Raw genomic sequence first — 144,179 nt, 5'->3', positions numbered from 1 at the left:
TACATGTGCAGTGGGTGTGTGTTCACACAGCCTGGTCCAACGTGAATCTGAGGGGACAGGGGACAGGCTCCGATTCATTCACACTTGTCATCACCCTTGGTCTCAGCAACCTCTGTGAGAAACAAAGATTCCCAGGGCAGTGAGTCAGTCACTAAGACCAGAAAAATCAGAGAGAACAGAAATTACCCCATTTCAAGACTGACCAAGAAGCAGGCTGTGAGTACACCCCCACTGAATATCCAAGGTCCTTCCCCTAGAATCTGAACGGTGGATGTGAAGAGGGGTTGGGAGACCTGAGCTTGTTCAAGAGCTGCCCAGTGGGGTAAATATGGACCTCAAATTTTTGAATCCTAGGCCAAAAGGCACTAAACCCCCGACTCTAGCTTCATTTGGGCTCTATATTCCAGATGTGATAGAAATCAAGGCTGGGGGTGTGATAAGAAAGGAACTGAAATGTTTTAGATGTAGAGAAGAGGAATACAGGATACAGATGGGAGGAAGAGGCTGATGAGAAGGTAGTAGAAATGTCATTAATGTCTCCTCATTCCAGAGCAAAGAGGGTGCGGCTCTGTAATTAGCTCTTTCACCCCGCCAAACCAGTCAACACATCGCAACTCAGCCTGGGCCTGTGCTTTCCCAGAATCAGTCCATTACATGCTTCTGGAAGGGAAAGGGAGGGTCAAATGACCAACCTGCCCAGGTTTGCTGGGACTTTTCTGATTTTAGCATAGTAAGTCCTGTGTCCTGGGAAATCCCTCAGACTTGTGCAAACGATACAGTTGGTCACTCTGCCAGAAGGGAAAGAGGAAGGGAGAAAGCCAAGGAAGAGAGAGGAAGGAGTGAATTGAAGGAGGTCCAGTGGACCCGGCATGGGAGCAGCCCACCTTCTCAGCGAGGTGGTGTTAGCTGAGTAACTGTGCTGTAGCCACGCATGCTGGAAAACAAACTCACTCAGAAGGACGATGCAGACAGTGGCGGGCCCAAGGCAGAGTCTCCTCTTAGCCAAGGACCCCGACCAGTTTTTGTGAAAACCTTATACACCCTAAGTGTACTTACTCAAACCCACCTCCCCAAATTCCTTGAAACTAGTCTGGGCAAGGTAAAAGAGAGACACGATCAAAGTTAACCCATGATTCATGTGTCATAAGACTAGATAAACAGTGGACATTTATCAATAGGCCTGTGGTCATATCCCGATAAACATAAAGGAATTTACAGAGATAATTAGCATATTCTTTTAGGCAACGGAGAGCCCAAGTACAAGTCCTGAGGGTCTGGTTTCCCATTGGTATGCCACTTCTATAGACACCAGATGCAAAGTTCAGAGTCCATTGGGAGGGTGACCATGCGTGTAGCCTAATGCTTACAGCCTGGCCTGAGACGGAGTCCAGCTCTGTTTCCTCCTTCAGCTGGTGAGCTGCTGGGGACTGGGGACCATTCCATGAGCTCATCCCTGTAAAGGAGAAAAGAGACGATGGGCCAGCCATGATCCAGTCATAATGGAATTCTGAAAATAGACTTATTATATTCCTTCAGGGAGCATCTGTTGAGCACCTGCCCTTTGGCAGATTCTGTGCTGGATGTTGAGAACAGGGAAGAAGTAAGGACAGGCCCTGCCTTCGGGGAGCCAGAGGAGGCAGGACACGGCGAGGGAACCCGCCGTGTGCGTCCTGCTTCACCCCCTGGGTGGAACTCTGTGCACACTCACAGTGGGCAGCTTGTCTGCTGGGGTGGCAGACACCCCGTCCACTTTGGGGATCCGAGCGAACAGCGTCACTACCTCTGAGACAGAACTTCACTGTGCATTCCCTCGTCTGTAAAACCCACAGTGTAAGAGGGCTGTGGGCTGGTTGGTTTCAGGCAACATGTAGGCCTTCTTAAAGTGCTTCCCTGGTGGGTCAGCTAGTAAAGAATCCGCGTGGAATGCAGGAGACCTGGGTTCAATCCCTGGGTTGGGAAGATGTCCACTATTCTTGCCTGGGAAAGCCCATGGACAGAGGAGCCTTGCAGGCTACAGTCCATGGGGTCACAAAGAGTTGGATTTGTTAGGTAGTTAAAATAGGGACAAAGAGTCCAAACTGGCGGTGGCTAAAAGACCTGGAAGGGAAAGCCCTCGAAAATAGAACAAAGGAAGGTCCAAGGACCAGAGTGAGAACCTCAGGTAAAACAAACAACGCTCCTGCCTAAGCCCAATTTACATAAGGCAGGCCCAGGGACAGAGAAACATATAAAAAGAGGAGCCAAAGCCCTCTTCTTCCATTTTTTTTGCTCCCTCCCTCTCCCCCGCGCGATGGGGCGATCGTCTTTTCACGTCCTTAGATCAACGTGCCCTCATGCCTCAAAGATGGGTTTTCCTGCTATTATCTAAATAAATAGAGCTGTAACACTGGTTTATTTAAGAGCTATAACACGGTCTGTCCTCCGAGAACTGTGACCCGCCAAGGGGCTTTAATGTCCGTCACTCCAAATTTTTGTTGTGACGAGACAAAGAACCGAGGAGCATACACTCGTGTGACAGATTCGACTGAGCAACTAAGCAAAGCATAGCACAGACCTTCTCAGAGGGCGGTTAAGAGGATTGCCAGGTCCCTTGTGTAAATTAGACTTGATACCATGGCCAGATGGACATGAGGCTGCCAGGACCTGCGGGGGGCCAGCACCAGGAGGAGAAGGATGCGAGACTTCCATTGAGCTCAGGGCAGACGGAGCTAATCCCCAGGTATCAGCACTGCCTGCCCCATCCCCAGCCCTCTGGGGCCCCTGGCCAGGCAACTGTCTCCTTGCCCAGGGACGTGGCACAGCCGGGCCCGGGTCACCACACAGCATCCTGCCTCTTTCTGCTTTGCTCCTGATCTTCTGTTCTCAGACCCACGTCGCGGCCCAACAGGGCTGCAGTGCTGACTCTCTATCAAGGCCCACAGAACAGAGACTTGGAAAATGGTGAACGCAGCTGATCGTCTACCTCTCGGGTGGTCTCCAACCTGTCCTGAGAGTCAACCTCTATTTGGATCTTAGTAAGGGAGGACTGATTTCCTCCCTAAACTCCTGCCCCACCCAATCCCCTACAGGGCATTCAGAGAGTGGATTGGTTTATAGAAAAAGAAGTATCATCTCTTTGAATTGTTTCAGATCTCAGAAACACCATAGGAGGCACTCTGTTTTTACAGATTAGAGGGAAACAGACATGGAATAAGTCTCAGAATTAAGATAAAAATCACCAAGCTTATAAATGATTTCTTTCCCTCTCCTTTTATCTGTTTATAGAATTTCTCCTTCCTTCCCTCTCTTGTTTTTGGCCAGGAGCTGGGGTTTTCTGCCTTCTGGGAATTCACATGTAATTAGTTTATTACTATTCTAAAAGCAAACCAAAGACTTGGAGTTCAGCTCCTTAACAAGCAGGGTCATACATAGATAAAACTCTTCCTCAATTTCCTGCCCATTGTATCTCATATTAACAAAGTATTTAAACACAGTATGCTCAGCAAAGAGGGAGTAATTGGGAGGGCCCCAGGGGAAAGAGGAAGGAGTAATTAGAAAGACTTTACAGAGGAAGTGACCTTCAAGTTGAGATTTGAAGGATGAATAGGAGTGTTGTTGTTGTTCAATTGCTAAGTCGAGTCCAACTCTGCAACACCATGGACTGCAGCCCAGCCAGGCTCCTTTGTCCTCCACGATCTCCTGGAGTCTGTGCAAATTCATGTCCATTGAGTTGGTGATGCTATCTGACCATCTCATCCTCTGCCACCCCCTTCTCCTTGAGTGTACTAGTAGTTAACTTGAACACAAATTCCCAGCAATCCATTAGCAAGAGAGTCAAAAGCATAAAAAGCAAGTTTGTAGCAGAGCTCGCACTTTCAGGGTAAACACAGGGTTCTATGTGTAGTTCACCCAGGCTGGGGTGCCTCCTTCCAGACTCTCTGGCCTGCAGTTGGAGTTCATGTCCAGACTGCTGCCCCTTCAGATGCCGTCTGATCCCATATTCCCTGTCTGCAATGGGGATAAGAAAGTGAACTAACATGAAGTAAAAAGCTTTTCTAAATTAAGGGTTAAGACAGAAAGACTGTGTTCACACATAACTAGAAACTTCCACTAACCCAAAGGCCCCATTCCCCAAGCCGGCCAGCTAAGGGAGCTTTGGCGGCCTCTCTCTGTTTTGCGTTCTTCCTCCTGTTGGCTCCAAGGCCCTTCCTCAGGGTGCCCGTGTTCCCGTCTCTGCAGCAGCGCCTTCTTCCCTTCCCCGCTCCGCTCCGCCCTCTCACTTGCCAGTGCCTGACTCAGCGGAGATGTGTGGGATCGGGCAGGGAGTGAATCAGCGAGTGGAGACTCAGAAGGAGCTGCACCATCCATGTACTCCTCACTCGCTAGGGTGCCCCGAGTGCCCCCCCAACTGACTGCTTTGGGTGAACCTATTTTTGTAGGTGTGGCCATAATCCCAGACTCCAGACTTGAGGATAAGAAGGCAAGGCTCATGGGATGGACAGTCAGAGAGATTTATGGTTCTGAGGGAGGAGGTTGGAATTTTGACAAGACACAGCTGGCTGAGGGAGTGAGCTGGAAGATTCCTCCCTGGGGTGAAGAAGAAAGGGGGGGGGGTCTTTAAATAGCAGGTGGCTTCACTGTTTCTATAAATGAAAACAGTTTTCACTGAACACTGATTACGAAAATGGTCTTTTATTAGATAGCTGCCTCAACCCAAAGGACGGCCCTGGAGGCGCTGGCTGGGGAACGTTCCCTGCAGCTCATAATCATGGTTGACTGCACCTCACCTCCCGCCAGAAGCATTTCTTATTTCTTTCTGCTCAAGGACTCTGCATGGGCCAGGAAACAGAGACCCGTGGGGGTAGAAGGACAGTATTAGGCCAGGGCTCGGCTTCAAACACTGCCGGATTTAATTATTCTTGCCATTTATGTACTTATCTGAGAGTCATTCATCCTTCTTTTGAGGAGATTGAAAAAGAGATCCATGTGTTCTGCCTTGGGGTCTGGGGGAGGGCAGGGAGGAAGGTTCTGGGAAGGGCAGAGCTTGTGAAGATACCAGCAAGTCTTCTCTCCATAAGGCAGAGCTGAATGTAATTGGTCTCTCCTTTCTTTACTTAACTGAAAAAGCCCTTCTGAAATGACCGAGGTGGCAGGAGACGGAGGAGCACATCTGCTCTGAATAAACCACTTGCCCTCCAGCCTCCTAGCTTGGAGGAAGCTGACCCCAAGGTCTCGAGGCAGGCTGGAGGAGCCCACTCTATTCACCAACTTCCCAGGGAAGCATGGCTGCCCAAGTGGTTGAGAAAGCAGACAGGCATGAATCCAGACCTTACCGCCAAATCCCCACGCTGAGCTGGGGGTCGCTGGTATTTCCCAAGAAGGAGTGAATAATAACAGCTGACATTTATTGAACACATACTATGCGCCAGGCACAGTGCGAGACATTTTATATCCATGAGCTCATTTCTTTCCAACAACTCCATGAAGTAAGTTCTATGTTCAGAGGAAGCTGCCAAGAAGGGAGGAAAAGAACTCACTCACAGAGACACAGCTGGTTAGTGACAGAGCCAGGATTCCAACCCAGGTTGGTCAGAAGTCTAACACTCTTAACCATCCCCTACACTGCCTCCCTTCACGCCAGATTGGAAAGGGGCTCAGAACATGCCAACCTCAAACAGGCCACTTTGGCAAATTAACTATTTCAAGGTAAAGGCACTTGAAAAACTACTGAAGAAGGAATTCATAGGGCCTGGACTCATTAGGCCTGTCCGTGCTGATCGTGCTCGGCTGCCTCTCCAGTGGACTCTGAACTCTCTGCTTAGTGCCTGTGGGAACGACAATGGAAGGATAAGACCCCCTCCAGACAAGGGAATCTTCAAGATCACATCCAGGTTACTCATTGCATAAGAGGAAGCATACCATAATCACCCCTGTCTCCGGACATGTCATAAACTTTTTCCGTATCTATCAGGATGTAATCACAGGCTTATCGATTATTAACTGGTTGGAATGTAACTATGGGCTTATTGATTACTGACTGTTTGAACACATAACACCTGAATGATGGGGTTATTGTAGTTGTATTTACCCTACCTTTGTTTATGTAAGTCTCAAGGGAATTGAGGTGGTGGGTTTGGACATGTACACATGGGGTAGGTGGTGGGTTTGGACACGTACACATGGGGTATAAAAGATTTTCACAAATGCTGGACGGGGTCCTTGGCTAAGAGGAGACTCTGCCTTGGGCCCGCCGGTGTAATAAACTGCACTCCACTATCTGCATTGTCCTTCTGAGTGAGTCTGGTTCCCAGAAAGCGTGGCTATAACACTACAAGAAGGACACTCTGACTGCCCTTCTTTTTCTTAAAAGCAGGAGATGGAATTCTCACATGAAAGATGTCTTCCTCATAGAAAACAAACTTATGGTTACCAAAAGGGAAAAGGTGGGGAGGGATAAATTAGGAACTCGGGATCAACATATATATATACACACTACTATTCACTGGAAGAGCTGATGCTGAAGCTGAAGCTCCAATATTTCGGCCACATGATGCAAAGAGTCAACTCACTGGAAAAGACCCTGATACTGGGAAAGATAGAAGGCAGGAGGAGAAGGGGACGACAGAGGAAGAGATGGCTGGATGGCATCACGGACTCAATGGACATGGGTTTGAGCAAGCTCTGGGAGATGGTAAAGGACAGGAAAGCCTGGGCTGCTGCAGTCCATGGGGTCACAAAGAGTTGGACACAACTGAGCGACTGAACAACAACAATATATAAAGTAGATAACCCACAAGGGCCTACTGTACAGCACAGGAATTCTGCTCAACATTTTGTAATAAACTGTAAGGGAAAAGAACCTGAAACAAATATCTGAATCACTTGGCTCCATACCTGAGACTAACATTCTGTTGTAAATCAACTACATTTCAATAAACTTTTTAAAAAATTATAGAAAGATGTCTTCCCTACACCAGAAGGAAGTAACATTCGTGTCACCAAGGATAAGCTGAGATGGAGTGAATTCTACACAAAAAGATCTTGATAAAAAAAAAAAAATTCTTATCTTCCATTCACCTCCCCACATAACTTACATAGTTTCACTTTAAAACTGCCTCTCTTTGTTTAACCTAATGTAAAAGCAAGTAGGTTTCACCTTTTTGAGTCTTCATTTCTTTATGAGGGCTCCCAGGTCACATAAAATTCGTGTTAAATAAATGTGTATGTTGTTCTCCTGTTGATCTGCCTTATGTCCATTTAGTTCGTAGGGCCAGTCAAAAAGAACCCTAAGAGGGTAAAGGCCAAAGTTTGCCTTCCCTATAACTGATGCCTTCAAAATTCACCCTGTTCTCCCGCCCTCGTTTTATCTATGCATCTGTATTCCCAGGCTTTCCTATGGACAGGTGGTACTGCAGTGGGACTCCATGTAAATAGCAGATTTTCTTGGGCAGGTTTGCTTAGTTTGGGACTTTCTGCTGAGATATATCAGGGATATTACCACTTTGAAAAATGCAAGCAGAAGGTGTGTGCAATCCATGTGCTAGGTGGCAAAAAGGGCTGTGAGAGGCTACCTAGTTGAAGCACCCTCTTTAGAAACCTGAGAGGACAAGGCGGCCGAAAACGAGGTCAAGACCCTATCTAACTAAGTCCCTCCAAGAGAGAGCCTGTGTCTAGAGGCTCATCATTCAAGAATATCTCACAGAATGAAGGCCTCTCTCAAATGTACATGTTGTAAAGCCATTTCAGCCAACTGAGGAAAATTGATTTCTCAGCATGGAAAGAGAGTTTTGACAGAAGCCCTGGAAAAAACACCAGGTCTTTCTTGGACACTTAGTCAAATAAATTAACTTGGAGGCTCAGCTGGACTCCCCAAGCAAAGAGTGTGCAGCTTTGAAAACCATTCTTCTTCCCCCCAGAGGGATGGTAAGCAAACAGACACCCAAACATTCCAGAAGCAGGCCTCCTGCGCTGTGTCCATTCCCCAGGGAGAGCAGCAGGCAGCTCATTCACTTCCCAGATGGTGGGCTTTGGAAGACAGGGGCTGGCTACTTCCCAAGCCCTTTCCTGATTGCCTGACTTTGGCTTGGGGATCAGGGTGGAGGCTGCTGCTCTGAGAAATGCATTTGCTGTTCGGTTGCAAAACATCTCCAAGTGATTGATGAACCAGCCCCAGGGAAGAAGAAATAAGTCACCAGCATCTGAAATACAGCCACCTCGAGAAGAAAATATTTCACCCTTTCAGGAAGCCCCAAGACACATGGGCATTAATCAGAAGAGAATGACAGAGGATCAGATTCCACTGCAATAGTAGGGACAGAGGGTGGGCAAACAAGAGCCATGGTCTTCGTAAGGAGATAAATAAACCGTGACCTTTGCTTTCCCCGGAGGCTAAATGTCCCTAGTACTTGATCCAGCCCCCTCAGCAGCCACAGCTCTTTCTTGGCAGATGCTGTAGGCCAGCCTCAGGACGTCAGGTGGCAGCCCTCCAGTCCGCAGGTGGAAAGGTCACACATGCTGCTGGCTCAGGGCACACTGCTGCTTGGGACAGAGCTGAGTCCAGAGCCGGCCCCTCAGGGAAGCCACCAGCCTTGTTTAGGCCAGATCACCAAACTCTGTGTCCCCATTTTGTGACCTTGTGATGACAAGGTCACCTCTCTGGGCCTTGGATTCTTTTTGTAGAGAAGGTAGGGATCAGGGCTTCCCTGGTGATTCAGTGGTGAAGAATCCACATGCCAACACAGGTGACCAGGGTTTGATCCCTGATTCAGGAAGATCCACTTGCCCTGCCTGGAGCTACGAAGCCCGTGTGCCATCACTATGGAGCCTGTGCCCTAGAGCCTGGGAACCCCAACTCCTGAAGCCCGTGTTCCCTAGAGCCACCGCAGTGAGAAGCCCACCACAGCAACTGGAGTAGCCCCTGCCCACTGCAACTAGACAAAAGCCTGTGAAGCAGCAAAGAACCAGAAAAATCAAAAGTAAATAAACAAATTTTTTTTAAGAAGTTAGGGATCAGACTAGACATGTGTTGCCACACCTTTATAGGCTAAATACTACAAGACACTCAATAATACATAAAACAATTTCAAATAGACCTTCTTCAAGTTTGGGGTCCCAAGACGATGACGAGTTTTGTCATTCACATTCCAGCTCTGTCACCTACTAGTGCTGGAACCTTGAACAAGCTGCTAATCTGCCAAGCCTTAGTCTTCTCATCCCTACCTACTTCAGAGAGTGATTATAAGGAGTGATGCACAAACAGCACTTCATACCGAAGAGTTGGATAAGCACTGTAGTAGGTGACGAGGGCTCGAGTTTCAGCTGTTCAGTCCTTCCCCCTCATTCGACTGCATCCTCTATAGCTCCGGAGAAGCATGGAGAGACATCAGGGGATCCGCCCGAAAACCACCGGATGGAGAGATGAGGGTTTCTCGGACTTTCTGAGATCAGATCCAGGGGACCAAACTTCAGGCAAGTCCCTGGACTCCGTGCTTCAGCTGCACCCAGGGTGCTGCCCACCTTCAGGGTCTCTAGGGGCAGAGTGGAAGAGGATCCCGAGAGGCCTCTCAGCTCTCCTGGGCCAGGATTCCACCTCTTTGTCGGCCTCGATCAGGGTCAGGAGCCCCGATCAGACAAGGCCTCCGGGCTCAAGGCCACTCCTCCAGGCTGGTGCGGAATGGCCTGTGCCCAGGTCTGAGGTGCCAGCTGGAACAGCTGGGCTTGCCCTCTCGCTGGCCTCCAGGACTCTGGCCTCTCACTTGAAACCCATGGCCCTTGCCACTCAGCCTCAGCTGACTTTCCTGGCCCTCTATGTGCCTGCCCAGAACCAAGGTCTCTGCTTGACCTCCCCTTGGCTTGGCCTGCTCTGTTATTGCCAGCATCCTGGTGGGACAATTTCATGGGTGGAATCAGAAAGTGTTAGAGTAAGAAATCTCAAGAGATGCTATTTTCTGCCTAGTCTGTTTTCTCCCCATGGGTCAATTTGGCTGCAGTTTTATTTTGAAATAAAAGAACCTAGAAACAAATGAGCAAACACCTTATTATTGAGAACCATCTGCAGAAAATCCCACGGAGCAGCTCCAAGGTCAAAGCTTATCTGTTCTGCTTCATACACAAAAGAGCCAGCAAGAAGGCAGGATGGGAAACTATAAGAAATTTGGGTAAAAGCAAGCATCTTCTTTTCAGCTGAATGTAAGAGCCTGAGTTCTCTCTGCAACCCAAATCTTGAAACTAAGAACATTTATGTTTCTCACAGAAATAACAATGATCCTATTGAGTTGGCCGGGATGGTCAGGGAAAAATCCACAGCAGCCCTGTGGCTCATGCATTCCTCCTCTTTGATCCCAGATTCTTATTTTTTCACAAAGTGCCATCTGTTCTCTTGAAAACTTTCACGTAAGAAAAACAATTTCATTTCTTGAAATTGTAGATCTTCTGTCTTTCCTCCAGCCTGGTTCCCTCTTTCAGCATAGGTGAAGGTAAGGGAGGGCATCAAAAGTGCGTTTCTATTAGTGTGTGTGACTAACTCCCACCAGAAAGCCCTGTGATGCCAGGCTAGTGAGTAGTGTTCTGTGTAGACCCACAGTATCGTTGCCTTTGCTCTGTGTGATGATGGAAACGTTCTATATCTGCATTGTTCTCGAGAGTGGCCACCAGTCACATCTGGCTTAGGAGGTCTTGAAATGTGGCTAGTGCAACCGAGGAACTGAATTTTTTAACTTATTTCACTTACAAGTGAATTTAAACTTAAAGTTAAATATTTAGACATGTGACACAGTTTAGGGGATTCAGTGTGTGTGTGTGTGTGTGTGAGAAGGGAGTCTTTAGAAGAGGTCAGTGCTGCTAGGCGGCCTTTCACCCTGTCCTCCTCTCTTGATCTTCTCTTGCTCCCCGCCCCACCCAGGCACTACCACCAACTGCCCCCTGAAATACAGATGACTTGCATTTATCAGGTTGTTGCTGAGTGATAATGGTTCCTAGGACTCCTCTGTTACCAGCAGGCTGGGAGAAAGCAGGTTATATAGTCATAAACAGAAACACGGAAGTCTAAAATTAATCGTAAAATGTGATCCCAGCTCTCACAGAGGGTGTTTCCCGGCTTGGGCAGCGTGCTCAGACCAGCAGTGGGCTCGGAGGCAGGAGGAGGTCAGTGGAGGCAGGAAAGCAGAGCGCAGCACTTTTACAAAATGCTCACTTATTTGCAGAAATGATATCTTTCCAAAGAGAGGAGGAAAAAAGAAAGAAAACACCTGGGTGTCTTGGTAGTGGGCCAAGAAGAGACCCAGGAGGAACAGCAGGACGACCAGCCCAGGTCAGGCCTTGCGCTCTTCCGAGGCGCAGCAAAGCCAGGAGGTCAGGCCTCGAGGCCTCCAAACACAGCATCCTCAACAAATACTCGTCAGCTGCTTACCTAATTTTAAACTCTCACGCATTTACATTTTTCAAGGAAATCTGGCAAAGGAAACCAAGTGCCTATTTTTAGTTTTGCTTTAGGTTACACTTTATTCTACGCAATTTTGAGCCAATACAGTAAGAATATATAATTACATATGGGGTGGTTTTAGCAACTTTACAGAAGATGAACTTCCTGCCACTGGTATTTATGTTCTGAGGCAGAGGACATCAAAAGGAGGTGTTAGTAACAGTTCACAGTTCTAGACACTGTACCCTCAATTGATACTTTCTCTTCACCCATTTCAGCGTCCTTTTCCTGAGAGTGGGGCTGAGAGTGGGGCTGAGGGTGGGGCTGAGGGTGGGGGGCCCAGGAAGACGGAGGACTGTTAACCCTGAAGGCTGCCGTGGGTCTGGAGCGTGACTTTCCTTCAGGGCCTCTTGTACAGAGAGGGTGAGGTGACTAAGGAGTGGGGTCAGACAAACCAGGACTGCGGGGCAGCGTCAGAACAAGGAGGAAAGGAGCTTTGACTACCTGTCCCCTGGCTCTTCACCTCCTAAAATAAATGGTGCTTTTTGAAGCGGAAGCCATTTACAGGGAGGAGCTGTGTCCACAGGAAGCTGCCTGACCTGCGTTCTCCTCACCCCCTTTTGTCTTTCTCCCAACTCTAAATTTTAAAACTCTATTTTCACTCTATCCTACATATGTATAGTTTTATTTTACATGTTGTTTATAAATCCCATGTTATCATTAACTTCACTTACTAACATATTTTAACTTCTCACCTCATGGCTTTTGGGTTTTATTTTAATCATGTATCACTTCATTTTTTATGTTTTTAATCCCCTGTTGGAGTTCAGCCATTTGTCTTATTTTAAATCTCATCTAGTTGGAGTGTCTCTTTTGGATTAAAAAAATCCTTAATATTCTTTTGTTGGAATTGTAACTTTTCTTCCAATTTCCTAGACAGAAACTTTCTTAAATCTTATTTTTTGAACTTGGAGACTTTTATTTCTTTCACTTTTAAGCCTAATTTATTGGGTTGGCCAAAAAGTTCATCCAGGTTTTTCTGTATGATCTTATGAACTTTTTAAACAACCCAATAAATTTTATTTACTTTGAAATTTCCTTTATTTACTTTGAAATTTCAAAGTGCTTGTTTTTAAACCTATTTTGACATAACTTTATGCTTAATATGCTTGATTTTTAAGCCCAACTTAATATTTTAGTCCTCCTTGTTTTTGAATTAAATCTTCAGAAGGATCAAAGCCTTTCTATTCTTATATACGTGTATATTTATGTATGTACATATCTTGCATGATTTGTTTTTCAAAAGGTCAGAAGAAAGTATAGTCCCAGGAGTATTAATAGTGGGGAGACCACACACACACAGACAGTTTAGAGATCACCTTCCCTCCTGCTGGCCCTACAGGCTCCACCATGTTCTCTTGACAGAAAAACCACCCAGTTCGGGGCTGTTTGACAAAGACCCTCTCCTCAACCAGCTGTAGAGCTCTAAGACTTAAAGTCCATCCTGTCCCAGGGGGTAAATTTCATCGTACAGATGGAAACTGGGTCCTATGGCCTCCATTTCTGCCTCTCCTGTGCTTTGAGGATGTGGGGGGCCTGGCTACGATCTGTGTGTCTGACTCCACACTTCCCCACTCCTGCACTGCCCTGGGGAACAGCCTGCCATTCTGATGAGACTAGCAGAGATTAGGGTGCCCGGGATGCTTGGCTCAACTCTGAGAGCCCTACGGATCGATGAGATACCAACACTATGTGATGTGACTCCAAATCTCCTTTGAATCCCCTTGGAAGAACCCCCCAGGGGCACTGCTTTCCCAAGACAGGGTCTGCCCCAGTCCTACATACTCTGTAATCTCTGCACCTGTTTGGGGACTCCCACCTTCCCTGACAGAGACTGGCCGTCCCAACTGCCCTTCTCTCCTGTCTACACCCACCCATCACTGGTGCCGCCCCTCGAGAAGGCTCCACAGGCTCTGCTACTGGTGAGCTACCCCAATGCAGACCACATGGTTCAGGGAGCCTATGAGTCCCTCAATTCTAGAAAGTGTCTAAGCATAAACTGTCACAGTTCGGAGGAATTCGGCCTGCCAGATCTGATGAGCCATCCTACCAGGAAAGCCCAACCAAATTCCACTCTAAAAAGCTTGACCTACAGCCTAGTCATGAAATTAAAAGATGCTTGCTCCTTGGAAGAAAAGTTATGACCAACCTAGACAGCATATTAAAAAGCAGAGACATTACTTTGCCAACAAAGTTCTGTCTAGTCAAGGCTATGGTTTTTCCAGGAGTCATGTATGGATGTGAGAGTTGGACTATAAAGAAAGCTGAGCGCCGAAGAGTTGATGCTTTTGATCTGTGGTGTTGGAGAAGACTCTTGAGAGTCTCTTGGCCTGCAAGAAGATCCAACCAGTCCATCCTAAAGGAAATCAGTCCTGATATTCATTGGAAGGACTGATGCTGAAGCTGAAACTCCAATACTTTGGCCACCTGATGTGAAGAGCTGACTCACTGGAAAAGACCCTGATGCTGGGAAAGATTGAAGGCGGGTGGAGAAGGGGACGACAGAGGATGAGATGGTTGGATGGCATCACCGACTCAATGGACATGAGTTTGAGTAAACTCTGGGAGTTGGTGATGGACAGGGATGCACCTGTCCTGGCATTCTGCAGTCCATGGGATCGCAAAGGGTTGGACACGACTGAGCAACTGAACTAAACTGAACAGCCCGGAGTTATCTTTGAGTATCAAATGAGAGAATCTACCTCAGTGAGGAAGCAGATAAAGAATACAGTGTGACTTGGACATGTGCTGTGTGCTGTGCTTAGTCGGTCAGTCGTGTCCAACTCTTTATGATCCCATGGACTGTAGCCCACCGGGTTCCGTTGTCCCTGGGGATTCTCCAGACAAGAATACTGGAATGGGTTACCATATCGTCCTCCAAGGGATCTTCCCAACCCAGGGATTGAACCCAGGTCTCCTGCATTGCAGGCGGATTCTTTACCATCTGAACCACCAAGGGAAGCCCAAGAATACTAGAGTGGGTAGCCTATCCCTTCTCCAGGGGATCTTCCTGACCTAGGAATTGAACCGGGGTCTCCTGCATCGCAGGCGAATTCTTACCAGCTGAGCTACCAGATAAGCCCCAACTTGGTATATTTAGGCCCAAATTATGCCTGAGAAATTCTCTACTTAACCTGTATAAAAATCATCCCATTGAGGGATGTTCATAGGATATCACTTTGTTGGGTACATTATTCTCTGGGGAACCAAGAGCTGAGAAAGGTTATTTTCCCCCCTGCAGGAAACATGCTAGGTTTGCATTTGCCACAGTCCAATCTGCTTCTTTCTGTAGTTCTGTACCCAGAAAAGTCTCCTGCCGGTACCCAAGAAGTGAGCAGATGGGTTGGAAGGGTGCGGGGATCCATGGAACTGGTGCCATAAACAGTTCTCCACAGAAATAAAACCTTGCCTTTCCCACAGCACTTAATACTGCCCTCCTCACAGTGGATGTTCATTAAAACGTGTTGCCTGGCATCGAACCCGGGCCACGGGCTTCCCTTGCTGTCTCTGGTTGGATGGAAACCTCCACACATCAGCGGTTCTTCCTGGCCTCCAGAGGAGGCACCAATTTCCTCCAGCCCTGGGCCCCAGGGTAGAGAGAGAAGAGGAGGAGGTGCAGGGAGGAGCCACAAGCAGCCTGCTCCAGGCCTGCCATCACCTTGGGCAGTGCTTGGCTGTGGTGCCACCTTGCCCCCGGAGCTGTGCTATAGACAGAGGGCAAAGGAGCTGGGAAGGCCTGTGGCCATTCACTGAGCCTAACCCATCCTGCAGTAGGTGGGGTGTGGCAGCAGAGGTCTGTGGCAACGGGGCGCCTAAATGTGCTTGTCCTTACCCTCTGTGCTTCTCTGCTTCTCCCAGGAGACTCCGGGATGGACTGGGAGGGAGGGGTGGGGAGGGAAAGAGGAAGGAAAAAGAGTGACAGGATAAAGCATTGAGGACTGACAATCTTCACATTAGAAAAACACCACCCACCCGATGACGGTGACCTATAATAGTGCTACTGGCTATGCTGGAAGAGGAGCGCTGTGACAACACTGATGGAGGCTAAGTGGGATAACCTTTTGGAAGGACAATCTGGGCACAGGAAATAAATGCTTTTAAAAAAATTACTATCCTGAATTTGAGGACCAGCCCTTAAAGCGTAAAAAATCATATCTGGAGCAAGGACTTGGGCAGAAAGAAGTCTATCACAGCATTATCTATAATCCTAAAAAAACCAAGCAAATGAAAAACCCCACAACTTAAATGCCAAGAGGCAGAGATTAGTTAAATACATCCTAGTACATTCAGATGATGGACTATTTTGTAGTCATTATACATCAGATTCTCACTACCTACTGGCATGGGAAGACGCTCTAGCATAATCCTTATCTTTGAAAACCACTTGAAATTTGCCATATTTCCCCATTTCTAAGATATTAACAGCTGAATAAGACACCAGAGGCTTAACAAAAGTCTTTTAGGAAGAAATGATAATGGGACACTAAACATATATCATGCATAAAATACATCCCAATTTAAGGAACATTAGAAAGTGAGAAATATATGTCTTAAAATAGAAGAAATACAGTGTGTTTCTTGGATTACTGCTGATTTTTATTTTATTCTTTATACTCTTTTGTATTTCCCAAATCTTTAGCAGTAAACATGCCTGGGCTGTAGGAGTGCCTGTATCCGTGTCTGATGCTTGCTGCCACGTGAAGGCAAGCGTCACTGTGGTTCCTCCCTGCCCCTGACACCCTCCATCCAGGGAGGCCAAGGAAGTCACCGTAACCCTAACCAGATGAGTGGGTGTAGAAAGGACCTGAACTTGCCCAGCCCCTGCCAATCCCCTTCCTTCAGGAAGCCCACCTACCAGCCCAGAGCACATCCTCTAGATCGCCCCAGCTCACGGGAGGAAGGCTGGAGTGGTTGTCATTTGGAGGATTCAGTTAAGCTCTAGGATTCGATATTAGGAAGCCCATTGCCTGCAGATGTAAGCCCCATTCTCTACTGTCAACTTTATCAATGAACTGGTCATATTTTTTTTCTTTTGCCTACTTTTTTGTCTTATTTCTCAACTCAAAACCCAAGCAAGAAGAGAAGGGCTATATTGCAAGTGTGCTAAGTAGCTTCAGTCATGTCCGACTCTGTGAGATCCTAAGTACTGCAGCCTGTAGGTTCCTCTATCCATGGGATTCTCCAGGCAAGGATACTGGAGTGGTTGCCATGCCCTCCCCAGGGCATCTTCCTGACCCAGGGATCGAACCTGCTATATTGAACCCTCTCAAAACCTTCAACCAACAGGTTGAATTTTAGGGTCAAATAAAATCACTCCACAAAGAAGCAACCTAGTGAAGCATGACCAAGCACCCCGGGGGATGATGCCCCTGCACAGTGAGCTCCGCCTGGGCTCTGGAGAGAACACAGGGACCAGGACATTCAGGGCAGGTCTCTCTGGAGACCAGAGAACAAGCGGGAACCCTAGGCCAGAGTTGCCCCCTCTTTCTTTGTGCTTCACCATCTCAGTTACAAGATGTCACTGAGAAAAGACTGCTTTTCTCTCCTTGCAGCATCTCTTGGTTGCTAAGCAGATCCCTTGGGTAACTATGTGGGCATAAAACCTTTGCAGAACTGCCAGGAATCTGCTTCACCCAATTGTCAAAGTGAAAAATGAAATCATTCCTCTCACCTGTCACTACTCTGCACAAAGCTTCCATTATTGAATGGTGATGGCCCAGATTATTCTCACCTACTTGCAGGAATATAAATGAGTTTTGCATATTTTACCCCCAAGAGAGTGGGAGGGGAGGAAGCGGGTGGGGCATCTCTCAAGCTGATACTCTTGTGAGTCAGTGATTGGGGAGAAGCAGGTGGAACAAATCAGCAGTGTCCTCTGCCCTTGGAAAAATGATGCTTCAGGCAGGTAGAGAGTCACCTGATTTAGAACAGACTCTCCTTAGGCTCAGAGATGCACATGAACCCTTCTGATGACCTCCTAACTAGAGTTAGAATCTGTGAAGGTGAAGATAAGAAAATTTTCCATTGTAAAGAAACTCCTTAGATGATTCTTAATGTGTACTTTCTCTAAATAAATATGTATGCAAATAAGTGCACTGAGAGATCATAGGTGTTACGATAATGTATGTTCAGAAAGGAGTGAGACACAGAGGGATAGTTTATTTTAACCGAGAGCAAGGTAAGTGTTGCTTTGAATCTTCAGCAATGAACAGATGTTGTCCAGATAGAGGAAAAAGGGGAGAAGGACTGCTAGCAAAGGGATAGCCGCCTGAAGCTGGCCTGAGGAGCTAAGAAAAATGAAAACTTGAGTGCACAGTGTTAGGAGGGGAACAAGTGAGGGGACAAGGTAAGGGAAGACCTGGAGATGAAGGAGTTTAGAATCTAACCTGTGGCCCATGAGTTGCTCCGAGTCATATGATCAAATTTGCATCTTTGAAAAGTTATTCTAAAGACTGGCACAGAGATGGGTTGGGATGGACCAGACAGGAGGCAGGAAGACCCACTGGAGGCTAGACTGAGCCAGGTCAAGGCTGGGTATGAGGGTGGTGGGGACAAGCCCCCTCATCTTCCTTGGCCCCGATCCCCTCAGCCACCAAGAGTATAGCACTGAACGTGAACCACAGCATTGCTCAAATACCATTTGTATTGAAATAATCAAAACGTATGGAACTATTGCTCAGGCACCAAATATGATGCTGACATATCTATCCAAATACTTAAAAATAAAATTTGTAATCATCTCATGGAACAAGCTGTAGCTCTTAGGCAATTCAGTTAATCTGATCCCTCTCTAATCAGGGTATGATGGTGCTAAGTGCACAAAAAGCCCCAAGGTAAACACAAGTGTATCTTCTAGGATTATATTAACACAACTTCTTTGAAGATTGAGGGGATTATTTTTTATTAGTTCAAATGCACATGTAATTATACTGTGGTGGATTTGTTTGGATTCCAACGCCTCATTGTTCTCAGCTGTTGGTGCATCTATAAAATCCAGGGTTTGGTTTCCATGACCTCTAAAGTCTTTTCACACTCCAATATGAAGTGACATTTTCCCCTAACTAGTTAACATGCTCATCTTTTCCCTGTAGATCTCAGAGAGAGGTTATTTTTTCTATTTCTGTAAGGTCACCCTTCTTAATTCATATTCCTACTGTTGGCAGCTCTTCATCCAGTACTCAGATCCTTCTAAGCAAGAGGTGGGGCCCCTCACCCTCCGCCTTTGCAGAGCTCACCCAGCCAGAGTTTCTTCTGTTCTCTCTCCATCTATCTTCTCTAGAGTTTGTCACCTTCCTCATCCCTAATTTGAAAAAGGAAGAGAGGGGGAAGCAATATAGACTAAGTGGCCCTTTCTTCTGGACAGGGAGACTTCCTTCCTCCTTTTGACTCTTCCCTTAATTAGTGCTGGTTTGACATTATTGAACTCTCTCATTTGGAGTTTGAATTATTTGGCATTCAATGACTTTTTCAGCTTTTAATTTAACAACTCTGCCTGTCAACCACTCTTCCTTTTCCTCTAAAATGCTGAAATGCAGTAAGAGAGCAGAAAGGAGTTTCCCCACTTATAGTCATCACATCACTCAGAATAGAATTTGGCTGAAACTTGAACCAAAATTTCACTGGTTTCATCAAGCAAGGAGGTAGGGACATAAGCTTGATGTCACCAAGTTCATAATCTGCATTTTCCCAAACTTTGGACATAATCATACACACACACACACACACACACACACACACACACACACACAGCACTCCTAGAAACTGTATTTTTGGGGATATGGTTAGAGATTGCTAAAATATTGTCATGAATACAGCACTGGTTTAAAACAGAAAACAAAGGCTAGGATAAGTCAATTGATCTTTCAATAGAGAAGGAACCACAATAAAGTTTCTAGGGAACACTCAAATAAATTTTAAAATTAGATGAAGAGTAAGAAACACTCAGGAAACCTCCAGTTTTCAGAAATCTTTTCAGGTTATTAAATGATAATCTGATCAGGACAAAGCACAGAACAGTCTGTCGATGAGAGGTTACCTGACAAGAACCTTGATAAAAGATCATGGAGAGGGACTTCTCTGGCAGTCCAGTGGCTAAGACTCCATGGTCGCAATGCAAGGAGCCTGGGTTTCAGTCCCTGGTCAAGGAACTAGATGCCACAAGCAAGGATTCTACATGCTCCAAATAAGACCCAGTGTAACCAAATAAATTTTTAAAAAATCAAGGAGAAAAAGTGTTCAGTAATATATTTAGGGAGAATGAATTTAAATTATACTTATAAAATAAGATTTGAATTTTCTATGATGTCCCAGAAAGTGTACAACATCACACGTGCATGCTAAGTCACTTCAGTCATATCCAGCTCTGCCACCAGGCTCCTCTGACCATGGGATTCTCTAGGCAAGAGTGCTGGAGCGAGTTGCCATGCCCTCCTCCAGGGGATCATCTCGACCCAGGGACTGAGACTGCATCTCTTACACCTCCTGCATTGGCAGGCAGGTTCTTCACCACTAGCACCACCTGGGATGCCCACAATATCATAAGAAAATACAATTTAAAACCATAGTGAGACACTTCAGTACATGCACTGCAGTACACGTACCACACTAGTCAACATGGAATCTAGGAGCCATTGTAGGTTTATTTAAAATTAACCTGGTTCAGTTGCTGGGGTCAAAATCAGAGTGAATGGTTTTGCATATTTAATGAGGATTTTGGAAACCAGAGTATGTGTTCAATAATGATGATAACACTAGTAGTAATAATGACGGTAACAATAAAGGGAAGAGAAGCTAGTCTTGATCATGCCTACTCTGTGCCAAGCATATATATGTGCCAACGAAAGTACATTAGGCATTGAAACAATGAGACAAAAACCCTACTAAGTAATTATCTGAAGTTTCTATAAAGGCAAAAGAGAAAAATCAAGACTTCTCAGTTTAGAGAGACAAAGATTATATGCGGTTTGACTAGTTTGTAAGCCTCTGACAGCACTAACTCCAACTGACTCTGATTGATCTTGTTGCGTACTTTCTAATCAGTCTTCCAATAATTTGACTTCCCACATGGATTTACCTACAGAAATATAAGTGCTGCTCCTGTGACCCAGTCGCTCCAGATCTTTGCCCTGTTCAGCTTCAGGACTGTCCAACCACAGGACCAAGTTCAGTCATTGATATTTCCAGGGATGCTTTCCCATCATCGATAAAACGGGTGAGGTCTGAGAGGAGGAGACAGTTTTTCAAGTTCTCTGAACTCTTGAAAATGAGGGTGCTATAGACATGTAGGCAGCACTTAATAAAATTTCTCCTCCAAACTGGAGCACTTTTGAAAGCACTATTCAGCTGGGCAACAGGTATATATCTAAATGCTGCCAATCTGCACCATCATTGTGAGCTAGGACATAGTTTCCAAACCCTAGCTCAAACATCAGAAGAAATTTCCATTAGCCCACTACAAAATGAGAAAAAGGAGAGTCTGAAATAAGTTTTTCTTAAATTTATGAAATATTTCATGTATATATGTAAGGCATAAAGAATAAAATAACAGATGAAGTCCTTATAAACTTCTGTCACATCCCCTTCCCTCTTTCCCAGATGTTTATTGTTATCCTGAGTCTTAAATATGTGTTCATCATTCCCTTAATTTTCTTTATAGTATCACAAGATATATATATATATCTTTAAATATATGTTATTTACTTTTGTAGGTTTTCTTTAAAATGGAATAATCATTTGGTCAGTTCAGTTCAGTCGCTCAGTCATGTCCAGCTCTTTGCAACCCCATGGACTGCAGCACACCAGGCTTCCTTGTCCATCACCAACTCCCAGAGTTTATGCAAACTCATGTTCATCGAGTCGGTGATGCCATCCAACTATCTCATCATCTGCCATCCCCGTCTCCTGCCTTCAATCTTTCCCAACATCAGGGTCTTTTCAAATGAGTCAATCCTTCACATCAGGTGGCCAAAGGATTAGAGTTCAGTTTCAGCATCAGTCCTTCCAATGAATATTCAGGACTGATCTCCTTTAGGATGGACTGGTTGGATCTCCTCACTGTACAAGGGACTCTCAAGAGTCTTCTCCAACACCACAGTTCAAAAGCATCAATTCTTCAGTGCTCAGCTTTCTTTATAGTCCAACTCTCACATCCATACTTGACTACTGGAAAAGCCAGTCAAAAAATGTGTGACTAGACGGATCTTTGTTGGCAAAGTAATGTCTCTGCTTTTTAATATGCTGTCTAGGTTGGTCATAACTTTTCTTCCAAGGAGCAAGCATCTTTTAATTTCATGGCTGCAGTCACCATCTGCAGTGATTTTGGATCCCCCCAAAATAAAGTCTGTCACTGTTTCCACTGTTTCCCCATCTACTTGCCATGAAGCGTGGAACCAGATGCCATGATCTTAGATTCCTGAATGTTGAGTTTTAACCCAACTGTTTCACTCTCCTCTTTCACTTTCATCAAGAGGCTCTGGTTTGTGAAATTTTACATGAGGCAGTGATCAGACAATCATCAAGAAAAAGAAATGGAAAAAGGCAAAATGGCTGTCTGAGGAGGCCTTACAAATAGCTGTGAAAAGAAGAGAAGTGAAAAGTAAGGAGAAAAGGAAAGTTATACCCATTTGAATACTTCCAAAGAATAGCAAGGAGAGATAAGAAAGCCTTCCTCAGTGATCAGTGCAAAGAAATAGAGGAAAACAGTAGAATGGGAAAGACTAGAGACCCCTTCAAGAAATTAGAGATACCAAGGGATCATTTCATGCAAAGATGGACTCAATAAAGGACAGAAATGGTAGGGACCTAACAGAAGCAGAAGATATTAAGAAGAGGTGGCAAGAATACACAGAAGAACTATACAAAAAAGATCTTCATGACTCAGATAATCATGATGGTGTGATCACTCACCTACAGACAGACATCCTGGAATGTGAAGTCAAGTAGGCCTTAGGAAGCATCACTAGGAACAAAGTTAGTGGAGGTGATGGAATTCGAGTTGGGTTATTTCAAATCCTAAAAGATGATGCTGTGAAAGTGCTGCACTCAATATGCCAGCAAATGTGGAAAACTCATCAGTGGCCACAGGACTGGAAAAGGTCCATTTTCATTCCAACCCCAAAGAAAAGCAATGCCTAAGAATGCTCAAACTACTGCACAATTGCACTCATCTCACACACTAACCAAGTATTGCTCAAAATTCTCCCAGCCAGGCTTCAACAATATGTGAACCATGAACTTCCAGATGTTCAAGCTGGATTTAGAAAAGGCAGAGGAGCCAGAGATCAAATTGCCAACATCTGCTGGATGATCGAAAAAGCGAGAGAGTTCCACAAAACATCTACTTCTGCTTTACTGACTATGCCAAAGCCTTTGACTGTGTGGATCACAACAAACTGTGGAAAATTCTGAAAGAGATGGAAATACCAGACCATCTGAGCTGCCTCCTGAGAAATCTGTATGCAGGTCAAGAAGCAACAGTTAGAACTGGACACGGAACAACAGACTGGTTCCAAATCACAAAAAGAGTACATTAAGGCTGTATATTGTCACCCTGCTTATTTAACTTATATGCAGAGTACATCATGAGAAATGTTGGACTGGATGAAGCACAAGCTGAAATCAAGATTGCCGGGAGAAATATCAATAACCTCAGATATGCATATGACATCATACTTATGGCAGAAATCATTTGGTAGGTAGTTTACAGGATTTTTTTTCTGCCTAATATCTTATGCCTCAGAAGAATACAGCAGTACTTCTGCACTGTTCCTACAAAAAAAAAACCCCAACCCAAATCAAATCATAAGGTTACATCAAGGAAAGCCAAACTGATGACTAATCTACAAAATCACTTGCCTATAATTTTCAAAGGAGTCAAGATTATGAAAGTCAAGAAAAGGCAGAGGATTATTCCAGACTGATGAAAACTAAAGAGACATAACTAATTGCAACCTGTGATTCAGAACTGTATCCTCTGGCTATAAAGGGCATTTGGGGGGACAATTAATGAAACTCAAACGGGAGTCTGAGAATTAGATGATAGTAATGTATGGATGTGAGAGTTGGACTATGAAGAAAGCTGAGTGCTGAAAAATTGATGCTTTTGAACTGTGATGTTGGAGAAGACTCTTGAGAGTCCCTTGGACTGCAAGGAGATCCAACCAGTCCTCCTAAAGGAGATCAGTCCTGGGTGTTCATTGGAAGGACTGATGCTGAAGCTGAAACTCCAATACTTTGGCCACCTCATGAGAAGAGTTGACTCATTGGAAAAGACCCTGATGCTGGGGGGGGGTTGGGGGCAGGAGGATAACAGGACGACAGAGGATGAGATGGCTGGATGGCATCACCAACTCGATGAACTTGAGTTTGAGTAAACTCTGGGTGTTGGTGATGGACAGGGAGCCCTGGCGTGCTGCGATTCATGGGGTCGCAAAGAGTCAGACACAACTGAGTGATTGAACTGAACTGAACTGAACTGAATGTATCAATACTAATTTTCTGATTTTGGTAGTTCCATCATGGTTATATAGGCTACTATTCTTATTTATAGCAAGTATAAATAAGAAATCTATAGTATCTAACTTTTCCCCCATAGATAGCTAAATGCCCCAGTACCATTTATTGACTAGGCATCCTTTCCACACTGACATCAGTACTACCGCTGTGATATTTCAAGATACTGATCTTAGGTCAATATCTGTGCACTCAAGTCCATTCCATTGACCCTCAGCTGGCACGAGACTGCTGGTTTTGTGTTTCTTGCATACAACACCACGCCTGTGAACCTGGACGTCATTTCTGGAGCAGCAGCCCTGAGCCCCTGTCTTCCCCACATACGTCGGCTCCTGCCTGTAGCTTTTTTGACTGTGATGCTTCCATTGCTTGATTCCAGACACCTCCTCTCCCTGAGATGTTTCTCTGCTTGGAAATGAAACACCAGAGATTTCTTTTCTCAGCATCTTTGGAAGGAAACCGTTCTTTGGAAAGAGGTAGCCCTCAGTTAAAGAAGAGGTCACTGATGAGGCAAGTGTCTGAACCAAGACAACAGGTGGCGAAGGTCTCTCGGGCAGAGGGGAGGCACTTCCTTCTGGAGCCAACAGCCTAAGGCAGCAGACCCTGAAGTGTCCTGGTCAGCAGCAGCACTGCCTGGGAACTTGTTGAAAATGCTTCTTCTCAGGACCCACCCTTGACCTAACTAAACCAGCAACTCTGGGCCTTATTTATTTTTTTAATCTTTTGGCCATGTGGCATGTGGGATCTTAGTTCCACGATCACGGATTGAACCTGCGCCCCCTGCATAGGCAGTGTGGAGTCAACCACTGGACCACCAGGGAAGTCCCCAGAAGCTCTGGGCTTTGGGAAGCCCTCCAATCATTCGGATGCACTCAAGTTAGAAAACCACTGTCCTAAGCAATCTTCATCCTGGACAACAGTCTCTTCCCTAGCTCTTGGGAGTATACAGGTATGCTCAAATGTATAAAATTCAGTGTTTTCTGCAGTGAAGCCCCAGAAATCATCTGTCCACATAATCACCAAATGACTTGGTGTAGAAGTCAGATCTCCTGGCCAACCTCAGATTTCTAAGCACCAGCTGGGAACCTTCCCCACAGATGTCCTCCTGGGATCTCAGATTCAGTGTTTCCTCTCCCTTAACCAGCACCAGCTTCTGGGTAGATGAATGGTACTACTACGCCCTAGCCGAGAAATCTTGCTACTTTCATCATATCCTCCCTCATCCTCACCAACTACCAAATTCTACTGATTCGAACGTCCCTGTTTTTCCATATGAAGGGTTTTCAAGGTGTGCTGCTTTTTACTAAGCATTTTGCATGTCAATTTGTTTAATCCCTACAGCAAACCATGCAAGGTAATACTATTATTATCATCCCCACCTTACATGAAGGAAACTCAGGTTTAGAGAGGCAGAGAAACTTCTCCAGAATCATACAACTATGTATTTCAAAGGCAGATATTTGAAAGGCAAACATGTTTGTCATATAATTCAACAACAAAAAACTAAACAACGCAATCAAAAAATGGGCAAAAAACCTAGATAGACATTTCTCCAAAGAAGAAATACAGATGGCCTAGAGGCTCATGAAAAGATGCTTAACATTGCTAATTATTAGATAAATGCAAACCAAAACAACAGGGAAGTACTACCTCACACCATTCAGAATGGTCATCACTAAAATGTCTACAAATAACAAATGTTGGAGAGGGTATGGAGCAAAGGGAACCTTCCTACACTGTTGATGGAAATGTAAGTTGGTGCAGCCACTATGGAAAATAGTATGGTGGGTCCTCAGAAAAAGAAAAATAGAATCACCATATGTGGGCTCATCATATGATCAAGCTATCCCACTTTTGAGCATATATCCAGACAAAACTAGATACAAAAACATACATGCACCTCTATGTTCAGAGCAGCATTATTCACAATAGTCAAGACATGGAAACAATCTAAATGTCCACTGACAGATGAATGGATAAAGAAGTTATGATACGTAGTATTATGGAGTACGTATAAATGGAACAGTGGAATACTACTCAGCCATAAAAAGAATAAAATAATGCCATTTACAGCAACATGGATGCAACTAAAATTATTATACTAAGTGAAGTCAGAAAGAGAAATACAAATACCATGTGATTTACTTACATGTGGAATCTAAAATATGACACAAATGAACCTATCTATGAAATAGAAACAGAATCAAGGACAAAGAGAACAGACTTGTAGTTGCCAAGGGGTTGGGGGAGGGGTGGTGTAGGAGGTTAAGTTAGCAAATGTAAGTGATTATATATGAAAAGGATAAACAAGATCCTACTGTATAGCCCAAGGAACTATACTGAATATCTTACGGTAACCCACAAGGTCCGTCTAGTCAAAGCTATGGTCTTTCCAGTAGTCATGTATGGATGTGAGAGCTGGACCATAAAGAAAGCTGAGCACCAAAGAACTGATGCTTTTGAACTGTGGTGTTAAAGAAGACTCTTGAGAGTCCCTTGGACTGCAAGGAGATTCAACCAGTCAATCCTTAAGGAAATCAGTCCTTAATATTCGTTGGAAGGACTGATGTTGAAGCTGAAACTCCAATCTTTTGGCCACCTGATGTGAAGAACTGACTCATTAGAAAAGACCCTGATGCTGGGAAGGATTGAAGGCAGGAGGAGAAGGGGATGACAGGATGAGATGGTTGGATGGCATCATGGACTCAATGGACATGAGTTTGAGTAAACTCTGGGAGTTGGTGATGGACAGGGAGGCCTGGCGTGCTGCAGTCTACAGGGTTGCAAAGAATCAGACATGACTGAGCAACTGAACTGAACTGATGATAACCCATAATGGAAGAGAGTATTTTTACTAAAGAATGTATATATATATATATACATTCTTTAGTAAAAATATTATATATATGTTATATATATATATATATATATTATATATATACAATTGAATCACTTTGCTGTACATCAGAAATTAACACAACATTGTAAATCAACTATACTTCAATTAAAACAAACAAATAATAAATGCTGAAACTGAAATCAAGCTCTGGATTTTAAATACCCATATCTCTTTTTTCTTCAAAAGCTCTAAAATCATCATTACTCTTCTAATGATGGTTTCTAACTGGTATCCAGTCTTCAATTAATCCTTAATAATGCCTTGGGATATCTTTCTAGGAAGAGGAGGCTTTTCAACACTCTAAAATCTTCCAAGCAATTTCACTGCCTAAGGAATAATTCTAACCCCCTAGTGCCTACGGTCCTCCACACCCAGACTCCACATTCTTCCCCATGCTTACCTCCCACCCTGTTCCTTAAACCTAAGTCACATCCTGCACTTTGCATCTGTTGTTGCTCAACTCCTCACCCAACCTGAGAAGCCTTCAACCATCCAGGCAGTGGGACTTACCACTCAAATTCTCCCACTGGTTCTTAAGATGTCAAATACAGATCCCATCAGTATGTGTAAGTTAAGGTGGTAATTTTACAATAAAATTGACAAATAACTCCCTCGGTGACCAGGTGTGGTAGTTTATATTATTTCCCACAAATATCCCATGCTATTCCCTGGGGGAGGATCATTCTTTCACTGTACTACTGACAGCAGGCTTGGCCACCCGACTGACTTTGGCCAGTGGAATTACAGCATAAGAGCCTTACATGACTTCCAAGCAGAAGTTTAAAGAGCGAATGGATGGTTCACTGGACTCCTCCCTAGCAGGAAATAGCCTACTGCATCAGCCTGGTCCCAGAGTAAAGATAAAATGGGACAGAACCACAGCCAACCCACCGTAGACATACAGCAAAAACAAGAAATCAACCTTGGTTTATAAGCTATGGAGCTTTCCAGGGTTTTGTTATTGAGGCACTATCTTGACTATAGAAACAGGGATTTCTCCGCCCCCCCCCCTTCCAATCTTCTTTCAATGGAATCAATTAGTCTCCATTCCTGACACCAAAAGAAGTCATACTGGGCCAACAGGGTGGGAGTGTTCTGTGTAAGGAGAAGATGCTTGACCTGACTGTCTTGGCCTTTCCCTGGGGCAAGTGATCATTAATAGAATAGATAGAACCTCGGCCCAGCTGCCCCCCAGTCTAGATGGGTCATTACTGCTCCATCGACCAGTGTCACACCTAGGAGATGAGCCTCACCGCAGAAATGTCCTAGCAGAGGGGAGGGTGGAAGAGGGGGCTTGTGTCTGTGCTCCCCACTTCCAACAGGCTCCCGCGTGAGGAGCCTCGATGTCAAGAACTTGAAGCCATTGGCTCAGGTGGCTTAGCAGTTGGAAAGAATTGGGATGCACCCCTTCTCCAACCTGAGCTGGTTCATCCCAGAAAGGTCAGACTCAATGATGGGCAAGTTTAAAGCCAAGGGACCAAGAGGAACCTCCAATCACCACACATCTGCCTTGGTGATGAGGCTTTCTATGCAGACTGGGATTAAGCCCAAGACAGACTGGAAGACCCCTCCCAGTTTTGGGGTAGCTTACACACCGCCTTCCTCCAGAGTGCCTCCCGTGCTCTTCACCTTTGGTCCGGTGATCCCCTCTGGCCTTTCCGCAATAACTAACCCAGGGCTGCCTGTGACAACCTTGGACTTGTTCCTGAAGGTCAGCTCTGATGACACTTCCTCCACAAAGCCTTTGTTCTTCCAATTGTCAACTTTCTCCTCATTCTGGAAAGCGGCAGGCAGTGTGCCAGATGGACTGAATTCTACATCCCATCGTCCACAGCAACATCCTTGAGCAGTCACAACATTTATCATAATGGAGCAAGAACATCCCACGTACTCCCTCTTATTTTTTAAACCTAACGTTGATTGACCAAAGCCAATTTAACAATTTCAAATGAAGCATGACATTAGCTTTAAGATTAGTTGCTAAGAGATGACCTCTTTATAGTTTCAAAATCCAGAACCTCATGTTCACCTGCTTGATTCAATGTAAACTCTGTACCCTTAAGAAAGAGAATCATTACTAAGACTCAGGCTTGTAATCAGTGTTTAGGGAGTGAAGAGTGAGAAAAACTGTATGTCAATCTGAAAGTGTTTATCTTTTTAGGGAACCACAGCAAAGTGAATACAGTTAGTAACCCCATTTCTGAGGGGGATATAGTCCAAGATTCCCAGTGGATGCCTGAAGCTACTATGCTTTTCCTATATAACCATACCTATGATAACATTTAATTATATATTAGGCACAGTAAAAGAATATTTGAATTGCCAGATCACTACCTCTGCACTTCGTGCCATTAGTAAGTAAAGTAAGTGTTACCTTGACAGTCCATCGGATGGTTGCCACAGGAGGGATGGTGTAGGATGGCAGGAGATTTCATCACACTCTGCAGAATAACATGCAAATTTAAAATGTATGAATTGTTTATTTCTTGAATTTTCTATTTAACCTTTTCAGACCACAATTGGCCAAGGTTAACTGAAACTGCAGAAAGTGAAACCACGGATAAGTGGGGAGACTGCTATATGCTTATCCCTAAACCACACATTTACAGAGGTTACAACTGGAAGTGCATGTTGTGTGCTCCTTGCCACAATTTTTAAAAAGTTAAAGTCCAGCTATATCTATGTAATGTGTCTTGGAAGGTCTCAGCACCGCTGAATCCCCGTACTTGACTGGGGTGAGTCACGCTCTAGGGAACACAATGGGCTAAAGCTGTTCTGCAGCCACGTGCAGCTCTGTCTTTGCTCCACCCACATATTTGTTCAGAGCTCCTGGGTCAGTCACCACAGCGGGGGGCTCAAAGCCCCATGTCCTGAGACAAGGGTCCTAGGACTGCCATAGCAAATTCCCACATGCTGGGCAACTGTAAGACAGTAGAAATTCATTCTCTCACAGTCTAGAAGCCAGAAATCTGAAACCAAGGTGTCAGCAGGGCCACGCTCCCTCCTAAAGCTCTAGAGGAGATTTTCTCCTTGCTTCTTCTGAGCGCCTTGTGGCTGCTGGTTGCCAGCAGTCCTTGGCACATCTTGACTTTTAGACGCACCACTCCACCCATCTTCAAGTGGGCATCTTTCCTCTGAACGAACCGCTGTCTCCAAATCTCTCCACTCACTGGACTTAGAGCTCACCCTACTTCAGTTGACATCAGTCAAGACTCCACTCCCAAATAAGCTCATGTTCACAGGCATCAGGCTTATTAATGTACCTTTTTGTGAATGCAATTCAGTCTGTAATAGTCTGAAACTATTTTTTTCTTCCAATTTCTTTGACCAACACAAAAATCAAAGACTTTCTAAAGGAACATTATGAAGAAAATAAACACAATCAAATAATAGCAACAACAACATAATAGAAGTACAAAAGCATAAAAATGGAGATGTTTATTCAAAGATTGTTGACATCTGGCCATAGTTTGACTTCACAAAGATCCTATTCCTGAACCAGAGGGGTCACAGTTTTGATTGTTTGGAAGAATAAACCCCCACTTTGTAAAGGTGAGTCAGAGCCTTCCCATTGAACCCTGCATGACCGTGGCAACTGAGGGTCCCCTTCTCTACTTCAGAAGGGCTCTTCTGTGAAACCACAGCGATAGCCATGGTGACACTTCTGGCACCATTGGCTTAGTCTGAGGACTACGATTAGTCTGCAGTCTTTTTAAGTCTTTCTTAGGCCCTTTGGGGTGCAAGCTCCACCTCCCCTGGTGTTACTTCTCCTCTCCTCCATTTCCATGACTTGCTATAAAAACAAAACATGAAGAATTGTATATTCAGGAGCAGTTTCCTTCCACCACCCTCCCTTCCCTCCACCAATCAAGTCCTCCAAAACACCATATCATGTCCATGTCATTCCTGGATTTTCTCTAGCCTACAAAAAAAAAAAAAAAAGAAAGAAAGAAAGAAAAGAAAAGAAAATGGCAACAGCAAAATAAAGGAAGAAAGGACTCTATGAACGAAAAGAGACAGCAGGGATGCTGTGATGAATGTAAGAACTACCTGACTCTATTGCTTGCATTCTCAGCTTCAAGTACTAGAAATAAATAGGCAGGCTTCTATGCTGAAAATTTTTTTGCAGCCCTACACAGCCAATCTCACATTTAGGGCAAGTAATTTTCAATTTTCTGAGCTCTATTATCATTAGGAAGGTAAACAATAGGAAAAAAAAAAGCAAGGAAGTCTATTAGAAAAAAGTGAAATAAATACATTTGTATTTTAAAGGTGGTATTATCAGCTTATCTACTGCAGTATTACAATACTCTAAAAGCACATTCTCCACATGTTTTCAGGTTGGGTTTCACTCTGTTGGTTCGGCAGTATCTATCAAAAGGCTTCAATAATTTGTACTTTTTAACTCATAATTGTATTTCTAGGAACTTACTGAAAGAAATAATGAGATGTATGTGCAGATAGTTATGGACAAGGATACTCACTTTAGAATCATTCATAGTAACCAAAAGTTGTAAACAAATGTCCAGCATCAGAGTATTAGTTAAATAGATGATGCTATATCATTATAATGAAATATTCAGCACATATTAAAAACTATATTTGTAACGAATATTTAAGGATATGAAGGAAAATATGTGCATACATACTCATACACATACATCAGATGGGATTCTCTGGCTGCTGGTAACAACAAAAAACAATTTGAAATTACTTAGGCTTAAAAAGGTGACAATGGAAAAGGGATTCATGAAATGGGATTGGACCAACTTTTTTTCCATGAGGGAAAACCTACATTTTGATTTCTACTGTGCACCATATATAAAAAACTGATTATGTGTATATATATATATATATATATATGTGTGTGTGTGTGTGTGTGTATATAATTATATATCTATAAATATATATCAAAGTTATATATGTGTGCATTTATACACACACACACATACACATATGTGTTCAGTCATTCAGTCTTGTCTCTTTGTGACCCTTTGCGCTGTAACCCATCAGGCTCCTCTGTACATAGGATTTTTCAGGCAAGAACACTGGAGTGGGTTGCTATTTCCTTCTCCAGGGGATCTTCCCGACCCAGAAACTGAACCTGCGTCTCCTGCACGACTCAAGCCACACAAAGTTTAGAAGTAGACACTAGAGACCAGAAATGTTGTCTCAGCAATGTCACCGAGGGTCTGGGCTCCCATCTTTATGCTCCTTCATGCTCAGCATGTGAATTTCATCCTCAAGGTTGCAAGATGCCTATGATAACTCTAGGCATTGCATCCACACACAAGGAAGGCAGAAGGCCAAAGGCCCAAAGTCACAGAACATACTGAGTCTGGGTCTGTGGGAATGTGGATACTGTTTATTTTAGTCATCATTTTCCATAGTTTCCAAAAGTCTCACAGTGATATGAATTACCATTCTTTTTAAAAAGAAAGTTCTGTTCATTGAATGGGGAAAGAGCAAAATCATTTTCTGATTTTTGAACTTCAAGCCCCATACAGGTAATCCATAGGGTTTCCCATTGCGTTGAATAATTGGGGACTCATTTCTATGCTTATAGAGGTGAAGAAGTAGCCCTGAGCTTATTCTTGGGAGGATGCAGAGCAGTGCATGGCTCCCTGACTCTCATATTATAAGGTGCACACAAAGACTTTGTGTGGGGGCCCCTAAATGCTATTCTTTGGGAGCAGAGGTGTTTCTGACCTGAAATGACTTGGGGAGAAAGGCAGCATCCCACACAGCCAGGGTTTGGTGTGTAGGTGTCTGCCACTGCTGTTCAACACTCAAATGCATATTTTATCCATTTTCTGGAGCTCTGCAGGGTAGAACTTAGCTCAGAATAATTAAGGAGAAATGCAAATCAAGAAATAAGCTTTGTTATAGTTTAATTCACTGAAAGAAGAAAAGGTGAAAAGCATTATAAATTTCAACAGAGATGATTTCCTGAAGAATACCATTGATCAACAGGCTTTCTTAAGAAAATGACCTTTCAAACAGCTTGTGTCTTGGACGAGTAAGGTTTCCTCACACCATCTGGAATGATAATTTTTGACCCTGAGGCTTCAGCTCCTTCGCTCATGTCCAGTCATTGAGGAAATGGAGTTTGTTTTTCTCCCTCTGACTTACAATCCAAGTACTATGTGGAGAGAGGCCTCCAGTTTCCCAGTGGAGACAAGTAGGAAGCTGACACAGAGATTCTGAATGGTGAGAAGGGAAACTGTGTTAAAGGAGAACCAAAATCTACATGATTTTCTGACTTCACTTTCAACAATATTTACTTACCGCCCAAATTCTACGAAGCCCTAAGCTAAAACCTAGAGCATTCAGGAAAGAATCTCTTCACTGCAGGAGCCCTCCACAGCCGTACCCCAGAGTCACTTCAACAGCCACTTCTTCCCCACTCGCCCACCCCTCTTACACATAGAGCTATAGTGAGCTCTGAGCCCCTCTCACCCATCAGGCTATCTGTCACCTCCTCACCTTTGCTCTATGTCAGAAACACTCTTCTCTGCCACCTCCCGCCCCCATAACCCACTCCCCTCCATCTGGCCAACTCTTATTCAGCCATCAAGTCTCAGCACAGACATTTCTTCTAAGAAAGTCCACCTAAGTCCTCCCAAGTTCCTCTGCCTACACTTTCACTTCCTTTCACTGAATAAACATAAAAAGTTACAAGGAGACAAAAATAAAATGTCTTTTATGACTATATCTCCAGAGTTTTGCTTATTCAACACACTAGTGACATAAAACCAGTATCATTTGGTCGTAACAAACAGATATGTTCTCTCTCAGCTCTGTACCCCATGATTCTTCAGTCTATATGCTGATTAGATCCTTGGGTTCTGTCGAGGCTTCTTTAAAGGTAGACATTGTGTCTTACTCATCTTGGTTCCCAGCAGGAATCAGTATGGTATCTTGATACAGTAGATGTTTAAAAAAATCTATATTTGAATTGAACAATTAAATATAATATATTTAATTGAGTTTAAATAAAACTGGGTGCCAAGCTTGCACTATCAAGGAGTTTCTGTTAGGTTTTCCCAACAAGATTTAATGAAAACTGGTTCAAGTTCATGGTAAATATGGAAATAATACACAATTTTCCATTGACAAATTCAAGAAAAATTCTAGGCCAAAGAGTGAAGTTTGTTCCTTTCAGTTCAGTTGAGTTCAGTTGCTCAGTCATGTCTGACTCTTTGCAATCCCATGGACTGCAGCACGCCAGGCCTCCCTGTCCATCACCAACTCCGGGAGCTTACTCAAACTTATGTCCATTGAGTCAGTGATGCCATCCAACCATCTCATCCTCTGTCGTCCCCTTCTCCTCCTACCTTCAATCTTTCCCAGCATCAGGGTCTTTTCAAATGAGTCAGCTCTTCGCAGCAGGTGGCCAGAGTACTGAAGTTTCAGTTTCAGCATCAGTCCTTCCAACGAACACTCAGGATTGATCTCCTTTAGGATAGACTGGTTGGATTTCCTTCCAGTCCAAGGGATTCTCAAGAATTTTCTCCAACATCACAGTTCAAAAGCATCAATTTTTCAGTGCTCAGCTTTCTTTATAGTCCAACTCTCACATCCATACATGACCACTGGAAAAACCATTGCCTTGGCTAGACAGACTTTTGTTGGCAAAGTAATGTCTGTGCTTTTTAATATTCTATCTAGGTTGGTCATAACTTTCCTTCCAAGGAGTAAGGTTCTTTTAACTTCATGGCTGCAGTCACCATCTGCACTGATTTCGGAGCCCCCCCAAAATAAAGTTTGACACTGTTTCCACTGTTTCCCCATCTATTTGTCATGAAGTGATGGGACCAGATGCCATGATGTTAAGTTTTCTGAATGTTGAGCTTTAAGCCAACTTTTTCACTCTCCTCTTTCACTTTCATCAACAGGCTCTTTAGTTCCTCTTCACTTTCTGCCATAAGGGTGGTGTCATCTGCATATCTGAGGTTATTGATATTTCTCCCAGAAATCTTGATTTCAGCTTGTGCTTCATTCAGTCCAGCGTTTCTCATGATGTACTCTGCATATAAGTTAAATAAGCAGGGTGACAATATACAGCCTTGACGTACTCCTTTTCCTATTTGGAACCAGTCTGTTATTCCATGTCCAGTTCTAACTGGTGCTTTTGGATCTGCATACAGATTTCTCAAGAGGCAGGTCAAGTGGTCTGGTATTCTCATCTTTTTCAGAATTTTCCACAATTTATTGTGATTCACACAGTCAAAAGCTTTGGCATAGTCAATAAAGCAGAACTAGATGTTTTTCTGGAGCTCTCTTACTTTTTTGATGATCTAGCAGATATTGGCAATTTGATCTCTGGTTCCTCTGCCTTTTTTAAGTCCAGCTTGAACATCTGGAAGTTCATGGTTCACGTACTGCTGAAGTCTGGCTTGGAGAATTTTGAGCATCACTTTTCTAACGTGTGAGATGAGTGCAATTGTGTGGTAGTTTGAGCATTCTTTGACATCTTTGACATTCTTTGACATCTAATCCCTTTCTTTGGGATTAGAATATGAAAACTGACCTTTTCCAGTCCTGTGGCCACTGCTGAGTTTTCCAAATTTGTTGGCATCTTGAGTGCAGCACTTTCACAGCATCATCTTTTAGGATTTGAAATAGCTCAACTGGAATTCCATCACCTCCACTAGTTTTGTTCATAGTGATGCTTCCTAAGGCCCACTTGACTTCGCACTCCAGGATGTCTGGCTCTAGGTGAGTGATCACACCATCGTGATTATCTGGGTCGTGAAGATCTTTTTTGTATAGTTCTTCTGTGTATTCTTGCCACCTCTTAATATCTTCTGCTTCTGTTAGGTCCATTCCATTTCTGTCCTTTATTGTGCCCATCTTTGCATGAAATGTTCCCTTGGTATATCTAATTTTCTTGAAGAGATCTCTAGTCTTTCCCATTCTATTGTTTTCCTCTATTTCTTCATATTGATCACTGAGGAAGGCTTTCTTATCTCTCCTAGGTATTCTTTGGAACTCTGCATTCAAATGGGTATAACTTTCCTTTCCTCCTTTACTTTTCACTTCTCTTCTTTCCACAGCTATTTGTAAGGTCTCCTCAGACAGCCATTTTGCTTTTTTGCATTTCTTTTTCTTGGGAATGGTCTTGATCCCTGTCTCCTGTACAATGTCACGAACCTCCGTCCACAGTTCATCAGGCACTGTGTCTATCAGATCTAGTCCCTTAAATCTATTTCTCACTTCCACTGTATAGTCATAAGGGATTTGATTTAGGTCATACCTGAATGGTCTAGTGGTTTTCCCTACTTTATTCAATTTAAGTCTGAATTTGGCAATAAGGAGTTCATGATCTGAGCCCCAGTCAGCTCCCAGTCTTGTTTTTGCTGACTGTATAGAGCTTCTCCACCTTTGACTGCAAAGAATATAATCGATCTGATTTTGGTGTTGACCATCTGGTGATGTCTTTAATGCCAAACTTTTAGAAACGAAAAGTTGGAAGTCAGTTGAATATCTCTCAATAATGAATGGGTTGAGTAGTCTACAATCTGTCTTTCCAGTGGACTGCATTGGGACATTAAAACAGTGATGTGAGTCTGTTGATGTGAGAAGATGTTCATGACATAGCCTTAAGTAACAAAAGCAGATTATGTAATAGTGATTTTATTTACATTTTAAAAAGTGTACATGCATGTTTGTGTGTATGTGTACCCAAAGGAAAGAAGCAAAGCATTTGGGAGGACACACACTGAATGTTAATACTGCTTCCCTATGAGTGGTGAAATGAAGGATAATCATCTGTTGTTCTAAATACTTTCCCTGAATATTTGCAATGAGAAAAAACAGGAAAATACTAAGCTTTCATTGGAGATACAATGGCCATGGATAGTATAACAACATATCAAGGGGCGTGTGAGGACATCGTGCTTTTCTGAGGGGTACACTAGGCTCTTTGTAAGAAGTCCCAGCAGTATAGCTGAATTAATAATGGCTAAAATGTTTGCTTTTATCATATGGCCAACACTCTGCTAAGAATTTTACACACATTAATTCATTCATTTGCAGGTCACAACAACCCTTCCTTGCTTCATTCTTTTTAATAGCATTAATCACTTTTGATACTCAACAGTTCACTTATGTCCTTTACTGTGTGTTGTTCTTCTCACTAGAATGTAAATCTTCTGTGGGCAGGGCTATTTGTATGTTATGTTCACTGCTGGATCCCTAGTACCTATGGCAGAGGCTGGCATCATAGCTAGTCTTCAAATGAATAAATAAACAATCTTATGACATAATAACTAGTACTTGAAGGTGGGAGGAGAGGGGGACGACAGAGGATGAGATGGTTGGCTGAAGACTCAATGGACATGAGTCTGAGTAAGCTCTGGGAGTTGGTGATGGACAGGGAGGCCTGGTGTGCTGCAGTCCATGGGGTTGCAGAGTCAGACACAACTGAGCGACTGAACTGAACTGATTCCTTCCTTACAATGAGAACTCAACGAGACTGAGCAATTTGCCCCAAATCATACAGCTACCAAGGAGCAGAGCCCAGTTTCTCTCAACCAAGATCTACATGATAATCTGGTTCTAACCCACTCTCATCAATTACAACAAATCCATGGATAAAAGCATCCTCCCCCTCCCCCCACATGCAGTCAGTCCATGGGAGAGACAATGAGATGTCACATAAGAACTTACAAGTGTGGTTTCCTTCTATTAAATTGGTAATATCTTTACATAATAGATGATGTTCTATCATCTGCAGGGGTCATCATAACAAACATGCTATTTTTCAGATCAAAAACAGAAGGAACTGGGCCTAGACACCTAATCATTCACTAAGTGAAGGAAAAAAACACAGCCTGGAAAAGGGTCTTAAGTTTTTGTTTTTGTTTTTAATTGTGAGTGTAAAAATTTGTACTGAATAAATAAAACCCCCAAGGGACAAGGATTTTCTCAGGGAAAAATCCTCAGGGCTGATGCCAGGAGGAAGTACTTGGAGTAGCAAACCCAAATATTTGGGCCCATGGTTAGCCATGGCAGTTTAATAATGCTGGCCATTAAGGTCTTCCACATAACCTGCCTTGATCACCAACCGATCCTTAAACTCACACAGAGCTTCCCATGTGGAAATCTGTCAGCTCTCCTGAGCACGTGGGACTGGAGGGGAGTATGAGTGGCCAACACTGACCATGGCGGGGCCTGCAGGTCCTAGATCTTAGGGGCCTGGAGAGGGAGTCTTCTGACCAGAGGTGTGTGCTCTCCAGCCCCTTCGGCAATTTAATGTTTTACTATAGACTAAGTGACTGACATTCTAAATTATTAATGAGTCTTCTGTGGGCTTGATTAATGGGGGTGAATCTCTATGGATCTGACAACCTTTGAGAGCTCTGACCAATCCACTTCCTAGGTCTTCCGTGGGAAAACCAGCCCTGAATTGTAATGACAATGCTAACTCAGAAAAACCACCCTTCCCCCTTTACACACACACAGCCATGCACTCGAACACATACACACACAGATATGAGATATACACAACATACTGATGCACACATGAGCACACTTATGCACATAAACATACACCCATCGGCCTGTCTGAGGCCCTGTTTGGCCACATAGTGCCTGAATGACATCATGGTCTCAGCTTCCCGATAACTGCAAATTCGTGGAGTTGAAAAATATAAAATACTCCTTCAAATGTGCTTGTATTGCTCCATCTTTGCTGACTGCCAACTTATCAAAGGTTATTTGTTTTTGCTTTTCAGTTGTGCCCGACTCTTTGTGACCCCATGAACTACAGCACACCGGGATTCCCTGTCCTTCACCATCTCCTGGAGTTGGCTCAAACTCATACCATTGAGTTGGGGATGCCATCCAACCATCTCATCCTCTGTCACCCCTTTCTCCTCCTGCCCTCAGACTTTCCCAGCATCAGGGTCTTTTCCAATCAGTTGGCTCTTTGCATCAGGTGGCCAAAGTACTGGGGATTCTAAATAGATTCAATTCAACACAAGTCAACCCAGGTACAATAGCAGTTTCCCCCACATTTCTGCACAAGGCTGGTCCTAAAGGCAGCCAGTCAGCAGTGCTGCTCCCCTAGAAGCAGGGAGGGAACAGGGCCACAGGGTTCCTGGACAGAGTTAAGAGGGAGACAAGGAACACTTTTTATTCTCTTCCACCTACATCAGGTCCTCTCTGCAGGAGCTGAGAGCTGGCAAAGGCCAGCCCAGGGGGCCTTTATGAAACATCTGTTTAATGCCCACTAACAGAATACCCAAACATGTGAAAAGCCAATTCTCTGAGACTGCCATTGCCTGACTCCTAATGCCTTACTTCTTGTTAATTCACCCAGAATATAACCTGAAGTCCTTACTTGGCCTCTAAGGCCATGATGAACTGGCCCCCAGCTACTGTCTGCATCCGTAGCATTCTCTCATTGCGGATTCCACTCCAGTCCTGTGGCCTCCTTATTGGTCTTTAACACACCCCCGTGTGCTGCATCAAGACCTCTATATGCCTGTTCCTTCTGTGGTCAATAATCTTCCACTGCAGGTATCCACATGACCTGCTCCCTAGACCGCTAGGCTACTTTGTCCATGGGATTCTCCAGGCAAGAATACTGGAATGGGTTGCCATTTCCTACTCCAGGGCAGTAGATAGATAGTTAGTAGATAGATAGATAGTAGATAGTTCTATCCCAACCCAGGGATAGAACCCATGTCTCTTATGTCTCCTGCATTGGCAGGCGGGTTCTTTACCACTTAGTGCCACCTGGGAAGCCCTTATTTAGGTCTTTATTCAAATATCATCTGATTAGAGACACTTTTCTATCATACCTACAATACAGAGCAGTCCCTGCCTCCTATTACTCTCATTCTTTTATCTGGATTTATTTTCCTTCCTAGTTCTTAATCCCCACTGATATAGTATGTGTGTATTTGAGTGTGTTAATCGCTCAGTCATGTCTGACTCTTTGCAACCCCGTGAACTATAGCCCTCCAGGCTATTCTGTCCATGGAATTCTCCAGGCAAAAAACCTGAGTGGATAGCCATTCTCTTCTCCAGGGAATCTTTCTGACCCAGGGATCAAACCCGGGTCTCCTGCATTACAGGCGGATTCTTTACTATCTGAGCCACCAGGGGTGCATGTGTGTATTTATTGTCCATTAAAATATAAGCTCCTTGAAAGCAAGGATTGTGACTGATTTGATGACTGCCAACTGCTCCTTAAAGTGCTGAGCATGCAGTAAGATGCTTTGTGGTGTCGAGACAGCCCAAAATGAAGTCTGGGAACTTGGGTTAGTTTGAAAAAGGATTTTCCATCATTAGCTGGTTGTACAGAAATCTATGAAAGGGAAGACACTAAGGGGATTCTAAAACCATTCTAAGAAGTAATGGCCAAATTCATCTTGGGAAGTATTTTCTGGTTTAGAGAATTGCTTTTAATGGGCCTTTTAGTTCTGCAAAGAAAGGCCTAAAGTCTGGGCAGGATAGAAGAGGCTGAGACAGGAGGGCACAGTTTTGTTCTCAGTTTATTATAAAAGATGTCTATATTGGTAAGATAAGTGTTTTTTAGTTTTATGTTTTCTAGTTCCACTGGCTGATCCAAGAAAAACAAAGCTTGAACAGAAGCTAGAAACTTTAAGAACAAAATGGAATGGAGAAGTTTGTCTGTTCAGTATGTCTGGAAAGCCAGGCTAAAGGAGTTCAGGCGGGGGCTCCTGGCAACATGGGATGCTTCACAATCAGTTTTACTTTGCATCATTATCTAAGAAGAAATCTCCCTTATTAGCTCCAAGTCTTCAACAAAAGCTATGTTAACTGCTACCAGTGTCAGTCTTGTGTTAGCATTGCCTTAAGGAATCAATGGAGATTGTGTCAATGTTCTGGACAGTGAAAGTCAAATGGGACCAGGGACGCATGAAGAAGAGGTGGCTAGAGGTGGTGGAGGGGAATTTGGAGGGCAGAGATGTCGACAAGGAGAAAGCAATCATTTGGAGAAATTCTTGGAAATTTGGAATCAGAATCAAAATTTCTTACAATCAATATGACATCAGTATTTGGATAGTAAAGGACAAGGGACTTGGAGAAAATTAAAGATTTAGGTACTTTGGGGTCCCTAAAGTGCTGCACTCAATATGCTAGCAAATTTGGAAAACTCAGCAGTGGCCACAGGACTGGAAAAGGTCAGTTGTCATTCCAATCCTGAAGAAAGGCAATCCCAAAGAATGCTCAAACTACCACACAATTGCACTCATCTCACACATTAGTAAAGTAACGCTCAAAATTCTCCAAGCCAGGCTTCAGCAATATGTGAACCATGAACTTCCAGATGTTCAAGATGGATCATAAAAAGGCAAAGGAACCAGAGATCAAATTGCCAACATTCACTGGACCATTGAAAAAGCAAGAGAGTTACAGAAAAACATCTATTTCTGCTTTATTGACTATGCCAAAGCCTTTGACTGTGTGGATCACAACAAACTGCGGAAAATTCTGAAAGAGATGGGAATATCAGACCACCTGACCTGCCTCTTGAGAAACCTATATGCAGGTCAGGAAGCAACAGTTAGAACTGGACATGGAATAACAGACTGGTTCCAAATAGGAAAAGGAGTACGTCAAGGCTGTATATTGTCACGCTACTTATTAAACTTATATGCAGAGTACATCATGAGAAATGCTGGGACGGATGAAGCAGAAGTTGAAATCAAGATTGCTGGCAGAAATATCAATAACCTCAGATATGCAGATGACACCACCCTTATGACAGAAAGTGAAGAGGAACTAAAAAGTCTCTTGATGAAAGTGAAAGAGGAGAGTGAAAAAGTTGGCTTAAAGCTCAACATTCAGAAAACTAACATCATGGCATCTGGTCCCATCACTTCATAGGAAATAGATGGGGAAACAGTGGAAACAGTGTCAGACTTTACTTTTCGGGGCTCCGAAATCACTGCAGATGGTGACTGCAGCCATGAAATTAAAAGACACTTACTCCTTGAAAGGAAAGTTATGACCAACCTAGATAGCATACTAAAAAGCAGAGACCTTACTTTGCCAACAAACGTCCATCTAGTCAAGGCTATGGTTTTTCCAGCAGTCATGTATGGATGTGAGAGTTGGACTGTGAAGAAAGCTGAGCACCGAAGAATTGATGCTTTTGAACTGTGGTGTTGGAGAAGATTCTTGAGAGTCCCTTGGACTGCAAGGAAATCCAACCAGTCCATCCTAAAGGAGATCAGTCCTGGGTGTTCATTGGAAGGACTGATGCTGAAGCTGAAACTCCAATACTTTGGCCACCTCATGCGAAGAGCTGACTCACTGGAACCTGATGCTGGGAGGGATTGGGGGCAAGAGGAGAAGGGGACGACAGAGGATGAGATGGCTGGATGTCATCACCGACTCGATGGACATGAGTTTGAGTAAACTCAGGGAGTTGGTGATGAACAGGGAGGCCTGGTGTGCTGCGATTCATGGGGTCAGAAAGAGTCAGATACAACTGAGCGACTGAACCGAACTGAACTGGAAGTGAATTCAGCTTCACAGAGTTCAGACTTTAATCTCAGCAGTTAGCTACTTTTTAAACTTTATCTCACCATAGAAACCTGTTTATTAAATAAACTGTTACATGGAATCCAGATCCAAACTGAGCCACTGTGATGGAAAGGGGTGGGGGTTTGAATTTATGCCCACTTGGCATTCCTACTGGATTCCATGTTGTCCTCATGCCCCTGGGAATCCCAGCACCCCGGGAATATAGCTTAAAAACCATGGCCATGGATCTGGAACAGAAAGCAAGAATATGCTCTTTAAAATTTCAGATGGTTGATCTTTCAGCCTGACTCTGAGTGCTCATTATCTGCTAAGCAGTATGTCTTTCAGCCAGCTGTTAATGATTGGGTATTCTCCCTTCTCTTGAACCAAATTCCTCAACCCTGGGACTTCTACCCACTGGTCCTGGTGTAAAACTCAAAATAAGCCTAATTCCTTCCATAAAACAGCCCTGTAAGTCTCTGGCTTCCTAGGTGGTGCAGTGGTAAAGAATCCACCTGCCAAGCAGGAGATGAAGGAGGCAAAGATTCAACCCCTGGGTTGGGAAGATTCACTGGAGAAGGAAATGGCAACCCACTCCAGTATTCTTTCTTGTAAAATCCCATGGACAGAGGAGCCTGATGGGCCACAGTCTGTGGAGTCACGAAAGAGTTGGACATCGCTTATGGACCAAACAGCAGCAAGTCTTTGGAGAACTCTTATTTCCTTCCTTAACTTGTCTTTGTTCCAGGTTAAACATTTTCAACCCTCCAACTATTCTCAAGCAATTCTTACAGTGCATATACTATTTGGGCACCTGAAGTTACTGATCCTGATTAGAGAAAATGAACTCAATATTGACAGAGAGTTAAGACCAAAACAGGGGCACATAAAAGCGGAGCACAACCACACATACTCTGGGGGTAGTAAAGCAAAGTGAGAGATGCCATTCTTCTAACGTGAGAATAACAGAAAATACGTTTTCCTGCCAACACCCCTGCCCACTGTGGAGGGGGCTGGAAAGCAGGTCCAACTTCATTCAGCTCAAGGATGAGCCCTTGATCACTGCCTAGCAGTCACCGAACTAGGGACATGGGGCAGGAGAGGCACTCAGCTCTCATTACTATTATTTGTGGAACAACCCCAGCAGTTGGGCTCTGGAATTCAGGACAGTAATTGCCTAGCATGGGTTCATTCCCACTCATCTTCACTGACCACCTGTGTATCCACACAGTTACTGATCCTTGCCTAATGCCATGGAAATCTATTAACTAAAAAGAAGTGATATTCTGTAACCATGGATTCATCAGTTCTTTTGGAGCAAGTTGTATCAGTCTGTCAGCATCATTTAAGGATAATCACTGGATATTTATCTTAGGTACTGGCTTTGGTAGAGCCTGTAGGGGGCAGGGAGGTACGTTTCAATAATTAGGGCTAGTTTCACAGCTAGAAAGTTCATGACCAGCTCAGTATGAGAGCCCCCCTCCCCCACACCAAACCCCCTGAAACAAAACTTGGGCTTCCTGCTACCCAGGTGCTTCACACACACCCTGACGGTGGTGTTTTGAGGCCTGGAGGCATGTGCGTGCTGTGCATCCATGCATGGGTGGACAAGGACACATGCACTTGATGTATAGGAGGACCCCTTCAGTGCTGACCCGTCCTCTGTGCAGCTGGACCTTACTCTGCCTGTGATAAAGCTCTTCCATGAGCATATATTGAGTCCTGTGAGTTCTTTCAGCAATTAAACAGTTGAGATGATTCAAGGGTAATTAACACAGCAAGGCTGAGAAGGGACCTCAGATACAGGTCATCCTGAGGCCTGAAAGATGCTTCTGATGGGAGAGTGTTGGTTTTCAGCACTGAAAGCACACAGTTTTGTACGTGAGTGTGATGAAGTACTAGACAATTCTGTTGGACGCTAGGGAAGCACTTCTATAAAAACAACAGGAACATATTCTGGTTTGCTCCAACAGAAAAACACTTCTAATTTTGACAAAGAATATATTCAGCCAGAGTTGCCAGGTGCAAAGAGACAGAGAAGGACCACAGGGTTCATCCCTACTTTTGAATCATTTTTCCACTGTACCTGTGAGAGGCAACACTGTGTTTTCATATATGTGGTTTCATGTTTTTTTTTTTCTTTCTCACAAACAGAATATTATACATACCTCTGAATCCTAAATAAGGTCAATGGTATTGAAGAAAGAATTAAAGTATCCTATGTCTGCTGGGAGTAGGACAGCACTGATAACAAAAGAGAGGCTTGGGAAGGAAGTCAGTTCAGGAGGGAAGAGAAAGTGGATGTATGAATGAATATATGTGTGCATATATGTATATTCATATGCATATGTGTGGTGTGCATATGAGTATGCATAGACACGTAATTTTCATGTACAATGTATATGTAGAAAAATGACCTGTGATTAAAAATGAAACAAAATATAATCATTTTATTCTTCTAGTTTCGGATGCAAGCTATATCTAAATCCATGCTCTATTCCCTGCCAGCTGTGGCTATGAACAAGTTAGTTAACTGCTCTGAGACTGGTTTCGTCATCCATAATATGGAAATTTTTATTGTGCAATGACCTGATTAGCATTAAGAGATAATGCATGAGCTATACATTGACCATCAGCGGATTTCCGGAGGGGAAATTTTGACAGAAATTTGCTGCCTTCCTTTTCTCTCGCTGAGGATCTGTGTTGTGTGAAGAGGAAAGACAAGAATGCAAAAGGAGCTCAGAGAGTAAGGGCCAAGGAGAAAGGCGTGGGGGAAACAGCATTAGCTTCACTACTTGTCTGCACGGGACCAGTCCCCTAGAACCCCCGCCTGTCGCTTAACAGACAAAGGCAGCTAAACCATGAGCTCCCAGCGCCACTGTCCTCCCTGCCAGCATCCCTTTTGCTACGGGGTCAGAGATATAGGGGCCCACTCACCGGGGATGCGGTGGAAGGTCACCACAGAGTTTCTCTGGCATCCTCGTCAGGATGTTGTAAGCTAAAAATACTGGGTTGTTTCACGCGCTTATTTAACCTTACGTTGACAATTATCCTGAGAAAAAGGCATCACCAAAGCATCTGAGTTGCCCAGAGTCATGACGTAGAAGGGCTGAGTCACGATTTGAGCCTAGTTCCTCCCATTACTACACGACTTCCGGCGTAATACCGGAGCTGCTTCCGCCTTTACGGCGGACGCTGCTGGCGTCCTGCCCGCCTCCCCGCGTCTCGCCTGAGTGCACCCGCAGCTGCATTAGAGGTGGGCGGCCTGCTGTCGGCTGTATCAGGCACCTGTGTTTCTTGTGTCCTTTGAGGGGTTTCTTATGACCACAGAGCTTTCAAGGAACACAACCTGGAAAGGTAGGGAAGGGAATTTAATGTCCCCCGAGGTCTCCAGGGGTAATGCTCATCCAGCTGGCTTGGACAAGAGTGCTTACACGTTAGCCTCTGGCCTGTTCCTAGTGGTTTCCGAGGGTGCCCCCAACACGGCAAGCCCCTGGTGTCCACACTGTAATAACCCACCCATAAAACATGTCCTCTAGACGCTCTTGCCTCTTCCTTTCCCACTTTCTCCACTTCCTCTCCTGTGCTTCCTATATAATTGCCTCCTATGTTTCCTACAATTATCTCCTATGTAAATAACTTGCACTAAATCTTTATCTCTTTGGTCTACTTTTGGAGGAATCCAAACTGAGTCAAATTCTAAAATCCACGTGGTTGCTGCTTCTTTTGTTATTAATTACACTATATTCCCACCCAAAAAAGTAATAATGACCACGAATTGCTGATTAGTCAGAATCTGATTATCATTTTAAGGCTTGTAAAAAAGGAAGTCAGTGTTTCCCACAAAGCAGCACTTATACTCCTTGTTTTCACTATCCTTCTTGCCAGCAGTTGCCCTAATTTCAGAGCAGGATGAGGAAGGCTTTGAAGTCACTCTGTTAATGCGGTTACACACCCAGTTTTGCTTTTCCAGCTATTAAACAATAGATTTTAGGGTATGTACCAAAAGTAGGACATTATTTCTCAATATAAGGAAACAATTGAATTCGTAATGTTAAAAAAAAATCTTCAAGTACAATCAAAGTATTTGTCTTGTGGAGAACAAGAGCAATTTCATCTCAACATGCATTTTATATTTATCAACTCTACACATACATATTTTAGGAAGATTTTGAGAGATTTCAATATATCTTAAAATGACCAACCATTTTATTTTTAGCAAAAAGAGATTCTCAGTTTCTGGTAGTTGTCTGTAACTATAGGCTGAAAATGTTTAGATTTCAAAGCTTACATGTGTAAATTCTCACATGAAAATGAGTGGTAGTCCCACCCACTGCAGTGTGGTGATGCTTTATCCGTAGCTTGTCCCATCCAGAGACGCCAGGTCACATGTAATAAGTTCACGTAACATGTTTTGTTTTATAGACTCTAACCATTTATTTAACAAAAAGGAAATCTCTAACATCTAGCATTTTTCTACATTTAAAATTTCAGGGAAAAGAGAGTTGTGTTCTACAGTATATAATGGTTACAAAAGAGTTCATTATCAGCTTAGAATGGTTAAAATATGTTTGCTACTGATTAGGACTCAGCATTCTTTAGTGAAGTAGATGACATTTCTCTTATGGAAAAAGTAGTTGTTTCTTGTTGGAGGAGAGGAATTACCAGCACAACCTTCCCTTCACTCAGGAAGGGACACAGACCTGTCCCTCTGAGGATTTCTTTCACCAGCGACATAGGTGGAAGTCCATTTCAGTATTTCGATTCCCAAGTCAGGTATAAATCCTTTTCACTTAGGGAAGAACTCAAACATATATAAACTGAAGGGTAGAGGTTGCTTTTTCCATCGTCTACTCACACGACACTCTAGAAATTCAAGGTTTTCTTGGTGGTTTGGCTCGCGTGTTGATCCCTGTGCCCGGAGCTATCATTCGTGCAAGTGTTTTTTGAATGCTGTGTTCAAATGTTTTGAATGCTGTCTAGCACCCACAGGAGAGAACAACAGAGCACCCCCCCCCCCCAAAGTTTGAATTTTGCTCTTGGACACTCTGAAAGCCAACGATCACTTCTGCCTTGCAGAATCGGGGGGCTCTATCCCCAGGTGCAAAGTACATTTCCCAGGTTTCTCCAGGGCGAAGGCAGGGTGGACGCCCTCGTTGAATCTGTGCCTGATGGTGAAGAGCATCTGTCCAGTCTCGGCGTTTATAAATAGCAGCCTCTGGGTGGTGTAGTCCAGCAGAATGCCCACTCTGGCAGGACGCTCAGTCACCTGGACATCGCTCACAATGCCGCTGTAGAAAAAGGTGTATCTGAAACGGAACAGGATGGGAATTGAAAACTTTGGACATCTTGAAGGACTATGATAAGAAAATCACCTGGAGACAACCAATTTTGCAATTATTGAGCTCAGTTCACAATAAGAAGCTGCAGTAACACTGCCCCAAATACCTTAGCCAGATCCCTCCTAGATGCTAAAATGCATAGCTCTTCCCAACAGACGAGCATTTTTAATAATTTTGCTACTTCTACATTAGGAGGCAGGCCCAGAATAACCAACATATGCCTCCCTTGTGGTTTTTCTCCACATTTTAATTCTTCCCCAGCTGCCCACATGTTTTAACTACCGCATTCATGGTGTGTCATTCTTTTGAATAAAACTCCTTTGAGGCTGCCGTGTATTTTAAAAAGTACTGCAGGTTCGCCTTCCATAAAATGCATTAATTTTACTGTTTAAAAAATTTGTAAGTAACTTATATAAGGGCCTTAATGAAGTTTACGAAATATGTCATTATTTCTGTCCAACTTCATCCTTTGTACAATGCCCCTGCCCCAAACCAACTTTCCTTTTCATCTTCTCCATGTTTTCTGCAGCCTTACAGCCAAGGGGGGTTACCTTTGATTTCTCTCTTCAGTTCAAATACATTCAGTTCACCATGTTTTCAATGGCGTATGTGTATGTTCTACAGTTTGTTAGACCTCTGCACCTCTGGGGGATATGAAGGACCACAGCATACTGTCCTTGCCTTCGAGGAAACCCATACTCTACTGAACTAGAAGGAAAAACTGTTTATGACTTTAGCACAGGCTGGGGCTCAGACTCTAGCTCCGGGCACAGATGGGGAAAGTGTTTTCTGACACATTTCATGGACCTGGTTTGGTTGTGAAAGGAAAGGTTCAAGGACAGGTTGGGAGGGAGAAATTGCTGAACAGAAAAAGTGAGACTGCTCTGTGCAAAAGAGTAACATAAGGTGGGAGCTTCCTCCTGGGGTTCTTAGAAACAGAGGGTGGGGCCCTGAAAGCAGGAGAAGAGAAGAACTGAGGCACAGATGTGCGGTCTGTGGATGTGACAGGTCTGAGGGCGGGAACGACACTGGACAGACTGGGGCCATAGAACCTGCATACCTCTGGTGAGGCAGAGAAGGACCTTGAAGACTTGCTATGTCTCTCTTAAACACCTAGAAGCTTGAGCGCAGGGAATGGCAAGTTGGCAACTTCCTTGTGGAACGAAGTTCATTCAAAAGGGCAGAGGTTTATGGGGATGGAAGGTAAGTGAGACTTCCACAATGATAAAGGACCTTTTCAGTGCCTTGCCAATGTGAAATATGGCCGAACACTATGAAATTTTAGAACCTGTAAAGCACAGAGGATGTGGGTGGCAATGATGGGGAATAGCAGTGTAGCTGGCGTTCTTACAGAAGGCTTGGGGAGCAGATGGGTGTGCGTTCAGCCAAAGAAAGGTCAGGAAAGGATGGGGGAAAAGGGTGAGGTGATCCAAGCTGTGGGGGCAGCAGAGGCAATGACGAGGTGGCAGAATAAACCTGTATGTCATCTGCTTGACCAGTTAGGAGGGGACGTGTGAATGACTTTGAGGGTATTACCTGGATAGGTAAGTCAGAGGCCAGGCTCTGTATTGGCCTGCCCTGTCTAATATAGTAGCCAAGAGGCACATGTGGCCACTTACATTAACATTAAGTAAAATTCAAAATTCTGTTCATCAGTCTTGCTAACCATATTCCAAGTGCTCAATAGCCACATCTACTGTTTTTCTAGTTTTTCAGAAGGTGTGTGGACAGGACTGGTCAAGAGGGTTCTGAATGCCTGTCTGAGCTACTTCCCTACCCTGCTGGGAAGACCCCCAGGCCCAGCTCTGGTCAGTCCTGAGCAAGTGGCTACCATGTAGGTCACGGAGGGAAGGACATTCCATGAAGCCTTGGACCCACCAGTTCTGCAGGGCCTGGAATTCACCCTGTCCTGCTTCTGCCCCATTTCCCACTGAGCACATCACTTCATTCTCCAAGCTGCATTCCGGCCTGAAACAAGGCCTATCTGTCTGTGGCCTGACTCCCTCCTGATCCTTTGGATTACTGGTTCCTGTTGAGACAGGGGTCATTTGGAAGCCTGGTTCTTGACATCTGCCTGACCGTGGAACTGCCTGGGCGAGGGTCCCTACCTGTAGGGCCCACCCTGGTGCATCTCCCTGCTGGCCCAGAATGAGCCCAGACTCTTTTCCGCCCTGGTGGCTGCTGCCCTCAGGACTCCCGTCCCCCAGCCTGGTTACCTTCTTCCGGGCTTCCCGCCTTCACTGTGGTCCCAGAGTGCTGACACCACGGTATATGTTTGTAGATTTTTTTTTTAGCAGAAAAGGAAGGGACATGATGCAAATGATGTTTTAGAAATATTTGGAGTGGCTTGGAGTGGTTAGAGACTAGAAAAAGAGCACAGGCCTGGGGGCTGTGGGTGAAACGGGTAAAGGAAGTGAAGCCTTGAACTAGAGGAATAAGTTAGGGACAGATAGGAAGAAATGCAACTGATTCTTTCTCCTTAGACTCTTCATTTCTCCTATCCCACTGGGACTCTTACAGTAGATGCAAGTAGAATCAGGAGTAATATTGCTTCATTTAAATCATGAAGCCAGAAAAATGGAAAACCACAGGAGGGTCTGCTATAGCAGCTCTCTCAGTGACCTGAAGGTGGGGTGCTCGGTTTGGACCATGGAATGAGGCTCTTAAGACCTGACCCCTCTGTGCTGTGGTCACACAGGCAGGCGCATCCCTTCCCCCAGAATTTACAGAACCTACCCTGGGCGACAAGAGCCAAAGACCAGGGCTGTTGAAGCTGCTGAATGAAATTAACTGTTCTGTTCTCTGGAGTCTAGAACTTTGTTATTGGAGACTTGCCTTTAGGTTCGTAAGGGTTCAGTTGTCTAAGGAAATCTTCATGAAATCAATACTTAGTTCCATCTCTAAGTCTACCGATCATAAACTCTGGGTTTGAATGATTTTTCAGCTCTGGGCGGAGGATGGGTCCTCAAGGATCACACAGCACTGAACATCAATTAATCATAATTGCTCTGATTTGATGGAATGTGACTTTGAACAGCTCTTGGAGATGGTGTCCTTATGAACCTTGTCAGGGAATCAAACTCTGTCAAGTAGGATACAGGGAGAGAGGCGCAGCGACAAATATGCAAAATCCAATCTGTGGGCCTTTTTCTGGGAACTTGCAAGCACTGATTCCTTTTTAAGCATTCCATTTGAATAATGCCTCACATTTGAGTCTTTACAGTTTCAAAGCTCTTCCTTGTGCCTGACTTCATGTGACCCTCACAACCCCCAAATGGAGTAGACTAGACGTCACTGTCCCCTGACAAGACAAATGAGGCACAGATTAACCAAGACAGATCTGCTCACAGGATTAACCAACTTCTGGTGAGTAGTCAATAGGACGCTAGCCAAGAATGGAGCCAGGACTCCAATTAGGTTCCTAGCTCAGTTCACAGCATGCTTGCCTTATCTCTCTGAGACTAATGCAGGTTTGTGTTTTTTTCTTATCAACCAATTAGACAATAGTAATGAGACAGTCTACAACCTGGGGCCGTTTACTGCAGCACTTGCACCTGGACAGATGTCTCCTTGAGCAACAGAATACAAAGAAACTAAAATTAACCACGTGTATGCCCAGTTGGGGCAAATTATGAACAAGATACAAAAGGCCCCAACTCAACTGCCACTTCTGAGGTGCTGGGAGCAAAAGCAGGGTACTGTACATGATACACGCACTTGGCACCACCAAGGGGGTGGGCAGACCCCCTAAGCCACTGCTCCAGCCTGACCCACCAATCCACCTTTACCCTCATTCCATTTAAGGGGCCAGCTCACCCCTCCTCAGGGAGGAAGCAAGGGGACCCGTTCCTTGTCTTTGCTCGCTCCTGCTGCAGCACGAGTCCAATAAAGCCTTGCCTGAATTCGTCATCTAGATTCTTATCAATGGAAATTGATTAAAGAGTCTAAGGGGACTTCCTGGGTAGTCCAGGGATTACCACTCCACCTTCCAATGCAAAGGGTGTGGGTCTGATCCCTGGTCAGGGAGCTCAGATCCCACATGCCTCATGGTCAAAAAACCAAAACATAAAACAAAAACAACAAATTAAATAAAGATTTTAAAAAACAACAACAACAAAAGAGAGTCCAAGAACCCCAGATCAGTCACACTAATAATATAGACCACGGGTTAGTCAACTTTGCCTGTAAAGGGCCAGACAGTAAATATCTTGGGCTTTGGGAGTCATTTGGTATCTGTTATAACTAGACAACTTTGCCACTGTAGCACGAAAGCAACCATAGGCAATATGTAAACAAATGAACTTGGTTGTGTTCCAATAAAACTTTATTTACAAAAAGATCAGCAGGTCATATTTGGCCGGTGGGTTGTAGTTTGCCAGCCCCTAATATAGACCAGTGGCGATGGTGGGGATGGTGTGCTGGGATTCACTTTTCCCTAGTCCTGTTGACTCCTCCGTGGAGGGAGCCCTTTCAGCATTGCCCTTATGGTCTCTCCCCACCCTGGGGTGGTTTTCGAAGGAAAACCTGGCCACACACCCACTTTCCTGACTTTTCATTATGAGCTTCCTTAGGAGACACACACCCTTTTCCAGGAACCTACTCTGTCCTGCAGTATGGGAAGCTGGCCTGGCCAAGGCTTTGGGTGGGTTCAAGTCTATTAAAGAGGATTCGAGATAAGAAACAGTTTTGCCCTCACATATGAACCACATTCTCTAAAACTGGCTTCCTCAGTAATCAGAGTAATAGTTCAGTCTCCATATATCAGTTGGCCCAGAAGTTTGTTTACAGAAAAACCTGAATGAACTTTCGGGCCAACTCAATACTTGACTTTTCTTTCTCAGTTGGCTCGGAACTTGGGCAGGGAAGTGTGAGGCTACTTACCAGGCCCCTCAGAAGCCCTCGGCCTAGACGTGGACTCGTGACACTTTAAGTGAAGAGGGGCAGGCCCCAGCTTACCTCTGTGGCCCAGAGCAGTGCATGTACCACGAGGTCTCTCCTTGTCCCAGGGTACCGGCCTGCACCGCTGAGCTGGAGCAGATGCCAAGTCGGTAAGCCGGGCAGTCTGTGACGGTGGTTTCCCAGTAGTGCTGGCCACAGGCAGGCAGCTCCTCGCCCAGCACTGATGGGATTCTGCAGGCAAAGTTGATCAGGAGTTGACAACCTTTATTTCATAGACATCGACATTCATAAACGCACCCGCAGTTTAAGCAGGATTCTGTCCTTGGAAACTGCTGGAATTTGACTAAAGACTTTCATTGTTCATGCTGTTCCTGACCTTGACCTGAGGGCCACAGAATTCCCCCAACATTCAACATGCTTTTAACATATTTCTACTGCCACACACAACACACATATATGACACATAGCATCTCTTAGAGGAACTGGGAACTAGAAAATAGAATAATGGTAGGATAAAAAGAAGAGGGCTTCCAAAAAAGAAGAAGAGGGCTTCCCAGGTGGTTCACTGGTAAAGAACCCGTCTGCCAACACAGGAAATGCAGGAAACTCGGATTTGATCCCTGGGTCGGGAAGAACCCCTGGAGAAGGAAATGGCAACCCACTCTGTATTCTTGCCTTGGAAATTCCATGGACAGAAGAGCCTGGTGGGCTGTAGTCCATAGGGTTGCAAAGAATCAGACATGACTGAATGACTGAACACACACGCATAGGATAAAAAGAAATGGCACCAATTCATGGCCCTAGTGGCAAAGAACCCACCTGCCAATGTAGGAGACATAGGAGACCCGGGTTCAATCCCTGGGTCAGAAAAATCCCCTGGAGAAGGGAATGGCTACCCACTGCAGTGTTCTTGCCTGAAGAATTCCATGGACAGGGGAGCCTGGTGGGCTACAGTCCATAGGATCACAAAGAGTCGGACACGACTGAAGTGACAGCATGCACCGCGTTCAAAGGGAGTGAGGAAATATAAAGGAGGCAAGGGGAGAATTCTAAGAGAGTATGACTTGGAAAGTTTTTTTCCCCAAAACTTGCACGCACACAAATGGAGTCTCTAAAACCTTTAACCGTGAGTCCCCGTGTCTGAGGACCTTCCTGGGCACATAGACCAAACCAGGTGCTGCTCCTGGGCAGCAGGCGTCTGGGGAGGCCTGAGCAGAGGGCAGTGCAGGTGAAGCGGGTGTGGTGTTCGTGCTCTGGAGAGGCCTGCAGTCAACAGTCTTGGGGACTGGGGCCTCTTTAGATGGTAGTAGGTATGCCTAGGAGGTTGTTGAAAGGTCTCATTTTGTCTCACCTCAGCTATTTTTATAACAGGTATGGTGAAGTGAACCAAAGCACTTTCGACCGCTGATGGGTGACCTTGTTTGCATGAATTGCTCAATTTTGCTTTGAAATGACTCAGACAGCAAGGAAGCATTTTTAATTTAAGCAGCATTAATATTCAGTCAGCACCATCTCCCGTGCCCCTATAACAGGTGAGAAAATGATTACACAAAGGAATGTATTTCACTTTCTCGTGTCTTTACCCAACAACCTCATTTCAGAGAGGTGGTTACTGATGGGCGCTTGCTCCCTGGAGCAAAACCTGGTTGCTTGATATGCATGAACTAATTTTCAGATTAATAATTAACAAAATTCTATCAAATACATTACAGATATTATCTATTATTATTAGCAGCCATGAAATTAAAAGACACTTGCTTCTTGGAAGAAAAGCTATGACCAACCTAGACAGCATGTTAAAAAGCAGAGACATTACTTTGCCAACAGAGGTCCATCTAGTCAAAGCTATGGTTTTTCCAGTAGTCATGTATGGATGTGAGAGTTGGACTAAAAAGAAAGCTGAGCACCAAAGAATTGATGCTTCTGAACTGTGGTGTTGGAGAAGACTCTTGAGAGTCCCTTGGACTGCAAGGAGATCCAACCAGTCAATCCTAAAGGAAATCAGTCCTGAATATTCATGGAAGAACTGATGCTGTAGCTGAAACTCCAATACTTTGGCCAACTGACGTGAAGAACTGACTCACTGGAAAAGATCCTGATGCTGGGAAAGATTGAAGGTGGCAGGAGAAGGGGATGACAGAGGATGAGATGGTTGGATGGTATCACAGACTCAATGGACATAAGTTTGAGGAAGCTCCAGGAGTTGGTGATGGACAGGGAAGCCTGGCGTGCTGCAGTCCATGGGATCGCAAAGAATCAGACACAACTGAGCAACTGAACTGAACAATTATTCTCATCAGTCATCTATGAACCAACCTCCAATATACTTTTCGCTTTGATTTTTTGAGAAATCCAAAAGAGACAGAAAAGCTCAGTCTATTTCTTAAATCTTTTTCTCCCCCTGAACTCACTCATTGGTACATGTTTAGCACTTCCACTGTTCTGGACCCTAGGATAGATTCTGGGGGTTCAAAGATGCGGAAGACAGGGCTGCTTGAGGACCAGTCAAGATGGAGTAGCTGATGAACGATTCCAAGGTGCTCAGACCTTTTTGTAGACATGATCAAAGGGCGCCAGAGCCCAGAGAAGGCTTGGCCGTTTCCAGGAGCAGGTAACACCTGAGCTGAGCCACAGACAGGTGAATAGCAGCCTAAGAAGGAAACAATGCGAGTCGCTGTTGGTGGGCTCAGGGCGGTAGTGAGAGCTTGCTGGCAGTCCACCCCAGGCACATTAGTGCCTACAGGAGCGTGTTTCACATGGGTTATGATTTTCAAAAGTCTTTCACTTTCTTCCATTTGGACCCTCAAAATAACCATGAGTGACTGCAGACAAACTGCAGAGCATGCTCCATGCTGTGCCCTCAGTTTCTGGCTTCTTTTGACTTTGCTGCTTCCTTTTGTTGGGGCTTCCCTGGTGGCTCAGACTGTAAAGAATTTGCCTGCAATCAGGAGACCCGGGTTTGAGCCCTGGGTCAGCCCTAGAGAAGGAAATGGCAACCCACTCTAGTGTTCTTGCCTGGAGAATCCCATGGACAGAGGAGCCTGGGGGGCTAGACTGCATGGGGTTGCAAAGAGTCCAACAGGACTGAATGACTAACACTTTCACTTTCCTTTTGTGGGAGCCTCTGGGGGAGAGGGGGCAAGATCCTGAAAGTCCTGCATGTGGCCAGCTCCAGAAACTCAACAAAATGTCATTCTCCTCTATTCCTTTTCAAGTGGATTGATACAAAATCTGATTTGCTGTTGAAAATAATAGAAGAATGAACCCAGGCTCTTTTTTCACTGAACCAGAGATAAAGCCTTAAAACAGCCTATGTGTTAAACAAAACCATCTGTGCTTGTATTTCCAATAAAAATATTGACACTTGCTCCATGTTTGAACTACCTCCATCACTTTCCCCTTAGTAACGAACCACAACCGAACTCTGCAATTCGTGCTTGCTGTCACATAGCATGTGCACCAAACCAAGGATGTGGCGGATGAGGCCACATGAGGCCTCTCATGCCTTCTCCTTCTACTCACTCTGTCAGCCGTCTCCTCTCAGCGAAGCTGATCACTGTCCCATTTGAGGAAATCTGCAGAGCAGGATGAGCCGTTTCCCTCAACAAGAGAAATCTGGTTCCTATTGCAATCAGAAAACAGGATTAGAACGTTACCACAATGTCCCTGGCCAAGCCCCACCTTTCAGATCATAGTTTCTCCTTGCTTCTGACGTCAAAATCCGCCCCCCTCCACCCAGGGTGTTTTCAGGTCCATGGCAAAATTCCATCCATGATCAGGACTTATGAGCTAGTGACTCATCACCTTGCCTGGTATCACAGATGAGTGAAACCCCCCTCAGCCCAAATCTAGCGCCTACTCTGTTATACGAAGTATGCTCCCCACCCAGCACCTACCTCACCTGGAAACTAGTTAGAAAGGCAGAATCTCAGGCCTTCCGACAGGTTCCTGAATTATAATCTCTATTTTAACAAGTTCTTCAGGAGACTCATGTGCGCATTCAAGTCTGAAGACGCACTGGTGTAACCTCCAGGAGTGCTTCTAACAGTGGAAGGCACAGGCACCACACTGGGACTGCGGGGAACACACTTCTGGACAGACAGTCCCCCTGTTTTCTCTCTTTACAAACATCACGCTGTCCCTAACCACCTCAAACAACACACATGGCTCATGCACAACTTTTTGCTGGTTAAGCAAGTCACTTAATGGGCCACCCTCAAGTTTCTGCCTCAATCTTTGGGTCTAGGATAAGATAAAAAAATGATCACCTTTCCATTCCTCATTTCTTTTCACAATAATTGGGAACAGCCCAGTAGTTTTTATTGGCATCATCAGGGTATCTTCCCCAAAAGGCCCTTGAACAGTTATCATTTTCTTGAGTTACTCATACATTCATGCATTCAACAAACATAAACTGGCACCAATCATGAGCTAGGCATGGAAAATAACTGGAAGAATAAGACTAGAAGATTATTCATGGAGTTCACAGTGTCATGTATCAAGAATATCTTCATCCCACTCTTCCCAACACACACACACACACACACACACACACACTCACACTCACAGACTCAAAACATACCCATCATCTATAGCAGATTATAAGCCAAACAAGAATCATCTGAGGAGATTTTAAAACATGTCAGAGCCCATATCTCAGTAAATTAGATCAGGATCTTCGGGAGTGGACCCCCAGCATCTTTTTTTTAAAAAAATTTTTAAGCACCTAACTGGTAGCTAATGGGTAGCCAAGGTTGAGAATCTCTTAAACCAGAAAAATAAAAGAAACACCTTGACCTTTGGCCAACCCTGGGTCCTTACGCCAAAAACCTAGCATTGCCAGCAGACTGGGAGCTTAAGAAGTAGCCCTCTAGGATGTCTTCTCTGAGTGGTGGGTGGGAAGGAATGGGAATACTTGGAAGTAGTTCTCTGTGTGCAAAAGAAGTACCTCTGGTGGAAATGAGGGCAGCTTCACTCTGCTCACTAGTCCCAAATGCATTGATGGCTCTCACGTAGAAAAAGTAATTGTCATTGGGTTGGAGATTAACTTTCAGCTGGAGTCCTTTAATTCCAGAGAAAGATCTAAACGTGAAAGGAAAATAATAATTTTAAATATAATGCTATGTGCTAAACAATACATCATATTTCAGTCCTGCAGTGCATGAACATCTTTTATTAACAAATCATTTATTTTTCCCTTTTTATGACCATGGAGTTAGCAAGTCAGACTCTATAAAATGGCCACTTCCAGTAAGTTTACTTTATCAAATCATTTCTACCTTGGTCAACTTTTGTCTAATATTATGCCTTCCAGAATGCTCTTTGGAGTAGAGCCAATGAAACTTTTTTTTTTTAATTCAGAAAATAGACTAATTTTGTGGTTAATGAGTCTCCAAGCTTACGTTGTTTTCTTTATGAAATTCTGGCCAAGAGGGCACTTGTGGATTAAGATGATGTTAAACTAATCTACAATGGAAAAAAACACTATCTCATTAACAGATCCTGAATAGTGGAAAACTTAAAGTGATGATTTTGTACATAGCCATCATGTTAAAGCCACCCAAGTTAATGAAACTGAGGATCTCTAAAGATGACAACATCCTTTAGAGCAAACTTAATCCTGGCAAGAAAAGAGAATTCTATTGCCAAATAAAATCCCCAAAGTTGTTGTTCCTAAACCTCCCATTTACAATGAAAGAAAAGTACTGGTCATGGTATTGGAATGGCACTAGACCTGGCAAGTACACTGTAACATCCCAACCATTTAAGCTAAATGGTCTTGCTGGATTTGAAGATGGAGTTCTGAACTTGAAATAAGCTGCAATAATTTTTGTGCCTTTTTTCCATTCTCTTTAATCTGCGTGATTATCATATCCTAGGGCATTTATACAAACAAAGTATACAAGTTTGTTATACTTATACAAGCTCTTCTTTTAGCCTCCATTTGGGGAGACTTTGGACAAGTTAGGCTCCTTGCTGATAAAAGAAGTTCTAATCTGAGTGCTACAGAATCAGAATCCTGTCCCTCTTGGATGTGCATTAGATACCAGACATTGAAAACAATAGTACAATAGCCTTCAAATCCATTCTCAGAGGGAGAGAGTTGTTGTTTTTGTTTTTGTTTTTTAATTTTTAATTTTTCAGTGGGTTTTGTCATACATTGATATGAATCAGCCATAAGAGTTGTTGTTTTTTTAACTGTTTGCTTTGTTTGTTTTTATTTTCTTTGGGTTTATTTTGTTATTAATGAGTGTTCCACAAAATCATTAGAATCAAAGAGTGGCCACTGTTCATTCTCAGATTGATTTTCTTTTTCAGGTTATTCCTCCTTCTGCTGATTTATTTCATTCTCAATACCTACCTTAGAGAATACCATGAAGGACCATGAAAAGGAAAAAGTATTATTGATCCAGAAAACAAATTAATTTAGACTTTTTCAAAGCAGAAAATCTGTACAGAGTAATGATCCCTCCCCGACCAGAGCAGCCCTGTGTCTAAAAGCAGGGAAACTCCATGTGTTTCTCAGCAGGAGGGGCCACAGAGGGGAGAAGCCTAGGTCTATTTATGTATTTGCTATTTAGTACTTGTTCCTGAAAAAGGTCCCTGTAAATTCCCCAAACCTTATTGGTTGTTATTTCAGAACCTACCACCTGACCAGGCCCTTGGCGGGTACTCTATTTAGATGCAGGGGAGAATGGATGGATGAAATTGAGCCACATGTCCACTGACAACTAATTATGCTTCAACTAATTAACAAAACACCAGGTTCTATGACTAAAAATACAATTGTAAACTAGTATCTAGATCATTATTCTGGGGTAAATATATTGCTGATCTTGTTTGAACTGATGACTGAAGATATGTTTTCAGTGTACATTAATTATGACAAGCTTATTGTCACAACAAGCACACTCAGATATGAACTGAATTTCAGACTTCATCTACTCATTAAATAAATATTTACTGATCACTTGTCACATGCTCAGGTCCTGCCCCTGCTTGACAGGACTAGGTGAAGAAATTTCATCTCCAGAAATTGGATAGAACATACAGGTTTCATTTTGTGACAATGCAGTTGTTAAATGCCAAGGATACTGTGCTGGGGTTAAGTTTTGCTCTTAAATTTTATGAAGTCTATAAAGGAGGAAATTATATGTGTGTGTGTGTGTGTATATATATATATATATATATATATATATATAGAGAGAGAGAGAGAGAGAGAGAGAGAGAGAGAGAGAGAGTCAATTACATGCTATGTCTTATTAGTCATTTAAAGAACAAAAGCTTACATGGTACAGAGTCCAATATATGGGATCACTGTGCAAACAGGTCATGTAGACATGACAAATACACACCATGCCCTCACTGAATCTATAAAAGCACCAGGCATGAAAATGAAAGTAACATGAAATATGGTAGGGTTTTATTGGTTATAAGTTGCTATCATATGCTCAAACACCAAGAAGAAGGCAAAAAAGCTCAGATACAAATGGTTCAACCCTATGTCTATTTATTCTGTCTGACCTCACTTGAATGCCACAAAAGTCTTCATGTCAGCTGTCCCTACTGTTGAGCCAAATGAAAACTTCACAAATTTTGCAATTTGAAATCTGAAGGGTGGCACTTCTCCATAGATTATGATATTTTTATTTCAAAACCAAAAACTTGTCATAATTGCAACTGAATCCACATGGTTATAATGAGCTTTGCATAGTCTGGAGTAGAATTCAAATTCACAGAATATCCAAATCGAGGTAATTGATTAAACAGCACATGGAATCCCAGGGAGTTATTGCTGCTTAGGTAAGAAGAGATTTCAGTCTTATCAACAATGTGACCAATCTGATGATTTTAAAAGTTCAGAGCCAATAATAAAATCCAAAACGCAGTAAGAAATATGACTCAAAGTGTTTCACTCTGGGTCATAAGTGTGGGATCCTCTCTACAAGCATCATAGTACAGTGGGAAGGGAAGGCTTTATATTAGAGGTTCTGGGAATGTGCATATTGTTAAATTCCAGTGTTGTAAGGCAGACAGAAATAGTCAAAGGAGACCTACTGTCTCCTCAGAAGTCTGAAGGGCTGCCATGTTAAAGAGACTGGTCCGTCTTTTGCTATTTCTGATGCAAATGAGTGGAAGACCCCAGAAGGCCAATGTTTGCCCAATGTAACAAAGGCTTCTCTAGTTTGAGCCCTTTCACTCTTTAGTTTTTGCAGGGGATGACTGAAAAGTTTGCCACGACTAACCACAGACGATGGGGCAAGGAATATTTCACATGAGAATTGAAAAGGATCTTTATGAAGTAGAAAACCATTAGGGACTTAATGCTTATGAGAAAATACTAAAAGCATTCGTATTAAATCAGAGAGAGACATGAGGTTAAAAAAAATTGAGGAGTAGGAGGTAAAATTATTATCACTTGCAGATAATATGACTACTATCTAGAAAACCGAAGAAACTTAGCTGAAAAACTCAGAATTTAGTGAGATAACTAGATGTGAATCTAATAAAAAAAAATTGAAATCTTTCATATACAATAACAACTAGATAGGAGATAAAGCAAAATAAAGACCTTATTTAGAATAGTGGCAAACATAGCAAAAGTGTGTAGGATTTATATGAAAACTATTTTTGAAAATGATAATGAAGGAAAGCCCACTAAAGACTTGACTAAAAGGAAAGGCACATCAGTTCTTGGAAAGGAAAATGCAACAATCATAAAAATTGCAGTGCTCCCTAAATTAACCTGTCAACTTAACATGATCTCTACAAAGACCGATCATGTTATCAGGGGCAGAGGAGTAGAGGGGACTACACAGTCTGACTCTAAAAGTCGAATGAGAAATAAACTAGCAAAAAAAAAAAGCAGTCATGAAAGGGCAACCTAATCTACATGACTTCTAAAATTATAAAGTTATAATAATAAAGAGTGCATGGTACCAGGGCATAAATAGATGGGTCAGTGGAACAGTTTATAAAGGTTGGGAATAGCACTGAACACATAAGTTCTTAAATACATAATAATGGAACTATTTCAAGTCAGAAAGGAAAATGCTGGCAAAGCTGGATAGCCATACTAGAAAAAATAAAGTTGGATGCCCTACTCCATACTTCCTCTTGAAAGTATGTATTAACTAGTATTAACATTTAAAAAAATATGTATGGCAAAAAATTTTTAATTGCAGCTTGTATCACAGATGAAGACTGATGTCCTTTAAAAATCAAAGAACTTCTACAAATCAATAAGAAAAAATACTACACTCTAATAGGAAAAAAATGGGTAAAGGAAATGAAAAGTTCATAGAAAAGGAAGTACATAGCTCTGAAACATACAAAAAGATGTTTAACCCAACAACAGAAATGCACAATTAAACTATAATAAGATTCCATTTTCTACTTCTCAAACTGTGAGAGATCAAGTTTTATCACAACCTGTATGGGCAAAAGTATGGAGAACCAAACACTCTTCCGTGCTGCTTGCCTAAGTGTAAACAGCTACAGTGTCTACGGAAACAATTTGGTAATATCTATCAAAACTCAAAATGTTCTTACTTTCTAACCAATCATGATACTTCTAGGAATTTACCCTGCAGACATACTTGCACATGTATGAAATGATATATGCCCAAGGTTCTTTCTGCCGTACTCTTTGTGACAATGGAAACAACTTGAGTGCCTCTCAATTAGTCAAATGAATTGATTATATTCTTAGAATACAATGACATTTTTTTTAAACTGATGCAGTTCCATTCATATTGCCATGAGATACCAAGAAATATTTTTAAATAAGAAAAATAAGGTGGAAAAAAAACAAAAATAATAATAATAATAAAATTTTTTTAAAAAGGTGGAAGAAATACATATAGTATGCTACCATTTGTTGAAAAAATATAGCTGCTATATATGCACAGACTATCTAAAAAGATAAATATGCAGCAGATAACAGTAATTGCCTCTGGGGTGGGGAGAGATGAGTAAATGAAATATAGATAGAAAGGAGACAATTTTCACTGTATTCTTTTTTGTATCTTTTGAATTTGTACCATATTTATGTATTATCTATCCAGAATTAATTAAACAATTTACTTTCAGAGCTATATTAGAAGTTCAGAAGCTGGTTAAGTGTTTTTGCAAAAGCCACATTAGTTTGAATTCTATAAAGTAACTTCTCTAGGAATTTTATAATTCAGCAATTTGTGTTGGATGGAAGGTGTACATGTGCTCAAGGTAAGCTGAGGGCTGGTCACCCCGAGGAGTGGTGATCTGCTGCGCTGCTATGTCCAATACCTGGACCTGAACATATTTCCTCCAGGAAGAGGGGGCGGCATGTGTACAAACACCATGGAGAAAGGCAGTGCCATGACTCCTGGAAGCAGCCTGCGGATGGAGCTGTCACTGCGGGGCAAGCAGATGGCTAAGTACGAACTGCTTTTTAAACACAGTGGGCTCTTATGGTTGGCAGCACCAACACTCAGCCAGTCAATCAACACCATTTACTGTGAACTGTGAAGAGACCACATCGCTGGGCTCTATGGGGACCAGCCAGTAAAGTAGTGTTTCCCATACCTGCCTGGGCATATTAGACCTTCTGAATAGGAATCCTTAAGAGGGGCCTGTGAATCTAAACTCTAACGAGTATCCCAGTTGTTGCTGTTGTTGTGTTTTTAATGATCTGTTAGGTTTGAAAAACATAACTGTAAGATAGCACAGGGTGAGAAGGGGTGGGAAGGAGAAACAGGAATAAGAAGAAAAATCTATGAGAACATAAGCAACATGAAATACAAGAACAATTAACTAAACAGTTTCAGCTGTTGGAAGCCATTTATAAAATCTTAATTATCCATAAACAGGGAATTTTTGTTTAAGATGAAAATTTTTGGTTAAATCAGGATTAAGGAAATTCTTTATAGGCTGACTTTTTTTTTTAACATAATAAATAAATATTTTTCAACAGGCCTTTTTTTTTCACTTGATACCTGGGTCTTATTATAAGACTCAGTGTTAACTAAACATCACTATTTTCATAATAGTGTAGAAACATAACTTGAGGGCAGAATCCTGGTGACCCATGGAACTTAGGCTTTCCTATAATTAGAATCTCTCACAAAATCAAAGAGAGTCAATCAAAGAGATCTTTCCAGCAGAAGGACCCTAGAGTTTAGTTTTCTCTATAGTTAGTTACCCTCCAAAGTTTGAATGATACCATTTACATTTCAGGCAGAGAATCCCAAGAACCTAGTCACATCTATTCATTCTTCTGGATTCTCCAAGCTTTCCTTTACCACGCCAAGGTCACACAGGTGGACAATTACCCGAGGTCCCATAGAACTACCTGCACAGAATGGCGATTTAAATCATGCTTTCAGAGTCCGTTTAAAAAATGGTTACATAGGGAATGCTTTTGCATCTTTTGTAAAACTGCTCTTAAAGACAATCACTATTATCTTGTTCAATAGCCCTTATATAAAGATCTACATGAAAAATTCATCTTATAACTGAATGTCAAGAAATAGAATTGTCTCTCTTAGTTAAGTGTTGTGCTTCCTTTTTTTAAAACAGATGAGTTATGTAATCTCTTCCTTTCTCCCTCTTGCTCTCTCTTCTGTTTTCACTTTAGCTGCCAGGAAGTTCATATTTAAATTGCATGTTCCATTGAGGTATTGTTCTTAACCTGTGCTTCGTGATACAATCTCCTTACCCCCGCATTATCTGGCTCTTGCCCTTACAGGGTTGTTTTTAGTGGCTTTAGTATGACTGAGCCTTTCATTGTGAACAACTGGAATCATTTTGAAAACTGACAGATCGTAAGTTAAAAGTAAAAGAAGAGGTTGGTTTTCCATTGACTGGGGTTTTACTATACAACCAGGAGGTGTATAGAATTTTAAATGATCAAAGTTAAATCAGATCATTTGGGAGGAAAGATTTCATTTAGAAAAAGCTGAATGCCAAGAATTTCTGTGGAGGTGGAGTTGGGGGGAGGGGGTAGGTTATCCTATTACCTCTTAATTACTCAGTGAATTTTGGCCCAATCATGTCAGTGGTGCTCCCGTCATCCTATGAAGCAAGCATGGGGGAGGAATGACTGTCTCCTTTACCCACAGACTGTGCAGAAGGTCAAACCACTTGCCCTAGACTGTGTGGTCAGTCATCACCTGTCCAGCTGAAAGCTGAGTAAAAAACGTGTTTTGTTTTCTTTTTCAAATGCTGGGATTCTTCATCTCCTGATCAGGCATGGAGTTCATGAGGAAATTCACCCTTACTTCTATAGGGACAAAGTGGCAGGTGTCCCCAGCTAGATCACCCAGCTGTGACAGACAATCCTGTTCCTGCCCCACCACGTGTGACCCCAAAAGCTGGAAGGAGGAGAAACAGGAGCTCACAGGCGCAGCACCCCGAGCCCAGCCCACCCTGAGGGGGCTCCCAGGGAGGGTGACCCGGGAGGCTCTCTCCACCCACCGCCTTGGCCGGGGCCGGGGAGCAGGAAGTGCGCTCCCAACCGCCTCGGCGGCGTATTGAGTCTCACAGATCTGTCATTCAGCACACAGCTTCTTTCTGCGCAGCCCACACGGCTAATCCCTGTACTATATTTCTCTCAGTTTTCCCTCCTCCACCCACAGCGCTGCTGACTTCTCTCCACACAGGAGAGACAGAACAGCTGAGGAAACAGCCGAGCGGTGGAAAATTTTTGAAAGTGTTTTGAGCCCACCCAACCTGAGGAGAGCATTCAAAGAAAAACAGGAAAGGGTGAGTAGGAGCTCCCTCAGCCCCCACACACAAGCCAGGGATTGTCACTCCCGCCCACCCCGGAGCCCGACAGGGGCCGACTGCTGGGCTGGAGCCACAGTGCCCACACACCAAAATATGCAACTGTGTTTTCTGTGAGGATGACGGCATGGGGACAACTGCTCGGCAGTTTCAGACACCACGTCGGGAAGCTCGGGAGCACAACAGGCTCACTGCGTTTAAACACCTCCTCTAAGGGGTCAACCAGCATCTTTGGTCTTAAACTGGAATTTCTAGAGGTCATCATTCTGGGAGAGTGAATGCCAGTCTGAAGATGGATGTGTTTCTGTTCTGGCAACCAAAATTAGACTCCCTAATCTAAAGGGTAATCAATGCCCCCTGTGTATGTATGTGCAATTTCATATTAGTCATCCTTTTTCCCCCTCTTCATTTCAATTTCTCTTCCTACTCCAGACAAGAGCTTTTAAGGCTGTCTGTCTTTTCAGAGGTGTGAGGGTGAGAAAAATCTAAATTCATTTAGTTTTTAGTTCTGTTTAGTTCTCCATCTTTTCTTTGCTAGAGATTCCAGTCGGTGAGATGACTTGGAGTTGGCAAGGACAAAAGGAGATGGGCTAATGCCATCATTCATCTTCTCATTCACTCATTAAATAGACCTGTAATGAAGAGCTGCACAGAAAGTTTCCTGTTCTTACCCAGTTTTTTATGGGTTTTTTTGTATGTGTTTTGTTTCTATATCTGATTTAGCACAGTGGTTTTGCATAGAACCTAGAATGTATGCAAGGGTTATGTAACCAATGGATAATAAGATCATAAGTGTCCTTCCCTATAAGTGATCCATGAAAAGGTTTCCAATCTTCCAAGTTAGACTAGTCCTATCTCCTAATTAAGTATCCACTCACTGAAATTAACTCATTCACCAATCTTCTTTACTCTGTTGGCACAATTCGTTTTTTTTTTTTCCCGATTTTGAATAATATCCTCAAAACTGACCTAACTTTTATTGTTGTTGTTATTATTATGTATTCAGTGCTAATGATATATACCCATTCAGGTAACACATGTGTATTGAGTAGCTACAATATGCCAGATACTGTCCCAAGCACTGAGGCTGCAACTTTACATAATAATCCCTTTATGGAGCCAACAAGTGAGTGGGATCAGACAATCCTTGGCTTGCTGTTCTTTCCAAGACACAAAATAACTTTAATTATGCACTGCTATGCAGAAAACCAAAGTGAAGAATGTGGTTCTAATAAAATGGAAAACTAGGGACGGTTTGCTTTGTTAGCTAGGGGTGATAAAATGTTGAGATTCTTTGTTTATCAGTTCTACTGTCTGACTAGCTGTCTACAGCTGACATCCTAGAGATTGGCAATATAGATGACTGCTAAATAGCTAATGTTTAATAGAGTTTGAACCATCAAACATTGTAAGGAATGTTTTAAAGTTGGTTTTAACAACCAGATGGTCAAAGACACAAGACACATGACCACTCCAAAAGAGTCGAATTTTCTTTCCCTCTTGAACTCTTAAATTGGAGAACCAAAAGAGATACAAATGAGTTTTGCAGCCCTGGGCCTCTGAAATTAAGGATGAATTATTTCATAGTTTGTTGATGCCAACCAGAGATATAAAGTGCTGAGGCTTCTTGTATTTGTGAGGGATCACTCTGATGTGGTGTTTCAGCAGTAGACTTATCAAACGAACAGGGTAGTGATTTGTGGCCAACAAAATTGTGCTTGCCTTAAAAACAACCTATTGTGAGATTCATCAGGTATCCAAAGAGCCTGGAGAGTCATCTTTGAGTTGTGGATTGAACATACCATTCCACCTCCTGGCACTGAGGGGTCTTTTAACACCTAACTGGAAAAGAGCTCCATCTCCAACATAGCCCCAAACTATCAACAAGGCTCAGAATGTGGAATTTCCCTTCACTTCTAAACTTGTTGGACTAGGTCCATTCAATAACAAAGGATTCTTGTATTGGTTCATAACTTCTATAACCTTGTGCTTATCCAGTCTCTCAGATGTTCTCCTTTGGCAAGAAAAACTAAGAGAACCCACTGGCAAAGTGTCAAAGGCATAAATGAATGACAAGTCATGTTTTAATAAGCTCAACTTTTGTCTTAATGAAATTGATGGAAGGCTATTTTTTCCCTAGAAATGAAACTGTCATTGATTTCTCTAGCTTTGATGAAGGATTTGTTTGGAATGCATTCTTCATCGTTGATATCAAATCGACTTTTTTTGAGAGCCTCAGAATGAACAGAGAAAGGAAAACCATTAACTAAAGGGGTTCTCTCTTTACATCTATGTTTTTCATATGACAAAAGAAACCAAGGGTATACAATAACTCCAAGTTGTTGGGCTGTTAAGGTATGTTAACTCAGTCTGTATAATGACACAAGTTTCAGAAGTAGTAGAAAGAATAAGATGAACCTGATTTGCATCCTGACTCTGAACTCTCACTCCATCATTTAATACCTTGGCCAAATTGTTTAACCTCCCTGAGTCTCATTTAATGGAAGTCATGACCTCCCTCCTAGAATTGTCAAGAGGGTTAGATGAGACTTAGCACAGCTCCTGACAAGTCGAAGGCCCTCGGTGATGCCATTCTCCTTCCTTCTCCCCTTTCCCTTCTCCCTGTAGCCACACTTAAGAGATGACATCACAGTTCCCTCAGTGAAACGGCTACCAGGTCTCAGGGTTTCCAGACTTCTGCCGATTTAAGAATCCAACTGTGCTGGTATTATTTATGCAAATGCCAGCTGAGTCCCAATGCTATAACAGGGATGAGTCACTCCAAAGCACTCCTTCATGGTCTGGTCTTGCCTTGGAAAGAACTGGGTTTCCTCACTGATGATGGAGAATGATGGGAGAGATTGCCCAGGGACTCAGGCACTTCTGATCAAATGCTCTCACAGCATCAAGAGTTTTTATGCAGAGAATGTCCAGGACTCTCATGAGTGACATTCAACAGTGGTTAGCAACTTGGACTCTGAAATCTAACAAACAAGATTTGAGTCCTGATTGCCACTCGCTAGCTGCTAGACTCTCAAAGCATCTGTTAGCTCTCGGAGTGTATGTAAGGATTAAATAAAGCAACATACATAAGGCATTTAGGACAGTGACTTGGTATATAGTAAATGCTTAATAGAAGCCAGTAATAATCTCTCTGTGTGTCTCTGTCTTTGTCTCACTCTGCCTTCCTTCCTCTATTCTTTCTTTCTCTTCCTAAGTCTCTCTATCTCTGTCTCTGTGTGTGTGGGTTTCTCTCTCTGAGTTAACCACTCAGCTATTTGCTAATCATTGAGTCCTGCCTTACAGCAACTGGCACATTAACAGAGATGATGTTTCTTCTATGTTTACTGTGTTCTCACTTCAGCTGAAATGCCTGCATCTCACCCTTATACACTCCACTCAACGTTACTTCATCCTTTGATCATTATTTTGTGAAGCTTATCCTCACATATTTGAAAGAAATGATAATTATTGCTCAGTTGAATGAAACCTCACATCATAACTAAATAAACAGCTGTGGCTTGATCAGGAAGACAATCAAGAGCTTAAATAACACACTTTATTAAAAAGCTGTCTGATTTCATATCATTATTTCCAAGTTCCATATCCTGCCAAAATAATTTACCTCAGAAAATTACTGATTTTTAAATGTCTCTAGCAAAATATGGATATCAATAATAATAATCTAAATATTCATCATGGAACATCATTCCCTATTGCCACAGATTGGAGGTTAAGAAAACACCACCTCAGTAAATAAATTAACATTTACCAAAGACCCACTGGATATACAGACTTTTATTAATAAATTTTAGCTTCATAATTTTTATTGAGAGAGCTTTACTTTTCTTTTTTCCTGGAAAAAATCACGAGATTTTTCATGCTCTTGAAGAGGCAAGTATGTCTGTGATAATGTAAATGTAATTAGCTCCTTTTTATTACCAATATATTATGGAGACATTCAAATTTACATTATATACAAGCTCACTGTTAGTTTCCTGAGCTAGGTGGTACCTATTCTGTATGACTACTAAAAAAGCACAGAACATATGCATATATCCTGTCTAATGATTCAAATTAAATATACCTCAAAGAATGTTCTATCTTATTAAAATTCACATACATTTTTCTTATAAGGGAGTCACCATTCTGCATTGTAGCGCGTGCTTTATTACAAACTTAAGAGTTCATTGATGAATAGTGATAGAGTTGCAAATCAAGTCCACAGCTTCATTAGCACAGCAGGGTTTTAGGAAGCGTTCCTCCCTCTGTGACCATAAACTTAGAGGCTGGTCGAGAGCCCTGAGCTGGGTTTCCGGCACACCAGGCTCTTCCCATGGAGAAGGGTCCTTACCTGAGGCCCTCGCCCTCAGGAGCGTGCTGTCTGCAGTACTCCAAAGTGTAGGTCTCGGTGGCCTCCGGGCTGGCAGGCCGCCATCGGATGGTGGCTGAGTTCCAACACACAGTACAGTCCTCGGCGCGGATCACAGGGGTGGAGGGGGCTGCGGGGAGAGAGCCAGGGCAGTTGTGGAGCTGTCTACGGCAGTTCTGCTTCCCTGGTCGCTGGGCTTGGGGATGATCTTAATTTTTTTTTTTTTTAAATATGTCCTGAGTTGAAAACCCAAAAGGCATAAAAATATACATAGTGAAAGGTCTCCCTCTCATTTTTGCCTTTCAAACTGCCCAGTTTTCACCCATCCCCAGACAGCTTCGGATAGTAGCTTTCTAAAAATTCTTCTATAAATCCTATCAGGATTTCTTCATACATATATGAGCAAATGAATATGAAGATTTTTGTCCCTTCCTTTACACAAAAGTTAGCTGCCATGATCTTGCCATCAATAGGTACTCAATAAGTTGTTTTAAAAGGCAAGAAGAAAGGATAAAACAGAGGGAGTAAGTAATTTCTCCCCCTAAGGCAGTTACAATTATGTTAAATACAATGCAAACTTGGCTTCTGACACAACTGCTTAAGCCCCTGTGAAAAGATTCCATCATGGGAATGTATTTACAGCTGAATCCCATTGCTGAAAAGTCTTTTGGGGGCTCCTAGTACCCATATGAGAAAGCCTGAGCTTCTTACCTTAGCAAGTGTGAACTCTATGTACTAGCCTTTCTTAACTCCTGTCCTCTTCTCCTTGTTTTTAAGTCAAAGAAATAATACCAAAATTCTTGTTGTATCCTGCACACTCCCTACCCTTTCTTACCTTGACAACTGTACTCATATGTCTTCTTCAGATGGAATACACTCCTTTAACATATTACTTCCTACTGGTCCTTTAATGATTACATTTAGGCATAAGTTATAGGAAGCCATTCCTGATCCTGTCCCTGCCCCAGCCAGTCTTGGATATCCTTCTAGAGTGTTCTGGATCACGGCCCTTACCACACATTTTCTATGATTTTTTGTTTTGTATCTCCCCCACTTGAGTATGAGCTTCTTGAGAAGAGGAGCCCAGTCTTATTCACTGTTGTAAATGCAGCACTGTACAACACCCAGCATGCAACAGGTGCTTAACAAATGCTTATTGGTTGATCTTAATAGTCTGCAAAGAACTGAGTATTGCCTCTTAACACCCCCTTAACATCTCCTTTTTGTTGTCGTTGTTTATTGTTGTTTAGTTGGTGAGTCATGTCCCCCTCTTTGTGACCCCCTTGGACTACAGTCTGCCAGGCTCCTCCGTCCATGGAATTCTCCAGGCAAGAATACAGGAGTGGATTGCCACTTCCTTCTCCAGGGGATCTTCCTAACCCAAGGTTTGAACCCGTGTCTCCTGCATTGGCAGCCAGGTTCTTTACCACTGAGCCACCTGGGAAGCCCCTACCATCTCCTTACCTGTTCTAAAGATTGCCCTTTCGCTGGGCAGGCTACATCCTGTGAAATTCACAGCCATTACCCACACTTGATAGCATCGGTCAGGTTCTAAATCTTCAAAAACACAGTAGCTTTCTTTCACGGTCACTCTGTATTCTTCTACCAAATCTAGCATAAAACACAATCATAAACTCTAAGGTATCTTCCTAAGTTAATTGAAAGCTATAGTTATTGGAAAAGTTCAACTACACATTTTTTTCAGTGGGAAATACAAACTGATAAACTTACAGATATCACTATTTGGTAGATAGCATTTAAGAACATTCAAGCGATAACATTCCAAAAGATAATGACATAGTATTACTTGTGAACACTTACCAGAACATTGTAAGATTCTGAGTTTCATATACCACAATTAAAGTAACTTGTTTTAATAGCAAATACTAAAATTGCATGGAATTTATGTTAATCTCAGTAATCCACTCTCAAAGAAAAGTCTTAAGAAGCAATGGCAATATTTTAAAAGAGTATGTAATAAAATAAGAACAATCCCATGTTTCCTAAATGTACAATGTTAAAAAGCATCTTTAGTAAACCATTCAGTATGATTTTCAAAGTTTCAAATCTTGATTCCTTATCATGAATTCCAGAATTCTTTCAACTAGAGATTTCCATAATTGATTGAAATACTTAAACACCGTTGATACAGCATAAACTACTCTAAGAAATAACTTGGTTCAATCAAGACATTTCCTAAAATTACTTATTTTACTTTCAGTATTTTAGTAGTAAATATTACTCAATAACATTCTGAACACCTGCCCCTTGGGCCAATCTGATTATTCTTACTGAAATTTCCTTCCTTTTAAAAGAACGATTTTCTTTTCTAAATTAGCCTCTGGTGATTCCAAGTATCCTCTCTTATTACTCTAGGATGTCATATCTTCAAAATCCCTCCAGTTAATAAACCCAGATTATTCCCTTTTAAAGTAAATTTAGGAAATCTTCAATTCCGCAGGCTTCTTCAATTGCATCTCTCTTTACCAGTGAGATATACTTCCCTGGACGAAATTTTGGCTTGAATAATGTCATAAAGACATATATACACTGAAAAACATTTCCCCCATAGCCTAGAACCTGTGGTTCTCAATAGAATTATCCTTTTAGACTAAGTCGTTTAGCCTGGTACGCCTTTTAACAAAGCACATAATATATGTTACTGGAGACCTATTACATGCAGCATAGCATCACAGTCTAGACAATCAGATTACTGAACTGGCATCAGCAGAGTTCAAGGCATCAGAGAAACGAGACACGGGACAGGTATGTGTTTGGGGCATGACAGGGGAAGTTGGGGAGGTGGAGCACTTTATAAAGTAAAGAGTTGTTCAGAGGAGTCTTGGAGAACCATGAGGTTCTTTGATATAACTGGATATACAGGGAGGTGAAGTGTGGTATAACAAAACCACCACAGAGTCAAGCAAATAAAAACATAAGCTTTGAAGTCTGAAAGATCTTTATTTAAAACCTGTCCTGGTCCCAAGTAATTTTTGTGGTCTTGGGCAAATTATTTAATCTCACATCCGTTTTCTTAATTGCAAATGGGAATAAGAGCACTTTCCTTTCTTTCTTTCTTTTTTTTTAAGAGCACTTTTCTTGTGCTATGACAGGTATATGGTAATAGGTTCCCAATAAGATATGAGTTCTTAGAGACAAATTTAGCCAACTTTACAATATGCCTATGGTTGCTTTCTTACTTTTTCTAATTTAAGTATCCCATGACATCCCAAAAGTCTTAAATATTGATTAACAGTGAAATAAGTTATAATTCATTCCTTGTTACAAATTGGTTCCCAAGCCATGTCAGTCTTGTCACATGCTCATCTGATTTCCAAAAATATGGGTCTACCTTAAACAAGCAACACAGAATGCCAGCACTCCCAACTCTGATCCATCAAACTGCTTGGCTTCTAGGACTTATTAGAGGTCTTACCGAACAGAGAGATGTTTACAAAAGGCTCAGCTGTAAGACATGCGATCCATTCACCCTCCCAAGCACTTTTACCTCTATCTTCACGTTAATTTGGGACACCAGAAGACTATACCATACAACCTTTTCATGCCTTGAGAAGTGTGAACTCTGAATTTACCTTTATAGTTTGTTTGCAACTTTTATCAAAGGGGGATCTGAGAAAATGCCAACCATGATATCCAATGCTGCAACTGCACTAAAATTACTGTGGAGGCCTGTGCCCTACATACAGCTCATTTCTCCTCTGCAAAGTGCGACACTTTATGCTTGTGTTTTAGACTTCAGTTCTGATCGAAACTTTGTTTTCAACACTTTGGTATGTTACCTCATGCCTGAAAATGAGAATCACTCAATTGCTCTTGTTAACTTGACAACTCAAAGCCAAATTTGAATTTCAGTTAAAATATTCATGTTGAAAAGTATTCATTCATGAACTTTATTCATCTTATTCATCATTAAGATGATATTTATGCATTCTTGTTTTCTTTGGTCCTGATTTCCAACTTTTGCTTATATGTCATTTCATTATATAATTGTTGGTTCATTGTTGCTTTTAAGTGGCTACAAATGCTTTGCAGAAAGAGTCATAATAGGTATATGTTTAAATACTACACATTAAGATGTAGAAATGTACATATGCATCTGAATACATGTTAGTAATCCTACCGTTTACTTCTTGGTCATCTTGTGGCTCCTCCATGCAGTAAACCTGGAATGAGTCAATGACGTCTTCTTTGTTCATGCTCCAATAAACTGCAATTGTTGTGCTAGTGGCAGAATTTGGTTCCTGAGGTTCTAATCTAGGAGGTTGTGGAACTGGAATATAAGCAAGATTTATTATAACTAATGCTGTTCTATTGATTTCTTTTTCTTTTTGCAAAAGTCACCTGTGCTTATTGATAATAATACAAGCAATACAGAAGTACATGGAGGAAAAATGGGAGGGCTATCTTGTTCTCAACAGCCCCCCAACCTCAAGGATATCCCTTGGAAGCAACCACTGTTATTATAGTTGTGTGTAACTCTCTCCAAAATGTCTTCTCTGCATGCATACATATACACTATGATATACATAGAAATAAAAAAAAATGGATCTCCCAATGGGATCACTTGATAATATTCTTCTGCAGGCCTGTACTTTGAGTAATAAACTTATACAAGTTAGAGGATGCACCAAATGATTTGGTTTTCCTTCAAAACAAAACCTTGAGTTTGCATTGCTAGTAAGCAACATCATATCCTTCTATGTTAATATAGACTCTATATTCAAATAGAGATCGATGAAACCCTTTTTAGCTATAGTTGCTTTATCATTAAGGCTGCAAAAGACTTGCATGAATAAAATATCAAAATACACTTTCTGAAACTACTACCCCATTTTCCCATATCCAACATGACTATACCTACAATTTTTTTTTTTAATTCTTAAAAAATGTAGTAATTAGCCTCCAACTAATAAAAATAAATGAAAAAAAATGTAAAAATTACATGAGGGAAAAGTACCCTATTAACTGATTCAAATATAAGGTTTAGGTATCTAGTATAAATCTTAGATAGTATAAATAAATTGTTCTGCATTTTAAAGGCAACAATATTCTCAAGTGTTTTACTAGAGATTTAAAAATTTTATAGTTATGCGTATTGAACATTCATGTACATACAATGCTGTAAATTAAGCTCCTATGAAATTCTTCTCCAAAATTTTTGAGATATAAAAACATTGAATATAGTTTACAAATTAGAGGAAAAGGTTATTCCCATAGTTGAACAGATGAACTGTTTTAAAATTTTTGTGGTTATTATTTTCCAGTCAACAATTTTCTGAGAGATGAGCTTGCTAAATAATATAGGCTAAATTTTATGTGATTTCTTTATTAAAAGTCAACAATGAAGGGAAAGAAAACAAAGGTTAGTTCAACAGCTTTCTAATTTCCTGGAAATTAGAAGAAATAAATGGTTCTAAATTTAGAGAATGGAACAAAAAGAGACACACCGGAAAGATTCAATACAGAGATAAAGAGCTGAGGAAATACATACTTATGAAAAATGAGAAGGAAGACAGGAGAATGGGCAAGTTCATGAGCTTTGGAGGGGAGAGACTGGCCTAAGGTTAAACGCCAGATCCCCTACTTGTAAGCTGTGTTACTTCAGCTTCAGTTCCTCCATCTTTAAAACAGGAAAACAACAATGATACTATTTCCTCCCAGGATTGTTGTAAAAAGCAAGATAATGCATATCAAGTGCTTAGCAAAGTACTTGACACATAACCAGGGTTAACATTCAGAAAGCAACATGGCCTTTACAGGAGCACAGAAAATGGAGGGGAGAAGGCAGGAAGCCCCTGACGATGGGGCTGAAGTAGAGCCCTTCATCTGGTAAACAGAGGGACCACAGGCGTGAGGCATGCCGGGAGGCGGCGTGGGGCATGCCGGGAGGCGGCGTGAGGCATGCCGGGAGGCGGCGTGAGGCGGCAGGAAGCCCACCCGTCAGAGCACCTCCACAAGGGCTGACAGTGCTTCAGAGGCTCTTACACTATCTGTGACTTTTCTGTTCGTCTTCCCATCAGAAAATCAGGGTCACATTCTAAAGGGGTCCACCAGGTAAATGTAGTTCAGTAAATTTTCATGTTGCCCTGGTTTATGGAAGAGCCAAGCAGATTGACTATTGTCTATCTTCTTTGAGTAGTGCTGGAGAACTTTTTGAAGAACAAACAATGAAAATACTCCCTTTTCCTCTATGAATTATACTTTGAGCTTTACGTGCTTTTAAAAATGGTAACATCTTTTCAGAAATCTCTGTATCAGGTACTTTAGCAAACTTTAAATTGATAACTGAGCCCCCCTCCCAAATCGACAAATTTTAAGGAATAGGCAGTTGTAGGGAATTAAGTAATGCATGTAGGCTAGAAATAATTTTGTGCCTAACCTACTCCGTTAAAAACATTGAAACTAAAACATCTTATTTCAAAACAAGAACCACTTTTATTGTTTAAACTATTCTAAAATTTAAAAGGGAGTATGAATAAGTCCATGTATGTAATCTACTAACAGTGGCTAGATTTACAATTCCTATGTGGCACAAGAACATCAGAGGCTCAGGCTTTACACATTATTAACACTATTTACACTTCTAGAGTAATAAACTTGAGTAGGAGTGATGACAAAAAATGCTAAATGATTTTAAGGCTTCTTAGACATAGGTTAAGGAACTGGGCAAAGGCATCACCCCCATGGATTCCCTCTGCCTGACAGAGTATGCCCATAAAGAGCTGTCATGCTCAGTGCCCTCAGCATCAGATCAGCCTGCACTTCAGTACAGATTCCCACTCAACTGAGCTTTCAAGAAAGTCCCCAGGAGAACAGCATTATCTGCAGTAGCCAAAAGGGGAAAGGAACTCAGAAGTATATCAACAAGTGAATGGATAAGCAAAATGCAGTATCAACATACAATGGGATTTATTCAGCTTTAATAAGGTAGGACGTTTTGACACATGGTACAACACGGATGAACTTAGAGGACGTTATGCTCAGTGAAATAAGCCAGTCACAAAAAAGACAAGCACTGCAGAATTCCATTTATATGAGACACTTAGAGCAGTTAAATCCATAGAGACAGGAGTAGAATGGTGGTTGCCAGAGGCTGGCGGTGTGGGTGGGAGGACTGAGGAAGTGTTATTTAACAGACACACAGCTTCAGTTTTGCAAAATGAAAAGAATTCTGGAGCTGGATTAGTGGTAATAGTTGTACAATGGTGGCTTCAACCTGGTTCAAATGGTCAGTTTTATTTTACACATATTTTACCAGAATATTTTTTTTTAAAGGTCTTAGGAGCAGAGTCAAGTAAACTTGGGTGTCACGAATCTATGGTTATCCCCCCTTTCACAGCAATACACTCAGCCCCTCTGGTGCAGACCAGTGGTTCAAGTGCAGAGACTCTGAAGCCAAACACCCCCGCCACACACATCCCCAACAGCTGTGTGTCTAGAGCAGTATGAGAAACAATTCTCTGTTCCCTCTATTTCCTCACCTGTCAGATGGGAATAACAATAAAACCTGTCTCCTAGAGTGGTGAGATTAGAAGAAAGTCTAATTAGAAACAGTCTCAGCCCTGCCAGGCATCAGTAAGCAGGGAAGAAATGTTAGGGGCTGCTCTGTTTCTCATTATAAAAGTCACCGCCTTCCCTTCCTCTGTGAAGCAGGCACAATGGGTGGCATTCATATCTCAGAGACCAGTCTCCCTTTAACAGCTTGGAACTACCGGGATTGCCACATGTACTGTTTGTGAATGCAGCATTAACACTTTGTGACCTCTGAAATGTACAAAGTGCCCCCTCACTGCCCCTCAGATATTCAAAAGAATGGCCTTCTAAATGAACAATAGCATATAAAGAATCCCTTAAAAATAAAAGAGCTACTCTGTTGACCAGAATTTCTTGGTTTGCAATCTTGGCTCCACTCAAATGCTTCTTAAAGACATGATAAGAAAATACCCCTTTGTTCTGAGATATACCTAAAGAAAATCCATTAGGACAAATAACTGAATTTTTCATTTTATATAGTGTTGGGGGCTGGGGAGCTTTTTTGTTTTTCAGTTTTTTTAAAGACACAGTAGGCTTTTACTAGTTACTAAATTAAAACTCTCCCTATAGGAATAAAAGTTAATTCTCAATTTGAAAACAGAAATTGTCTTTATGGTTTGCTTTGCAAGATTATAGCATCTTTTAAAGAGGGTGTCTAAGTACATTTTACAGTAAGTGAAACTTGGTTACTTCACTGAAACGCAGCAGCTTTGAAAAAAATCTAAATAAATTTCATTGTCTTGTTTGTTAAAATAGCACATTAAAAAATATTCTGAAGAATCGGCAGGATGCTTTTGACAGCTGAGTAGGAGGAGGCTCCTGGCTACAGAGCATGATGCTGAGCTGTTAGTTCTCTACGTTAATCTGTTTAGTTTGAAAAAAGGAAAAAGAACTCAACTGAAGAGGGGAAAGCCACTCCAAAAGAAATACCTGTACAACATATATGAAAATACTTGATTTCTCTTTCCTTCTATACCTGGCTGCTGGCGTGAAGCAAATAATCTCAAAGAGAGAGAAATCTTTTAAGAGAAAAAAAGAGAGAAGACCCTTCGATTCCACTGCTATGTCCTTCCACCTCCTCAGTATTCCAGCTCAGTCACAGAGCTTCAAATGGAAATGCCGTTTATAACTGAAATGGTATGCTAGTCTCACACTTTATTTCAGAATCTAGCTTTAAATTCTTACAAGAAAGATTTTTCCTTTTCCAGCTATAATTCCTTAACTTCAAAAACTTCACAAAACAAACAAGAAATAACTGCCAAATTTCACTGAGGTAATTAATATATTGAAGTTCCTACCAGCCACTTGTTTTAACATCTGGTCACTTCTTGCCGAGCTATCATCATAATGTTCAAAGAGTGAAAACGCAGCAGGCATTTTCTCTAAAGAAGCAGTGTTCTCCATGGCAGAAAGCAGCCTGTTGGGAAAATAATTCTGTATAAGTGCAGAAATTATTAACATATACATAATGAAAGCTAAGAACAATTATTCAAAACGAAGTTGTTGTTGGTATTGGTGGTGGTGGTTTTTGTGAGGCATTGTAGCCAAAAAGGATTTAAAACGTTTCAAAATCTGGAAAGATGTGTCTAAAATCTATTCATAGGATTCTTTAGTGCAACTGATAATATTAGAAACTCCATTCCTATATCCTTAAATTGAACAGATTCCGTTGAATTATACAGTCTTAATTTTGCCTCTATAAAGTTAGTCCTAAAAATGATTACACTTGAATGATTGTTTTTATTCCCTAAAGATAAAAAAGGTTCAGAGCCCATCTGGAAAGTCACATACTTTGTGATGTCTTTGCTGTTTTCAACTCTCAATATTATACATCTAGCCATTTAGTCTTTCAAGAAAATACGTGCATCTACTAAGTGCCAGGCACTGCTGTGGGTACAACAAAGGAGTATAAAGTCTATCTATTCTCGAAAGACTAAATAAGCCACAGTATATGAATTGTTAACTTTCTTTATATTCAAGACCCTATTAGGAGGGATGCCAACAAATAACCAGCTCTCAGCATTGGCATCCAGGTGAAATATGAACTTAAAAAAAGGGTTGATTCTGAAGAGGGAAATGAGGGAAGGAAGGACTGCAAAAGCATTTATCTTTAGCATGAGGGCCTAAAATTTGGTGAGGATCTCTCCTCTGTGTACCTTACTCAAGAGGACAGAAAATACCTTCCAGAAATCAAATCAACCACTAGGAATGCCAAGGACTTTGGGGTTTGGGCAGCACACACCCACCTCTGAGCCTTTTCACTTGCTACTGGAACTTTCTTCTCCTAGACACCTTTGTGGCTCCTGCCTCACTTAATTTAGATCTCTGTCAGAATGCCAGCCCCTCAGAGAGGCCAGTCCTGCTACTGCCTCCATTACTTAACTCTATTGTGTTACTTCCTCAAACTCATTACAACCTGTTTGTTTTTGTCTGTCTGCTTCACCTGAATATAATCTACATGCCAAAAAAGGACGTTGCTGGTTTCACTACAGTATTATGTTTCTTGGCACATAGTAGGCTGTCTATAAATATCAGGATCTTAGGTCTGGAAAATTTATCAGTAGGAGAGGAAAAGATGATAAAATACAACTGAAATATTTAAAGAGTGCTCACTATGCTTACAAGTATTAGGAATAATAAAATTCACTATCTTCTGATTTGAGGGAGATGCTCCATTAGGGGCTTCAAAGAGGAGGTAACTTTTGGTGAGTCTTAAAGGATCTTTAGGAGTTTCCTAGGCAACAAAGAGAGTATGAGTGTTGCTGAGAGAACAGCATAAATGAAGGCTGCTGCTGCTGCTGCTAAGTTGCTTCAGTCGTGTCCGACTCCGTGCGACCCCATAGACAGCAGTCCACCAGGCTCCGCCGTCCCTGGGATTCTCCAGGCAAGAACACTGGAGTGGGTTGCCATTTCCTTCTCCAATGCATGAAAGTGAAAAGTGAAAGTGAAGTCGCTCAGTCGTGTCTGACTCGTCTCGACCCATCGACTGCAGTCTACCAGGCTCCTCCGTCCATGGGCTTTTTCAGGTAAGAGTACTGGAGTGGGTTGCCATTGCCTTATCCGATAAATGAAGGCATGGGGCTATAAAAAAGTAAGACACACTCAAGGGCCACAGAGGACCATGTACCTTGAGAACTGGGAAATGGAGACAATTAGAGATGAACTAGAAAGGTGATTTGTGACTTGACTGGGAATTCTTTCACGTCCACCAAGAGTTTCCATTTTGTCCTTTGAGGCAGGGAGAGTCATGGAAGTTTTTACACGAGGGAATTTTGGAAGAACACCCTGGCATTGAGTCTGAGGGAAGCTCTCCAGCACCCGGAGCGGTGGTGAAGCCAGCTTGGAGGCCCCGGGATGCTCTAGATGAGGGAAGGCAACGTGGACCTTAATTAAGGCCTTAGGGATGCAGAGGGCGGAAATGATAGACTCAAAATGAACCAAGAGGGGTTACGAGTGCATATACTAAGCCCTCTCAATACATGTCACTGACTAAATGGAGGACTCTTCGTAGCACAGAAGCTATAGCTATGGATGAAACACGTAAAATGTTTGAATTTTCCCTCATGCACTGATCTGTTAAAATTTATCAGTGTGTGTAAGGGCAAGCCAATGTCTTTTTATGAGCAGGTCCTACAAATGGTTGAGACTCCCTTTCATTATTATAACACAAAAGGGCAAAACAGAGAAAAAACATGCGTCCTCTTAACAGAACAGCATTTTCTAAGCAAATGTGTTTTTCAGAATATGCAAATTTTGAGTCTAAATATGCTTGACAGCATTCTTTAATTTAAGCATTTTTGGTGTTGTGAAAAATTATTTAATATGCAAGCATTGCCTTTAGATATATAATACGATGAGAGGGAGAAAAAGCAGCAAGGGGAAGAAACTAGAAAATTAGCATTTCTCATAGACAGGGACACCAATAGCATTGAGACTTTAAGGTAGAAGTCATGAGAAACTGAAAGGTTTCATTTCAGTGGAAAAAAATCAATCTTCATCACATGTGTGCACATTTAACAAGATTTTCTTTAATTGCTCATATTTCTTCATCAAACCCCGAATTTTGTTATCTTTTTTCTTTACAGAAAAATAATGGTTATCCCAAGTATTTTTTCTTTTTGGCAACATGAAGCTTTAACAAAGATTAATGCATTGCCAATTAGACAATGAGATCAAAATTAATTAAAAAGACACACAGATGAACAAGTTCAAGCACAAAACCAAAGAAATGGTATTTAGAATTAAATGCATGTCAACTCATATTAGTAAGTTAATATTCTAACGTTTAGAAAAGTAAAAAAATGTGAAACTATAGCATTTTTAAAGGCAAACACATTTGCAAATTTTCACTCACTAAATTTTCTCGCTGATTAGTATCTTCCACAAGCAGATGAAATATAATAAATAAGCAAAAACACCTGTATGCTGTCCAGTGCATACGGAATGGGATTCTAAATCCATATACTTTGGGGGGTAAAAATAAATGTCAATAATACTTAGAGGAAGTGTGTAATTAAAAAAAAAAAAGAAAGAAAAGATAGCTGGGAGCAAGGCCTGGGTATCCGTTTTCAGACCCTCGCAGTGTGCCTCTGGCCCCTGTGTGGGAGCTGGTCCCACCTGCATACACCTGCAGTGGATCTGGGCTGGAGCTGCAGGAGCTTTGGTTTAACAAGCCACACAGGTAATTCAGGCTCAGCCAGTCTGTGGCACCACCGGGCCAGAGGACAGGCTGTGAGAAACCAGAGGTTCTCAATGCTGCCCGTGCACTGAAACCACCTAGCAAGCCTTAAAAATGCCCTGGCCACACCCCACAGCAGTTAAGACAGAATCTCAGGAGGTGAAACTCAGTCACCAGCATTTTCTAAAGCCCCCTGAGTAATTCTATTTATAACAGAGCCACTGTAATGAAACCCTTATTGATTATTGCCAATATTAACATACAGCTTGTTTTCTTAAAGCATTTTGGCAATATTCTTTTTTTACCCCAGAAGCTGTGAATATAGTTTAATGTAGATATGAAACATAAATTTTAAGGGGGAAGTTTTAGTTTCATTATACATTTGTTATCCATTTTTTCATTGTCTATTTCTTTGCCCATATCTTTTTATTCATACTAATTATGATTAAATTATGGAAGAAATGTTTACATATTGGCAATATTCTGTTGAATAGATTTCCTTAACAGGTAAACAGGATTCATCTGTGTGGTTCTCATCTAAAAAATCAGGTTTCCAACTGAAAACCATTTCTCTATATTTTAATATATCACAAATTCCTGATTTTTTACTTTATGCTATTTTACAATTTGAGACTGAATGAAGCAAACTGAAGATGATATTCACAATTTTAGAAAGTTATATTAAAAGGGTAAAATTGATTCAAAAAAATTAGGCTCAGCCTGTAGGAAAGACCTCAAGCCTGGGTATGGGGCAGTAAGGAAAATGAGTCAGATCAGTATGAGCATCTCATTATCAGATGCTCAGAAGATAAACAAAGATCTGCTGTTATGTGTTTTTATAAACAACACTTCCTGATTTCTTGTTGAGTGTTTTGCCTTTTAAATGAATGAAGAACTTCTCCTACATTGAGTGTTAAAAACAACAACAAACACAAAACAAAAATCAAAAGAAGATTCATTTAGGTGAGCTGAACAGAAAGAGAAGATAAATGCATGCCTGTCTTTTGAAGAGAAAATGAGAGAACATCCCATTAAAGATTACATAAGTCATCAAATTGCTCAAGGCAGATATGAATGATCCTTTCAAATACTCATACATAACCAATAAGTCGAAGCATCTACAAAATGTTCTGTATGCAGTGATGGCAAAGATAGCCTAGTCTAGATTAGGTTGGAAATACAGACTACATCTTAAGGAAGCAGTTAAAAATCTACATTATGATAATTGTTATTTAACTAAAGCACATGCAGTTTTCTTTCAAAAGCTTTCATTTAGCTTTTAAAAGCACTGAAGCTAAAAGTGCAAATCCAGGAGCTCACTAAATGTATGTCTTTTTTAACTGGCAGCTCATTTTCTATAAAGCACCAAAATATTAAAAATAAAGCATACAGTCATGCTTTTCTCAGTCACCACTACATTGTGCCGCATTTTCTATACCTTTCATTGATTTCCTCAAACGACTTATGGAGGAATGAGACAGACAGAGAGAGAGATTGAGAGATGGGAAGGGCGGGGGGAGAGAGAGAGAGAAACTAATTAACAACCATAAAGAAAAACCAACCTAGAGCATTATGATTACCTACATCTAAAGACCATTACACTCCTCAGCTACCTTTGAGGCTGTTTCCCTTGGGGGGCTTCATCCCAGGCAACAAAGAAATCAGTGCTCAGAAGGGCGGGAGCGGGGTCTCGGATGGAGGGGGCTTTGGGTCTACCCTCCACCATCGGCAAAGTGGCGACAGTTGCCTCTGCTCTACTTCTCTCTATTAACAAATGGGTTAGTTTCCTGAATTGAATTCTCTGAAGCAAGAAAAATGACTTAAATGTGTTCAGTGTATGAGAGAGAGAGAGCAAAATATAACCAGTAGTTATGTCTAGATGATACCTTCTCTGTGCTTTGCTATATTTTCCAAATTTTCTAAAATGGATATCTATCACTTCTATAAGTAGGAAAAACATGCTTTCTTTTTCACAACTTGTTCTTCCAGCGAGAAGAAAATATTCTTATCAAACCCAGGTAAGGTTCTTAGGGAACACAAAGCACTTTATTAATGTTATACTTCACACGAGGTACTTAATTTTAAAATACTAAAGCTTTGCCTCAATTAAGCATAATGCAACTGAATGATTTTCACCCTCCTCTGAGGATGCCACGTCCATCCCACCCAAATTTTCTGCCCGGTTTTGCCTTGCTCTATCTCCAGTCTTCACTAAAGGGCTGGGAGGACAGAAGAGCTTAGATAGCTCATCATAGAAAGGTGCTTTCCTGGGAGCTGACAACTGGGTCTGGAATTGCCCTAGAGGAAAACATCGCCATCACTCCTGGTTAACCCCGGCTCTGAGGGGAGCCAGCATCATGCTGCCGGTTTAGGGAATCGGGAGAGCGAAGAGCCGCCTCTGGGTGACATCTGAGGGGCACTCAAGGGGTTCCCTGTGCCAGGGTCCTCGTTTGAATTAAGGAATCTGGTCCCCAGGAAGACCCTTGTAAAAAGATTAATATGATACCTAAAAGAGGTATCATAGTATGTTGTCCTTTTGCACACTGAAAGTGTACCAAAATGTTGCTCTCCACTTGGTGAGGCTCAGAGGGAACGGTCAAGAGGTCATTTCAGGTTAGGGAATGGAGTGGGGACAGGCACGGCAAGATCAGGCCAGCACCCACAGGCAGCACAGCACAAATAAAGTTTCAGGCTGCCTCCCCTCCCTCTTAGAAGGCGACCAATCCATTGTGACAGAACGGACAGATGACGCTGTGGGCTGGCTTCCATGTGCCCTTTCGCTGGATTTGGGTGTTATGGCTTTAAGGATTGGATGGGCCTTTTCCATGGGCATCTGGCATGCCCTAATACTTTTTAAATGAGAATTATAGAAACTCCCCAGAGGGATATATATGATCTCAGGAAATAACAAAAGTTGAATTTTTAAAAATAGACTTGGGCCAGACTGGGTTCAAGGTGTCTGGATCTGTTTGAAATGGTGCTTACAGTCAAGAAAACGGTCTCGTCAAGCTCCTCGGCTTCTCTCACGATGGTCTCCAGGGTGTCCTTGGCAGTGTCCATGCTCTGCAGAAAATGGACCATCTGGTCATGCAGGAACTCCATCTTCTTTTTCTTCACTTCCTCAAAGCTCTGGGCTTTCTCATCGTACTGTGCTAAAACCTTCTTCATCATTTCCTCATTCTGTTCTTCTAGCCGTTTCTCATTTTTACTACAGTTTTCCTAAAAAAATAAAAACAAAAAACCAATTCTGAGTGAAAAAAGAAGTATATGTATTTTTTACGAGAAATACTAGCCTTTTAAAGAATTAATCTTTGGCATTCTGGTAAGAGAAACACAGATGATGTACACAATCGGAATTTTCAGCCCATCAACCTCCTTTGCCATAGTTAGCTGTGCAACAGAATTCACTGTAAGAAGACTATCGAGAAGGCTTTAGTTAATGAAACACACACAAAGATATCTGTAGGGAAGTCTTGCCCAACTGCATTCCCATATGACAAAACCTGGCACCACGATGAATGGAGATCAGGTAGCCAAGAGGGTTCAGCACCATCTTTCCCACTCTACTAAAATCAGAGTGTGAAGGAGGGAACGGCGAGGATGCTGGACAGGGTGCCACATTCACAGACGCTCTCCAGGGAAGGGGTACCTTCTGCCAGAGTCGGAGAAACCACACGGCCCATCTGGACAACTCAGGCTTAGCTGTCCTGACGAGCGTGTGTGACAGTCGCTCAGTCGTGTCCGACTCTTTGCGACCCCAAGGACTTAGCCTGCCAGGCTCCTCCATCCACAGCATTTTCCTGACTAGGGGGCTAATGATAAGGTAATCATATTATTTACTGTCTAAAAGGAACACTTTGGTGGCAGTGAAGTTTGGGCAGCAACAGCATTAAAATAATCAGCAGGGGTTAACTGATTTACAACAGGAGTTAAGCAGACCTTTCACAAGTAAGCTAGAATGAGGAGTGACGGGGCAACTGCGCTCCAGCCTCCCACAGAAGCCTGTCAATCCCGACTGATCAGTAAGGATGTCTGGGCTGCGTTCATATATCAAAGGAGCATTCCTATCCCCTTTCTTCACTGCAGAGAGAGCAGGGTCGGCATGAACTCATCAAAGACAGCGGTACCATGATACTGGTACCCAGACACTCATCTGTCCTTAGCATGGAATACCGGGCAATGCTTTAGAGCATCTTTGCAGAGCTAACCCAGTGAAAGGCAGGATGGTAGAGCAAATAAGTTCCAATCTTGGCTATCAACTTACTATGACCTTGGGTAATATACTTAACTCTAAATCTCAGTTCCTTATCTCTAAAATGGGAGCAATAATAACTCCCATTTCTTATGGTTACTGTAAGGATCAAATTGGACAAAGCATGTAAAGCGTTTGCTCTATCATAGTACCCTATGTGTGTATGTGTATGTATTTTTAAGGGCACATCATTTATCCTTAGGAAGTAATCTCACTGATAATACAGAGGGAAGATTTAAGGACTACTTTTAATGGAACAAAACCAACAATGGCAAACCAGAAATGCGCACACAAACCCCAGTTCAGGTCCTTTTAGTTTGTTTACTTGTGATGTTGTAAGCACATTGGGATAAATTAAAAGGAAAAGGTAACTTACCTCAATGGTGTTAAAAAAGGATTCTATCTCGCTAACAAAGGCTTCAATCCTCAAGGATTTTTCTTGCAAATCTTCTAGAAAGTCTGCTAATTGAACCTGAAGAAAATAATGAAGCTATCCTTAGTATATGACATTTGAGAAAAGAACTTCAAGCAGAGAGTTCCAATTTCCTTATAAATTGAGTATGTTTGGTTAGAGATACGCTATATCATGTTCACAAACAAATCAACTTTTAAATTTTCTTTGCTGCTCCATCTAAATTGACTAGATAGGTAGTGTCTGATAAACCATTAGGAGTCTTATGAGTGAGAGCAATAAACAGTTTATTTTCCTGTGCAAGAGGAAGGACTTCTTGGTCAGCTGGTGAACTCAAAGCATACTTGTTTTAGTAAACTATGAACTGAATTCTTTCCCCTTAGTAAGGCCTCAATTTTTATACATTGCCTTTCTTCTTGGATAGCAGACTTTTTTCTGAACTGGTCCAACGTATCTGAGAAACCTCCTCGTATTTGCACGAATGGTTTCGGGTGTGCTTGCCTCACATGACCCTGAGAAGTCACCAGGCCTGAAATCTAGCATATCAAACAATGAAAACTATCTACTAAAGAGATTGTAAGATTCTAAGGACCCTCAACAGTACTTATTAGTTATAAAGTTAGCTGTAATCTGTCCTACAAAGCTTAACAACACAGAATAAAAGAGCTTCCATCTGCCTGATTCACTATCCACAGAATGATGGAGAGATTACACTGTGGGAAGTCCCTTCAGGATCTGGTTCTCTGCCTCCTGCTCACACCCCCGCCTCTTCTCCACAGGGCTCCAGGATTCTCTCACCTATGTGCCTTTTTAGAAGGCAATCCCTGTCTCTAGAATGTCCTCCCTGCCCTGATTTGCTAGAAGAACTCTATCCTATTTAGGCTCGCCAACGCTGCACCTTCTCAAGACACCTTCCCCATCTCTCCAGTCCCCCTCCACCATTTCACTCACTCCCAGAGGGTTTCTCGCTCAGAACACTGCATTCCCACGATGCTGTGTGATTTGCGGGAGCTACGAGTCCAGGTTCCTTTATTTTTGTTTTTATTCCCTATGATGAGCACAGCTCTTAACATGGAACAGGAAGGGAGAGAGGAAGAGGGAAGGAAGAGAGTGATGGAAGAAATAAATGACAGATAAAAGATAATCCACCACAACGGGGATGGAGTGGAGGGAGAAGCCAGGACCGGATAATCTACAAATGCAGGCATTAGTTCCTGAAAAATCACAGATGGCCACTCACAAAATGCTAGAGAATTCTCAAGTGACAACTTCTTAAATTTATTTTTAATTTTTAAAAAGTGCCAACCAATTCAATCTTCACAGTCCATTTAATGAACGAAGCAAGTCTCTGGCTTAGTCAATTTGTTTTCCACTTTCTGTTCATATTCTTTGGAGAAGGTTTGGAAAAAAATAAAAAGAACTTTAAAATGGTTTTAAAGCAGAAGATATCATATCTCTGCTTCTGAAATTTGTTTTAAATTGACAGTATTTAGACAGAATTATTTTTTTAATTTCTAAAACTCACAGAGATAAACAGAACATAATTAAGAAGGCTGAAAAAAAGTCTTCTTTCTACTGACAGTACCCAGTAGCTGTTAGTTAACAAAACCAAGTGTCATCAAAGAACAGGGCATATTTCATTGGTGCTGATGCATCTGAATGCCTGAGAGTCCAAAAAGAAATTGAACCACGGCCTACCCCCAAACTTGACTAGGTAAAGTTTCAACAAAATTTCACACTGGAAAAATAGAACCAGTATCATACAAGTTGAGGATTACTTTTCCAGAAAAAAAAAAAAAATCCAAGATTCAAATGTGTTATCCTACTGAATCAAAATGAATCTGACAATTATCAGTGACCTAACTGAATGATCATATTGAAAACCACTGCCGTTATGAAGGCCCTGAGCAGAGTAACATGGACACACATCAAAAGCATGAGCTCTGGCTTCAGACAGATCTGGGTACCAATCCTAGTTCTGTCTTCTATGACCTTGGACTTAAACTCTCTGAGCCCATTTTGTTACCTGCAAATCAAAGACAAGGATGGGGCTTTTGTGAGAATTTAAAGATATCTTGTATATAAAGAACTTAATACATTGCCTGGCCCATAGTAAGTGCTCAGTTCTGGCTATTACTTGCAATTTTAGATCATTCTGCTACTGTACGGAGAATAGATTGATGAAATAAGAGCGGAGATTCCAGTTAGAAGGCTACTGAAAGGTAGGTGAGAATTTTAAAGACTAAGTATTTGATTTCCAATAGTATTTCTAAGAAGTAAGATATTTATAAGGATAGGTGTTGTGACTTTCTAACATTGGGAGTCTATAAACATAGCCAGAAGGAATGCAAAAACTTTCCATTTCTAACATCAGTTTTATAAATAAAGAAGAAATGTGGAGAAAATAAAAATTTTAAATGTCTCACTGTCTTGAGCATTTTATAAAACTTGCAATAAAATTGTTTAATATGATATAAATGTGTATTTTTAAAGGATCATACTGTAAATAAAAGAAAATAAATTGTGTTTGATACTCTAACATGTATTTTTGTATTTAAAATTATTTCTTTTTTGGATGATGTTAAGGGCTACTTTTATAAAATAAGAGACCTCAAAGACAGTTAACTAGGGATGCCAGTTATTTATCCTGGTATACACAGAATTTAGAAAAAAAACTGGCACATGTTATGTACCCAATAAATGCTTGTCAAAGTGATGTTAACTAAATAACTAGGGAAATATTCTTAGGTGTTTTTTTTTTCAGACTATTATGCCTAAAGATGAATGTATCAAATATTGGTAATTTTTTAAATTGAGAAAATGAGAAAACAGATTGTTTATGTATGATTACACACTTATACACTTTAAAATCTATTTACCTTTACAGCACTTATAGCTGTATCAAGTGTTGAAATCTCATGATCCTTGTGAGTGCCAAGCATCTTGTCAACAGCAGAAATTGGGCTTTTGCATGTGTAGCAATATGTGTCAATCTGAGATGTTTTCATTTCCTTTTGTTCCTTCTCAGTTACCAACTCTGATAGTAACTGGTCTTGTTCTGCTATCTCTATGCCCAACTCTTTCTGTTCAGCAGAATTTCTTTGTTCCGCCTCAGTCACAAGTTCATTTTCACTGACATGTTCAAAGGATTCTTTTCCTTGAGATAACACATCTTCAGGGGTGGACTCTGAATATAGGTCTTCTGATAGAGTGTCTTGAGTAACCACTTCATAATTCAGGGATTCAGCAAATTCATACTCATCCTGAACAGGGCTACTGCGGACCCAGTCTTCACTCGGCTCAGGGGGAACCATTATTTGAGGTTCTTCTTGCAGTGTTTCTTGAATGCAAGTTGCACCAGATGCAGATTCTTCCTCTGGGAAGGACACCTGCACTGGGACATTCAGACTGACCTCTGGGTTTGCATTTGCTGCTGCATTAGTCTGACTGCTTGTTTCATCTACTCTCTCCAGGACATGATGGGTGTCTTCAAATGGAACTGCATAGCTTATCCTCTGGGTAACCACTCTGACTTCCTCGGTGATGGGAGCTTTCCTCTGCATAGCTACATTGTCAAGGGTCTCCATGTGGCCTACTGATTCTCCTTCCCTGTAAGCTGCTTTCTGTTTCTCTTCCAGACTCTCCTCCCTGCCAATAGTTGCAAACTTGCCCCAAATTTCCCCTTCTGCAGTTATTGGTTGGTATGAATCATCCTTACCAATTGGCTTTTCTTCAAGACCTTGGCCTTGGTCCTTTTCAGTTACAGATGTGTCATGGAGAATGTCATCTTTGAGTATGTACTTCTCAAAATATATTCCTGTTCCATCATCGGTGTCAGAATTTCTGCTTGGAAATGAAGCTTCAGAATTCACACTGTCACCTTCAGAAGCTGTCTCCCCTTCTTTCTTTTTCTCTCCAACTGCTTCTTCATATAGATCTTTGTATAAAAATGCAAGTGCAGGTGGCTCCTCCAGAAGTTCAGGATTGATGGCTTTTGCAGTGGTAGGAAATATCTGGGTTCGTGACAAAACTCCTTCCTCTTCATCAAATAAAGGCATCCCAGGTGACTTTGAGTCCAGGTCTCTTTCTGTGCTCTTTGGAGCATCTCTGTCTGTTAATTTTTGGATAACCAAAGACTTTTGGGTCTCTGGGTCAGATAATTTGCTGTAGTCCTTTTCGAGTCCATAAAAACTTTCATCTAATTTCACCAAGTCATATTCATGTTCTAGGGCACCTTCCACTGGACGTTCTGGGAAAGAGACAGTTTCTTCTGGAACTTCCTTTGATAGTTCTGCCTCTACATTTAATTTCCATGGAGCTCTCTGTTTTTCTGGGTCAAGGGAGATGTTATAATCAATCAATGTATATTTTTCAAAGTAATCTTCTTCATTGGGACTTGTGGGCTGATTAAAGGTTAAATCACCAGTTTCTGAATCTGTGGATATCTCCTCTTTGGTTGTATGAATTTCCTTTTGCTGGTCTTCTTTCAATGGTATAACTTTTATATCAGAATCTTCTAACATACTCTGTAATGTTTTATGGCAAGCAACTGCCTCACTCTCATCATGGAGGAGTATAGGCTTAAATGAAATCTTCTCTTCCAAATACTCTAACTTCTCTTGCATTTGTTCACTTTCTTCCTGATCGACTGAAGAAATAAATGCAGGAGCATGAATATTCAGTATCTCACAACCTTCAGAAATGATACTGAAGGCACTCTTTTGCTCTTCAGAAAGTCCAACTGGCTTACTGGTCACTGTAAATTCTTCATCTCTTACGCTTGTGTCTTCAGGCTCCTTAGAAGCCATCTCATCAGCACAGACTGTTGATGCATTAATTATAAATTGAGCATAGTTACTGCTTGCTGAAGGGCATGGTTCATATACATGGGAATCTTCTACAGCCTCCAAGTGGTGTTTTGAAACAAGAACAGGCTGTTCAAACATTTCAGATGTTTGATCTTTAGAGGTTTGAGCAGTATGGACCTCAGGCCTATCTGGAGTCACTTCTGACCATGGCAGTTCTTGTTTCTTCTCTGGAATAACTTCTGGAGATGCTCCTGAAGCAAGTGTTTGTGGTTTCACAGATGACCACAGATAGGAAGGTGTTTCTAAGCTCTTTGTTTCACCAAAAGGACGATCTAAAATCCTTTCAGATTCTTTGGATGGAGAGCCTTGTTTACTTTCCTTTGTGGTACCTACTGAGCCACCTTTTGGCAGCTCTGACTCTAGGCCCTGCCCCTTTTCTTCACTGTGAGTCACGACATCCCTGCTTGACTTTTCCAGTACCAGGTTTCCATCCTTAGGTAAAGAAGGCTCATTTATTTCATCATGATAAGGAAGATCCACCGGAAGGAAAGCCTTGGTTTTCTCCACCAAAACGTCACGTTCTTCTAATGGATGCGGTTGACTTCCTACTGCCTTTGTTTCCTTGATTTCAGAGTAAGCCTCTGAGATCGTGGTTTCTGATGTTTCAGCAGCTTCTGTAGTTTTAACTAATGAAAATGGTTGGGTTTCACCCGAAGTAAGACGGAAAGAGATATCTGACTCTTCAGGCTGATGCCCGGCTATACTTATGGAATATGGCTGAATTTCCTGCTGCTCCCTTCCTTCTGAAAATGCATGTGACTGCTCTTCTTTTTCTTCTCTTTTCTCCTCCTCAATAATTTTGTATCTTTCTTGGTGGTCTTCATTTTGATAGACTTGCTGCAGCACAGTAGCAGCTTTTGGTTCTTCCAATTTAACAGGGCTAGGCCTGTGTATCATTTTTGCCTTCTCTATTTCATTAATATCTCTATGTTCTAATGGGGCTGCTGTCTCTTGTTTTTCTGCCAGCACCTTCTTTTCTGCCAAGGAATATGATCTCATTCCCAAGTTACCTTTCTCCTCAGCTGGGCTAACAGATCTGAGTTTTATTTCCTCTTCAGAAATTTTCAAGGAAACAGGTTTTGGCATCTCTTTCCCTAGTCTGTCTTCATCAAGATCAATTAAACTGCCTTTAGGTTCTTCTCCTGGCAAAATTATTGACTCCAGCTTCTCTGATTCCTCTGTGATATTTTTACTTGCAAAGCTAGATGAAGCTGATTCTGGCTGTTGTGGCACCTTATCTGTTGCATCAACTAAAAAGAGTGGTTTTTCTTTTTGATCACTTTTTGGCTCTTCTTTAAGAATAGAAATGGTCCATTTAGATCTAGGGGAGATTTCTGGCTTCTGGGGTCTTTTACTATCAGTGACATGAAGAGGAACAGCATTTTTGGCTTCTTCCATAATGAATTTCTCACCCACGGGAGAATAAGACTGAATTCTAAGATGTCCCTCGCCATCAGCAGAAGTAACTACTGAGGTCAGGTCCATTTCTTCTGAATAGTCTAGGACTTCTTTCTTCCCATAATCATCACTAGATGCCTCAAAGTTGGATTTTGGCTGTGGCAAAACTTCTACATTTGATAACAATGCGGGTTTTTCTTTAAAATCTTGATGTTCACCAGATTTAACTAAAGAATCTGCAGATTCTGAAGCAGTTTCAGGTTTGGCCTCTGGGACTAGATGATCCACTGGCTTCTCAGTTCCATGAACGTCAGCTGGAGCAGGGCTTTCAGAATCTATCACAGTCACTGTTTTCTCTTCAGATGGGCTGGGCTGAGCTTCTAAGTCTTCTTTTTCAGCAACTTTGTTATCTAGAGTACTTGACCTAAAAAAGAAACTGGACACCCATGATGTGAAAGATGAGATTCCTTTCTTTCCCTTTTCCTCAGAGATGCTTGGCTCCACCGCCTTCTGCTGCTTGGGCGGCTTTTGTATGACCTCAGGGGAGTCTAGGGGCTGAGGTTCTTCGTTTTCTTGGGTTGAGGAGAGTGGTTTCACTTGTGTGGGTGCTTTCACTTCGGATGGTGCTCTCCCTCTCTCATTAGCATCATCTGCAACCTGTACATCTTCTAATGGCTTCTCTCCAGGCAAAGGGGATATACGACCATGTGCTTCTTTTTCAACGCCCAGTGCAGGCTCTGCCTCTTCGGCCAAGACACGGGCAGCTTTGACAAGAGAGGGAGCAGTTTCTGGTTTGACTTGCTCCATTGGTGGGCCAGACACTGGTTTCTGGAGGCCTCCTTCATAAGGTGTTTTGATTTCTTCCTGGCTGTCTTCTTTGCAAGGCCTGGAAACTTCTGTGTTTGCTTTCTCCACTACCAAACTTTCACCCCCCACAGAAGAAAGGGTCTGCTTCCCTTCTGCCTCACTTCTGTCCACATTTCCAGCTGGAACTAAAGATTTTGGTTTGGGGGCCCGCTTTATGTCTTCAGAAGAGTAAGTTTCAGTTGCTAAGGTCTCTACATTATCACAGGAGGTATCGAGAGTAGACACTGGTCCTTGGAATGCTAAGTGAGGTTCTTCTGCAGAAGGTGGCGGAATTTGCTTTCTGATTTCAGGCGTCTGGGTTTTCTCTGGTGGAGCAGGCTTGAGCTGCCCTGTCATCAGATCACTGGTACCAGATGAATCCAGCTGCACAGATCCCGTGACTCTTTCCTCATGATGAGTTACCAAGTTTCTTTCTGGCTCTTTCAGCATCCAGTTTTCATCCTTTGGAGAAATAAGGGCCTCTTTCATGTGTGTTTCTTTAACATCTGTAGGTTCAGTTGTCATAAATAATTTTGATTCTTCCAAAGGCAAATTTTCTTTCATAAACAAACCTTGTTTAATACCCAGGTCTTGTTTATCTGCAAAAGACCTGCTCATGTCAGGTAATGTAGCAGCTTGATCTGAATCAAGTACTTCAGGCTTCTGTTGCACGAAGTCAGAAGTGACCTTTGATGGCTCTGTTATACTCTGCAGTACATGAAATGAATTTGGTTGGTCAGGTTCATTTAGCTTAGCTACAGTATCTTCTGTCACTTGTTCCTTCAAATTTCCTGTTGGCAGTAATGGGCTTATTTCTTGTTTTTCTTCTTTTTTAAATTCAGCTGAATGGTTCAGCTCTTCTGATAATCCTTTTGAGGATAAAGTGTGTGACTGAAGTTCTTCTGGGCTGTCTCCTTCAAGTCCAGAGGTAAATGCTTCCCTTGATCCTAAGCTAAAAACCTTAGCAGAGAGAGATTTCATTTCTTGAATCTGAGGTTCCTCCCTAAGGTATGAAGAAACCTCTGAAATTTCAGGAACTGTAGTTGACACATGAAGTCCCCTGTTTTCTTCTTTTCCTTCTCCTCCACTCCTGAGCTCAGGTAGGCCCTTTGCTAAGACAGAATTCTCTGTTTCAGGTAGGGGAGATTTTATATGTTCTGTCTGTATGGATCCACTTTGCCTACTTAAATCACCAGTGAATTCTGAGCCAGCATTTCCAGTATCAGGTAATTCTGACACTGGATGTGGCTTGTCTCTCTCCTCAGGTTTCAAAGACAGCTGTGCCAGAGCAAGACCTGGTTTTTCTGACCGGAAATCTCCCTGAATTACCGAGGGTGTCTCTGCTGCCTGTTCCCTCTTGTCACCACTGAAGGTTAAGAATGTTGAAGCTAAATCTTCTGATGTTAAATGTTCCAACTCAGGAGGAGAACTTGCTGTCACCTCATCTTTGCCTTTTGGAACTATATATTTGGGTGCAGGTGACATGTTCTGTGAGGAAGGAACTTCAGTTTCTGTTTTCTTTATCTCACCACCTAGGCTGAGTGAAGGCACAAGTTCAGGTCCTGACACCTCTGAGGCAGACACCGAATTTTTTTTCTGTGATAAATCCAAATATTCAGAGTCGAGAACTGTAGAAAATGAAAGATCTTGTTTGTCTTCCACCCTTGCTTCCTTTGCTACGTCTGAATGCTGAGAAGACAAAGTTTTGGTTATTGCCAACCCAGGTTTAATGTCTTCTGTCTCTACCTTTGACAAAACAGAATGCTCTGATAGAGAGGATATGCTTTCAGGTAAATCAAATTTAATTTCTCTCTCGACTTCGGACCAAGCTGGATATTGTGATGCACCAGTTTCAGTGGGAGAAGGACTAGCTTTGATTGCTACCTTGTCTTCTTTAAAAAGTGCGTGCTCATCTGTAGGTGGTAAGACACTTCCTAATTCACTCTTTTCTACTTTTGTTAAGACTGGATGTTCTACAGGGGTGGTAAGAGGTAAGTCTGTTAGGATTTCTTCTTTTGCTAATTTGGTTAAGTTTGAATCATGCTTTGTCTCAGATGTTGTGATTATTGAAGAACTAGGTTCAATTTCTTTCTTTATTTCTTCTGACAAAGCTGAAAATTCTGGTACAGGTGGTCCATGCTCAACTTCCTGTTCCACTCCTGGTGAAGTTGAATGCAGCACTCTAGGTGTACCAGTTACTTTGGAATCAAGTTTCACTTCTGTTTTTACCACTGATGAAATCTCAGGTCTAGATAAAGATGTTTCCTTTAGTGGTGAATATGGCTTCATTACTTCAGGCTCATTCTCTGACAACCTTCTCTGTTCTAGTTCAGATGTCACAGTTGGAGTTAAATTGGGTTTGACATCCTTCTTTGGCTCATCTGCCAAGTCAGGCAGAACTGAATCTTTCATCCCAGACTCTGGGACGTTTGGAGGCTGAGGCTCCATTTCTTGATCCCTCAATACATGTGCTATAGCTTCTTGAGAATCAGGCACAGTTTCTTTCTTACTTTCGACTTTTAACAAAGCCATCTGTTCATCTGCAGATTCTGGAGTGAGGGATGTCTTGGGTTCTTGTTCTTTCTTAACTGCATGTACTGAATCAGGTGAACCTGAACACTGAGATGCAGGCAAAGCGGGTTTGGTTTCCTCATTTCCTGTGGGTGACTGTGCGGGTGTTGTGGCTGGCGATGAATCAGACTTGGTTTCTCCCCTCTCTGAATCACTGGTTAAACACGGTGGAACCAAGACTTCAGGCTCAGGTTCTAAATACGTTCGAGTTCTCTGCTTCTGTGCCAGAATGAGATATTCAGATACAGATGTTGATGTTGTTTGAGCATCTGGCTTAATTTCTGCTTTCTCTGCTTCATTTGTTGAGGGGAGCTGACTCAAGTCTTCAGGCGCAGACATCGAAGGTTCAGCTCCTTGCTTCTGTGGTGAACTTAGATGCTCAGGTACAGGTGTAGCTGTTGTTGGTGCAATTTCTTCCTCATTTGCTTCTGAGGAGCGGGAATATCCTGATGCAGCCATTGCAGTTAACAGTGAATCAGGCTCAATTTCCTTTCTGTTCATTTCTGGGATCCTATATGGTGGGATGGAAGCTTGTGACGCTGAGTCTGGAGAAAAAAGTTCAGTTTCCTCCGTGTCTTCATCTGACAAAATAGTGTGTTCAGATGGTGATGTTAAACATATTGGAGAATCACACTCAAATTCTCTCTTCCCTGTCGTTGCATAGGGCGGAAATGAGAATTCTGACACAAAAGCCGAGTCTGGAGAAAAAGGCCCAATGTCTTCTTGCTCTTCTTCTGAGAAAATCATGGGGGAGGAGGAACCTTTTAGATTTAAAGGGGACGTGTGGACAATTTCTTCCTCCTGTGATTCTGGTGTTGCATACGGTGGTACTGAAAGTTCAGAAGCAGAGATGGAAGAGGGCGTGTACCGCTCCATTCCTACTGTCTCTTCTTCCGAGAGGACCACGTGGTCAGGTGGGGTAGCTGGAAGTCGTGGGGCCAGGCATTCAGGAGTCCCCTCAGTTGTGGACAGTGGGAGGGAGCATTCAGGTAACAAGGCCACCTCTGGGGTATAGAATCTGGTGTCTTCCTTCTCTTCTTCTAACACAGTCTTGTGCTCAGAAACACCTTCTGATTTCAGCAGGGAGACATCGTCAATTATGTTCTTTGGGGATTCCTGTGTTACGTTGGGTGGGACTGCATTTTGGAAGGTCAGTGCTGAATCTGGTGTGACACCCTCACTTCCTAGGTTCTCTTCTTCTGACAGGACGGCGTGTTCAGATGTCACGGCTGAAAGCGGTGGGGCCTGGCATTCAGAAGTCCCCTCAGTTGTGTGTGGTGAGAGAGAACGTTCAGATAGAGAGGGCACCTCTGGGGAACACATCCCAGGGTCTTCATTCTCTTCCTCTGACAGAATCAGGGGCTCAGAAACACCTTGTGACTTTAATGGGGACTTAAGGTCTACTGTTTTCTTTAGTGACTCTTCTGTTGCCTGAGAGGGAACTGAATATTCAGAAGCAGATGTGGAATCCGGCGTGTAACGCCCACTTTCTGAGGCCTCTTCTCCGGACAGGATCATGGGTTCTGGTGTCACTGCTGAAAACAGTGGGGACTGGCTTTCAAGAGTCTTCTCAGTTGTGGATGGTGAGACAGATATAGAAGCTGAAGTTGGGGAAGAAGGCTCAAATTTATCATTCTCTTCTTCTGACAAAACTGCATGTTCAGATACAGCTTTCACATGAGGTGAAGAAACTGGCTCAGCTTCCTGCTTCTCTAGTTCATAGTTCCAATCCTGTGGGGCTGAATACTCTGACACAAAAGCAGAATCAGTAGAAACAGACTCATTTTCCTCTCTTTCTTCCTCAGACAAGGTGACATGTTCAGGTGTTGAAGTTGTCAGTAATGGCAGAAAGTTCTCCTCCTTTTCCTCCACTTCAGGGGCCAAGCGTGGTGGGAAGGGCTCCTCAGAAACTGATGGACTTTCTGGGTAATCAAGTTCTATGATCTCTTCTTCTTCCACTAAACTAGAATCTTCAGGTTCAGGGGTAGCAGCCATTGGTAGAGGCATTTCTATTTCTTCCTTCTCTGGTTCCTCTAACACTAGAGGTTCAGAAAGAGAAATGGATGGCTCGGGCACTGTTTCTTCCTTCTCTGCTTTGATGCTGAGATGAGGAGGGGTCAGCTGGTCAGCAACTGGTTCTGCCCTTTCCTGTGAAGTCAGATCCAGCTCTTCTCTCTCAGGGCTGAAATCTTCCTGGATAGAGGCTGTCAGACCTGGTGCACCTGATTCCAGAGAACCCTTCTCTGCCTCTAGTGAAATGGAATGGTCAATCGAAGACATGTCTTCCGTCTTCACTTCATCCAGTGCAGGCGGCGAGACTGAAGAGTCAGGCTCTGCAATCACTGTTTCTTGTGAATCAGCCTCAGATTCTTCCTTGGCAGTTTCCAGGAATGTGGCTACAGATGTATCGGGTGTAAGAGAGGAAGGCTTCATTTCACGGGTCTTTGCTTCATCAGCCGGCAGTTGTGGCACTACCCGAGGAGCGCTGAGCTGTGATTCCCGTTCTGCTATGGCATGACTTGTATGAGAGGAAGGTGTGGGCTGGGCGGCAGACGCAGCCCTTAAGGGAAAATCATCGTAAGTTTTCTTCTGATCTTCATGACTGAATAAGGAGGTCAGGGACTTTGATCCTTTGGAGAACACATCTCTCCAGGGTGGAGCAAGCTCTTTTACTTTAACATCTTCTATGCTTTGGGCTACTGATTTGCCTGTTTTGGAAACTACTTTTCTAAGATCACGATCGCCTGACTCTGGCTCTAGGCTAATGGATGCCTCTTTCCCCTTCCTATAATGGATTTCTTTAATGACATAACCCTTTGGCAATGTTCCATAAAACTGCAGCGGAATTAATTCTTCTTTAACAGAATTGAACATCTTGATTTTATACTGTACAGTCCCTATGTAGACTGGCCTTAACACTAAGGGCTTGTGTTCTTTGTATATTGCCCCTGTAATGGGAGGTGTACTTGAGGTGCTCTTCTTTTTTCTCATCTTATCATCAGTGCCAGTAGGTGACTTCTCTTTCTGGGTGGTTAGTTCCTGACTTTCTGAAATTAAAGGAGTACTTGTTTTGTTTGCTGGAACATCTTGGGATTCCAAAGAATTTCTCTTTTTGTTGCTTTTCCGACGCAGAGATGGTGAGCCATGCTTTGACTTAGGCTTTCTTTTCCGAACTTTTTTAACTTCATCCACAATAAAGGAAACATTCCCTGGAGGAGAATTCAGAGCCGACCCTTCCAGACTACACACACCAGATGTCTGACTTCCCTCCGAGGCCCAAGGAGTAGAAGGCCTACTTGAACTGGTCTCCCAGGTGATACCACTATCTTCCCGTTGAACAGTCACCATGGAAAAGGAAGGGTCAGATATGATACACTTCTTCTCGGTCTTGCCCTCTTCATCCTGGTCTGATAACCTACAGTAAATGATAATATTATTAATAATTTACATATATTCATAACAACATCTTAATTACAGATTAAATAATAAGTAAATATCCTATTTTTACTAGATAAAGGATTAATGTGCAGCTAAAATATACAGATAAATAATGCCATCCATACCAAAAAGCGGGACACACACAAAGTTTAAGAATTGAAGTCAAGATACCAAATATAATAACACATCCCAGACTGGAATGAAATCATTATTCTGCAAAGTAAAAGAAAAAAGCTAATGCTAAATTCACCACCTTTGGGACTCACACCAGGGTCCAGTGGTTAAGACTCCAGGCTCCCAATGCAGGGGGCCTGGGGTTCGATCCCTGGTCAGAGACCTAGATCCCATATGCTGCAACTAAAGATCCTGAATGCCACAACTAAGACCCCATGCAGCCAAATAAACAAATAAATGCAAACATTTAAAAATAAATAACAATAAATTCACCACCTTCCCCTATCACCTTATCAGAGAGAGAGCCTCCTGTGACTCCAGCCCTTCAAGTTCAAGACCAGTTCAAGACTATTATCAACATGACTACAGTCACCAGGACCTTCATAATGGCTCTTCTATCTGTAGCTCTGTGTTACTATTATCACTACTGTGATCCAGCTTTTTATCACATCACTCTGCCATGGACTATCTCATTAGCTTCCTAACTGGTCAGCTGATATCACATTTACCTCCTACCCTCCTCACACCCTGCCTATTCATCCTGCCTATCTTTTCAGACCAATTTTACTAAAAGTTGTCATCATTCCACTTCCTGCTCAAAAATGTCAGTAAATGCCTCATACCTGTAGAAAAATTAATTCAAGATACTTAACTCTCTGATCTCTAGCTGACCTCCTTTACAAGTATCCACTTCCGCCCTAAGCCTACCTGATACATTTCTGTTTTAACTAGATAACTCACTGTCCAGTATATCATAGGAACTCTGAGTCAGAGCCATGAGGAGAAATAGTGAATACAGATACATCACAAAAAAACAGCAGCCTACTGTACCCAATTCATCTGTAAACCAGGGGTCACAATAGAATCTACCTTATGGGATTGCTGTAAGGATTTAATCCACTAACGCACATGAGCTGTGCCTTGCATGTAGTTCAGTTCAGTTCAGTTGCTCAGTCATGTCCAACTCTTTGTGACCCCAATGGACTGCAGCACTCTGGGCTTCCCTGCCCATCACCAACTCCCTGAGCTCGCTCAAACTCATGTCCATTGAGTCAGTGATGCCACCCAACCATCTCAACCTCGGTCGTCCCCTTCTCCTCCTGCCTTCAATCTTTCCCAGCATCAGGGTCTTTTCCAATGAGTCAGCTCTTCACATCAGGTGGCCAAAGAATCAGGTCTTTCATACAATCCTTGGGTCAAAGTAGCCTGCTAGGTCGCTTCAGTCTTGTCTGACTCTGCGACTCTATGGACCCTCCAGGCTCCTCTGTCCACAGGATTTCCCAGGTAAGAATACTGGAGTGGATTGCCATTTCTTTTTCCATCAAAGGAGCCTAGGCATGGTCATATTCAACTGGTTTGGAGAGATGGTCTCCTTGAACCAACCCTCAAGAGATAGCTGGCTTCGGCTGCCCCTTTGCATTGCCACTGGGCCTGTCTCAGACTTCACAGCACTCTTCTCTGGAATTTTCTTACACCACCCCACCTCTTCATGCTCATGCCAGTCCTCCATCTACAATCCTCCCCCACCTAAAACTAGCTTTCCTGCGTATTTAAATTCTGTCTCCTCTTCAAGGCTTAGTGTTAAAACCTCCAGTGTACCATCCCTGACCAATTCAGCAGCCTGACCAACTCAGCAGTTATATTTCCTTTAAGTTAAAGATTGAGATAAATAGAAAACTACTAACTGACTTAAACACAATTTTTCTACAACAACAAAAAAAATCTATGCTCAAAAACCACTACACATAAGTATTAAATTAAACCACTTCAAAAAAACACACATGATTAAATTTAGGTTTCTTACCAATAATTTATCATCAGTCACTGCTTACATTAGCAGTTCTTATTAATAATTCTGGATACATTTTAGAATTATCTGTAGAGATTTTAAAAATACTGATGCCACCCTAAACCCCTTCCCACAGAGACTCTGGCTTAATTATATTGTTCTTCAGTCTCTAAGTTGTGTCTGACTCTTTGCAACCCCATGAACTGCAGCAAGCCAGGCTTCACTATCTCCTATGGTTTGCTCAAACCCACATCCATTGTGTCGATGATGCCATCCAACCATCTCATCCTCTGTTGCCCACTTCTCCTCCTGCCTTCAATCTTTCCAACATCAGGGTCTTTTCCAATGAGTCGGCCTTTCACATCAGGTGGCCAAAGTATTGGAGCTTCAGCAGTCATCCCAGTGAATACTCAGGGTGTTTAAATACAGGAAGTTTTAAAAACTTCCAAGTGACTCCATTATGCATCCAGAGTTGCAAATCACTGGCCTAAACAACCCTAGCTATGAAACTTAACTAGTACATGTCTTTTTTGCTTACTCTGAACCCTTTTTAGTTTGTTAGGCTACACTGAAAGCCAAGACCAGAAATCTTTGCACATACATTCATGTCTCCTTTCTTAAACTTCAGACCTGCCCAGCAGTCAGCTGCAAAGGGCTTCTGGACCGCTCAGATCCTGATCTTCTGAATCCTCACCCACATCCAGGGGCAGTCTGGACACAGCAAGAACGCGGGATGCTGGTCTTCAGTAGCAAGCGGCCACAGCCATTTACCCCAGTGTGCTGAAAACAATTTCATTGTTTACACATGCAGTGAGTAAAAAAAGGCTGGAAAGCAGTGGGAAGAACTGACTTCTCCATTTCCTTGGTTCTCTGTTCTCACTTATTTGCTGGGTATTAAACTACTGAACTTAATTAGCAACTGATATCCTATCTTGGTTCTAAACTGAATCTTATTTTCAAATGTTTCTTCAGGTCCTTTTACACACGTAATTAAACTTCTTCCTCAAAATTTTCAACTCCTTCTACCCCTTCTCCCTTCTGTTTAACTTAACAGAAATGGGAAGAAATTAAAAATTAAGGTTATGACATGCAACTGAAAAGTCAGCATTTCAAATGCCCATGATTATAGTAGTATTACAAAAGCAATTATAAATTCAATTTAAAGTTAATTATTGATCATAAATTCAATGTACTCAATCAGAGAAGTTTTCATTACTAGCTAGAATGAGTTCATGACTGCTTAGCAGAATACCCAAATGGTGATCATAAAAAACAGATAAGAAAAAAAAGAGAGAGAGAGGCCCACTGAGGTGGATTCACTCATTTACTTATTCATTCACTGATTTATTTCTTCACTTAATAAAATTTTATTTTGTTGTTCAGTCGCTCAGTCATTGCCAGTTCTTTGCGACCCCATGGACTGCAGCACGCCAGGCTTCCCTGTCCTTCACCATCTCCTTTAGCTTGCTCAACCTTATGTCCGCTGAGTTGGTGATGCCATCCAACCATCTTACCCTCTGTCGTCCCCTTCTCCTCCTGCTTTCAGTCTTTTCCAGCATCAGGGTCTTTTCTAATGAGTTGGCTCTTCACATCAGGTGGCCAAAGTACTGGAGCTTCAGCTTCAGCAACAATCCTTTCAATGAATATTCAGGGTTGATTTCCTTTAGGATGGACTGGTTGGATCTCCTTGCAGTCCAAGTGACTCTCAAGAGTCTTCTCCAACACCATAGTTCAAAAGCATCAATTCTTTGTTGCTCAGCCTTCTTTATGGTCCAACTCTCACATCCATACATGACTACTGAAAAAACCATACCTGTGACTATACAGACCTTTGTCAGCAAAGTAATGTCTCTGCTTTCTAGTACACTGTCTAGGTTTGTCACAGCTTTTTTTCCAGTGAGAAAGCATCTTTTCTTTTCTTTTCTTTTTTTTTTTGAGAAAGCATCTTTTCATTTCATGGCTGCAGCCACCATCTACAGGGATTTTGGAGCCCCCCAAAATAAAGTCTATCACTGTTTCCATTGTTGCCCCATCTATTTGCCATGAAGGGATGGGACCAGATGCCATGATCTTCATTTTTTGAATGTTGAGTTTTAAGCCAGCTTTTCCACTCTCCTCTTTCACCTTCATCAAGAGGTTCTTTAGTTTCTTTTCGCTCTCTGCTATAAGAGTGGTGTCATCTGCATATCTGAGGTTATTGCTATTTCTCCCGACAGTCTTGATTCCAGCTTGTGCTACATCCAGCCCAGCATTTCACATGATGTATTCTGCATATAAGTTAAATAAGCAGAGTGATAATATACAGCCTTGATGTACTCCTTTCCCGATTTTGAACCAGTTCATTTTTCCATATCCGGTTCTAACTGTTGCTTCTTGATCCGCATACAGGTTTTGCAGGAGGCAGGTAAGGTGGTCTGGTATTCCCATCTCTTGAAGAATTTTCCAGTTTGTTGTGATCCACAGTCAAAGGCTTTAGTGTAGTCAATGAAGCAGAAGTGGATGTTTTTCTGGAATTCTCTTGCTTTTTCTATGATCCAGTGGATGTTGGCAATTGGCTCTCTGATTCCTGTGCCTCTTCTAAATTCAGCTTGAACATCTGGGAGTTCTTGGTTCATGTACTGTTGAAGCCTAGCTTGGAGAATTTTGAGTATTACTTTGCTAGCATGTGAGATGAGTGCAATTGTGCAGCAGTTTGAACATTCTTTGGCCTTGCCCTTCTTTGGGATTGGAATGAAAACTGACCTTTTCAAGTCCTGTGGATACCGCTGAGTTTCCAGATTTGCTGGCACATTGAGTGCAGTGGCGCAGCGGTGGCTGCGCAGCGCTGGAACGGCGAGTGGCCGAGAGGAGACACCCCAGATCCAAGGTCAGAGAAACCCCAGCAAGATGTTAGGAGAGGCGAATTTGTGTTTAGAGTCAAACCCCATTCCCGCCAGAGACGCTAAAAGGGCTCAAACTTTGTGCACACAAGGACCCAGGGACCCCACAGAAATTGAGACAGAACTGTGTTTGAGCATCTCCTGTGGAGGTACTGTCAGCAGTGGGCTGCCACAGAGACACGGGCTCTGGGTGCAGCAGACTTGGGTATGGCATAATCCTTCTTGGAGGAGGTCGCCATTAACCCCACCATAGAGCTGCCAGAACTTAACACAGGACTGGGAAACAGAACCTTGTGCACCAGGACCCAGGGGAAAGGAGCAGTGACCCCACAAGAGACTGACCCAGACTTGCCTGTGAGTGTCCAGGAGTCTCCAGCTGAGGTGTGGGTCGGTGGTGGCCTGCTGCAGGGTTGGGGGCACTGAGTGTAGCAGTGCATGCATGGGATCTTTTGAAGGAGGTTGCCATTATCTTCATTACCTCCACCATAGTTTGGCCCCAGGTAAATAGCAGGGAGGGAACACAGCTCCACCCATCAACAGAAAACTGGATTAAAGTTTTACTGAGCATGGCCCTGCCCATCAGAACAAGAATGAGTTTCCCCCTCAGTCAGTCTCTCCCATCAGGAAACTTCCATAAGCCTCTTATCCTTCTCCATCAGAGGGCAGACAGACTGAAAACCACAATCACAGAAAACTAACCAATCTAATCACATGGACCACAGCCTTGTCTAACTCAATGAAACTATGAGCCATGCAGTGTAGGGCCACCCAAGATGGGTCGTGGTGGAGAACTTTGACAAAATGTGGTCCCCTGGAGAAGGGAATGACAAACCACTTCAATATTCTTGCCTTGAAAACCCCATGAACAGTATGAAAACCAAAAAGATAGGACACTGAAAGATGAACTCCCCAGGTTGGTAGATGCCCAACATGCTACTGGAGATCAGTGGAGAAATAACTCCAGAAAGAATGAAGGGATGGAGCCAAAGCAAAAACAATACCCAGTTGTGGATGTGACTGGTGATGGAAGCAAGGTCCGATGCTGTAAAGAGCAATATTGCATAGGAACCTGGAATGTTAGGTCCATGAATCAAGGCAAATTGGAAGTCCTCAAACAGGAGATGGCAAGAGTGAATGTTGACATTCTAGGAATCAGCGAACTAAAATGGACTGGAATGGGTGAATTTAACTCAGGTGGCCATTATATCCACTACTGTGGGCAAGAATCCCTTCGAAGAAATGGAGTAGCCATCATGGTCAACAAAAGAGTCCAAAATGCAGTACTTGGATACAATCTCAAAAACAACAGAATGATCTCTGTTCGTTTCCAAGGCAAACCATTCAATATCATGGTAATCCAAGTCTATGTCCGACCAGTAATTCTGAAGAAGCTGAAGTTGAATGGTTCTATGAAGACCTACAAAACCTTTTAGAACTAACACCCAAAAAAGATGTCCTTTTCATTACAGGGGACTGGAATGCAAAGTAGGAAGTCAAGAAACACCTGGAGTAACAGGCAAATCTGGCCTTGGAGTACAGAATGAAGCAGGGCAAAGGCTAATAGAGTTCTGCCAAGAGAATGCACTGGTCATAGCAAACACCCTCTTCCAACAACACAAGAGAAGACTCTACACATGGACATCACCAGATGGTCAATACCGAAATGAGACTGATTATATTCTTTGCAGCCAAAGATGGAGAAGCTCTATATAGTCAGCAAAAACAAGACTGGGAGCTGACTGGGGCTCAGATCATGAACTCCTTATTGTCAAATTCAGACTTAAATGGAAGAAAGTAGGGAAAACCACTAGACCATTCAGGTATGACCTAAATCAAATCCCTTACGATTATACAGTGGAAGTGAGAAATAGATTTAAGGGACTAGATCTGATAGACAGAAAACCTGATGAACTATGGACAGAGGTTCGTGACATTGTACAGGAGACAAGGATCAAGACCATCCCCAAGAAAAAGAAATGCAAAAAAGAAAAATGACTGTCTGAGGAAGCCTTACTAATAGCTGTGACAAGAAGAGAAGTGAAAAGCAAAGGAAAAAAGGAAAGTTATACCCATTTGAATACAGAGTTCCTAAGAATATCTAGGAGAGATAAGAAAGCCTTCCTCAGTGATCAATGCAAAGAAATAGAGGAAAATAGTAGAATGGGAAAGACTAGAGATCTCTTCAAAAAATTAGAGATACCAAGGGAACATTTCATGCAAAGATGGGCTCAATAAAGGACAGAAATAGTATGGACCTAACAGAAGCAGAAGATGTTAAGAAGAGGTGGCAAGAATACACAGAAGAACTATACAAAAAAGATCTCATGACTCATACAATCACGATGGTGTGATCACTCACCTATAGCCAGACATCCTGAAATGTGAAGTCAAGCGGGCCTTAGGAAGCATCACTACAAACAAAGCTAGTGGAGGTGATGGAATTCCAGTTGAGCTATTTCAAATCCTAAAAGATGATGCTGTGAAAGTGCTGCACTCAATATGCCAGCAAATTTGGAAAACTCAGCAGTGGCCACAGAACTGGAAAAGGTCAGCTTTCATTCCAACCCCAAAGAAAGGCAATGCCAAAGAATTCTCAAACTACCACACAACTGGACTCATCTCACACACCAGCAAAGTAATGCTCAAAATTCTCCAAGCCAGGCCTCAACAATAAGTGAACTGTGAACTTCCAGGTGTTCAAGCTGGTTTTAAAAAAGACAGAGGAACCAGAAATCAAATTGCCAACATCTGCTGGGTCATCAAAAAACACAAGAGAGTTCCAGAAAAAGATCTACTTCTGCTTTATTGACTATGCCAAAGCCTTTGACTGTGTGGATCACAATAAACTGGAAAATTCTGAAAGAGATGAAATACCAGACCGCCTGACCTGCCTCTTGAGAAACCTGTATGCAGGTCAGGAAGCAACAGTTAGAACTGGACATGGAACAACAGACTGGTTCCAAATAGGAAAAGGAGTATGTCAAGGCTGTATATTGTCACCCTGCTTATTTAACATATGCAGAATACATCACGAGAAACGCTGAGCTGGAGGAAGCACAAGCTGTAATCAAGATTGCCTGGAGAAATAGCAATAACCTGAGATATGCAGATGACACCACCCTTATGGCAGAAAGTGAAGAACTAGAGACTCTTGATGAAAGTGAAAGAGGAGAGTGAAAAAGTTGACTTAAAGCTCAACATTCAGAAAACTAAGATCATGGCATCTGGTTCCATCAGTTCATTGCAAATAGATGGGGAAACAGTGGAAACAGTGGCAGACATTATTTTGGGGGGGCTCCAAAATCACTGCAGATGGTGACTACAGCCAAGAAATTAAAAGAGGCTTACTTCTTGCAAGAAAAACTATGACCAACCTAGACAGCATACTAAAAAGCAGACATTACTTTGCCAACAAAGGTCTATCTAGTCAAGTCTATGGTTTTTCCAGTAGTCATATATGGATGTGACAGTTGGACTATAAAGAAAGCTGAGGGCCAAAGAATTGATGCCTTTGAACTGTGGTGTTGGAGAAGACTACTGAGAGTCCCTTGGACTGCAAGGAGATCCAGCCAGTCCATCTTAAAGGAGATCATTCTTGAGTGTTCATTGGAAGGACTGATGTTGAAGCTGAAACTCCAATACTTTGGCCATCTTATGCAAAGAACTGACTCATTGGAAAATACCCTGATGCTGGGAAAGATTGAAAGTGAGAGGAGAAGGGGACGACAGAGGATGAGATAGGAAGGAAAGACCAGAGAGGAAAGATACTTGCATTGGAATTTTAAGAAGACATAGGAGCTTGCCAAACGGATGAGGAGAGGTGGTACTGCGAGGATGGGAAGGTCATTCCAGGAAAATGCCACAGAATATGAAAAAGCATACTTATGAATAAATCAGTTTGGCTCACCGAGAAATCCGAAGTTTTTTGGGACGTCAGGATTACTGGATGGGAACAAAGGAACAGAAGGATAACAGAGCCAACAGGATCAGAGAATAACTATATTAGTATTGTAAAGTCATAGTGAAGTATTCAAATTACACTCAGCGTGAAGAAACTATTCTCTTAACAGATCAATGGTTCCCGTAGAGTTCAGAAGTGTTTGTTACTCAAGAACACAAGTGCTCTCATCTATGCAAAGATATTAATATATATATATATATATATATATATATAAATGTTCTATAATTAACAGTATTGGCTATGAACATGATCTTATTCAATCTCCTCTGATTCTCTCAAAACAACCTTCTGATTATTACTCAGCTTCTCATGCAGATTTATCTAAGAGAGCTAGGAGAAATACATCTTAATGACCTGGGGAGCTCACATCCTTCTTTCTTCCAGAACTGAGCAAGGAGAAGGTTCAACAGTTCTGAGTTAGATCCAGGCAAGAACAGACTGATACCTGAGCTGAGTGCCAAAGATTCCTTCCTCCTTGTGAGGATAAGCTTTATCTAATTTCCTCTGTTCTTATTTGTTAACAGATTTTTCATAATGAATGAATGTTATGTTTTATTATACAACTTTAAAACAACTATAAAAATGACCATATTTATTACTCTGTTAATGTAGTGAATTACAATGATTGATTTCCAGATGTCAAAGCAACCCTGAACTCCTGAAATTACTTCAATATGGTTGTGATGTATCATACTTTTCATATTAAAAAGCTGAATTTTGTTAAGAACTTTGCTCCTGTGTTCATGAATAAGTGGCCTGTAATCTCCTTCCTTACAATGTGCTTGTCAGGTCTTTTTTTTAATCAAGATTGTGCTGCCTCTTGTAATAATCAGAACAGGCTAAACTTTTGCGATGTTAGGACCACATGTGTGTCCCCAGATCTAGTTCTTTCCCTGTGTCTGGTTTGTAAAGGCTGAGGATAACCACCGCCCCCCACCCCCCAAAAATATTGTGCTGCCTCAAAGAATCAATTGTGAAGTGTTCTCTCAGTATTCTCTGGAAGAGTTCATGGAAGATTATGCTATTTCTCTCTTGAGTGTTTGGCAGACTTTACTGATGAAGTCATCTGAATCTGTAGTCTTTTCTACGGTAAAGCTTTAATTAGCAATTTATTTAATAGTTATATGACTACATGGAATTTCTTTTGTGTCAGTTTTGATATGCTGCATTTTTCTGAGAATTGAAATATTTAACCTAAATTTTAAAAATCACTGGATTAAATTTGTTCATAGTATCCTCTCAGGATCCCTTAAGTTTTTGTGAGATCTAAAATTGTGTCCATTTTTTCAATTCTGATTTGCGTCTCCTCTTTGTTCTCTGTATCTATAACTTTTGTCTTTGTCTTGTTTGTTCATGTGTTTTGTTTTGCAATTCCACATATAAGTGAAACTATACAGTACTTGTCTTTCTCCGTCTGACTTATTTCATTTAGCATAATACCCTTTAGGTCAATCCGTGTTGTTGCAAATGGCAAGATTTCATTCTTTTTATGGCTGGGTAATATTCCATTATGTATACCACATATACCACATCTTCTTTATTTGTTCATCTATTAATGGGCACATAGGTTGCTTTCATATCTCAGCTATTGTAAATAAAGCTGTAATGAACATAGGGGTGCAGATATCTTTTTTTGAACTGGTGTTTTTTTTTTTTTTTTTCAGATAAATACTGCTGGATTTGTGGGATAGAACTGCTGGATTGTATGATGATTCTATTTTTAATTTTTTAAGGGACCTCCACAATGTTTTCCATAGTGACCGTACCAATTTACATTACCACCAACAGTGCACAGGGGTTCTCTTTCCTCCACAACCTCACCAACACTTATTTGTTGTCTTTTTTATACTGGCCATTCAGATAGTTGTGAAGTGATACTGCACTATGTTTTTGATTTGCATTTCCCTGATGATGTGTAATGGTGAACATCTTTTATGAGCCTACTGACCATCTGAATATCTTCTCTGGAAAAATGCCTATTCAGAATCTCTGCCAACATTTTTTTGTCCATGCTATGCAACATGCAGGATCTTAGTTCCCTAAGCAGGAATTGAACCCATGCCTTCCGCAGTGGAAGCAGAGTCTTAACCACTGGGCTACCAGGGAAGTCCCCCCTGCCTATTTTTTAAGCTAGTTGTATAGTCTGTTTGTTTTTTTGATGTGGAGTTGTATGCATTCTTTATATATTTTGGGAATTAACCTCTTATCAAATATATCATTAACAAATATCCTCTCTCATTCAGTAGGTGGTCTTTTCATTCTGTTGACAGTTCCCTTGTGATTTTTAGTTTGATGCATTTTTGCTTTAGTTTATTTTTGTTTTTGCATTTGCTTATTTTTGTTTGTGTTTCCTTTGCCTTAGGAGACATACCAAAAAGTATTGCTAAGGTCAATGTCAAAGAGCATGCTTGCATGCTAAGTCACTTCAGTCATGCCCAACTCTTTGCGACCCTATAGGCCACAGCCTGCCAGGCTTCTCTGACCATGAGATTCTCCAGGCATGAATACTGGAGTGAGTTGCCATGCCCTCCCCCAAGGGATCCTCCCAACCCAGGGACCAAACCCACATCTCTTATGTCCTCTGCATTGGCAGGCAGGTAATTTACCACTATTGCCGCCTGGGAAGTCAAAGGAGCATACTGCCTATGTTTTCTTTTAGAAGACACATGGTTTCAGATCTTACATCTAATGCTTTAATCCATTTATTTTTATATATGGTGTGAGGAAGGAGTCCGATATGATTTTTTTTTTTTTTTGCATGTAGCTGTCATTTTCCCAACACTATTTATTAAAGAGGCTGTCTTTTGCTTGTTGTATATTCTTGCCTCTTGCATCACAGCGTAAATGACCATATGAGTTTATTTCTGGGCTCCCAGTTTTATTCCACTGATCTGTGTGTCTGTTTTTGTGCTGGTAATACATTGCTTTGATTTCTATAGCTTTGTAGTATAGTTTGAAACTAGGGCATGTGATATCTCCAGCTTTGTTCTTCTTTCTCAAGATTGTTTTGGCTATTCATGGTTCCACACAAGTTTTAGATCTTTCATGGTTCCACACAAGTTTTAGAACTATTTTTTCTAGTTCTGTGAAAAATGCCTTTGGTATTTTGATAGGAATTACATTGAGTATTGATAGGAATTACATTGTAGGTTGCTTTGGGTAGGATGGTCATTTTAATAATATTAATTCTTTGAATTCATAAGCACGGCGTATCTTTCCCATCTGTGTTGTCTTCAATTTCTTTCATCAGTACATTATAGTTTTCTGAGTACAGGTATTTCACATTCTTAGTTAGATTTATTCCTAGGTATTTTATTTTTTGATGCAATTATAAATGGGATTGTTTTCTTTCTGATAGTTCATTGTTCGTGTATGGAAAAGCAATATATTTCTGAATATTAGTTTTGTATCCTGCAATTTTATTCACTGATGAGTTCTACTAGATTTTTGGTGGCATCTTGAGGGTTTTCCGCCACCAGCAAGTGGGGGCGGAACGGAGAGGAGCGGGCGGCATTACTTGGGGCTGGATCCGGGCCTGAGCGCCCTGAGGACAATCAGAGGGAGCTCTTATGTACAGCATTACATCATCTGCAAACAGTGGCAGTTGTACGTCTTTCCTTCCAATTTGAATTCTTGTTTCTTTTTTCTAATTTGATTGCAGTAGCTAGGACTTTGAATACTATGTTGAATAAAAGTGGTGAGAATGGGTATCCTTGTATTCTTCCTGATATTAAGGAAAATACTTTCAGTTTTTCACTGTTGAGGATGATGTTAGTTGTGGGCTTGTCATACGTAGACTTTATTATGTTGAGGTATGTTCTTGCTATACCCAATTTGTTGAGAGGGTTTTTTTAAATTATAAATGTATGTTGAATTTTGTTGAAAGCTTTTTTTGCATCTACATGATTTTTATTCTTCAATTTATGAATGTGGTGTATCACATGGATTGATTTTTGGATACTGAACCATTCTTGCATCTCTGGGATAAATCCCTCTTGATCATGGTGTATGATCCTTTTAAAGTATGGCTAAATTAGTTTACTAAACTTTTATTGAGGATATATGATTTTTTTAAGATGTTGATCTCTTAATTTCAATCACATTTTATCGATCTTACATTTTTACTCCCCTTCCCCCAGCATACACATTTAATGCTTTTCCTTTCAATACTTTATAAATATATCATGCCATTCCTTCTGGCCTGCAGAGTTTCTGCTGAAAGTGGTCTGAGAGCTTTATGAAAGTTCCCTTGTACATAACATTGATTTTCCCTTGCTGCTTTTGGTATTCTCTCTTTAATTTTTGCCTTTTTAATTATAAAGTGTCTTGGTGTAGTCCTCTTTAGGGTGATCTTGATTGGGATTCTCTTTGCTTCCTGGACATGGATGTGTTTCTTTCCCTTGGTTAGGGAAGTTTTCAACTATTATGTTCTCTGACCCTTTCTCTTCTTCTGTGGCTCCTATAATGTGAATGTTAGTATGCTCGATATTGCCCGAGAGGTCTCTTAAACTGTCCCTATATTTTAAAATTCATTTTACCGTTCAGGTTGAGTGATTTCCACTACTCTGTCTTCCAGCTTGCTGATCTGTTCCTCTGTATCATCTAATCTACTGTTGATGAGCTCTAGTGTATTTTTATTTCAATTATTATATTCTTCAACTGTGTTTGTTCTTTCTTTATATTTTCTAACTCTTAGAAGCTTCTGATTGCTCACTGCGTCCATCCATTCTTTTCCCAAGTTCTTTTGACATCATTATGATCATTACCTTGAACTGTTTGTGAGACATATTGCTAATCTCCATTCCGCTTAGTTATTCTTCTGGGGTTTTACCTTATTCCTTCATTCAGAACATATTCTCTGTCACTTCATTTTGCCTAATTCTGTTTTTATTTCTATGTATATGGTTTGTTGTATTTTTAAGTTCTAGGATTTTCACTCTACTATTTACAGTTCTCTGACAAGAGTTCTCAATCTTGCCTTTTATATCCATGTTCCTACAAATAACTTAAGCATTAAATAAGTACAATCACCCTCCATGAGCCCTTCCCTTTCAATAAAAGTCCAGCTATGCCCTAATAAGTATGACTCCGTGAGATAAGAACTTGACGGAATTGTGTGCTATGCTACTTCTTCATTTCTAAAATTTCCCTTAATAAACCCTGTATTTGCATTGTGTGGCATAGTAGTATGTATATATTCACGCCCCTTTGTATAGTAAGGATGGAATGTGATAATTCCTTAATAGTGTTTTGGTATGCTTGCCAATAATACTCTTATATCCCACTGCTTAATTGACATTATGCTTTCTAAATTATTTTGAGTTGTATTAATATAAATTATTTCTCAAAAGATGAATTTTATTAAATGTGCTGGAAAAATCTAACTTTTGAAGTTTCAAAATGAAGGATAAGGTCTTGAAATATGACCATGTCAAAAAGTCCTTGTTGCCTGTTTAAGCAGTTTCACTTTAGCTGAAACTGCAACTAGTAACTTTTTGAAAATTAATAATCAATCATGAATGGAAAAGCCTTGTAGTTTTATACTGTTTCTCATTTTACAAGTGAGGGAACCAAAGAAAGGTCATACATGTATATCCAAACTGAAACTTTTAAAGAGGAAAATGGTTATCAAAGAGGAGCTATCAAAATAATAATTTCCCTTATTTTATCATCATCTTTGTTTTGAATTGGCACCTTCATTTTTCATGAAAAGAAATAAAAACTACACTTCTGAAGAAGAGAAACAGGTCCTCAAACTATTTTTATCTGAAGGCTGAGATTTATAACTTTTATATTTTATTTTTCTTAGACTAAAGATTTGTATTTTAGGAACTGGTAGTCCCTTCCTCTGACCACCAGTTAAAGTGACATTAACGTTCCTTATAGGAATATAACTATGAACAATATCTTGGATTTTTATGATGTCTTGTTCTTCTCTCAAGAGCAGCACTCATAGTACACTCACAAGAAGTGTATCAAACAAAAGAAAGTAATAGATAGGATCTTCTCCTACTAAATCTGCTAAAATGCATTTAGTATCAATTATTATAACACAGCAATGAAGTCATATATGATATTGTTTATGTTGCAAACTTTGAAAACATGCTTTTAAAATCCTAAAATGCTAAGCAGGTTTGTGATCTTATAATATGATCTGTTAGCATTGTATGCAGGTCGCAAAAAAAAGAACCAAGAGGTCTTAAAAGCATAATCACTAATTCTACAATTAATATTTCACTAAGAATTAATTGAATAACCATGTTCTTAGCAGAAAATTAACCTATGCATTGCTGAACAAAAGTAATATAAAATAGTACAGGTTAAAAGTAGCTTATAAGCCATTAGAGACTTCAAAAAAAATCACTAAACCATGCATGAAAAAATTATTATACACTTTATCATGCCCTGGAGATCAGTCCTGGGTGTTCATTGGAAGGACTGATGCTGAAGCTGAAACTCCAATACTTTGGCAACCTCGTGCAGAGTTGACTCACTGGAAAAGACCCTGATGCTGGGAGGGATTGGGGGCAGGAGGAGAAGGGGACGACAGAGGATGAGATGACTGGATGGCATCACCGACTCGATGAGCATGAGTTTGAGTAAACTCCGGGAGTTGGTGGACAGGGAGGCCTGGCGGGCTGTGATTCATGGGATCGCAAAGAGTCGGACACGACTGCGACTGAACCGAACTGAATATAAAGTGTTCATTTTGTGACATAATAAACAACACTCGAGTTCACTGTGGATGAGAAGAATAAGTATTTTATTCTCCCAGTGACCAGAAATTTTATGACTGTAATTTAGGGCCCCATACTATATGAAGCACCGTCATCTTCCTAGCTTTACCTTCCAATCTTCCCCTTCATGAATCCTGTGCTCCAGCCAAACACTGGACTTACCCCACATGCTTTGCTTACATCCTTCTCTTCACTTGAAATGAATCATCTCTGCTTCTAATTTTACAGCCTTCAGAGAGCAGCTCATACATCAACCTCTCCATGTAGCTGTCAATGGTTCTTCAGGACAAAAGTAATTTTCTTCCTCTGAAATTCTAGAATCCTCATGTAATCTTCTTCTATGACATTTACCATTATACATTAGAGTTATTTTTCATATATCTTAGCTACTCTACAAGGCTGTAAACTACCTGTGAGCAGGGATCATATCGTTTAGCAATTCTTTCAGGAGCTCTCCTGCTGTGAAGTCTTTTCAAAACATTCTCCAAGCTAGGCTCCAACAGTATGTGAACTGTAAATTTCCAGATGTTCAAGCCGGATTTAGAAAAGCCAGAGAAACCAGAGGTCAAATTGCTAACGTCTGTTGGATCATCCAAAAAGCAAGAGAGTTCCAGAAAAACATCTATTCCTGCTTTAATGACTATGCCAAAGCCTTTGACTGTGTGGATCACAATAAACTGTGGAAAATTCTTCAAGAGATGGGAATACCAGACCACCTGACCTGTCTCTTGAGAAATCTGTATGCAGGTCAGGAAGCAACAGTTAGAACTGGACATGGAACAACAGACTGGTTCCAAATCAGGAAAGGAGTATGTCAAGGCTGTATATTGTCACCCTGCTTATTTAACTTACACGCAGAGTACATCATGAGAAACGCTGGGCTGGATGAAGTACAAGCTGGAATCAAGATTGCTGGGAGAAACATCAATAACCTGAGATATGCAGATGACACCACCCTTATGGCAGAAAGTGAAGAAGAACTAAAGAGCATCTTGATGAAAGTGAAAGAGGAGAGTGAAAAAGTTGACTTAAAACTCAACATTCAGAAAACTAAGATCATGGCATCTGGTCCCATCACTTCATGGCAAATAGATGGGGAAACAGTAACAGACTTTATTTTGGGGGGACTCCAAAATCACTGCCGATGGTGACTGCAGACATGAAATTAAAAGATGCTTGCTCCTTGGAAGAAAAGTTATGACCAACCTAGGCAGCATATTAAAAAGCAGAGACATTATTTTGCCAACAAAGGTCCATATAGTCAAAGCTATGGTTTTTCCAGTAGTCATGTACGGATGTAAGAGTTGGACTATAAAGAAAGCTGAGCACCAAAGAATTGATGTTTTTGAACTGTGGTGTTGGAGGAGACTCTTTAGAGTCCCTTGGACTGCAAGGAGATCCAACCAGTCCATCCTAAAGGAGATCAGTCCTGAGTGTTCATTGGAAGGACTGATGTTAAAGCTGAAACTCCAATACTTTGGCCACCTGATGCGAAGAGCTGACTCTTTTGAAAAAAACATGATGTTGGGAAAGAAGGCAGGAGGAGAAGGGGATGACAGAGGATGAGGTGGTTGGATGGCATCGCTGATTCAATGGACGTGAGTTTGAGTAAGCTCCAGGAGCTGGAGATGGACAGGGAAGCCTGGTGTGCTGCAATCCATGGGGTCGCAAAGAATCAGACACGACTGAGCAACTGAACTGAATAACAACTGAAACCAGGATAAAAAGCTTTGGAATAATCACAGGTGATCCTTAGTGAAAATGCAACTCAAAATGATGGGTATTAAGAGGCTCAAGAGGAAGGAGATATATATGTATATACTTATAGCTGATTTGCATTGTCATATAGCAGAAATCAACACAACATTGTAAAGCAATTATCCTCCAACTAAAAATAAAGAAAAAAATTTTAAATAATGGGAATTATTAGATAGGAGTCTGCTATGAGAGATGGTTAACTTGCCTTAGGCATCAGTCTGTTCTACAGAGAAATCAGGGCGCTTTGGTTACACCAGCCAATTAGGTTTAAAGGAAAGTAACTTTAAAAAGCTCATATTTCTTTCTGTTTCATTTCTAGCTTCCACTCATCTATACCCATGAAATTTGTTTTAGATAATTTCAAAACTATGAAACATTCACTTTCAACTGATTTCACACTGAAGCCCAAGGTCAAGATTCATTCATCCAACTATTTATTGAGCTACAATTATGTACTAATTGCTATGTTAGACACGATTTTTTTTTTTTTTTACAGCAAGACAACCATTGGGTGCAAATTTTCTAAAAGATCTTTACAGTCACTTTGGATGAACCCATTTGGTCTGAGCTATAGATTCACAGCAGAACTATAAGTTAACATTTTCTTATTTTGCTCTCTTGAAATCTAAGATGATTTCAATGTTGCCGCTAGAGGAAACTCAACAGTAATGCAAGTGAGGTGCTTGCCTCAGTCCTCACCTTCATACGAGCACCACTCGACAACATCAGCATTCCTCAGTCTAGCCTGAGAACATTCAGCGTGTGAATGTTTTCCTGCTTCATCTACACAAGTGTGTATGAGTGAACTCTAGTCACATCTTTTTAGCTTCTTTAAAGGAGTCTTTCAATCTGTAAAATATCTTAAAATATATGATAGCAATTTATTTCAATTTATTAGCTGGGACACTAATTTCTCATTCCAGGTGTTCCTTTCCATATGGAAGGACATCGATTAGTATAACACTCCTTCCTAGCTAGCTTCCCTGTCTCTTCCCCAATTCTACTCTGTTAATTCTACTATTAAATACACAAGGTAGGTTCTTATGTGGAGAAGCCTGTACGTTTTCAGAGATGATGACTAGGTATATAAATCCATTCATTTCTGAGATTTGGTATTAGAAAGCACATTGGTGTCCTACACCTAAGCCACATTCTTTGATATTAGCTTTATCAGTAATAAAGTTGATGTTTTGATCTCTCTCTGCTATTCCTTTGATTACTTATCACTTGTTTCAGATCTTAGGCAGGAAAAAGAGGTAATTATACTTGCCAAAGTCCAATATAAATAAATGAACACATGTACTGCAGTTGGTAAAGCCCAAAGGACATCACTGGACAGCAAGAACAGATATGACAGCTAACCTATATGCTTATCAGTATTCACCATAAACTGATATGGGGACCTATCAGACAGAGAAATTCGCCAGTTAGAACTCAGCAACACAATACCCTGATGGCACAGCCATCCCCTTCACAAGCACACAGGCATGTGTCTCTTTATAAGAACAAGCTTTAAGAACTTTGTAACTATAATAGTTGACGCAACGCTTTATAAGCAACACAGACAAATTTTTTAAATATGCTATCCATGGTCAATGATAAATAATGGTACAGCCATGACAAAAAAAAAGTCCATAGATGGAAAGAATAAAGATTGACAATATGACTCAGATTATGCAAAAAAGAAAACAAAAAACAAAACAGTAGCCATGTACAGATATGAGAGTTGGACCATAAAGAAGGCTGAGCAATGAAGAATTGATGCTTTCGGACTGTGGTGTTGGAGAAGGCTCTCGAGAGTCCCTTGGACAGCAAGGAGATCAAACCAGCCAATCCTAAAGGAAATCAGTCCTGAATATTCATTGGAAGGACTAATGCTGAAGCTGAAGCTCCAGTATTTTGGCCACCTGATGTAAAGAGCTGACTTGTTAGAAAAGACTCTGATGCTGGGAAAGATGGAAGGCAAAAGAAGAGGGTGACCGAAGATGAGATGGTTGACTGGCATCATTGACATAATGAATATGAGTTTGAGCAAACTCTGGGAGCTAGTGAAGGACAGGGAAGCCTGGTGTGCTGCAGTTCATGGGGTTGCAAAGAGTTGGACACAATTTAGCAACTGAGCAACAACAGCAATGCAAAAAGATACCAGCTGGTATTCTTAAATACCTCAGGTTACTCTGGTTTAGGGCCATGTTAGCTCTGAGACTAATTCTGCTGCCACCAGTTAATAGGAAGAAGGAAACCTGGATTCTAGTGCTTGCTTGGATGCTTACCCAGTATCTTGATTTTCAGCATGTAAACAAAACAAAGTCTCTATCTCATGTTGCTTAAATTTTATCAGAGGGGAAGACAGAGAATGAACAAATGTTAGGTGGTGATAAATGCTATGAAGAAAATAAAACAGGATAAATGGGATAGAGGGCAATGGTTATGATTTGGAATGCTATATTACATATAGAAGGTGATCAAGGATGACCTCACAATGAAAGAGATATTTGAGCAGAGATTTGAAGGCAGTGAGCATGCAAATATTAATAGTAGGAGAAAGAGCAGAGCAAACAACAGCATTAAAGTTGCTAAGATGAGACCGCTTGTCAAACATGAACAGTAAAAATGGGAATGTATTGGAGTATAGCAAGCAGAAGGAGAGATGAGGTCAGAAAAGTATGCAGGAGTCAGTTCACTTGAGCTTATAGTCCACAGAGTTTCAATTTCACTCCAATGGACTGTCAGCCCTGCCATCTTCTAGCAACTCAGAGATGGGCAGTTACTCAGGCTGGTTGAGGTTCATTTATCCTCCTCAAGCAGGAATTTGAATCTTAAGCAGAGTGACTAGAATGGCACCTGGGCCAGATACTCAGTCTTTCTTGTTCCCTGGACCCCACCCAGCACTCTCTTGGCTCCTGCAGGGTTCTCCAGTCTACCTGTGAGCTCTTTAAAGTTCTTCTAATAGATTCCATTTTCTGTTGGCATACAAAAAGTTGTTTCTTTGCTCACTATGAGAGATGGCTACCTTTCTACTGCTCTTGAGGGGCTTACAGAGAAGTCCCCATTTTCCAGCCTCCCTTGAGGTAGCTGTGGCTGGTGGCAGCCAAGTCATGGAGTTCTAGTCAATGGAAAGTCAGCCCTAGTAACGTAGGCCATTTCTAAGCAGGATTGCTAAGATCTCCCAGGAGTGATCCTCTGCAGTTTTTCCCATGCACAGCTTGAAGCATGGCAACCTTAAATGCCACATACTGAAGAAATCAGAGCTATAAGAACTAAGGTGCCTCAGTCCCCGAGTCACTACTTGGAGGAAAGCTGCCTAACCAGGAATACCTGCAGTGCACTTTTAATTGAGCTCAGGAGGAACTTTTATTACACTAAGTCACTGAGATCTGGTTTGTTACAGCAGCCAGGGCTATCTTATCTAGTACCTCTTATCTAAACCCTAACTATACCTCTCGGTCATCATTAAACACTTCACTCCAACATTAAACATCTGTACTACTTGGCACAGAAAATATTTTTTGAGATATACAGAAATATAAAGTTAATTTTTATTACATAAGTAAATGAAAATACTCTCATCATTAAAAATTAATCTAACATTGATAGACAAAAAGTCTCCCATAACTACCACAAAACCCCTATTCCAGTCCTATAACCAGAGATAATGCAGTTAATCAGTAACATTTTGCAGATAAAACAAAAACTGAGCCTAGTAAAATAAATAATGGAAATTTCACTTTTAAATTCTAACAGGTACTCATACTGTGCAAAGTAATAGGAATCTTAGAAGAGTAACAGAATGTCTATCTGCTACTGGGAGGTGTTACAGGACCCATCAGAACAATGAAATTATAGAAGTCACTTATCTGCCCAGAGTTAACGGAGTAATCTGAATTTTGGAGTGAGTAATCAATTGAGAGCCCCTTGGACTGCAAGAAGATCCAACCAGTCCATCCTAAAGATCAGTCCTGGGTGTTCATTGGAAGGACTGATGCTGAAGCTAAAACTCCAGTACTTTGGCCACCTCATGTGAAGAGCTGACTCATTGGAAAAGACCCTGATGCTGGGAGGGATTGGGGGCAGGAGGAGGAGGGGGAGACAGAGGATTAGATGGCTGGATGGCATCACCGACTCAATGGGCATGAGTTTGAGTAAACTCCGGGAGTTGGTGATGGACAGGGAGGCCTGGTGAGCTGCGATTCATGGGGTCGCAAAGAATCAGACACGACTGAGCGACTGAACTGAACTGAACTGAATCAATTTATAAAAACTTAAGGAACAACAAAAAAAAAACTTAAGGAGGATCTACCCAGCCAGAGTCTGGCCAAGAGCTGGGGGTTATGTCTCAACTGAACAAACTATAGACAGATATTCATTTGAATCCCACAAAGAGAAATATAAAAACTCATCCACTAAATTCTCCATTATTTTAGAAAACAAAGGGCAAAAGATGCCAGGTCTAGAGAACCAAAATAAATGACCTATGGTGTGACAGGGTTAGTTCACAGCTTAGTGCCTACTTCAGAGCAAAACGTGGGCAAGTCAATTATTTGTGGTCTTGGGAACTCCTCAATGGTGGGAGTTCATTAGTGGCACCATTGACATTTTTGGGGTACATGTGTTGGGGGGCTAGCCTGTGTGCTGAGGATGTGTAGCAGTATCCCTGGCCTCTACCTACTAGATGCCAATAGTATCCCACTTCTAATTTCGACAACCAAAAATGTCTTCAGAATGACACTAGTTGAGAACCACTGGTATAGGCAGACCTAAGAATGAAACAGAAAATAAATAATCAACTACAGGCAACACTAACCTTGGCTGAGGATATAAAGGAAAAACCATGGATGTTAAGAACATTATATTCTGGGATTCCCAGCTGAGGAGTTAAATACAGGTTTAGCTCTTTAGCACTAGAATTCTTCAACAGCTACTGAGTATTAGCACAGAACAGAAACTGTGCCCCACCAGCCACTGCTGTCAGATTCCTGTGAGGGTTGAGTGGTGGTTACTAAGAGACAGAGCACTTCATCTGAATAGAATATGTCAGGCTGAGATCTTTTTAAAATAAACCAGTGACTCAGGACAGACTTCTCCCCTGCTGTTCGGCAGACATTTTTTTTTTTTTTACTACAATTATAACTCCATAAAAGCACAAAGGATGACAGCTAATTGGTCCAATAAGTAGGAAAAGCTGGTCACGTTTCCTCATTTCCTTAGTGATCCTTCTGAAATTTTTCTTAAGTTTGTGACAGAGCAAGAACCATTAGATTGTGGCCTTGAAAATAAAAGTAATACATGTACAACTAAAACTCAGCTCATCTATTAAATGAAATGAGGGTTTGTCCACAGGCCTAGCAAGTAATGGCAATATTTTTCTTTTCTCTGTTGTTTTCTTAAAAGGAAGTAACAGTAATAAAATACACAAAAGTAAAAAAAAAAAAAAAAATACACAAAAGCCTCACTCCAGCAGATGCTAGTGAGAGACATTACTTTGCCGACAAAGGTCCATCTAGTCAAAGCTATGGATTTTCCAGTAGTCATATGTGGATGTGAGAGTTGGACTATAAAGAAAACTGAGCGCCAAAGAATTGATGCTTTTGAACTGTGGTGTTGGAGAAGACTCTTGAGAGTCCCTTGAACTGCAAGGAGATCCAATCAGTCCATCCTAAAGGAAATCAACCCTGAATATTCATCAGAAGGACTGATGCTGAAGCTGAAGCTCCAATACTTTGGCCACCTGATGCAAAGACCTGACTTATTGGGAGAGACTCTGACACTGGGAAAGACTGAAGGCAGGAGGAGAAGGGGACAACAGAGAATGAGATGGTTGGATGGCATCACCGACTCAATGGACATGAGTTTGAGCAAGCTCTGGGAGTTGGTGATGGACAGGGAAGCCTGGCATGATGCAGTCCATGGGGTCACAAAGAGTCAGACACGACTGAGCGACTGAACTGAAGTGAGATGAGCAGGACTAGGTAAAAATCCTCCCAGCTCTGGAGATTCCAGGGGAGAAGACTTCTGCCCTTGTCAGCAGAGAGGCTTTATGGCCAGTGGGCTGGCTGTCCTGGAGCTGTGTGGATGAATCTCACAGAGCTACACTCCCAGAAGCATATGGAGGGCGCCTACCACCCAAGGACAGACCATCATAAACAATACTGTGTACTGCCTGTAGTGAAAGTCGCTCAGTCGTGTCCGACTCTTTGCAACCCCGTTCCATACAGTCCATGGAATTCTCCAGGCCAGAATACCGGAGTGGGTAGCCTATCTCTTCTCCAGAGGATCTTCCCAACCCAGGGATCAAATCCAGGTCTCCCACATTGCAGGCGGACTCTTTACTAGCTGAGCCCCCAGGGATCAGAGGAGTACAAGAGGGAAGAGAGAGAGCAGCCAGACCAGAACACCCTGACTCAGCGACAACCACACACCTCCTCTTTAACTCCCAAGGGCTCCTCCGTGGACTTCTGACCGAGTCCCCAAACTAATGCTGCCAATAATTCCTCACGGAAAATTAATCATGACATTACAGTGAAGGACAAATCTTTAGACACTTTCTGCTAGTTTCTGCAAGTGTGGTATTAGGGAGTCTGTTCTTTCGTGCACAAAGAAAATGTTTAGAAAATTTTTCAATCTCCATTTTTCTTTATTCTCAAATCAATGATCTATAAAGCCTGTGTGGGATGCTTTACCTGTTTTAAAAATGCATTTTTAATTTCCCTCTCCAATGCAGCCTTAACACTGGAAAACTGCAATCTGAAAGATTCAGCTCTCAAGAACACAGTTTATGAAATCTGCTCATAAAATCTACATTGATAACTAAACTTTGTGTCTCTCCTTTTCAAGTTTCCAAGCAATTATCTGGGCATTCTACATTCTTACACTCTTCTCCTTTTAGTGGTTATTACCTTTAATAAACTCTGTCATATTAGGTTGGCGGTAGGGTACCTTGTTCCCAGAAAGTGGAAAACACGCCAGCAGCAGCCTGATGAGAACTGGGAGGTGAAGGCCTGTCTGACAGTCTTGTCATCAGGCTCAAACACCACCATGAGGAAGACACAAGGAGCCTTTTACATACACCAAAATGTGGACGGTAAGACCAACACCATATACAGAGTGAAGTAAGTCAGAGAAACAAATATCCTATATTAACACACATACATATGGAATCTAGAAAAATGGTACTGATGAATCTATTTGCGAGATAGGAATAGAGATGAAGACACAGAGAATGAACTTGTGGACGCCGGGGGTCGGAGAGGGTGGGACGAACTGAGAGTAGCATTGACATATATACACTACCATGTGTAAACCAGATAACTAGGGGGAAGGTGCGGTATATCAGAGGGGGTCCACACTGGCCCTCTGTGATGACCCCGAGCACTGGGGCAGGGTGGGAGGTGGGGGGGAGGTTCAGGAGGGAGGGGACTGTGTACACCTGTAGCTGACTCACGTCCATGAATGGCAGGAACCTACACAACATTGTAACGCAATTATCCTCCAATTAAAAAAAAAAAAAAAACCCATAAAAGGAAGTCTCTCAAATTCCAGAGGGAAAAATTGAATACGATTCCTGTTGATACATATTCTACATTCTCACAAGAGAATTAAAGTGGAAAATGCAAACGTCTTAGGGTTACATGGAGAAACAAGTTTGACCTTGAGGATGCTCTGAAATGGACCACACTTTGAGAACCACTGTCATGGAGCCTCCTAGTTAATGGTTAAGCTAGCATTCCACCACAGGATATAATACTTTATTCAACACTATGTCATTGAACATTTGGACTGAGTCTCTGCCATTACAAAAGAAGCTACAACAAACACTTTTATGAACAGCCCCTTCTGCACATTTGTTTCCTTAGTGTTAACACATCAGGAAGTTGAATTTGAGAATCAAAATCAGTTATTTTTTCAGACTTTTTATACACATTGCCGGTTTTCCCTCCAGAAAGGTTTATTAGTTTGCATCCCTATCAACACTGTGGACCATGTGAGTCCCGTCCTGAGGGCTGTTTTTAGAAAATCAAAATGTGACTGAGCTGGCTGTTAGCAACCTCCCTCTTAGATGAAAGATAATACTTGAGATTTCTTGGAATTCTCTGCTCACAGAATACTTCTCTGATGATTCTACTGCGGTGTTATTTACTGCCACTTTGAATTAGTACGTTAGTATTCCCATGTAATACTTCCACTTGACGATAGGTTTCTTGAGACACAAGCCATGCCGCATTATCACAGAATACACCACAGTGCCACACACGGGGCAGAGACTACTGGGCAATCGTGGAAAGAACGCTTTTCACCTCAGCAGACAGACCTGGGCTTACATCGTGGCCTCCCCACTTATGAGCTGTGTCACTGGGGCAGATGACTCTCCTGTCCTTCCCTGAGCTTCAAGGTCATCATGGTAACAGGGAGACTCACATGCACTTCATAAGGCAGCTGTGTTGAACTGCTATGTGTAAAATGCATTAGACCACACGAGGCAAAAACAAATGCTTCACACGCTTGTTCTTGTCCTTTCCCTTTCCGATGTTGAATTAACCTTGTGAAATCCAAACTTCGAGGAGCTGCACATTCACTTTGATTTCTGAATAAGGCTAAAATTAAGACAGACAGACGGCAGCTCGTTAACAATGACTACCTCTGGAAAGTGTAACTAAGCAAAACTGACGCGCTTTCTAATTATCCTCCCCTGCATCACTCAATCGCTACTCCGTCTCTGAGTCAGTCAACACCTAGAAGCATGTACTATGGGTTCCGAAGGCAGATCACACCCAGCCCCTAAGCAAAACAGAAATGTAAAAGGAAATCCTTTTTAGTGCCAGAATGCTACTTCTCTGATCACACCCAAACCTGACTTTGGAGAAAAGCCATTCACAAAGTTATGCTGAAAGAGCTGGGCCAACTGTGCGTCTCGGTGACTGTGGGGACGTCACCCCAAGACCTCTTTTGGTCCAAAACTAACACTTACTGCAGTGGGGCTTTAGGACTAGAATATGTTAATGTGACCTTGACATGTATCCAAATACGAACAAGAAAGCTTTGACATTTTCTCATAACCTGATTAGGGAAATTGAGAAAAGACCCTAGTGAGACAGATGCAGTTCAGGTTGAAGTTCACTCCTGGTTTTACTTCAAAATTTAAACAAAGCACAAGTCAAGGAGAGTTATTTGTGCATCTGGGCGTGCACCCTAACTAAGGTGTGGGGTACGGAGTGCTCTCTGGGCACTAGCATTGCTAGAGATGGCAGTACCAACCCAAGAGAATACTCAAGCCAAGAGGTCCTGACAATTTATCCTGAAGGGAGGGAAGGGGAACTGACACTTGTTCACGCTCTGCTCTGTTCCAGGCCCGTGTGATTTCCCTGTGCGTTTATATTCTCATTTACCCCATCCCCACACACACTTACATTGTGTAGACTCTGAGGCTCAAAGAGGTCAAGTGGTTCTCAGCAGTATATTCTGGAGAACTACCCGTGCTCGGGCATTAACAACTCCAGGGGAGACACAGAGAAACTCTGAGGCTCTGATGCTTGAGGTCAAACTGAGATCGTTCAAGAACTTTTCGTACCAGTACCTGAATGCTACTGCTGCTGCTGCTAAGTCGCTTCAGTTGTGTCTGACTCTGTGTGACCCAACCCACCAGGTTCCTCTGTCCACAGGATTCTCCAGGCAAGAATACTGGAGTGGGTTGCCACTTCCTTCTCCCAGTACCTGAATGGTATACGCTAAAGATGGTGTTAGTTCATCACAAACCTCTCTTCAGGTATATAACTCTATGTTCGGTAGACCTTAAAATACTGGCAATGGGAAGACATGTGGATAGGAAGGATTACTGCCTTTAGATCTGAGATGGGTTTTTAAAAAATATGCTGGTGGTCATGATACACCAATGACAGCTTTGGGTTTCAGTAGTATGGCTATCAATACTCAGAGGAGTCCTGAGGGTGAGAAAAGAGTATTTCTGGGACTGTGGGTCATGACTCCGCCTTTACAGGTTTTCCTGACTAGCCCTGAGGAAGACCACATGTGGAGTCAAGGTCTGTAGGGGCACACGGCTGTTAGAAGTGCTAAGAAGAGGTGAGGGACTATTCAGGTTAAGAAGCAAACGCCCTCAAGCTAGCTTAAAGAGAAGGGGTTTATCTTTAGCAAACAGAGATGTGTCATGAAGTCGCAGGGCAGGCAGGAGAGGTGTCCAGGCCTCACAGGGAAGAGGAGACAGGACAGCCAGCAGGAACCAAGGGAACTCCTCGTGTCTGTCTCTGTGTGTGTCTCCCTCCCCGTCAGCACAGCTGCTTCCGTCTGGCTCAACACAGCTGCCACCAAACGGCACAGCAGGTCCAGAGTCTACAGGGTAATCCTGGAGTTCTTGATTCCTTGTAACAGACAGCTCTCCCCCAAGGAGATTAGGAGACACACCAAAAACAAAAGCAGAGGCTCCTGGCTTTCTGAAAACGTGTTTCACTGCTTCTCGCTCTTCCCATCTCTAGATTCCAGAGAACAAAGAGACAGGGAGGGGAAAACTGACGCGATCTCCCCTCTGGCCGTTGGCCTAGCCTGCCTTGATGAAGGATGGAGCCCTCCTGGGTAACAAACACGCTCAAACAGCTTTCGCTCTCTGACAGATGGGTAGACGACAAGCTGTGAAAGTGAAGTCCAGGTGTTAGTCGCTCAGTTGTGTCTGACTCTTTGCAACCCCATGGACTGTAGCCCCACCAGGCTTCTCTGTCCATGGAATTCGCCAGGCAAGAATATTGGAGTGGGTAGCCATTCCGTTCTCCAGGGGAGCGTCCCAACCCAGGGATCAAACCCGGGTCTCCTGCATTGCAGGCAGATTCTTTAACATCTGAACCACCAGGGAAGCACAGATTGGAACAATAAGGCGTACTCACAGAATTCTGAGTCAGTCATTCTTTGTGGGTGCTCTACTTTGGGTGGATAGTTTTAAGGTTTTAGAAACTCATTGGGGTGATCCTGTATTCAGAGACCTAGCCTTCCTCTCTGTAAAGGATCTCCTCAAAATCCACCCTCTACACAGAAGTCCTTCCTCATCCACAGTCTCCCTTTCTATGTTTCAGCTACCGACAGTCACTGATGGTCCAAAAATATCAAAAGGAAAATTTCAGAATTGAGTTTCCAACTGCATACCATTCACAGCAGCATGATCAAATTTTGCAGCACCCCGCTCCATCCCACCCCACGCAGACATCATTTGCTCCTGATGCCCAACCGCCAGCATCACCCCAGCTCCATGACCCAGGACCACCCAAAGCCGACGATGCTCCTTCTGACATAGTGTCAGGTCTAGGGTAGCCTCCATCACAGTGTCGGAGCATCTACATCCCTTTGTCTCATGTCACAGGCACTTTACCATCTCACAGGAGCACAAGAAGAGTGAATGTAATGCAGTAAGACACTTTGAGATTGCCACCCCCAGACAGTCCATGACCCCAGCGAAAGATCCTGCCGGGCGCCATGGAGATCCTCAGGCCACGACACAGCCAAATAAGGGAATACGCTTGTTTTTAAAAAAGGTATTTTGAGAAAGAGATCACATTCACACAACTTATTACAGTATGTTGTTGTAACTGTTCTATTTGTTATTAGTTATTGTTAATCTCTTACTGTGCCTAATTTATAAATTATGTGTGTATATAGAAAAAAACATAGCATGTAATAGGGTTCAGTACTATCTGTGATTTCAGGGAACCACTGTGGGTCATGGAAAATATCCCCTGTGTACAAGAATGGACTACTATACTCTGGCTCCCTGCCCCGACAGATAGCTTTATTTATTTAGCATTAAATATCTTTTTTTTTTTTCCTGCATACCATCCCAGACACCAAATTATGCTTAGCAATTTTAGCTAATGTTCTTCTTGGACAGCTTACAAACGTACATTTAAAATCTTTCTTTTTGACTAACAGAAAAATAAACTAATAATCTTCAAAAACATAACAACCAATATTCTATGACAAAATATTTAAAAGATCAAAATAACATCGAATAGACCTCCAAAAAAGTTGAGACCTGTCTTCAAACCCTTCTCTTCAAAAACTAGCTAAACAGAATCTGTGTCTCCATTTCTAAATTACCAGAAAAGAGAATCTGACATTAATTGAGTCTCATTTCTCCCCCTGACCAGGATCAGAGTAGCCCATCTTGTGAGTTGGAACACAACTGTCCAGAGGAGGACACCTAGAAGTCAGTCCTTCTAAATTAATTAGAAGGTAATTAATTTTCTGATAATAGTAAACAGATAGTTAACAGATTTTAATAGGGCTTTGAGACCCCAAAGCAGAGCCTAAATGATAGACATGTTTGTTTTTATCATAAAATGGAAAGTTAAAGCTAGAATAAACAGGGGTAGTCAGATTCAGCTGATATTGAATGGAAAAAGGTCAGTTCAGTTCAGTTCAGTCGTTTAGTCGTGTCCGATTCTTTGCGACCCCATGGACTACAGCATGCCAGGCTTTCCTGTCCATCACCAACTCCCGGAGTTTATTCAAACTCATGTCCATTGAATCGGTGATGCCATCCAACTATCTCATCCTCTGTCGTCCCCTTCTCCTCCTGCCCTCAATCTTTCCCAGCATCAGGGTCTTTCAAATGAGTCAGCTCTTCGCATCAGGTAGCTAAAGTACTGGAGTTTCAGCTTCAACATCAGTCCTTCCAATAAATATTCAGGACTGATTTCCCTTAGGATGGACTCTATGTAGTCAGCAAAATCAAGACGGAGAGCTGACTGTGGCTCAGATCATGAACTCCTTATTGCCAAATTCAGACTTAAATTGAGGAAAGTAGGGAAAACCACTAGATCATTCAGATATGACCTAAATCAAATCCCTTACGATTATTCAGTGGAAAGTGAGAAATAGATTTAAGGGACTAGGTCTGATAGAGTGCCTGATGAATTATGGACGGAGGTTCGTGACACTGTACAGGAGACAGGGATCAAGACCATCCCCAAGAAAAAAGAAATGTGGAGGTGAGAGCTGGGGCCATATCGAGCTGCTGGGATGGAAGCAGCAACAGTACAAACCATGACATTTAGCGCCCAACAGTAATGACAACTGCTTCCTTACCAGAAAACTGTTCTAAAACAAACAACAGCTTTATTGTGATAAAACTCACGTACCATACAATTCACCCACTTAAAGTGTGTAATTCACTGGCTTTTAGTATATTCAGAGTTGTGCAACCATAACCACAATCAAGTTTAAACATTTACATTACCTTAAAATTAACCCCACATCCCTTAAGTATCATCCTATAATTCCTCCCTGATCTCCCTCTACGGAACCTCTAACCTACTTTCTGTCTCCAAAGATTTGCCTATTCTGGACATTTCACATAAATGGAAATATACAATCTGTGATCCTTTGTGTCTGCCTCCTTTCACATAGCATACTGTTTTCAAAGTTCATTGTTCCATGTTTTATCAAAACTCAGTATTTTATTCCTTTTTATGGTTGAATAACATTCCATTGATGAATATACCACATTTTCTTTATTCATTCAATAGTTGATGAGGATTTCAGGTATTTGCACTTTTTGACCATTATGAATCTGCTGCTAGGAGCACTTATGTACAAGTTTTTATGTGGACATATGCGTCCTCTTCATATTTATCTAGAAGTGGAATTGCTGGGTCATATGGTAACTCTATGTGTAACTGTTTGAGGAATTGCCAGATTGTTTACCAAAGCAGTTGCACCATGTTGCATTATGCATTTTGCATATGGGGATTCTGATTTTTCCATATTCTCATCAACACTTGTTATTATTTATCTTTTTTATTACAGTCACTCAAGTAGGTATGAAGTAGTACCTTACTGTGGTTCTGATTTGTATTTCCCTGATAGCTAATGATGGTGAGCATCTTTCCATGTGCTTATTTGTATATCTTCCTTGGAGAACTGTTGATTCAGATCCTTTGCCCATTTTTAAGCTGGATTATTTGTCTTTTTTATAATTATGTTGTATAGTTCACTGGATCAGTTTTAAGGCATGCTTTATAGGTCGTTCCTGAATACCTAAACCTACTTTTCCATAGTTCTTATGACTCTGTGAGCTACCAATATTCTTCGAATAAAACCATTTTCTCCTTAAATCTGTCACAGGTAATTTCTATTGCAACTGAAAACCCTGACTGACAGACTCTGGAACCCAAGGCAGCACCCTCACCTAGAGAAAATCACTTACTTAAGGCTCTGCTTACATAAGGCACTTGTTCAGTGGCAGTATTGTTACTAAAGCTTGGGTTTCTGAATTCATGATTTTAAATTCTTAAACTATGCAAACTCAGTTCCACGGCAATTTAGGGGATTGACAAGTGGAAATTTTAGCAGGTTGAGCAGCAAGTAGGAACTGGAGCAAAGAGAAACAGAATCACCTTAAGAAGTGGCTGCCATTTCTTGCCATTTTCCACCAAGATAAAGTAGGTTGTTGAATATTGTAAGTTATTCAGATGATAAGGCCCTGACTGATGCTGGCAGTCCTCTGCCTTGGTCCTGCATCTCCCTGTCAACAATCTAGGTTGCTATCCAGGGATTCCATGAGGATTTTCCTTCAAAGCATCAAATATGTAAATAAAATAAGAGTCCTGATTCTATCAGCCTGAAACAGGAGAGAAGAGGGCAGGGCACAATCTTTAAAAGAATGACATAGCCCTTGAGGATGCAACATAAACTGGTTATACCCAACTAGGTCCAAGATGGAGAAAGATTCGACTCCCAGTAGATCTTGAGCCTCATTATATGCTCATTGTAATACATTAACACATTAAATGACACACTCATCAATGCCATGGCAGTTTCAAGGCTGACCATAAAAGGCCAAAGAGTGAATGGTGGCCAAATCCTGGAAATCTCCACCCCTTCTCCCAGATAGCTAGAATAATCCTCCCACTCATTAGCCTGTGAAATTATCCAACCCCAAAAAACCAACCACCCCATACCTCACCTTTGAGATGCACTGCATTCTGTCTATGAACTGTGTATCTCTAAATGAACCTACTTCTTACCTATCACTTTGTGTCTCGATGAATTCCTTCTGTACTGAGACAATGCACCTGAACTTCAGCAAGTCCTGAGACCAAGTGTGTGATCTCAGCAAAAGACAGGGGTTCAAATCCCAATCTGAGTTTTGGCTGGGCTTGAGTCCCGACCCACAGGTTCAAGCCCCAATGTGAGTTGCACAGTTTTAGGCCAACTGAATTACACATTTGGCTATCAGGCAACTTTAGTTCAGATATCAACACTGCTAAGTTTGTGTATGCTTTCTCCCCATCCCCATGCGTCTCCTGTATCCTGGAGTCTCGGGAATAAGAGTATCACTCCCTCTCAGGGTCGCAAGTGATCTGAGGCCGAGAGTCTGGAGGACGCTGCCTTCTGCAGCTATGCCGACAGCTCTCTCCTCTGAGCAGGACAGACGCGGCACAGCCACAGTGCCAGTCCGCATTCAGCGCCCGCTCACTCCTCTTCTAAGCACTCACTTCCCCCTCCTGGCCCCCTCTCCTCCCAAGACATTCTCTTAGAGTCTACATGTGAAGGGATTTGTCCCGAAGGGAATTCAACCTAAAATAGATGCTATCAACTTTCTCAAAGACATTTGCATTTCTACACCATTAACCTCTCCTATTGACTTTCATTTTCCAAATTCAGAGCCCACTCTCATTTCTCATTCTCCATGCCCCTGTTTTGGCACCTAAGAGCAAGCTGCTCGACACCTACAGGGTATCCATCTGAGAGGAGGAGACCTGAGATCCTGGAGTAAAACATTTTGTTGTGCAAACCACTCGCCTAACACCATTTCTTAAGAACCTGCGGTGTGCCTAACACTTTGCTCCAGCTGCTGGAAATGCAGCAGAGAAGAGAAGCAAGACCCCTGCCCTCATGTAGCTTCCACTCTAGTGGTAGCAAAACCCAACAAATACACAGAAAGATACCACTCATATAGTGATAGGTGCCATGAAGAGGAATGTGACATAGTGAACAATGGGATGGCAAAAGATGTGAAGACAGCCCGCTAGGCAGGCTGTCTAGCGTGCTGCCTCTTTAAGAAAGGGACATTTGCGCTGAAGTGGATTTGGGGAAGAAGGGTCCCAGGAAGAGAAAACAGCAAGTTCCAGGATGCAGGAACAGGCTGAGGACAGCACACAGGCGGTTCAGAAAGAAGCCAGCGTGGCTGGAATGCAGTGAACATAGAGGAAGGGTACAAGATGAGCCAGAAGTAAGCAGGTCAGGTAGGCCTTGGAAGCTACGGGGTTCCAAGAGAGGTTATCTTGCCCCAAGTCACATGGCTGATAAATGGCAGAGCCAGAATGTAAACCAGGTCTTTTCAACCATATCAAGTGTTTCTGCATTGTAATCTGGGTTATGCCCAAAATGGTGCTGGATTAAGACACAAGTTACTGAAGTCCTTCATGGAGATCCCAAAACTCTAAGAAAAGACAGACTGTTGTCTCACTCTCTCTCCTCATTCTGTCTTGAGGAAAAAAAAAATACTAGATATGAAAATTTCAGAGTGTATCATGCTAAATCAAATACAAATTCTGTCTTTTAAACAAAGAATCTGAATTTTAAAGATATTATAAGTAAACATCTATTAAACATTTATCATATGATCCCATAGAACATGCAGCAAAGTTATTTTGGTGTTGCTATGTCTGACCTTATGAAAATTCAAGCACACAGGATTGCCTAACATCTATTTTTAAACGTAAGTCCTACTCTCCCTATTACATATTAGGAAACTTAATATAGCTGAGGTGCTAGTTAGGATTAGCTACTACATAGATTATCTGGGACTTTCCTGCTTTGCTTTTAAAAGGAGAAATAAATTGAAATAAATATTTTTAAAAAGTAAATTTATACACTAATAAAAAAAAGAAATTGGCGAATACAAACAGATGTGTGTACAGTCTTGAGATGAGCACTGAACTCATCATGAGAGTTCCAGCACTGGCTCTGCCAATAGACTAGGGTCATAATCCTAGTATACTTATTAGCCATCTGACGTTAGGTAAATTACTCAAAATTTCTCAGTTTCCCTTTTCTCGTCCATCAAATGGGGGTGAAAACAATACCTCTATCATAGAGCTACTGTGGAAATAACCCACACTAACAAGTGACCATGCATGGAACAGACGATCTATTCCTTGAGTTGATGTTGGTTTCCCTTCCCTCTCTGGGTCTCTTGTTCACTCATCAGAAGCATAAACAGGTCAGGGAAATGGTGCTAAAGTCCTGTCTAGCATTAGTATCATCAGCAGCCAGGCTTTCCTGCAGTATTTGGACCACAGGGCAATGACACCTTCTGCTATAGGCAGATAGAGAAGTTGCTATCTTCTCAAGATGACTTGGAGACTGACAGAAAACTCCCAGGGCAATGAGCAAGGAGGCTTCAGAGACTAGGACTTGAAGGACCAGTATCCTATCAGAATCCTGCCTCTGCTCTCCAGGCCCAATTCATTTTACCAACACATTCACTTGTGAAAGTATTTGTTTCATGTCTGCCCTCTCCAGAGACCAAATTCTAAAGGTTAGGAACTCTGTTTTCTTCACTCTTCCAGTTGTTGTCATTGTTGTTGTTGTTCAGTCACCAAGTCATGTCTGACTCTCTATACCCCATGGACTGCAGCTCACCAGGCTTCCTGGAGCTTCACTACCTCACTGAGTTTGCTCAGATGTGTTTTCTCAGATTCATGTCCATTGAGTCAGTGATGCCATCCAACCATCTCATCCTAAGTCATCCCCTACTTCTCCTGGCTTTAATCTTCCCCAGCATCAGGGTCTTTTCCAATCAGCCAGTTCTTCACATCAGGTGGCCAAAGTATTGGAGTTTCAGCTTTAGCATCAGTCTCTCCAATGAATATTCAGTGTTTATTTCCTTTAGGATTGACTGGTTTGATCTCCTTGCCGTCCAAGGGACTCTAAAGAGTCTTCTCCAAAACCATTCCAGGTCTAATTTACTTTGCTTTGCACACAATAGGCCCTCAAAAATTATTTGTTGAATGAATAAGCCTTTTCTTATAGTAAATACATTTCTGAAATTCAAGGTGCCTCAAATTTGGCAAAGCTACACTGTGGCATTGCTGCTCCTGCATCCATTTTGTTCCAAGTGGCCTGAAGGGGCCTTAAACTGATAACAACCTCCTCATGCAAGGACATGCCCTGGAGACAGTCCTCAGAGTAAATTTCTGATATGACTTTCCCAACAGTTCTTGTGATCAATCATCACCCCCTCCTTCCAGGGCCTTCTCCTTATGCACACCTTAGAAAAGACCCCTGTGAAGTTAACCAAAATCCCATTCATTTTGGTTTAAATTCACAGCTCCAACCTTAGTCCAAGAACCCAAACCATTCTACCCAAACCACAAAGGCATGTACCTCGGATTCTGCCTTTCTCTCTACCTTGACCTCCCCGTGTGGTCCCTAGAGGTATGCCATGCACTTCCTCCACAATTTGTGGGTAGTAAACTTCTCTAGTTTGATTTCTCTTGCAGTTTTTTTGCTGAACTGCTGCTCACCATCCAGCACTGTATATTCCGCTTAATAAATGTCAATTTTACAAATTCATAACAGGTGGAAATTGATTTCATTTACAACTCAACAATTTTAAGTGCCTTAGTGAACTCAGACAATAAGAAGAAATTTGTGATCAATGAAACTTTCTGCTTAGCTATGGATTTTTTTTTTTTTTTTTGTAAAAAGAAGTTTACCCAAACTAAGAAAACATAGTAGTGGCTCCATGAGAGGGCTTTGAGTGTTTAGAGTTTGGCAGCATCAATTAATCTTCCCATATATCTTAGACTTTATCAGATCAGGACGTGGAATTTTGGAACTGAGTACATTTCAGTTGCCTTAACAGAGGACTTTTCTCTGGGCAAAGAGTAAAGCCTATTCTTATCCATCCATCTATGATCTGGCTCAAGGATTAGTCTAGGGGAGGCTTCCCAACAAGTCACAGAAGGGGGAAATGATAACCACAGACATCCTAATTGAACAATCCTTGGTACTTATCACTGTCCCCTCCAAGCTATTGTGTTTCCAGAGTCCCTGGCTGTTGTCAATTGAAAAATGAATGGTCAGCAAGTAATGAAAGTCTACCTAATCTAACAGGTTCAACAGCCCACCTAAATGTGCTTCTTGAGGGAGTCTGGATGACTTGCATTCACCTACTCATCCATTTACTCATTTATTCAGGATGTTAACTCATTATTTCAACAAACATTCCCAGTCCTGAAGGTCCTGAGTGATTCTGGATGAAGAAAAGAAAGCCGAGACAGAGCAGGAATTAGCACAAGAGCCAGAACCAGGAACTAAAGGATATGTAATCACACATTGTGTCTGGAACATCTTCCCGCCTAGCTTCAGTATCGCCTGGGCAGAATCTTTCTACATGTCGCTTTAAGAAGAATTCATGTCTTTTCTCTATTCATTTGTTAATGTCCTTAGTGTAGTGCTTATGCCATTGTGTTGGAATTAACTGCTTCTCCTCACCAGGCTGTGAGCTTCTTTGGAAGGAATTGTGCCACCCAATCACTTAGGCCCCTCATGCCTACCACAAGGCTAAGCATATAGAATTTGTCATCAAGGAACAGTTCTCTGGGTTCGCAGTAAAGTTAGTGGGTTTCTAGGTATTATCCGGCTCATTCTTGTCCAGTACGGTATCCACTAGCCACCTGCGGCTCCTGGTCACTTGAAACGTCGCTCTGGGGGTGAGGGAGTTGGAGGGGCAAGAACTGAGATGTGCTATAAATGTAAAACACACATTTTAAGACTTTGCATATAAAAAATAAAATATCCCATTAATAGTTTTTATATTGATTACATGCTGAAATGATAATACTTTGGATATTGAGTTAAATAAATATTAAAATTAATTTCACCTTTTTCTTTTTACTTTTTAATATAAATTTAAATTAAAATTTTTAAATTACACATGTGATTCACATTATAGTGATTTTATTATCCAATAGAAATATTGGATTCTCTAAGTTTTGGAGTAGGAAGGAAGGGAGACTTGGTTAACTATCTGAAATGAGTCAAGGCTTTCATTGAGTCTAGGTTCGGAATATGCCAGGAATATAAGACACCTTTTATTTTTTTCGGGAAAATTCTATCGGTTAATGTGCTACATTTTAGTAGGTTTGCTGTTTCAAAGGAAAAGACACATCCAGCTCTTTCTGTAGTCCCCCATATTAAGTCAAAGTCTCACCAAGGGCATGTAATACCCGTGCAGCCAACACTTAAATAGCTCTTCAATTCCTGGCTCCAAGAGCCTCTGTTTTATCTTCTCTCCTCCCTCAGTCTCTGGCATCCTAAGCAGTCACCCGTCCTGTCTCAGCCCTTTCCACTGACCTCAAAAGAGGGCTGTCTCAAATAACACCCTTGTCAAAACACCTAGGTAAGCACAGCAGTGGGAGACATCATATAAATAGATACATGGCCACAGAGTGCTCCACACTGATAACAAAAACCATTTACAAACTCGCCTCACCTTCCGATTGGTTTGTTTCTTATAAAGATTAATTCAACATAAATGTCACTAATAATTTTAATTCTGTCAGCTTTGCTGACCTTTTTAAACAGGCACTGGCTAAGCTACAAATGAAGGTAATTTTTACGTTTTAGGTACTGTTTCAGCAAAAATCCTCTGTGCTTAAATACAGAAATAAAATTGACCAACAGAAAAGATCCAAAACAAAAATTCTGAAAAATGTCCAAGTGATTTGTGAAAGAGTTAGTCACTTAGTCGTGTCCAATTCTTTGCGACCCCATGCAATGTAGCGTGCTAGGTTCCTCTATCCATGAGACTTCCCAGGCTAGAATACTGGAGTAGGTTGCCATCCCTTCTCCAGGGGATCTTCCTGACCCAGGGATCAAACCTGGGTCTCCTGCATTGCAGGCGGTTTCTTTACCGTCTGAGCCACAAGGGAAGCCCCAGTGATCAGTGAGAGAGACCAAAAGCCAGGCTTCGTCAGACTACAGTCACAAAATACAAAAATCATGAATGTCTATTTACATATCTCCCTCCACACTGGAGACCATAAACTTCGAACATTTAGTATAGCGTTTGGCACGCAGCAGGTATTCAGTGAGTATATGAATATACAGAGATGCTTACTATTTAATGGGACACTGCCCTCACTAGGTTTTTCTTTTCTGAACTCTGAGTGGTATGGTAGGCAGAACCCAGCTTCCTATTTTACTCAGAACAAAATGTGCAGACCTTACCACGGCCTACAAAGTCCTACATGATCTGCAGCCCCACCACCTTTTAGACCCATTTCCCATTACTCTCCCCAAGTACATCTGCCCCAGCAACCTGACCGCCCCGTGTTCCTCAAACAAGCCACAAGCATTCCTGCCCCAGCGCCTCGCACCAGCTCTCTCTTTAACTAGAATACTCATTCTTCAGTCTCTACTCAAACGTCACCTCCTCACAGAGGCTTTTTTCACCGCCTGATCCAAAATAGCATAACCCTTCTCTGCTGTATTTGTCCTCCTATCGCTTAATGCCACCTGACATACTACACATTTGTTTTTGTTTCTCCAACCTGGAAAGCCACCCCCAGGAGGGCAGGCACTTATTTGGTTCATTTTGCTCACTACTGTATCTTTTGTGCCTGGTATGTGCCTGGCACATAGTAGGAGTTCAATACATAGTCGCTGAAAGAATCAACAAATGAACATTGAAGTCCAGACACCTGGATCTAGTCCTAATTCTGCGGCTAAAAGGTTATGTGACTTCAAACAAATATCCCCTGACACTCAGTTTCTGAGTGTAAAAGGGTTGGTTGGGGAAAGATGTTTCTATAGCCTCTCCTAGCTCTCAAATCCTGCAGGTTTTATAGAGATGCTTTTAACATACAAATTTTGTATGAAGTTTTAGCAATATGAAAATCTTTTTCTCACACTGACAATCAATGAGCCCTCTGGGCACTTCATTATGATTGAAGATGCTGCTACAAAGGTCCAGGATGAAGCTTTCCCCGATCCCTCTAGGCAAGACAGACCCAAGGACTTCCCACCTACTCTGAGGTATTTCATACAGACCTTTCCTTCTTTAAATTTTATTTAACAGTTAATGACGTAATTATGTTCATCTGTTTCTCCACCTAGACTATGACTATTCTTGAGGACAGTAACGGAATTTTAGTAATGTTTGTTTCCCCATCATGGTCCATGGCTATAAGCAGGCATTCCATGAATGTTTAGCGAATGAATGAATACAGGAAAGCCAAGTGGAATAGGACCATTTCTCATGTTGAAAATAGAGATATCTTTCACCCCTCATTGATGAATGGTGGAGAGAAGGTAGCTTTACTGCCAATGATTCCTCTGAAGGGATATAAGAAACTACAACTTACTGGGAACCTACTAAAGGCAAAGCACTCTCACACATGTCCATATAGTTTATTTAATCCTATGACAACTTTATGAATTATGAATTATCACTAATTACCCCTTTGCATACATCTGTAAAATTACCCTGTTTTACAGATGAGAAATACGGGGGTCAGAGAGGATGGAGAATTTGCCCATGATGGAATGGCAAAACAGAGTTTCCACTCAGGCTTCTCCCTGCCAACAATATTAGTATCACTGAGTGATACATCAGAAAGATAACTCTCTGATCCGGTATAAGTACTGGCGTGTGTAATGGTTATCTTTTTTGTACTTTAAAATTAAAGGTGATTTCTCCCCCAGGATTCAAAGGTGGCTATAGATAATTCTATATATTATTTCTGAAAGGACAAAGAAAAGATACACAAGCAGATGATGCTTTGTATCTCTTGAATTTTAAAAAGTGAAGGTTTTTTTCTGATAATAAAGTGCACTCTCTGTTCATTAGAGAAACAACAAAAAATACAGATAAAAACAAAAGTTGAGTTGACATTATCTCATCACTCAGAGACAACCATTACTAACTTTTTTTAACCTTAAGGTTAGTAAGTTACCATAACCTTTATTACGCTATTTATTATGTTAACCTTTACTAACCCTTTAAGCCTTTTTCCAATACATAATTTACTTTATAGTGAGATTCTAAATTATACAAAATTTTTTTCAAATTCAATATATGTGCTTGCCATAATGTTAGAACTTTCCATAAGTAACATTTTAAAAATAGCTTAACAATTCCACATCAAAGAGATGTCATAATCAATCATTCTGTTATTATTTAAGCTATTTCCATTCAGTTACTTTCATGTAACTCTCAATTTAAATAAATCTGTTTGCAATTCATCTTCTGCAAATAGTTCTGATCGCTTAAAGAAATGCAAACAATGTTTCCATTCCAGAAGAGAAAAACTTCCACTGATATTCCAAAAGAGATCTTTCCTTTTCCTCTGATAACCTTTCCATGTAAAAGCTAGTTGGAGCCATTCAAGTTTCCTTATTGCAAGGAGCTGTCTCTCCTCCAAAAGAAGGAAGGTGGTGGAAGTCCAACAGCGGCTGACAGGAAACAGACCCAGCATTCTCCTGCCTTATGCCTCAGTAAATATGTAAAGCCTGGGTTTTCTCACATGTAACAGGACGGTTACCTCACAGTGTGGCTGGGAGGGCTTAAAATGAGAAACAGGGACTTCCTTGGTGGTCCACTGGCTGGCACTCTACGGTGCGAGTGCAGGGGGCTGGTGTTCAATCGCTGGTCAGGGAACTAGATCCCAAATGCCATAACTAAGAGCTCACATGCCACAACTAAAAGCCACAAGTAAAAGATCCCACAGGCCACAACTAAGAGCTAGCACAGCCAAATAGGTGGATTAATTCATTAAAACATTTTTTAAAATAGGTAAGATAAAATGAGAAAACATATGTAAACACTTAGCACCTAGCCTGATAAACAGTGAGGGAACCCTCGCTTAATTGTAAAACTTTAATGGAGGAGCTGAGAGGAAGACTGTCTTCTTATTCTTGCCATAAATTAGAGAATACTCCAAGCTCTCAATTCTAGTCTCAGAAGAAAGGACTTTAGGCCATATTTGCAAACTCATGCCCACCAAAATGCTTTGGGTTTTGATCACACTTTGAGGCAGAAGAAATTTAGGGACTCCCAATTCCCAGGAGTTCCTCCTGCCCAACATCTCTCTCCTAAAATGAGCTACAGCTGACGCTTCCTTACCCCTCACCCCCACTCTGGAGTAACCCCTACACATTTCCTTTCTGCTTCTGCTTTTCTGATCTGAGTCCTCCTCTAACCCAACTTTTCAGTCTGCCAGTCAGTCTCATTTCTCAATAATAGAAATGAGTGCAGAAATAATAAAAGAACTGAGTGCAGTTCTCCTAAATCCTGTTCAGAAGTTTACTGATTTCTTGTTACTTAAGTCATCAAATCCAAAAATTTTAAAATGGGATGGTTTTCAAGACCTCCACCATCACTTACCTCTTCCCTCATGCTTCCCTCCACTCTACTCATTCTGTTTGGCCTGGTATCCACCTTACCATCCTTAGTCACACCAGGCTGAAACTTACTGCAGATAAATCAACTCTTTACCTGAAGATCCTGACCTCTGTCAAAAGGCAACGCAACCCCAAAGTGGTACTCTGAACTGCTGTCAGCTGCTCACATTTTAATTATTGGGGGGGGGGGGGGGAGGTGGTGTGCATCACAAGGCATGTGGGATCTTGTTCCCTGACCAGGGATCAAACCTACACCCCCTGCAGTGGAGTCTTAACCACTGGACCACCAGGGAAGTCCCAGCGGCTCACATTTTAGAGTAAACAAGTTTTCAGATTCTCTGCGCACAAATTTTGGTTGGGCAAGGATGGGGGATCCTGGACACCACTAAGGGAAAAGGGCCATCAAGGCTAGGATTGGCAAACGTTCCTTCCCAGTACCGCCCAGGAACCACACGTCCCTCCTGCTCCAATCTCCCACAGATGCCTTCTCTTCTGCGGCTCCTCCTGCACCTCTGGCTCATTCCCCAGGGCCCACTCATGCCCACCACGTTGGCAGCAGTCACAGACCTTGCACAGCACCCTGGGCTGTCCTTCCCACCTTGCTCATGTTATCTAGCACATCGTCTCACGGTCCCCATAGTGTTCCCTAACTTCTTCCAGAAAGTCTTTGAGGGCAGGGATTGGGCCTGCTCCCCACTTGGCAAACATGCCACCGACATTCCAGACTTATCTGACGGACAGTTCACCCTCAGCGGCCATTCTGTGGGCGATTTCTGCTCCTGTGCTGCTGGTCTCCGTCGGGGGCACTCCTACCTGGGGGGACATGGGCTCTCTGCAGTGATGCACAGCCATCTGTCACCTACCAAACCATTTACTGAAGTAACAGATTGAGGAAGGGACACGACTAATGAACCAAAAATCAAACAAATGAAAACCCCAAAACGAAAAACCAATAAAACCCCACACTCAAAGAGAACAAGGAAGAATAAAACCAGATTCAAATCAAGAAGAGATGATACTATTCTCATTTTAGAGGCTACAAGAAACAAGGCAGGGAGATGGATCTAGAGGGAGGCTTATATCTGTATATAGTATTTCCTAATTGTATCCACGTGTGCTGAAATGTTTGCGACCAAAAAATCAAACAACAGCAGTATTTTAATAGCAGGGGTGACAAAAATTCAAACTTCTTTTCTCCAGAGAACATATGGGCCCTTGTACCAAAGCGAAGTCATCTTCTAGCAACTTAGCACTAGACATGCAGGGGAGCTCCAGTCATTCGAAGTTTCCAGAAAAGCCTCCGCCTGCCCCCCACCCCACACCCTGTTCACCTCTAGCCCAGGCTTTAAAGACTGTTCCTAGGCTTTGGGACAAATACAAACGTTTCTGCACAACTGTGCAGTGAGGGAGGTCCCAGGTAAATCCCGGGAATAAACAAGAGCAGCACGTCCCAAGGAGCGGCTGGGGTGCGGGTTTGGTAACGGAGGAGGAGGGGGTGGGGAGGGGTGAACTCGGCGCTGCAGGCGAGCCTGTCACTCCAGCTGACAGCGAGCCCCTTCAAGCTCCTCAGAAGGCAGCGCTCCCAGAGAAGGCGCGCTTAGCTCGAGGGAAGCGAATGCGGGCGCCTAGGAGGGGCGGGAGGGTGCGGCGTCGGCCCGCGCCTTGCCTGCCCGCCCCCGGCGGCCGCGCCCCGGACCTGCGTACCTGGCGTCCGGCTCCGACTCCGACTCCGACTCCACGGCCGTCTCGTCCTCCTCGCCCCCCGACTGCTCCTCGGCGTCCGGCGCCAGGGTCTCCTCTTCGTCGGAGCCGAGGGTGCTCTCCGCGGCGTGGCTGCCGTCGCTGCTCTCCATCGCGCCTGCCGGGCCGGAGCTGGAGCCGGAGCCGCCCGCGCCGCGCCTGCTGTTCTCCCTCTGACGGCGCCTCCGGCCCGGCGCGGCGGCTCGGGTTCCCTCCCGGGGGCGGGTGGGCCCCGCGACTTTAAATAGAAGGCGTCAAGAGGTTTCGCCACCGAGCTGCCGGGCCCGGGCTCGGCTTCTCTCTTCCCCGGCCTCTGCCAGTTTCCCCGGCCCTCCCCGCCCCAGTCCAGGCAGCTTCCTGGCGGGCCTTTGGGCAGTCGGCGGGCACCGCTCCGAGGGGCGCGGGCTCTCGCGGCACCCGGCCCCTGCCCTCTGCTCTGGAGTGGGTTCGGTTAGGTTTTACGTTTGGGGCCGAGCTGAGCTACTCACTGGGCACTTACCCAACCTAACAACTATCTTCTTACAGAGCAGAGCCCTTACTACTAGCCACTATGCCCCCGCCAGCTCTGCTGCGGTAGGTTTAACTGCGATGCTGGTTTGGCTCCGAAGAGCTCGGATGCCTACCTAGCTTGCTCAAGGCCTCCTTGCTAGCAGAGCGACCGAATGGGAGACAAAGTCGGCCCATTTCAAAAGCCGTTTTGAACCCCAGTCTCCTTTTACATTTGCAAATCAATAAACTGTGTGTTCTTTGTCAGTGACCCCTGGATTATTCAACTAGGAAACTTTTATCTCCACAAATCTTAAACTATGAAGAGGAACAATTCCCCCTACATTAGCCAAAGTCTGTTTTGTCTGAAATTCAACCCAAAGGCCCAGATCATGCCGTGCCTATGCTTAAGAGACTTCAGTGGCTTTCCACTGCTCTAGGACGAAAGCCCAAGCTCCTTGGGAAGATAAAC

The 144,179-nt window shown here is 42.2% G+C and overlaps 1 protein-coding gene and 1 non-coding gene across 2 annotated transcripts; one reads left to right on the top strand and one right to left on the bottom strand.

Moving 5' to 3' along the window:
* Nucleotides 1–46,789: 46,789 nt before the first annotated feature.
* On the bottom strand, nt 46,790–143,397 carry CMYA5 (cardiomyopathy associated 5). The gene is made up of 13 exons (XM_065940076.1): nt 143,186–143,397; nt 89,531–99,749; nt 86,616–86,711; nt 84,973–85,206; nt 83,426–83,448; nt 78,608–78,726; nt 73,897–74,046; nt 71,220–71,366; nt 69,738–69,885; nt 57,567–57,700; nt 56,141–56,240; nt 52,676–52,849; nt 46,790–47,686 (listed from the first exon to the last, which is right to left on the bottom strand). The coding sequence occupies exons 1-13, from the start codon at nt 143,332–143,334 to the stop codon at nt 47,440–47,442; spliced, it is 11,940 nt and encodes a 3,979-aa protein (XP_065796148.1). The 5' UTR covers nt 143,335–143,397; the 3' UTR covers nt 46,790–47,439.
* LOC136172773 (small nucleolar RNA SNORA72) lies at nt 109,372–109,500 on the top strand. Its single transcript, XR_010664112.1, has one exon. It is a non-coding gene; the product is annotated as a small nucleolar RNA SNORA72 (small nucleolar RNA).
* Nucleotides 143,398–144,179: the final 782 nt, after the last annotated feature.

The sequence above is a fragment of the Muntiacus reevesi genome, chromosome 7 (genome assembly GCF_963930625.1).
Source record: "Muntiacus reevesi chromosome 7, mMunRee1.1, whole genome shotgun sequence".
NCBI classification, from domain to species: domain Eukaryota; kingdom Metazoa; phylum Chordata; class Mammalia; order Artiodactyla; family Cervidae; genus Muntiacus; species Muntiacus reevesi.
The sequence above is the reverse complement of the archived record's forward strand: the minus strand, read 5'-3'. Positions and strand labels throughout refer to the sequence as shown.

What these genes read in the sequence shown, in the direction of transcription:
- CMYA5 (XM_065940076.1), bottom strand. Translation starts at nt 143,334, where the DNA reads ATGGAGAGCAGCGACGGCAGCCACGCCGCGGAGAGCACCCTCGGCTCC. An exon ending in AGATGACCAAGAAGTAAACG is followed by an intron (nt 71,367 to 73,896) that starts GTAGGATTACTA and finishes GTTTTATGCTAG; the next exon opens with ATTTGGTAGAAGAATACAGA. An exon ending in CCTGAGGGCGAGGGCCTCAG is followed by an intron (nt 57,701 to 69,737) that starts GTAAGGACCCTT and finishes TTTCACGTTTAG; the next exon opens with ATCTTTCTCTGGAATTAAAG.